Source organism: Heterodontus francisci, chromosome 1 (assembly GCF_036365525.1).
Source record: "Heterodontus francisci isolate sHetFra1 chromosome 1, sHetFra1.hap1, whole genome shotgun sequence".
Lineage (NCBI taxonomy): Eukaryota > Metazoa > Chordata > Chondrichthyes > Heterodontiformes > Heterodontidae > Heterodontus > Heterodontus francisci.
Genome location: NC_090371.1, coordinates 139917676 through 140061854, shown reverse-complemented (window position 1 = coordinate 140061854; position 144179 = coordinate 139917676). Strand labels below are relative to the sequence as shown.

General features: G+C 43.5%; 2 protein-coding genes across 3 annotated transcripts in view; both read left to right on the top strand.

The window, feature by feature from the left end:
* Positions 1–44651: 44651 nt before the first annotated feature.
* Positions 44652–118565, top strand: pgm2 (phosphoglucomutase 2). The gene is made up of 14 exons (XM_068036978.1): positions 44652–44842; positions 52520–52687; positions 54628–54734; positions 56358–56442; positions 60982–61065; positions 65081–65274; positions 66804–66993; positions 73439–73536; positions 80006–80186; positions 83569–83662; positions 84989–85118; positions 103815–104004; positions 104642–104775; positions 116708–118565. The coding sequence occupies exons 1-14, from the start codon at positions 44786–44788 to the stop codon at positions 116808–116810; spliced, it is 1815 nt and encodes a 604-aa protein (XP_067893079.1). The 5' UTR covers positions 44652–44785; the 3' UTR covers positions 116811–118565.
* Positions 118566–129921: 11356 nt separating this feature from the next.
* tbc1d1 (TBC1 (tre-2/USP6, BUB2, cdc16) domain family, member 1) overlaps positions 129922–144179 on the top strand; it is a 329569-nt gene continuing 315311 nt past the window's right edge. Inside the window, exon 1 of one of the 2 annotated variants that reach the window (XM_068036947.1) lies at positions 129922–130501. In XM_068036947.1, coding sequence (XP_067893048.1) covers positions 130079–130501 — 423 coding nt within the window. In that variant the 5' untranslated portion in view covers positions 129922–130078. Of the gene's footprint in view, positions 130502–131022; positions 131122–144179 lie in introns of those variants that run through there. The other variant, XM_068036966.1, reaches the window with a different exon arrangement.

The window sequence follows — 144179 nt, the reverse complement described above, 5'->3', positions numbered from 1 at the left end:
TGCACTGGCATGTGTGCTTTTCAGCTATTGGTCACAAACAATCTGTACTTTAGGGGACAGGAAGGCTTTCTTATTTATTTGTGAGCCACATGAATGACAGCATGGGAGTAGAGGATACATCAGCTGGGAGGGGCCAAGCTGCCTTTACTTCAGCTGCTGTGGCCCATGCAAATTTTAACAAACTGGTGTACCTTCTGGAAAGAGCCTCCAATCACATCGCAAATACGACTGTTAAATGCACCTGATTCCTATAAAATCACTGTTGGGTGTCTGGAAGATGCCAGTGACACAGAAAATTTAAAAAGAGGTTACATTGACTTTCACCATCAGTGCTATTGCTCTTGTTAAACTTTTGCTGCAGATCTTCTGACACCAAGCTAGGGAACTCTGTGACATCTTCTATCCCCACCCAGGATTTTTGTTAGGCAAGGGTGTTAAGGATTACAGAACCAAGGCGGGTAGATGGAGTTAAGATATAGATCAGCCACAAGAGCATAAGAACTAGGAGCAGGAGTAGGCAATTCAGCCCCTCGAGCCTGCTCTGCCATTCAATACGATCATGGCTGATCTCATCTTGGCCTCAACTCCACTTTCCTGCCCGTTCTCCATAACCTTTCAACCTAAATAAAAAACTGTCTATTTCCTCCTTAAATTTACTCAATGTTCCAGCATCCACCACACTGTGGGGTAGTGAATTCCACATGACTCACAACCCATTGAGAGAAGTAATTTCTCCGCATCTCTGTTTTAAATCTGCTACCCCTTATCCTAAAACTATGATCTGTCATTCTAGATTGCCCCACCAGAGGAAACATCCTCTCTACATCTACTTTGTCAATCCCCCTAATTATCTTATATACCTCAATTAGACCTCCTCTCATTCTTCTAAACTCTAGAGATTAAAGGCCTAAACTGCTCAATCTCACTTCAAAAGACAAACCCCTCATCTCTGGAATCAATCTGGTAAACCTCCTCTGAACTGCCTCCAATGCAACTACATCTCTCCTCAAGTAAGGGGACCAAAACTGTATGCAATACTCCAGGTTCAGTCTCACTAATGCCATGTACAGTTGCAGCAACACTTCCCCACTTTTATACTCTATTCCTTTAGCAATAAATGCCAAAATTCCATTTGCCTTCCTTATTACCTGCTGCACCTGCATACTAGTTTTCTGCGATTCATGCACGAAGACACCCAGATCCCTCTGCACCGAAGCACTCTGAAGTTTCTCTCCATTTAGATAATAATTTGCCTTTCTATTCTTCTGACCAAAATGGATAATCTCACACTTATCTATGTTAAACTCCATTTGCCAAATTTTGGCCCATTCACCTAACCTATCCATATCCATTTGTAAACTTCTTATTTCTTTATTGCAACTTACTATCCCACCTATTCTAATGTCATCTGCAAATTTGGCTATAGTACCTTCTATCCCTACATCCAAGTCATTAATATAGATTGCTAATAGTTGGGGCCCGAGGACCAAACCCTGTGGCACCCCACTAGTTACATCTTGCCAACCAGAAAAGGACCCATTTATCCCAACTCTCTGTTTTCTGTTGGTTAGCCAATCCAAGCTAATAAATTGCCCCTCATCCCATGTGATCTTACCTTGTGTATTAACCTTTTGTGCGGCACCTTATCAAATGCCTTCTGGAAGTCCAGATATACTACATCTACAGGATCCCCATTATCCACTTTACTTGTTACATCTTCGAAGAACTCTAGCAAATTAGTCAAACATGATTTGCCCTTCATAAAACCATGCTGACTCTGATGGATTGTATTTCGACTTTCTAAATGTCCTGTTATTACTTCCTTAATAATGGATTCTAGCAATTTCCCAACAACAGATGTTAAACTAACTGGACTATAGTTTCTTACTTTCTGCCTCCCTCCCTTTTTGAAAAAGGATGTTATATTAGCAACAAAAACAAGAAATGCTGGATTCACTCAGCAGGTCTGGCAGCATCTGTGGAAAGAGAAGCAGGAACTCGGAACTCGGAGTTCCGAAGAAGGGTCACTGACCCGAAACGTTAACTCTGCTTCTCTTTCCATAGATGCTGCCAGACCTGCTGAGTGAATCCAGCATTTCTTGTTTTTGTTTCAGATTTCCAGCATCCGCAGTATTTTGCTTTTATTTTAGTGTTATATTAGCATTTTGCTAATCCACTGGAACCTTCCCCACATCCAGGGAATTTTGGAATATTATAACCAATGGATCCACCATCTCTGCTGCCACTTCCTTTAAGGCCCTGGGGACTTGTCTGCCTTCAACCCCAATAGTTTCTCAGTACTTTTTCCCTAGTGATGATGATTGTTCTAAGTTCCTCCCTTTCTATAACCTCTGCATTAACTGTTACATGATCTACTTGAATGGCGGAACAGTCTCGAGGGGCTGAATGGCCTACTCCTGTTCCTATGTTCCTAGAAGCAATCTGACACTGCTCCTTAGTGAGCTCCAGGTAGCTTCAGTCTAAACAAGTCAGCACATTCTGAGCATTCTGTACCCTCAATCTATCCCTTTCTGTACACATTGCCATCTGGTCTTCAATCTTGTTACAGCCCACAAATGGTCCTGCATCCATTCCATTCTGCTGCTATCGAGTAGACAGACAGAACACATCTAAACCAAAACAAAGCACTCTATACTTAGTGGGAGTCCACTGGAATCTAGGTTGGTATCTGAATAAACTAGGTCCTGCCGTTGTTTAGGAATTCTCCTCAGCCTTGTAAAATTCCCAGAAAGTACATCTCAGAAGGCCCCTGCACTCTGCAGATTTTCAAAGCCAAACAGTTTTGCTACAAATACGGAAGAGAAAATCCTCATGAAGGCAATTAGAATGGTCTCGACATTAACAGGGGCAGTTACGTGGGTGGGGTACAGGGTTGGTGGTGCAGAATTTTGAACTGTATGCTGTGGAGTTAACTTACCTGACAGGTTCCCCGCCCAGAAGTCAGCTGGATTTACAGGCTTGGCTTCCTGTTCAGCGGGAAGCATGCCAGAGCAGGCTGAGGAGCAGGTAGGCCCAATCCCAGGTAAGGGGGTTTGTGGGGGGTGGGGGGGGGGGGTGGTCTGATCCCTGAATCTAGAGACGGTCTGTCTGATCACTGACCCCAGGGGGACAGAGTCTGATCTTGGAGTGGTGGGACAGCCTAATGTCATGGGAGCTTGGCGACTAAGGAAAAGCACTTCTGCTCCGTCTGCCCTACGAGCCATTCTGTAAAGGCTGTCACCTTTTACCCAAAACTATCCTCGCCTCCCTTCAGTTAGCAGGTCTCCTGACGTCAGGGAAACCTGGCCAGCCACTCCTAAAGCTGCAAAACAGGTTAAATCAGAGGCTGATAGTCTCATTAAAATATTTCAATTGCCAAACCACCTTCTGGGAGCACTTTGGCTGCCCATCTCTTGGCCCGCCTCTGTTAAACCCGGACATAGGCGGTTTGGAGGCAGGTTGGGATGGGGTTTCAGATTTTAAACATTTTAACATCTGACCCGACCCCAACCCACCCATTTTTGAATGTTAAGTGCCCTTCTTCCCGCCTATATAAACTGCCCCTGTTAACCTCGAAGTCAATGCCTCTCAGCTCGGGAATGGAGAATAAACCAGGGTTGCTGCTCCTGATTGCTATCTAGTGACATCTGCTGACAAGTATATTTGTAAACATTGGCAAAGGACAGTATCAAGCTCAGTTGTGATGCCCCCTAAGACTCACTGTCATGGTTCACAAATGAAGAATAAGCTGTTGGGCGAATGGTACCGGTAGGACCCTAGTGCAGCCTTTAGTGGGGGTGGTGGGGGAAAATTGCTTTTCATTAATAACATGCTTTCAAACATATTAAGTCAGATTTTTCTTTTGACTCGGTGTAAATAATCACCTATGTAGAGGAAAATCAGATTGGGCGGCCTGCAATGGAGCCTATTGACCTTCAGTCCTTTAATTTATGTACTCCACCCAGGCAATTATTTCCATCCAAGTGTAAAAGAGGGAAATCTGCCCCACAATATTACAGTACTATTCCTGTTTATATTATTGAACTAGCAATCAACAAACTTGGACTTATAACCCAGAGAACATAGGTTAAATACCACCATTAATGCCCTTTAGGAAAGGAAACCAGACAACCTTAACCGGCCTGGCCTATATGTGACCCAGCTCCACACCAATGTGGTCAACTCTCAAACGGCCTAACTTACATCAAACTACTTGCAGTAGTTCACCCTCACTACCAGGGACAGGCACCAACATGTTGCACCATGGACATTTGACAAACTTATTGACTAAGCCACGGATATGGGGGCAATTAATTTGTATATAAAGTGTATAGCCAACCTAATGCTATCAAAACACAGTCCGATTTAAAACACATTTCTCCCTATTTAGTGAGTACCTGGCATTGCTTTGGCTTGCACCAGTAGTCAATGTCTGCCCACGCACTTGATGTGGAGAATTTGGATAGCCGTCCATCTTGATCTCTTTCTCTCCCCTCTCGCTCTCTCTCCCTCCCTAATGGGTATGACTTAATTGCCATTACAGAATCGTGATTACAGGGTAACCAGGACTGGGAACTGACTATTCAGGGATATTCGTCATTTAGGAGGGGTAGGCGGAGGGGCAAAGGAGGTGGGTAGCACTGTTAATAAGAGTTACGAGATCAGTACATTAGTGAGAGAGGATCTTAGATCGAAGGAGCAAGATGTAGAATCAGTTTGGGTGGAGCTAAGAAACAGCAAGGGGCAGCAGACATTGGTGGGAGTTGTTTATAGGCCACCAAACAATAGTGGTAATGTTGGGCATGGTATAATTCAGGACATTAGAGTTGCATGTAGCACGGGCAATACAGTAATAATGGCCAACTTCAATTTGCAAATAGATTGGCAAAACTAATTAGCATGAATGCTGTGGAGGATGAATTCGGGCTATTCTAGATTTAGTAAATTATGCAGTGAGAAAGGGCTAATTAACAACATTGTTGTAAAGGAGCCATTAGGAAATAGTGACCACAATATGATAGAATTTTACAGTAAGTTTGAAAGAGATATACTTTATTCTGAAACTAGGGTCTTAAATCTGAACAAAGGAAACAATGAAGGTATGATGGGCAAGTTGGCTACGGTGGATTGGGAAAATACATTCAAAGATTTGACGTTAGACAGGCAATGGCTAGTACTTAAAGAAAAATTACACGGTTTACAACAAATATACCTTCCTCTGAGACCCAAAAACCCAACAGGAAAGGTGAATCAACCGTGGCTAACAAAAGAAGTTAAGGATTGCATGAGGTCAAAGGAAGTGGCTTATAAGGTTCCGAAGAAGGGTCACTGACCCGAAACGTTAACTCTGCTTCTCTCTCCACAGATGCTGCCAAACCTGCTGAGTATTTCCAGCATTTCTTGTTTTTATTTCAGATTTCCAGCATCCGCAGTATTTTGCTTTTATTTATGGCTTATGAGGTACTGGAAAAAGTGGAAAGCCCAAGGATTGGGAGCAATTTAGAGTCCAACAAAGGAGAACCAAGAAACTGATAAAGAAAGGGAAAAGAGATTATCAATCTAAGATAGAAACATAAAAGCTTCTTTAGGTATGTGAAAAGCAAATGATTAGCAAGGACAAACGTGGGTCCATTGCAGGCGGTTTGTGGTGGAGAATGAGGAAATGGCGGAGAGAATAAACAATTACTTTGTGTCTGTCTTCACGGAGGAAGATACAGAAAATCTCCCAGAAATACTAGAGAACCAAGGGACTTGTAATAATGAGGAACTGAGAGTAATTAGCATCAATAAAGAAGTAATACTTGAAAAATTAATTGGATTGAAAGTTGATGAGCCACATCCCAGAGTATTGAAAGAGGTGGCTATGGAGATAGTAGATGCATTGATGGTTATCTTTCAAAATTCTATCGATTCTGGAAGGGTTCCTGCAGACTGGAAAGTAGCAAATGTAACCCCAGTATTTAAGAAGGGAGCGAGAGAGAAAACGGAGAACTACAGATCTGTTAGTTTGACGTCAGTAGTAGGGAAAATGTTGGAATCTATGATAAAGGATGAGATAACTGGACATTTGGAAAATAATTATATGATTGGGCAGAGTCAACATGGATTTGTGAAAGGGAAATTATGTTTGACAAACCTGTTGGAGTTTTTTGAGGATGTTACTTGTAGCATAGATAAAGGAGAACCAGTGGATGTGGTGTATTTGGAGTAACAGAAGGCTGATGATAAGGTCCCACACAGGAGGTTAGTAAACAAAATTAGAGCACATGGGATTGGGACTAATATACTGCTATGGATTGAGAATTGGTTAACAGACAAAAAACTTCCTTTCTCTCTCCACAGATGCTGAATATTTCCAGCATTTTCTGTTTTTAATATATATAATAAAGTTCCGTGTCAAGTTTCTTTAGCAATGTCTTGCAATACTCTGGGAATTCCAGGTAACCAGGGAACAATCAACCCATTATATTGCTCCACTTTAAAGTTACTTTATAATTCATGAGTTAGCAGAGATTGCCTAATCTGATTTATGACTTCTTCACACCATGGACAATTCTGTCTATAGTACCACTAAAGGGAAGATGGAAACAACATTAATTTTAAAATCAAACAAAGAAATTTTATTCTGTAATGGTCACATGTTTGATTATCTACAATTCAGATATTTGGTATATTTAGGCAATGTTTAGTGCTGATTTGTAAAATTTCCTATAATTAAAAATCAATTGTTGCTCTTCTCCATGTGCTAGTACTGTGACAGTGGAGCTTGGAGTTCCATTGTACAGAGAATGGCTTGTATCTGCTGTTCCTCAACATTGCTCCCAAGTTAGAAACACAAGGAAGTAAATAAAAAAATATATGTAGCAGCTTTCACATCCTCAGGACATCCTAATGCACTTCACAACCAAATCATTACTTTTCAGATTTAGTCACTGTTGTTAAAAAGACAAACACAGTAGCTAACTTGAAATTAGGCCCCACAAACAATGCCAGTTTATGTGTTTTTGGTGATGCTGATTGAGTGATAAGTGTTGGGCTGAACAATTTTCTGGCCACAAAATTCAGCTCCATAGCACCACTGGTGCAGTGCAGAAGCCCAAAGTAAGAAAATGGCACATGACGCGCTTCCAACTTGGCCTGCATGGTGCCCCATTCTGTAAATGATGCAAGTGCTGGTGTGTTGTGCACGCACCAGAAATGTCAGGAGTGGTCATTCAGGCTGATTTGATGTATGTTCTGGAGACTTGGACCGCGCAGGTCCACTGAACGCCTGTGCTAACCATTCACAGCTGAACATGTGTTCAGCTGCATGAGGGACCTCCCTCTTGCACTATTTAAAGGGCCGGCCATCTAACTTACAGGTGAGGTGCTTTTGACTTACTTCTGCTATTGCAAAGTTTGTGGAAGTACTGTGGATTGTCTTTGGATGTGTTGTGGTGAATTATTGGATTTGGCATGAAACTTTGCTGCGTCCTCACAGGGAGGGCAGAGGATTTTGTCACCTGTCCACACAAAGGCCGCAACAGGTCTCAGGGCTGTTCTCTGGAAAATGATAGAGGAATGGAGCAGAGAAGGGAGGATCTGCTCTGAGTGAGGAGGAGGAAGGCTCTCCATAGAAGGCCCTACCCATAACAGGTTTTCAGGGAGCACTTCTTCTATCACTACCATATGCAGGAGCAATGCCTGAGGCACCTGAAATTCAACAAGGAGGTAGTTCAAGAACTGTGCCACTTCCTTCATCAGGCCCTTTAGCCTCATACCAGGGTGACGAAGCGCTGCCGGCAACCATCAAGAAACCGTAACCCTCATTTTTTACACCGCAAGATCATTCCAGGTGGGAGCAGGCAACATTGCGAACATCCCAGTACACCGTCCATCACTGCATCTGGGAGGTAATGGAAGCCCTGTATGTGTGGAGAGGTAATTTCACCATTTTGGCAGAGAGAAGAAAGATGAGCAGGCACGTGGATTTGCGATGGTGCAGGGAGCCATCAACTGCACACGTGACTCTGTGGTCCATCGATGTCAACAAGGATAGAAACCACAAGAGCTATCACTCCATTAGATGTTGGTGTGTGACCATGCCTAAACCACCATATCAGTGAATGTCTGTTATCCTGGCAGCAGCCAGGAAGCCTTCATTCTGAGGCAGTCTGCCGTTCCCGCCATCTTCAGGCCACCACGAAGAACCAGAGGGTGGCTGCTCGGAGACAAGGGATAACTCCTGTACACATGGCTGTCACCTCCTGACCACTCCAGGACAATTGCATATGATGAGAGCCATGCTGCAACCAGAAACATCATGCAGTAGACCATCAGTGTGGTTAAGCAATAGTTCCGATGCCTCAACCACTCGGAGGAGAGACCTACAGTACAGTCTGGAGAGCGTATCAAAGTTCGTGGTGGTCTGCTGCATGCTCCACAACCTCACTAATATGACAGTGCAGCCAATTCCACCAGGTATCCGGAGGCCACCTTAACAGGAGGAGGAGGAAGAAGAGGAGAAAAAGGAGGAAGAGGAGGAGGTCGAGAGGCGGCATTCAGGACCCCTTCACAGTGGATGAACTGTCAGGTTGCAATGACTCACATTCAGCTTCTCAGGATGTTATCCCATCACCATTACTCTTCCTTCTTCTTCTTAGGCAGTTCCTCGGGAATGAGGATGACCTTCTTCCAATCCAGGGTTGTGGGTCCTTAGGTGACTGAATAGACCAATTCTGGATCCGCACACTCTGCCACAGGTAGGGCAGGTAGTGTTTAGTGAGGCAAGTGGATGGGATGATCGAATTTCTGAACGTTTCTTCCACTGTTTGCACTTGATCACTGCCTGGGCATGTTGATGTTGCTCGAATTAGCTGGCACCATTGCAGATGCTTCTTCTCCATTTTGGGCATTCTCAGGCAGGAGATTCCCATGAATCAGTGGAGATGTCACATTTTTTCACGGAGGCTTTAAGGACATTATTGTAGCATTTCCTCTGCCCTCCTGATGGCCTCTTGCTGTGACGGAGCTCAGAATAGAAATCTTGTTTTGGGAGTCTTGCATCAGGCATGCAGACGATGTGGCCCACCCAACGTAACTGACTAGCCATGACTAGTGTCTCGATACTGGGGATGTGGGCCTGAGAGAGGACACTGATGTTGGTGCCTGTCCTGCCACTGCATTTGCAGGATCTTGAGGAGGTACCGCTGGTGATATCTCTCCAGGGCATTGAGAGGTCTGCTGTACAGTTTCCAACATGTACAGGAGGGCAGGTAACACTGCGGCCCTGCAGACCATAAGCTTGATGCCAGGTTTCAGGCTTTGTCGTCAAACACTCTTTTCCTCAGACGATCAAAGGCTGTGCTGGCACACTGGAGGCGATGCTGAGTTTCATCACGATGTCTGCCATTGCTAAGAGGAGGCTCCCAAGGTATGAGAAGTGATCCACATTGTATTACTGCTCAGCTATTGGCCAATGTCCCATCACAGCATCCTCTTGGCCAAGATCCTACAAAAGATACACCAACAAAAATCTTTCCACTACATCTTTATCTGGCAACACATCCAATTAACCAAACATTAATGAACTATTTACCCTTGTGTATCCCCTTAGGACCTACCTTGTGGATGCCTTTGCCTAGCCTAGTATTCCTACGCAGCACTACCCCAATGGCTGCAGCATGGCTGGTGGAAGGCTGCTGACTACCACTGGGGGAGACTGTAGATGGTCTTGCAGGATGCCCTCAAGCAGCTCAAGTCCTTGAGGGCCCGACATCAGACTGCATCACCTCAGAACGAGTGGCAGCAGTCTGTGAACTGGCAGAGTGGCGGTGGTGGGAACATGAAAGATTAAATCCTGAGAGAGGATAGCAGGTTTGTTCTCCATGGAGCCACTGCCACATCCCTTGGCTGACACATCAGCAATCCTCATAATCTATTGGAAGACAGTTTGCTGGACTGCTGCAAGAGCCTGCAAGCCCTTTGAGCACTGCAATCCACATCCATGGCAGTAGTTTGAGCCTGGATGGCAGCAAACGTGGATCTCATGACAGAAATAGAAAATGCTGGAAATACTCAGCAAGTCAGGCAACATCGCTGGAGATAAAAACAGAGTTAATGTTTCCGGTCTCATAACCTCAGTCAGAACTTCTACCGCAGCACTGAGATGTTGTATGGCTTCCACCTGTGCTGCAGTGGAAGCTGAGACAATGGCCACCCAACACTACTTCACAGCTGGATCAACAAGTGTAGTTCTGCAGCTGGCCCACCACTTCCACGGCGCAAAGGATGGGCTCCAAGCTCTCCATGATGCCCTGTGTCATGTTAGAGTTGGACTCCGCAATGCTCTTTGACAGTGACAGGAGGCTGTCTGCCAACAACAAGAACTCAAACAATAACTTGTATTTATATAGTGCCTTTAATGTAATAAAACATCCCAAGGCACTTCACAAGAGAATTCTAAAGTAAAGTTTGGCACCAAGCCACATAAGGAGATTTTAGGTCAGATGACCAAAACCTTGGTCAAAGAAGTAGGTTCTAAGGAGTGTCTTAAAGGAGGAAAGTGAGGTAGGGAGGCAGAGAGATATAGGGAGGGTATTCCAGAGCTTGGGGCCATGGCAGCTGAACGTGCAGCCACTGATGGTGGAGCAATTAAAATCGGGATGCTCAGAAGGCCAGAATTAGAGGAGCACAGATATCTTGGAGGGTTGTGGGGCTTGAGATAACAGAGATAGGGAGGGTTGAGGCCATGGTGGGATTTGAAAACAAGGATAAGAATTTTAAAATCAAGGCGTTGCTTCACCGGGAGCCAATGTAGGTCAGCGAGCACAGGGGTGATAGGGGAACGGGACTTGGTGTGAGTTATGACACGGGCAGCAGAGGTTTGGAAGACCTCAAGTTTATGGAGAGTAGAATGTGGGAGGCCAGCCAGGAGTGCAATGGAATAGTCAAGTCTAGAAGCAACAAAGGCATGGATGATGGTTTCAGCAGCAGATGAGCTGAGGCAGGGCAGAGTCAGGCGATGTTACAGAGGCGGAAATAGGCAGTATTATTGATGGCGCTGATATGTGTTCGGAAGCTCATTTCAGGTTCAGATATGACACCAAGGTTGCGAACAGTCTGGCAGGCCTGCCAATGCAAAAATCTTAGTGAGCATGTTGTTACGACAAGGTGAGAAAGAGGTTTAGGGTTCCCTTTCAGCCTTCATCTGGTCCTGCCGTAACAGGGTTTAATTTTAAACACACCGTGTTTTTAGGTCCCCCTTGGTGAATTCTTGTTCACTACTTTCCAATTATAAGGCAAAGAATCCAGCACAAACAGGCTTTCTTAAGTTTAAAGAAGAAAAGTTGAAATTTATTAAACATGAATTTAAACTCTAATTCGGTTGACGCCTACGGATACACAACACGTCCACGCCAGCATGCATATGCGATACACACATGCAAATAGAGACAGAAAAAAGCAGAAGAAAAATAAAGTGGAAAAGTTTGAGGTAATATCTGAAGAGTTTTTGTTATGGTTCTTCCAGCTCACTGTAGAGTCCTTGATTGTAGGTAGATCTTGCTTTTCGTTGGGGCCCAGTATTCTTCTTAAACCTTGTTCGCTGAAGGAGACTTTTCTCTCTTGGGGTTCATATGTCTTCAGTGGATTCAAAGGCTTGTGAGAAAGAGATGGGAGCAGACAGGAGAGATCTTCTCAGTCCAGGAGCAAAAATACTTTCTTGAGTTCAAACTCTCTGTGGCCAATTCAAAAGAAAACCCTGGAACAGCCAGGTAGTCATGTGACCAGCTGGTCTAACCAGTCCTGGCCCTTGTGGATTGTATCCTCCTTATCAGGTCCTAGAATGTGCTTCCTCCCCTTCCATGTTTGTTAGTATGTAAATGTTTTTTTCCAGACATGGTTGATCTGTTTAACAAGACATTTCCTCACTCCAACAACATTTAAAAATCAATGTTCATGTGGGAGCCTAGCATGACAGCGTTCATTGGAATTCTCTGCAGGCAACCCCATCCAGGTCCTTATTTGAGATCCCTTTAGCAGGACTTGTATATGACCTCATCCTCTGGTGAGCTGGTACATGAGCTATCCTTTCCTACTTCCCTGGCTGCAGCCCAGTTGTGCCCAGTGACTCACCATGTGCAGATTCCGACTCTATATTACCCTCTAAAGTTCATGCAGTGCCAGTATCTAAGCTGGTGGCTGCAAGTTTCAGATCAAGTGATGATGCTTCTTCATCAGTGCTGTGGTGTTGCTCTTACCTTCCTCCTGAGTCCGCGATGGCTGGGCATCTGAAAGCAAAAATTTGGAAGGGGAGTGTTGGGGTGAGGGAAGAGGGGTGGGGTGGAAATCAAGAGGTCCATGATCACACCATCAGCAGCTTGCTCAACATATCAGATAGCAGCATGAGGGTGAGGTAGGATTTAAGAAGGAGCATGATGCAGGATGATACTGTTATCCTGAACATTCTTGGCGACACTGGATGTCGCAATCGGTCCCATAATGCGAAGAACCATCTCCTCTATTGGGCTTAGGGATGAAGCCGTGCCTGACCCCCGTGCCAGTTCTGCTATGCTCCATTCTGTTGTGTGCCACCTTGTCCTGCAAGAGAGAAGGAAGAATGTCAGTGAGCATGTTGTACTGTGTTTGGGTGATGCACCTGCCATAGCTACCTAGCTGGAGGTATGTGAAGGCTGCAACAGGTGCATCTGAGGCTTGCATCATTGGGAGGTGTGTGAGGGTGAGATAGAGCATCTGAATGTTAGGCCTGAGTCCTAAATGCTAGGGACTGCTAATGGGTGAATGATGGGGTTGTGGTGCATTGAGCAGCATAGGAAGTTGGTGGTATAGTGGGTAGGAGATGGCATGTGAAGATGTAGTCACTGACTTTTTACAGCACTAATGCCATTTCTTTGGGCCAGATTCTGTGCATTGACCTCCCTGGCCACTTTCTCCCATTCCTTTCAGAGGGCATTCCATGCAGCCAGTTGTAGTACTAGCAGTCAGCAACAGATTCCCTTTATGAGGAGCAGAGTGCCTCTAAAGAGCTGGAAGCTAGCTGGAACAGATGCGATCCTCGCACACTGTTAGCCCCCCTGTTGAGCATTCAGCCTGCCAGCAGTGCAGGTCACAGTCAACTAAATGTTGCAATCATGGAAATGAGGAGGCAGCACGGGACTGGATGTGGCAGATCATGAATACTGACTCCAGTACCCGAAAATAGGTGCAGATCAATTTTTTAGCCCTCTTCTTCTTATTCTAATATCACCATGGGATTTTTTTTACATCCACCTTAATAGGCAGATGAAGATTCAGTTTAACATTGCATCTTAAAGGCAGCATCCCTGACAGTTCAGCAGTCACTCAGTTCTAAGTATTGGGTGCTGCTTAAACCCAAAACAATCCAACCCAAAGATAAAACTGTTATCACTGAACCAAGCTGACACGTATACAGCATCATCAAGAGTCTCTAATCGAAACTAACTATGGGCTATATATTTCCATCTGTTGAATAATGTTAATGAAAAAGTAAATGATTGTCCTTGTTTAAAGATACTTGAATGATTCCTCGCCCTCCAAAGAAAATTAATGAACGCACGCCAAAAGTGAGTAAAATTCTAGCTGTGAAATTAGAAAAAGCCTGAGAAAGGCCGCAGGGAATGTGATGCATGCTTAACCGACGCCCATTGTTTCCAATGCAGGCAGCAGGGAGACTTTGTGCTGCTTGCTCATTGACGTGATTGTACGCAGGCGGCTGTTAGAGGCTAGCACGAGTTCAGGTTTGTTTGCGCTACTTAAAGGGGAGGTGCATTTTGACTGGAGCAGGTGTAGTAAGTCATTCTAGCATTGAGTTCTCCCTGTGAAAGAGAAAAGTATGGCACAACATCGCAGAGAGTAGGATCCAAGGTTCTCCAACACAACACTGGAGACTGAAGATGCACAGGAGGAGAGAGGTCCTGCATCTAAAGGGACCAGAAGGCCCTTTGTGAAGGTAGTTGGAGCAGGTAACTGTCATAGTCAATGCCAGCAGCCTAGCTCTGAGAACCTGGATGCAGTGCCTCAAGAAGTTCAATGGCATCACATGAGTGGTCAAGCTCAGTGAATGCATCTTCAAATGCCTTATCCCACCACGAGTCTCACTTACTGCTCAATGCAAGACACCCTCTTCACTTACCTACCAACAACCTCTATCAACGATGTCTCATACTAATATTCTTCACCTTACCCCCACTGCTGCAAGACTCATACCCACATATCACAATTTGAATGCATTTCTGGCTATCCAACCCTGACAGGTACATCACCCAAACAGATTGCACCACACTCACTGGCACACTTCCCTCCCTCTTGAAGGACAAAGTGGCGAAGAACCGCAAGCAGCAGGAACTAACTGGCAGGGGGCATCCTCGTCTTCATGTATGTACCCTTCTGGAGGAGATGGTGCTCACCATCATTGCATTGGCCACAACTGAGACCATGGCCAGTGGCAGAGCTGAAACCAATATGGATGATGGGATATTTATACCTAATGCTTCCTTTCACATCCTGCTTCCCCTCAATTTCTTCTGACATGCAAGCTGCTGATGATCCAAGCATGCATCTCTTGGCTTCCCCCAACTCCCCTCACTGCGCTCCTACCCTAGTGCATTTATCCTTTCAGATACTGAAAAACTGCAACCTGGTCAGGCAGTGGTGCAGGAGCAAGAAATGGAAGAGGAAGAAGAGACTGTTGATGAAGAAACACTAGCACTTGACCTCACACTCATAGTCACCAGCTCAGATACTGACATTGCGCATACTTTAGAGGGTAGCTTAGAAACAGAATCTGCACATGATGAGACACTGGACACAAGTGGTCTACAACCGGCATCAGGGTCAAGGGTAGAAGGTGTCAGTTTGCCAGAGGACAGGGTCGCACCTGAATTCTGTTAGAGAGGACTCAGATAAGGACTTTGATGGGGTAGTGTACAGAAGAAGGCTGACGGGTGTGTACAATGAAATGCCTGGTGCATTGCCTGGCCTGCCAGAAAGCCTGCAGTCACTGTCAAGAAGCATGGAGGAGTCCAGCACCAACATTGCACACATTGTGCAGAGCTTGGAGCCCATCCCTCCCATTGTGGGAGTATTGGCCAACTCCATTAACACATTTGTGGAACCAGTCATGATGCAGCATCTGATGGCTGATACCTCAGCTTTCATTGTAGCACAAGCAGAAACCACCCAATGTCAGAGTACTGCGGTGGAAGCTCAGACTGACGTCATGCAAGCTTAGCTTGCTGCCATGAATGCTCAAACTCCTGCCATCGTGTACCAGTCTTCAAAGGGGTTTGCAGCAATTCACAGCAGTCCAGAAATCTGTTCTCCAACAGATTAATAGAATTGCTCAGATGCTGCCCTGAGGGAGTGTCAGTGGCACTGTGGAGCAAGAACCTCCTTCGGGATGACAGCATTCATCTGCCACTCCTCCAGTACCCTTGCTGTTGTCTGTCAGCCAGCCAGTCCAGACTGCTGTATCCAGCCCGAGGTTGTGCAGTCCAAAGCCGGGCCCTCAAGGCCCAGAGCTGCTGAAGGTCATCCAGCAAGGTCATCTCCAGTCTCCCCCACTGAAAGTCAGCAGCCTTGCACAAGCCATGCTGCAGCCATTGGGGTAGCACTGCATAGGAGCACTAGGCCAAGCAAAGGCACTAAGGAAAAGCACAAGGGTAATTCATTAACTTTAATATGGGATATTGAATGGTTTGAATGATAAAGTTGCTTTGGAACGTTTGCTTTGGGGTGGATTTTATTTCTGCATGTGACCAAGATGATGCTGTAATGATCAGTATTATATGGAAAGTAATCTGTGGGACTGTTGATGAATGGGGAACTGGGGTTGCGTTCATTGGAACCACAGCCAGATGAGATCATCATGGCCACCCCAACCTGAAAGGGGCTGTGTTGCTTGCCTCCTCCCTTTGTTGTCCTCCTTTTCTTCCTCCTCATCCCTTCCTCCTCCTCTTGCTCCTTCTCCTCCTCCTCAACTGCTCACCATATACTTGGTGAAAAGATCTGTACTGTCATGTTGGCGAGGTTATGCATGATGCAGCAGGCCACATGAGACATGCTTTGCAGAGTATCGCAGGACTCCCTCAGAGTATTCCAGGCAGCGGAAGCATTGCTTCAGCACCACAATGACCTGCTCGATAGCATTTCATATGGTAGCATGGCTCTCTTTATATGAATGTCGCATTTGAGTCAAAAGCCAGGTAATCACCAGATAGCCCTTATCACCAAGTAACCATCCTCTGGTTTCTCATGGTGGCTCAAATGCTGATGGTATAGTGGACTGGCACAGAATTACGGTATCATGACTGCCGCCAGGATACCAGGCATTAACCTTTATGATTCTCTGAGTATGGTTGCACACCAACTGGACACTGAGAGAGTGGAATCCTTTGTGGTTGTGGTACATCTCTGAATTTATTTACAGTGCCTGCAAATGGACGTGCATACAGTCAATGACCACCGTGCGCTATCGAGAAGCCTGCTATACTGGCAAAGCCACATGCTCACTCCACTTGCTTCTCATTCAGAGAAAATGCAATCTATTGCCCCCCACTGTCCCCACCACCACCACCCACTTGCCCCCCCCCGCCACCGCCCCCCCCTGCCTCCATACCCCCGCATTGCATATAGAGCATCAGTGACCTCCGTTACACAGCAGTGGACAGCAAACTGCGAGATGTTGGAGGTACCACATGCTCCAGCCTGGCCACAGTCACTGTTGTAGCCACTGGCAATGTTGTCCTTGCCCTGCTCTGAGGCTGCAATTCTGCCTATAACAGGTGATTTCAGTGAAATAGAGATGGCTCATACACTGTTCCTCACTGAGGTTGAGATAGGAGAAATATTTCCTGAAGACCCTGGTGGCTATGATCTCTGCTAAGAGCCCTTCTTCTCCTCCTCTTTCTCCCTCTTTGAGCAGCTTTTCCTTCACTGTCTTGGCTCTCTTCATTCTCCCTGTCATTGTGCAGGCCATGTGGGATAGTTACTACAGCACCCATGAGTGGAAGCAAGTGTTGTGACCAGAAGCTTTGAAGTGAGAATCAAGACCTTCACCACGTGTCACATCACTCCCCATCGACTTCACCAACTTTAAGTAGCAGTACAAACCAACACAAACTTTTAACCCAGCAACAGCCAGCAGAAATCAATCAGAAACTAACCTGAAAATGGTTGATGATCCCTTTAAATAGCATTGGTGGGGGCTCCTTCCTGCTGCTGTAAGGATGCTTGGCTCTGCAAGGTTAAGAGAGGGCATTAACTGGAGTGTTGAGGTTTAAAATGGCACCACTAGAGTCAAATCAGTGTTACACGCTGACTGACGTCACAATCTGCCTATGCTGCATACTTCCAGCACAGTTTCCTAATGACCTGCCCAAAATGTAGTCGGGTGTGGCTAACAACAGAAGAATGTGTGTGATCCCATTCTGTACCTAAAATCACACCCGTAGCACCAAAAGTATGGGTGCTGCCCATTCGAATTTAGTGGCCTTTTTTTTAAGTGAATAACTAATTAACTTATGCAACATTCCACAGCTATAAGACATACTTGGTGTCTGGGAGTTTACTGAAGCAGTAGATGGGAAAGAAACCACAGGGCTATGGGAAAAGAGCAAGGGTATGGGATTATTTGGCTAGCTCTATCAGATCATTGGGGTGTTTAAGAGCCAGCACAGACACAATGGGTTGAATAGCCTCCTTCTGTGCTGTATCATACTATGATTCAATGATCTAAGAATCAAAGGTGTTTTTGATGTCCCTATGGCATGACAATCACCATGCAAGAAGATGAGCAGTCATCCTGCATCTGAGTCTCTTTCAATCTAATATAGGAGTATCCAACTGTTTATCATTGTGGAGCACACAGTAACTTATTGTGGGACCCACATGCCACTTAGAAAAAAATGTCATATGCTACTGTCACACCGAGTATTAGGAACCTGCTTAGGCTTTCCTAATATTCACACATTCTTTTAATACTGTGGCAGGAATTTTACTGGAAGCATGCAAATATCACTGCTGGGACTGAAAGTGGGTTGCTTGGCCACGTGGGTATGAGGGGTTGTGACGTTGTGATCGGAATATTCTCAGGACTGGCCAAATAACGGCTGGCAGGTGAGGCGGGGGGATGGTGGTGCGGCCAGTTAGGCAGGGTGGGCGGGGGCATGTTCTGGCTCCTGAAATGCTGGCACCATTTTTAAAAGGCAGCCAACAGGACTTGCTCATGAAGCAGCCCCAGAGGGAGCACTGTGAGAGTCCTGGCGACTGTACTAATTATGGACATGGCCAAAGGTAGGTCCAGGGTCGCTCCAAGATTCAACAATGCCTCGCTGGAAGTACTCCTCCAGACTGTAAGAGAACGGAAAGAAGTCCCGTTCCCTCGGGACAGCAGGAGGAGACGGGTTTGCCAAACCAAGCAGACCTGGATGGAGATAGTAGAAAGGGTCAGCAGCTGTAGGGTTGTACCCTGTACCTGCCTACAGTGCCAAATGAGGGTCAATGACCTGACGCAAGGTGAGTGCAGTGCATCATATTAAGCTTGCAGCCTTAACAGTTACTGAAGATGAATTTGAGATTGCAGAAGGGGTTTCCCACCCATTTAGTGTAGATGTCCAGGCATCGGCATTGGCTATCAGATGCGTGTTAGCCTCTCTATGCAGGTCACCGGTCAGGGAAAGGTGACTCTTGGAGAGCCAGTGCTGATTGGCCACATGCAGGAGGCTTGCCTGTAGCACCAAGTTGGACAGTCAGGCTGCCACCAACATAGGAGTCATGTGTCTCTTTGATGGGTGAGTAGCAATGGAAATTTATGTGCTTGCAGAAGAAGAGAGCTTATATTGTGAGGGAAAGATCAAGAATCGGAGGCAGAGTGCCATACGTGGCCATCCTCACGCCTATGGAGGAAGAGAAACTAGAGCTGGGAGGAATGGAGGCAGGCAAGACAATAACAGCTGGTGAGAAAGGTGTGGAGCCCCAACAGAATGAGTGGCTTAATGGATGGGCACAAGAGTCCCTCTGGCAAGCACAAAGCAAAGTGCTCATGTGTGCACCTCTGGTCATACAGAGCTCCAGATGCTGAGTAGTCAGAAGGACATGTCGTAAAGCGCATAGCCATCTCATCACTCTTCTCTCTCTCTCTTGCAGCTCATGGACAACCATCTACCAGTGCAGATACTCTCATGTTGGTTGGTCATCATGCACGATTAGTAATGGGGCCACAATCTGGTGAGCACAGCACAGATGTGCCCGAGCAACTGACAGACACAATGACAGTCGAGGCCACTCACACTCAGAGGACTGTGAGAGGGCCCAGCAATGCTCAACGTCAGGCTGATGACATGCCTCTGGAGTCATTCATAAGTGCAGCAGATGCTGGATCTTCAGCGTGAGGTGCATGAACATCTGGCGGCACTTCCAGAGGCTATGGGCACCCAGGTGCGGACAATCGAGGAGTCCATCCAGGCCATGAGTGCAGCCATGACTCTGCCATGAGTGCGCTTGGCTCCCTCCATTGAGAGAATGGTGACCCTCATGGCAAAGCATATCCAGTGTAAGACCCTCTACCTGGGGCGGCACAGTGGTTAGCACCACAGCCTCACAGCTCCAGCGACCCGGGTTCAATTCTGGGTACTGCCTGTGCGGAGTTTGCAAGTTCTCCCTATGACGGCGTGGATTTCCACCAGGTGCTCCAGTTTCCTCCCACAGCCAAAGACTTGCAGGTTGATAGGTAAATTGGCCATTGTAAATTGCCCCTAGTGTAGGTAGGTGGTAGGAGAATGGTGGGGATGTGGTAGGGAATATGGGATTAATGTAGGATTAGTATAAATGGGTGGTTGTTGGTCAGCACAGACTTGGTGGGCCGAAGGGCCTGTTTCAGTGCTGTATCTCTAAATAAATAAATAAAATAAAGGTTCTAGCCTTTAATCTGGGTATCAATGGCACACAACAACTTGAATACTGTTCCACTAGATGTGGTACACCTTTATTATACCACTAAGCAATAGTACACACTCACGATAATACCGATTGCTTAGCAGTCCTGTGAGCTGGAGTCCGTCTCTGTGGTCAATCCACTGACGAATCTTCCATGTGCGACTTCCAGATGGCCAACCACACCACCCTAACCACTGCAGCAAAGATGTTCCTGTGGACACTTTCTTTATAAGTTTTGTTGCCATGCCCTTATTCCATATAAGGTAAAACCTGTTTTTAACACCTTCAATTGGTCTGCAATTACTTCACTATTTTTTTGGAAAAACATGGTATATGGCTACAGGTTTGGGCCTCGTGTAGGAGTTTCAAGGCCCAGTGCCTCAGATAACAAAGACAGTTTCTCTGTTTCGTTATCTCTCGCACTGTTATCTTCAGCCTGGTACAGACAGACATTTTTTTTAGCTTTTAATGAGCAAGGCCTGGATCTCTTCCTGGATGCTGGCACTTTGCTTTAATTAGTTTTGCTGACCTTGCTAATGCTGACAAGGCACTGCCAACACTAGAATTGACCTTCCTGCCTTGCGTTTTCAAGCCCCCAGTCTTTGGTCTGGGTACGCCAATGCTCCATGTTGCCACCATGAGACAGACTCCACACCCTCAGGACTCCACCATAACTGGTATACATTCATTAATACAAAAGAAATAAAGGAACAGTTACATGGTAAAAATGTGATTGTACATTAAAAGGTAAAATAATACATTGGCTTACAGCGGTATACCACCCAGTCGATGACGAAGATACACACGGACCTACATGCCATCGTCACCTCCATGAGCTCTATGGAGCAATAGTTGGGCGAGAGTGGGGGGCAAGAAGCCTGGATCCATCGCCACGTCCTCGGACTTCTCAGGTAAGCAGGGAGGGCCAAGTGTGCCCTGAAAGGAGCGGCTGTCTGCAGCATCTGGGGGCTCCTCTCGGGGTGCTCTTGGCATAGATGGCGGCTCCTCAGCCCCTCTGAGCGTGATCCCAGTGTCTCACAAAGTTACGGACAGAGAACATAAGAACAGTAGAAATAGAAGCAGGAGTAGGCCATTTGGCCCCTCGAGCCTGCTCTGCCATTCAATAAGTTCATGCCTGATCTGATTGTGGACTTAACTCCATTTGCCTGACCATCCCACATAACCCTTGGCTCCCTTGTCAATCAAAAATCTGTCTAACTCAGCCTTGAATACATTCAATGGCCCAGCCTCCATTGCTCACTGGGGAAGAGAATTCCAAACACTAACGACCCTCTGAGAGAAGAAATTCCTCCTCATCTCCACGATAAATGGGAGACCCCTTATTCTGAAACTGTGTCCCCTAGTTCTAGATTTACCCACAAGGGGAAACATCCTCTCAGCATCTACTCTATCAAGTTCCCTCAGTATCTTATAGGTTTCAATAAGATCACCTCTCGATCTTCTAAACTCCAATAAGTATAGTCCCAACCTGCTCAACCTTTCCTCATAAGACAAACCCCTCATCCAAGGAATCAACCTAATGAACCTTATGTGAACTGCTTCCAATGTAAGTATGTCCTTCCTTAAATAAGGTGACCGAAACTGTACACAGTACTCTAGATGCAGTCTCACATGCCCTGTACAGTTGTAGCAAGACTTCCTTACTTATATACTCCATCCCCTTTGCAATAAAGGCCAACATTCCATTTGCCTTTCCAAATGCTTGCTGTACATGCATGCTGACATTTTGTGATACATGTACAAGGAACCAGGTGCCTCTGTACTGCAGAATTCTGCAGTCTCTCTCCATTTAAATAATATTCTGCTTTTCTAGTCTTCCTGCCAAAGTGGACAACCTCACATTTTCCCACATTATACTCCAGCTGCCAAATTTTTGCCCACTCACTTAACCTTTCTATATCCCTTTTGCAGTCTCTTTGTATTCACCCGCCCCCCCCCCCCCCCCGCCCGATCCCACATCTTATTTTTCTACCTATCTTTGCATCATCAGAAAATTTAGCTACAATACAGTCGATCCCTTCATCCAGTCATTAATATAGATTATAAATATTTGAGGCCCCAGCACTGATCCCCTGTGGCACTCCACTAGTTACAGTTTGCCATCCTGAAAATGACCCATTTTTCCTGACTTTCTGTTTCCTGCTGGTTAGCCAATTCTCTATCCATGGTAATGTATCACCCCCAACTCCATGAGCTCTCATCTTGTGCTGTAACCTTTTATGTGGCATCTTACCGAATGCCTTTTAGAAATCCAAATACACTACATCTAACCTTGGCATTTCTTCACAGACAAAGATTTTGGGAAGGTTGCACTCATCAGTTGCAGGCCTGCTGGTGGCTAGTCAAGCCTATCCGTGACCAGCAGATTCTCCCACAGTGGGAGCATGTGAAGGTGTAGTCTGTGCTGGGGGCAAATGGATCTACCCTTCTCCTCCTTTTCTCTTTCATGCTGGTTCTTCGCTCAGTCTCAAAGGTGTCTGTGGCCCTCCTGATGTCACATCTCCAGGCATCACGATCTATGGCTTGCGCTTCCCACTGGCGATAGTCGATGTGGCACACAGAGAGAGACTTCTTCAGGCAGTCCTTGAAACATTTGCTTGGGGCCCCCTGTTCCGTTTACCAGTGGTCAGCTCTCCATACAACATGATCTTGGGCAGGTGACTGTTGTCCATCTGGGCAACGTGACCCGCCCAACGCATTTGGCTTTGCAGGAGGTTGGCCTTGATGCTGGTGATGTTGGCTGTTTCCAGGACTTCAATGTTTGTGATGTGGTCCTGCCAATGGATCTAGAGGATGCTGCGGTAGCAGCGCTGATGGAAGCGCTTTAGAAGGCGTATGTGATGGCGGTATAGGACCCATGACTCGGCGCCATACAGAAGGATGGTGAGGAATACGACTTTGTACACTTGGGGTTTGGTCTGTGCTCTGAGGCTGTGGTTGCTCCAAACTCATTTGTAAAGTCTGTTGAATGTACTGTTTGCTTTTGAGAGCCTATTGTCCACTTCCTTGTCTATGGTGGCATCAAATGAGATGATGCTCCCCAAATAGATAAATTGCTTGAAGGCATTTAGCTCAGTTCCCTCGATGACAATGCTTGGTGATCTATATTCAGGATGATGCAGGACTTCAGTTTTCTTTAAACTGGGTCCCCTTTATCCACCCTGCTTGCTACATCCTCAAAGAATGCGAATAAATTTGTCAATTGTCAAAGTTGACTCTGCCTGATTGTATTGTGATTTTCTATATGTCCTGCTACTACCTCTTTAATAATGGATTCTAGCATTTTTCCAACGACCGACCTGTGGAGGAGGCTCCCAAAATGCATGGACCCTCAAAGCCTCAGGCAGCTAGAGGATGACCATCATGGTCATCAAAAGCGATAGAGCAAAAGGGTCAGCAACCTCCACCTCAGCTGATAGTGCAGGGGGAGCACCATGTAGAAGCACCTGCAAGTGCGTGAAAAGTTTCACCTAGCTGCACTTGGGTTTCCTGGGTTTATATTTTGATATTAGATGTCACCTTCCTATGGGCTGGATCTTACCAGTCCCCCGACTTCGGGGGTTGTGACGGGGGTGCCCGGAAAATACCTGCGGGAGAGGACTTCCATGGGCCTCGATGCCGGGAAGGCCCTGCCCCATATTATCGTCAGCGACCAGGCCTCGTGGCAGATCCCCTGCTGTTTGGTAACGGAAACTTAATTTAAATATTTAAATAAATGTTAATTAATCTATAATTACTTACCTTGTTGCGGCGGATGTCCCACGCCAATATTCCAGCTGGTTGCCGGAACTCCCATGCCTTCAGATCTCCTTTCAGAGATCCGAGGCGGTACACTGGTGGGGAGGGGGGAGGAGTGAAATTTTCAGGGTGGAACGTGGAGGGGGAGCGGGAAAAACTCTTGCTATTGGTAGAGGGGTTGGTAGGAAGGAGTTGAAGGTCGAAGTTAATGAAGTTCGGAATCGGAAGTAAAGTTTTTTTGGGGGGAGAAGGCAATTAATAAACTGATTAGTCATGGGGGGTTGGGAGAGGGGATTGGAATTTTGAATAAAATGTAAATTTTAATTTTTAAAAAACTCACTTTAAAAATTTAAATGTTTCGGAAGGGCCTGAAGCCCTTTAAAAATGGCGCCAGTGCCTATGCACTGGCACCAGATGCCGTTGCCGCGGATGGCACACTCGCCCTCTCTACGTCATCGGGGGCAGGTGGTCTGTCCCAGACATGTAAATGAGCCACAGTGCAAAATATCGCGGCAGCTCCACAGCGCACATGTCGCACGTGTGTCATGCCATTTTTGAAGCTCGCCACTGAACTGGAAAAATTCAGCCCTATCTACATGTCTTAAATGAATTCTGAAGAGTGTACCTCAAAGAATCCTTTACTTTTTTACACACTACTGGACCATTAACAGTTACTTTCTCCCACAAAGGGTGTGATGGGAAGGCCCACACCAAATGAGGCCAATGCAGTTCCCATGCTGTTGCCTCATGTGATGATAGGTCCAGGGAAATGGTAAGGGTATTTAAGGAAATGGCAACAGATCTGCAGAAGGTGAAGGATTTATTAGTTTGACAGGATGTTTAAGAAAGGTTCATGTGAAATGTGCCTGTATTAGCGAGTCGTGAGCCTCCCTTGTGCGTATCTCATTTCGTCTTGCCTGCTCTCCCTCAGGGTCTTCATCTTGTTATGTCTGGTCACCACGTTCCTCCGTATCCTCATCCTCAAAGGAGGCTTAGCACTCCAGGATGTCCTTATTTTTCAAAGCTTCTCACCTCTGCAGTGCCAGGTTGTGTAGCGCATAGCAAACCACCATGATACGTGTTTCTTGCTGGGGTATATTGAAGGGCCACCAGATCTATCCAAGCATCGGAACCACATCTTCAGAAAGCTGTGGCCTGCTTGATGGTCGCTCGAGCTGTCCTGTGGCGGATGTTGTCTATCTCCTCTGCATCTGTGCTTGGGTTCCTCACAATGCAAGTAGCCATTTCTTTAGTGGGCAGCCTTTATCACCCAGTATCCATCCTTGAAGGCACTTGGGAGCCTGAAAAGAACAGGCACCTAGGACTGCCTCAGTATGAAGGTGCCATGACAGTTTCCCAAGAACCTCACACAGACCTGAAGAATCCATTTGCGGTGGTTGCAGACTAGTCATATATTGAGCGAGTGGAAACCCTTCCGGTTGTGAGAGCCTTGATGGCCACATGCATGCAGTCGATGACACCCTGCACCTGGGGGAATCCAGTGATGACCCTGAATCCTACAGCCCTTTCAGCCTGACTGTCTGGATTGACATGAAATTGTACGTATTGAACATAGCATTGATGACCATTTTGATGCAGCGTTGAGCTGCACACAGGGAGATCCCACAGATATCTCCAGAAGATCCCTGGAATGACCTGAGGCACAGAAATTCAACGCATAGGGTGCCTGCCCCTTCCCAAAGGGCTCAGGTCACCTTCCATCATGGTGCACAGCTCGGTGACCATCTCCCTGGAGAGTCTTTGGCAACACTGCTGCTCTAACGTTTGCAGGAAGTTGAGTCTTCGATGGTAGACCCTTTCTGGTGGGTACTGTCGTCTGTGCTCGAGTCTGGTTGCGTGCCCCTCTGTGTAATGTCTGCCTCCCATGGCTCCGATGCCACCCCTGGAGGGTGCACCCCTCCAAATGCCAGGGCCTGCCTGCCTGGCCCTGGCACAGAAATAAAAACTTACCTGGCTTTGAAGGGTGCCTCAACATGGAGGCATTCTCTTCTTCTTGCAGTCTCAGCAGAGGCTACCTCTATCTGTGGTCCTCCCGAGGCTGCTGAGTCCTCTGATTGGACTGTCAGCTCTCAGAGGTGGGCCGATGTCCTCAATTGGATTCGATTCCAGAAGCGGCCTCTTAATTGGCTGTCTCCAGTAAAATGCCACCCAGTGTCCCGCCGTCCATCCGTCTAGGTTTAGGACACACTTTTGGTCTCAGCTGCAGGCCAACCTGAATTTTGATAAAATGTAGCCTCTTGATTTTTCACTATTTCCCAAAATATTCGCCCTGCCAGCACTCTTATCCTCTCGCAGTGCAGTTTGGCAAAATAACCATCAAAATTTTGTACGATTTGAATTTATGTTCTACAACTTTGAAGATAAATTAAAACAAGCATAAGACAATGCCCCTCCAATAATTTTATATCAAGCAAATCAGAAGATATAGGACTAATCAGTGTGTACTCTGGTCAGGTGGTAAATAGTATGGGTGGCTTCCACTTTTCACATCCCAATTGACGGCAATCGTGTTTTGTTAAAATGTTGCATTAGTGATGATGATGAAAATAATGACCATAACCTTAACCCTGAGTGGTTTTAGGGTCGAATAAACAGACAAAAGATAGGTTTTCTCATAGGTTAAAAACAGGACGATAATTATTTATTTAAAACAATTCCCCAAATGGTCACAACCTTCACCCACAAACACATTCACACACACATGAATACACAAGAATACGGAAGTAGAGAGGAAAGTGGAAGATGCAATTAGAGTCCAAGGTGATATAAGAGTTTGTGGTTTACAGAATATTGTTGAATATTCTCAGGTGGAAAGTCTTTTTTTAAAGGTGCAGGCCTGGATGTTTTCAGTCTTGAACTTGCTGAGCCGTTGTCGAGTTCTAGTGGTTAAAACACAGTTCAAAGTTGGTGATGTGAATTTGGTTTACCTTCACAGATGGCAAGTCTCAAAGTCACTTTGTAATTTATCTGCTTTAGTTATTGTTCAGTTCTGGTTCAGCAGGTTTCTTCTGTTTAGCTGGATCTCTCTCAGCCTCTGGCTGGAAACTGGTCTTGGCTTGATCTCCCCTATCTGTCCAGAGGGCTACCTTTTAAGGTAAAAATCCATCACAATTGAGTTTCTGTCAGATGTCACAGGGCCCTCTCCCCTGCTCTGACCACACAATGATCCAGAATATGGAAACCATGGCTATCTATCGATGTCTGAATGGGGACCATTCTGTTATAATGATGCTATTTACTTTTATTCATTTTGGTTTGGCCTATGAGTCAATCTGTCTCCAGAACCCTTTGTTAGTTCATTCTTCTTCTTCTTCTTTGGCCTCCTTGTCTCGGGAGACAATGGGTAAGCACCTAGAGGTGGTCAGTGGTTTGTGGAGCAGCGCCTGGAGTGGCAATAAAGGCCAATTCTAGAGTGAAAGACTCTTCCACAGGTGCTGCAGATAAAATTGGTTGTCGGGGCTGTTACACAGTTGGCTCTCTCCTTGCACTTCTGTCTTTTTTCCTGCCAACTGCTAAGTCTCTTCAACTCGCCACACTTTAGCCCCGCCTTTATGGCTGTCCGCCTGCTCTGGCGATCACTGGCAATTGACTCCCACAACTTGTGGTCAATGTCACAGGACTTCATGTCGCATTTGCAGACGTCTTTAAAGCGGAGACATGGACAGCCGGTGGGTCTGATACCAGTGATGAGCTCGCTGTACAATGCGTCCTTGGGGATCCTGCCATCTTCCATGTGGCTCACATGGCCGAGCCATCTCAAGCGCTGCTGGCTCAGTAGGGTGTATATGCTGGGGATGTTGGCCACCTCGAGGACTTCTGCGTTGGAGATACGGTCCTGCCACCTGATGCCAAGGATTCTCCGGAGGCAGCGAAGATGGAATGAGTTGAGACGTCGCTCTTGGCTGACATACATTGTCCAGGCCTCACTGCCATAGAGCAAGGTACTGAGGACACAAGCTTGAAACACACGGACTTTTGTGTTCCGTGTCAGTGCGCCATTTTCCCACACCCTCTTGGCCTGTCTGGACATAGCAGCAGACGCCTTTCCCATGTGCTTGTTGATTTCTGCATCGAGAGACAGGTTACTGGTGATAGTTGAGCCTAGGTAGGTGAACTCTTGAACCACTTCCAGAGCGTGGTCGCTGATATTGATGGATGGAGCATTTCTGACGTCCTGTCCCATAATGTTCATTTTCTTGAGGCTGATGGTTAGGCCAAATTCTTTGCAGCCAGCCGCAATCCTGTCGATGAGTCTCTGCAGACACTCTTTTTTGTGGGATGTTAATGCAGCATAGTCAGCAAAGAGGAGTTCCCTGATGAGGACTTTCCGTACTTTAGTCTTTGCTCTAAGACGGGCAAGGTTGAACAACCTGCCATCTGATCTTGTGTGGAGGAAAATTCCTTCTTCTGAAGACTTGAATGCATATTAGAGCAGCAGTGAGATGAAGATCCCAAACACAACCCTGTTTCACGCCACTCAGGATAGGAAAGGGGTCTGATGAGGTACCGCTATGCTGAATTGTGCCTTTCATATTGTCATGGAATGAGGTGATGATACTTAGTAGCTTTGGTGGACATCTGATCAATATGCAATCGTGCTCCTTTCAATTTCAATGGGTTCTCTCCAGAGCTATTTCAGATGAGGTTAACAAGTTTCCTCCTCAACAGATGGAGGTGTGTACTGTCAATACTGGAGGGGTCACTTGACCACTGCATCATTTTGTCTGTGATACAAGTGTCCATGTTTTTGTGGTTCAGTTTAATGATTGACTTCTAATTTTCATAATTCCTCCAAATTCATTGTTCGTTTCATCACGGCTCCTTCCAAGCATGACAAGTGTCAATGTGACAGAAAATAACAGAAATGTAAAGTGTAGAACATTAAGCCACCTTTCAGCATATATTTTTCTCTTTCTGGAAACAGATTTCCAAAATCAAAGATAAAATTTAAGACCATTAATTTTTTTGTTATAAATGAATGAGTTGGACTTGGCTATAGGGAATACAATTTCCATGTTTGTGAGTGACACAAAACTTTGTAACATTGTAAATAGTAAGAAGGATATTACCAGATTTCAGAAAGACTTGTAAAATGGGCAGACCCATGGCAGATGCAATTTAATGTGGAGAAGTGTGAAGTGACGTACTTTGGGAGGAACAACATGGATAAGCTGTATGATCTATTTTGAGAGGAGTGCAAAAGTAGAGGGATCTGGGATACAGAATCAAAAATCTTTGAAGGTGGTGGTACAAGTTCAGAAGGCAGTTAAGAAAGCATTTGGGATATTTGGTTTTGTAAATAGGAGCACTGAATACAAGCCTGTCATTGCTGTCATTGAAGAAACCCACGCTGGCCGTGCAGATAGTGGCCAGCAGCACTGTCTGCCCACGGGAAATTGGTATAGACAATGTAGCACCGCTTTGAAACGGTACTACACAAACGCATTTTTAGCCCAAAAGTAGGAAGTTTAACTTAAAGTATTAAATTCAATGTTAAATCAGGTACAGAAAGCAAAAGAAAGAAAGAAAAGGAAAGATGGGATTGAGAGAGATAAATAAGACAGAAAGAAAAAGTAAAAATAAATTTTTTTTTTACATCTCCAGCAATAATTACTTTGTAAAGGAATGAGACTCAACACGTGTAAAATTAGATTTGAAGGGCCACAGTTCATGTTTGACAGTAATTGACAGTTACCATTCCATTAAAAATTCACTTACACTGAATGCATCAGCCCTGGCGTGTTTAGTGAGTATGTAACTTCATACCCATCATGTGAGATATTGCTGTAGCGAAGCTTGTGGAGGAACAGGGCAAATCTGATTTGTTCTGATTTCAACGTTTAACTGTGCATCTGTGGACATCTGAAACTGCTGTCCAATTTACTTCACAATAACAGTTAGCCTCAATATTATTCTTAATATAACACAGGCCATATGTTCTTAGAATAATATGTTATTAATTGCAGAAAGAAGTACATGCCTCCCATTCACTGGTTTCTTGGCCCTTGTGCAGCAACAAATTTTGAATTGGGCTCCCTGTTGCATTGTGGGAGTCTGACATAATAATTTGGGCCATTCAGATGCCCCAATATCTGCCACTGTAAAAGAGGAGGTGGGTGTGTGCATGCTGAATTGTATATGCGTTCCCCACATTTAAGTCTTAAACACCTCCCCACAACTGACCCTTTCCTGCCTGTTGTGGGTGGGTTAATATCCAGGCTATGATAACACCTTCTTTGTTCAATGTACAATGGTTTTGGACATGTTTGATTATTTGTAGTTAAGAATATAGAATGCTGAATAAATAGCTTTAGACTGCATTACATAAGCAGAATCTTTATTAAACACTACTGCTTAAAACATTGGATTCTGGAGATTTTTTGATATTATATATATAATATATATAAGGGCGGCACACTGGCGCAGTGGTGAGCACTGCAGCCTCACAGCTCCAGCGACCTGGGTTCAGTTCTGGGTACTGCCTGTGCGGAGTATGCAAGTTCTCCCTGTGTCTGCGTGGGTTTCCGCCGGGTGCTCCGGTTTCCTCCCACCTCCAAAAGACTTGCAGGTTGATAGGTAAATTGGCCATTGTAAATTGCCCCTAGTATAGGTAAGTGGTAGGAGAATGGTGGGGATGTGGTAGAGAATATGGGATTAATGTAGGATTAGTATAAATGGGTGGCTGTTGGTCGGCACAGACTCAGTGGGCCGAAGGGCCTGTTTCAGTGCTGTATCTCTAAATAAATAAAATAAATATAGTAGTTCAATTGGAAAAACTCAGCCCGGTTCCTGCTCCTGATTGTTATCCGGTGACTCTCTACTAGAAGTGGACATCAGGTGAGAATAAAGAATCAAGTTCAGCTGTGATATTCACTCAGACTGAATTTTCAGCGAACATTTACTACAATGGTGAAGAATGACTACTTAAGTAACATACCTATTAGCATATGCTGCATGAGTCAAGAAATATAGAGGAAAAATTGGAAGAATAGAGATATCTTATTCAATCTTTATCTTGAAAAATCTATAATGTAGATTTAAGTAAGAAAGAACTTACATAGCACCATTCACAACCTAAGGAAGTCCCAAAGCACTTTACAGCCAATTACTTAATTTTGAAGTCATAGAGTCATAGGGCTGGATTTTATAAACTTGCCACCTTCAAAAATGGTGATCTCAAGCGCGGTGGCTCATTTAAATAGACAGGGCAGGCTGCCCCCACCCCAATCACGTGGAGGGGGCAGGCTGTCCGTACTAGGCAATGGCATCAGCTGTCTGTGTGCTAGTGTCAGCCCTACTGGTTTATTTAACATTTAAAGATGTCTGGAATAAAATTAAATGAATACATTTATTTTGCCCCTCACCCACGCCCCAATAACAATTAAATTAGTTATTTGCCCTTCACCCCAAAACACATACCTTACCATCTGACCTTTACCCCCCAAATTGCACAAAGTTTAAACTACAACCCTTCCCACCATCCCCTACACCCATGATGTTAATTTGACCCCATCTCCCCACCGCCGCCCCCCCGCACTGATTACCTTACCTCCTCCTCCCTCTCCACTAGTGTTGCACCTCGTTTCCCCAGACGGGGATCCGAAGGTACGGGAGTGCCGGCCGCCAGGCCAAAGATCATGGCAGGCCCATAAGATTCCAGGTAAGTGCATGATTATTTATTAATTTTATTAATTTGCATATGTTAATTTAGGTTCCATTGCTCAGTGGTAGGGAGGCCCCCATGGTGCCTCGCAGCCACCGAGAGGATTGGGCCAGGCCCTGCCAGCATCGAGGTCCATGGCAGGTGTCATGCAGGCCCCCACCTGCCAAGAATTTGGCACATTAATTTCACCACATGGACACTAAATTTTAAATTGTTGCTGGGAAGAAGAGAAGGCCTGTGACAAGGGGTTGCCAGGCCGCTGGCTGGAAAGACATTTTTGCATATTAACAGACAGTGTTTGGAACAAAGGAGCTTTCCCCGGTCCAATACAATCCACAAACAACATGGTCAAACCAGTTAGTCACATGACTAACCTGCTTGACAATCTAGGTCTTTTTCTGAATTGTACAGTTTGAACTGATAGGCTGCAGAAAGCTGTTTGCTCCTGGATTGAAAAGACCTCTCCTGGCTGGCTCGCCACAGCCCCTTTGTCTGCTCCCATCTCTTTCTCACGGAACTCTAAAACCCACTGAAGACACATGAACTCCAAGAGAGAAAAGTCTCCTACAGTGAACAATATTTAAGAAGAATACTGGGCCCCAATGAAAAGCAAGATTTACCTACAATCAAGGACGCTACAGCGAGCTTGAAGCACAGTAACAAAAAACCCTCTTCAGAGATTGCCTCAAACTTTTCCACTTTATTTTTCTTCTGCTCTTTTCTGTCCCTATCTGCATGTGTGTATCGCGTATGCATGCTAGCATGGGTGCGTTGTGTATCGTAGGCAATAATTGAATTACAGTTTAAGTTTAATAAATTTCAACTTTTTTTCTTTCTCACCTGGTCGGAACACAGGCTCATCCCTGCCATGGATCCTGACATCGAGGTCTCCTTAAAATCCAGCCCATAGAGTTATTATAGCACTAAAGGAGGCTACTTGGCCCATCAAGTCCATGCTGGCTCTCTGTAGAGCAATCCAGTCAGTCTCATTACCCGTAGCCAGGCACATTTATTTCCAGTAAGTGCCCACCCAATTTCCTTTTGAAATCATTGATCATCTCTGTTTCCATCATCCTTGTAGGTGGTGAGTTCCAGGTCATTACCACTCGCTACCTAAGAAAGTTCTTCTTCACATCTACCCTGTAACTCTTGCCCAAAACCTTAAATCTGTGTCTCCTTATCCTTGTACCATCAGCTAATGGGAACAGCTTTTCTTTGTTAATCTTATCGATTCCTGTCATAACCTTGTATACCTCTATCAAATAACCCCTCAATCTCCTTTGTTCCAAGGAGAACAACACCAGCTACTCCAACCTAACCTTTTTGCTAAAATCCCTCATCCCTCTAACCATTCTGGTAAATCTCCTCTGCAACCTCTCAAGGAAAGAGAAACATAGCAGTGAATTTATACAATTTTTTTTTACAATATGAACTACAAAATAATATTCTAATTATCATTATGTTGTCTTAATTACATGTGGTTTATACTTACATATAATGAATTACATGGAATTATAAAATGTTAAAAAAATAAACTTATCAGAATTGAAGGGTTCAATGGCAGCTGTCTCCATCTCTATCAATATTTATCTTACAAGAACTTGCCATTCAACACTTATTCTTTTTCCTTTTCATGGGTTTATCATAGCCCACCTTTGATTGTTACAACCTTTATGGTCAGGCAATAGTTTTTTAACATTCCTCATTGCTGCTAATAATAACTGATACTTTGTTTATCATTCTAGTTTAGAGTATCTATGGTCCAAGCATTTCAATAGCTAGAAGCTTTAGGTGTTTAGTAGGGGGACCCAATAATGTTTTTTTTCTCTATCAATTATTAGAAATATTGCACTTCTTTCACTGTGAAATATTGCTTATTTAACCTTGGATATGCATATGCTTTCTGTGCTTTACACTCGAACAAAGGTCATGTGGCTCATTTTCAGATCAGATGATAGTTTCATATGCTTTTATCTAAATTATCACTGGGTGGCTTACTGTCACTGCTAAATTATCATGTAGAGAATTGGAAAAAACTATTCTTAACACTTGTGATCAATGTGCACAAACCATACATCGTTATTGCCAAAAAATACCTTGACCTGCAATCTTTAGGCTTTTCCCTCTTAGTGTTTAACAGACAACAACTTATGATACGCACCTCCTCAAAGCCATATTTGTAAAATTTACTGTGAAGTATATTTTCACGACAGGACTTATTTAAAATTAGATTCCTTTTGAATAATTTGGCTATACTTTGTTGGTGTTCTGGTACTAAGTGTGCTCAGGAATCCAAGATGATTTCCACTGAAAGTGCTGGAAATACTCAGCAGGTCTGGCAGCATCTGTGGAGAGAGAAGCTTCAGTAAATTCACAGATGACACGGAAATTGGTGGTGTCGTAGATAGTGAGGAGCAAAGCCTTAGATTACAGGACAATATAGATGGGCTTATAAAATGGGCAGAGCAATGGCAAATGGAATTTAATCCTGAGAAGTGTGAGGTGATGCATTTTGGGAGGACTAACAAGGCAAGGGAATATACAATGGGTGGTAGGACCCTAGGAAGTACAGAGGGTCAGAGGGACCTTGGTGTACTTGTCCATTGATTACTGAAGGCAGCAACACAGGTGGATAAGTTGGTTGGGAAGACATATGGGATACTTGCCTTTATTAGCCAAGGCAAAGAATATAAGAACAGGGAGGTTATGACGGAGCTGTATAAAACACTAGTTCGGCCACAGCTGGAGTACTGTGTACAGTTCTGGTCGCCACACTATAGGAAGGATGTGATTGCACTGGAGAGGGTGCAGAGGAGATCCATCAGGATGTTGCCTGGACTGGAGCATTTCAGCTATGAAGAGAGACTGGATAGGCTAGGGTTGTTTTCCTTAGAGCAGAGAAGACTGAGGGGGGACCTGATTGAGGCATGCAAAATTATGAGGGACATAGATAGGATAGATAGGAAGAAACTTTTATCCCTTAGCAGAGGTGTCAACAACCAGGGGACATAGATTTAAGGTAAGGAGCAGGAGGTTTAGAGGGGGTTTGAAGAAAAAAATTTCACCCAGAGGGTGGCTGCAATCTGGAACACACTGCCTGAAGGGGTGGTAGAGGCAGGAACCCTCACAACATTTAGGAAGTATTTAGATGAGCACTTGAAACACCATAGCATACAAGGCTACGGGCCAAGTGCTGGAAAATGGGATTAGAATAGATAGGTGCTTGATGGCCGGTGCAGACATGATGGGCCAAAGGGCCTGTTTCTGTGCTGAATAACTCTATGACTCTATGACCTGCTGAGTATTTCCAGCACTTTCTGTTTATATTTCAGATTTCCAGAATCCGCGGTATTTTGCTTTTATGGTGTTCACTGACTTCAAATCAAATAAAAGAAAAGGAGAATAGCTGAAATCTATGGATTTCTAGTTGTTATGGATTCCTTTTGGTAATATGAATGCTGATTTATATCTTTTAAGGAGCTCCTGTATCTTCTTGATAAAATATTGCTCCTTTACCTGCATTGCTCTGGCATGTCTAATTCCATGAAACACATCTGACCATATAAACACAGCAATTTAAAAAAGTAACATTCAAAGCTGTAGTTTGCAAAATAAATGGCTTTCAGTTAGCACGAGCGAAAAATACAAATTGATTTTTTTCCCTAGCAGAGGTCTTCATCACAGGTAATTTAGTTAGCTTTTTAAAAAAAGACAACTGAGAAAAGTAACACTGCTGGCAAGGCCGCTCACATCCCATGAACAAATTAATAAAAAATGGTAGCAAAGATCTGAAACTCATTCCCTCAAAAGGCTGGGATGCAGAGATAAATGGAGTTTTCAAAACTAAGATAGATAGATTTTTATTTGGTGTGGACATCAAAGAATATTGATCTAAGGTGCTTAAATGGAGTTGAGGTACAGAACAGGTTTGAGGGGCTGAATGCCTTATTCATGTTCCTATGTTTCTAACATCACTCTTTGCAATGGCTCTACCCAACAAATATTATTCATACAAATACAGTAAGAAAAGCTTTCAATTTCATGTGCAAATGTGCTTCCTGAGTTCACTCCTGAATGGTCTGGCTCTAATTTTACAATTATGTCCTCTTGTTCTGGATTTCCAGAGGAACAGTTTGTCTGCATCTATCCAATTGAATTTTTCTATCATTTTAAACATTTTGATTCAATCACCCCTCAACCTTGTAAACTCAAGGGAATACAAACAAAGTTAATGCAACATGTCCTTCATCCCTGATACCATTCAGATGAATTTGCACTGTACCTTTCCTGAGGTTTACCACCCAAAACTGAACACAATACTCCAGATGAAGTCTGACCAAGGTGTTGTACATTTAAAGCCCTTTTGAATTCCTGTCCCCTTGAGATAAAAGCCAACATCCCATTAGTCTCTGTAGATTTTTTTTTTACCAGACACCTAAATCCTTTTGTAAAAGCAAAATACTGCGGATGCTGGAAATCTGAAATAAAAACAAGAAATGCTGGAACCTTTTTGTTCCTGCACAGTTCCTAACCTCTGGAGACCGGAGCAGCAGCAGTCGGCGGCGGACCTGGGAGGAGGCAGATCCGGAGCAGCGGCAATCAGCAGGCTCTCTCTCTGTCTAGCTGTGTCGGTGCGTGCTGGGTTTCAAAACAGTAAAGACATTACCAGTGACATCATGGGAAATCTGTAAGCTGATTGGTTGGTAAGTAACAGCTGTTATTACCTGTAAATAGCTTAAAATATCAGGGGGAAAAGGTTCTTTTTTTTAAACCCTCAAAGAGCTACCTTGTAAGTGATAAGGTTAGTACTAATGAGGTTTTGTTTTAATTAGTGCAATTTATTAATAATTACTAATTATTAATTAGTAATTAATTAAGAGGGCGGCACAGTGGCGCAGTGGTTAGCACCGCAGCCTCACAGCTCCAGGGACCCGGGTTCGATTCTGGGTACTGCCTGTGTGGAGTTTGCAAGTTCTCCCTGTGTCTGCGTGGGTTTTCTCCGGGTGCTCCGGTTTCCTCCCACAAGCCAAAAGACTTGCAGGTTGATAGGTAAATTGGCCATTATAAATTGTCACTAGTATAGGTAGGTGGTAGGGAAATATAGGGACAGGTGGGGATGTTTGGTAGGAATATGGGATTAGTGTAGGATTAGTATAAATGGGTGGTTGATGTTCGGCACAGACTCGGTGGGCCGAAGGGCCTGTTTCAGTGCTGTATCTCTAATCTATCTCTAATCTAATCTAATCTAATTAGAATAGTGCTGTTTGGACAGAGTCAGGCTGTGAGTTGTGTGTGAGGGATTTTACTGACTAGGGGAAGGAGGTGCTCTTTGCAGCCTTTCCTTTCTTTTCTGCCTTTTCAGCCTCCACGATACAGGGGAAGAAGCTGATTGGCGAGTAACTGGTAAGTTATTCCACTGATTACATTAGCAATAGTTAGTTTGTAAAGCTAAGTAATGGCAGGGCAGCTTGGCCAAGCGGAATGTGCCTCCTGTGGTATGTGGGAAGTCGTGGACACACTATGTGTCCTTGACAAACACATCTGCAGGAAGTGTCACCGGTTGCAGAAGCTTGAGCTCCAGGTTTCGGAATTCGAGCGGGAGTTGGAGTCACTGTGGTGCATCCGCGAGGCAGAGAACTACATGGATAGCACATTTCAGGAGGTAGTCACCCCAGAGCTTAAGAGAGCACAAGCAGAGAGGGACTGGGTGGCAGCCCACGACAGATAAGAAGGTCAAGGCAGGTAGTGCAAGAGCTCCCAGAGGGCGTCCCACTTTCTAACTGGTATTCAGTTCTGAGTGTTGCTCTGGAGAGTACAGCGAGAGTCATGACTCTCATGAGAGCACCACGGTGGCTCAGCTGTGCAGGGAGGGAGGACAAAGGACAAGAGAGCAATAGTGATAGGGGATTGTATAGTTAGGGGAACAGATAGGCGTTTCTGTGGTCGCAGACGTGATTCCAGGATGGTATGTTGCCTCCCTGGTGCAAGGGTCATGGATATCACCGAGTGGGTACAGGGCATTCTGGAGGGCCAGGGTGCACAGCCACAGGTTGTGGTCCACATTGGTACCAACAATATAGGGAGAAAGAGGGATGAGGTCCTGAAGGCTGAGTTTAGGGAGTTAGGAACGAGATTAGCAAGCAGGACCTCAAAGGTAGTAATCTCCGGATTACAGTGGCGCAGTGGTAAGCACCGCAGCCTCACAGTTCCAGCGACCCGGGTTCAATTCTGGGTCCTGCCTGTGTGGAGTTTGCAAGTTCTCCCTGTGTCTGCGTGGGTTTCCTCCGGTTTCCTCCCACATGCCAAAGACTTGCAGGTTGATAGGTAAATTGGCCATTAGCAATTTCCCCTAGTATAGGTAGGTGGTAGGAAAATATAGGGAGAGGTGGGGATGTGGTAGGAATATAGGATTAGTATAAATGGGTGGTTGATGGTCGGCACAGACTCGGTGGGCCGAAGGGCCTGTTTCAGTGCTGTATCTCTAAACTAAACTAAACTACTCCCAAGGCCACGTGCTAGTGAGTATAGTAATAGGAAAATACACCAGATGAATGCGTGGCTGTAGAGATGGTGCAGGAAGGAGGGCTTCAGATTTCTGTGGAATTGGGACCGGTTCTGGGGAAGGTGGGACCTGTACAAGCTGGATGGTCTGCACCTGAACAGGACTGGGACAAATATCCTTGCAGGAAGGTTTGCTAGTGCTGTTGGGGATGGTTTAAATTAGCTTGTTGGGGGATAGGAGTTTGAGCTCAGTCTTAGATAGGACAATTTCAAGGCAGGGAACAGGAGGCAGAAAATTAGCGAGTGACTCTGAAAGACAGAAGAAGCAAAAGTTAAAAAGTGTGCAGCACAGGAATTTGGCAGTGTTAAAGGCTATTTATTTAAATGCAAGTATAGTAAATGAAGCCGATGAGCTGAGGGCACAGATAGAATCATAGCAACATGATATCGTTGCTATAACGGAAACTTGGGTTAAGGAGGGGCAAGAATGGCAACTCAACATCCCTGGATAGAGTTTTCAGGTGGGCTGGAGAGGAAGATAAAAAAGGAGGGGCTGTAGCATAATTAGTTAAGGAATCAATAACAACTTTGTGGAGGGATGATATGCTAAATGAGTCACCAAATGAGGCCATATGTGTGGAGCTCAGCAATAAAAAAGGGGCAGCCACACTACTAGGAATGTACGACAGACCCCCAAATAGTGAGAGGGAGGTAGAAGAACAAATGCGTAGGCAAATTTCTGAGTGCAAAAACTATAGGGCAATAATAGTTGGGGATTTCAACTACCCCAATATCAACTGGGATACAAACAGTGTGAAGGGCACAGAGGGGACAAAATTCTTGAACTGCATTCAAGAGAACTTTTTTAGCCAGCACATAACAAGCCCAATGAGAGGGGGCACAATTCTAGATTTAGTCTTCAGTAATGAAGATGGACAAGTGGAGGAAGTAACAGTGGGTGATCATTTTGAAGATAATGATCATAATGCAGTAAGTTTTAGCTTAATCATGGAAAAGGGAAAAGATAAAACAGGAGTAAAAGTTCTAAATTTGGGAAGGACAAATTTTAAGAAACTGAGAGGTGACCTGGTGAAAGTGGACTGGATACAGCTCCTTGAAGGAAAATTAGTGGCAAACCAGTGGGAGGCATTCAAAAGTGAGATACTACAGGCACAATGTAGGCATGTCCCCACTAAGATAAAGGGTGATACTGCAAAATGTAGAGTCCCCTGGTTATTTAAAAGCTTACAGGGTAAGTTAAAGCAGAAAAAGAAAGCTTATGACGATCACAAAAATCTTCATACTTTAGAAAACCTAGAGGAGTATAGAAAGTGCAGGGGTGAAGTAATAAAGGAAATTAGAAAAGCAAAGAGAGGACATGCAAAATTATTGGCAGGTAAAATCAAGGAAAACCCAAAGATGTCTTATCAGTGCATTAAGAGCAAGAGGATAGCTAAGGAAAGTGTAGGGCCTATCAGAGATGAACAAGGGAACTTATGCGTGAATGCAGAAGATATGGGCAGGGTTCTTAGTGAGTTTTTTGTCTCTGACTTCACAAAGGAGAGGGCTAATGTACACATTGTAGTTAAAGAGGAGGAGTGTGAAATATTGGAGGTGATAACATGAGAGAGGAGGTACTAGAGGGTCTGACATTCTTGAAAGTGCATAAATCACCAGGGTTGGATGGATTGCAGCCCAGGAAGCCAGGGAGGAAATAGCGGATGCACTGAGGAGCATCTTCAAATCTTCACTCGATGCAGGGAAAGTACCAGATAATTGGAGGTCTGCGAACATTATACCATTGTTTAAGAAGAGTGTGAGGGATAGGCCAACTAATTATAGGCCAGTCAGTCTGACCTCAGTGGTGGGTTAGAATCTATTCTGAGGGACAGGATAAACTGCCACTTAGAAAGGCACGGATTAATCAGGGATAATCAGCATGGATTTGTTAAGGGAAGGTCATGTCTTACTAACTTAATTAAGTTTTTTGAGGAAGAACAAGAAGGATTGATGAGGGAAGTGCAGTGGATGTAGTCTACATGGACTTTAGTAAGGCATTTGACAAGGTTCCACATGGCAGACTGGTCAGTAAAATGAAAGCCCTTGGGATATAGGGGAATGTGGCAGGTTGGATTCAGAATTGGCTCAGGGCCAGCAAACAAAGTGTAGGAATCGACGGATGTTTTTGTGAATGGAAAACTGTTCCCAGTGGCGTGCCACAGGGGTCGGTGTTGGGTCCTTTGCTGTTTGTGGTACATAGTAATGATTTGGACTTAAATACGGGAGGCATGATTGGGAAATTTGCAGATGACACAAAAATTGGCCGTGTAGTTGATAGTGAAGAGGATAGCCATAGACTCCAAAATGATATCAATGGTTTGGTTGAGTGGGCGGAAAAGTGGCAAATGGAATTCAATCCAGAAAAGTGTGAGGTAATGCATTTGGGGAGGACAAACAAAGCAAGGGAATACACAATAAACGGGAGGATATTGAGAGGGGTAGAAGAAGTGAGAGACCTTGGAGTGCATATCCACAGGTCCCTGAAGGTGGCAGGACAGGTAGATAGAGTGGTGAAGAAGGCATATGGAATGCTTTCCTTTATTGGCCGAGCTATAGAATTCAAAAGCAGGGATGTAATGCTGGAACTGTATAAAACGGTGGTTAGGCCGCAGTTGGAGTATTGCTTACAGTTTTGGTCACCACATTACAGATAGGACATAATTGCTCTGGAGAGAGTACAGAGGAGATTTACAAGAATGTTGCCAGGGCTTGAAGGTTGCAGATATGAGGAAAGATTGAATAGGCTAGGGTTTTTTCCTTAGAACTGAGGAGGCTGAGGGGTGACTTAATAGAGGCATACAGAATTATGAGGGGCCTAGATAGAGTTGACAGGAAGGACCTGTTTCCCTAGCAGAGAGGTAAATTACCAGGGGGCACAGATTTAAGGTGATTGGTAGAAGAATTAGAGGGGACATGAGGAAAAGCTTTTTCACCCAAAGGGTGGTGGTGTTTGGAATTCGCTGCCAGAAACATTGGTGGAAGCAGAAACCCTCAATTCTTTTAAAAGGTACCTGGACACGCACCTGAATTGCTGTAACTGGCAAGGCTATGGACCAGGTGTTGGAAGGTGGGATTAGATTTGGTGGCTAGTTTTTTTTCTGACCGGCATGGACATGACAGGCTGAATGGTCTCCTTCTGCGCAGTAATATTTCTACGGTTCTATGGTTACACTAAAAAAAGGATTTATCTTTCTCAGATCCAAAGTGGATGATCGCACATCATATTGAACTACATCTATCATGGCTTTGCCCACTCACTCAATTTGCCTTGTAGCCAGTCCTTCAGCAAGAACGCATTCAACTTTAAAAGCAGCCAACATTTTAAAGCCCAAAAGGAGGTACTGCCATTTGTAATGGACAATTCTCAGAAATTGGCCAAATTTTGGCTCCCAGCATCCAACATGACTTTGGAACTGGACCTAAAAAAACCTTGAAAACCAAACATAGACACAATGAGTGATTTCTTCAATATGCGAGTTAATAGATGGCAGAGGTAACTACACCACACAATGAAATGCATCGAAGCAAGATTTGTATGATTTGTCACAACCATTGGAACTGTAAATAATACTTACAAGTTTATGAGCTTTGGAACCACTGTGTCTAGGTGTGCCCCCACATTTCTTGGAAATGCTAATCCCAAAGAACTGTTTCATTAGAGCCGAGTCTGATGATGTTGATAAGGCAGAATCTTTCTTCGAAACATCTTCATATGTTAATGGGTTATTCATAAACTCAGGATGTATAAGATTATTACAATATGTAAGAAGGCACAGATTTGGGAAAGAGTTTGCAGCAATCATTGTCACGAATGTGATTTTCTTTCTTAGTTAAGAAAAAAATGTGTTATAGCAGTAATTTTAGCTGCAGACAGCAGTACAGAAGCAGCAATTTTTCAGAAGCAGCAATTCGAGGGTTAACTTTGTGAGTGCAGCTCAGAAGGGAGTGGTGTTTGTGAGTATGATAGTGATCTTTGTAAGTTTATTGATGTTACAATAAAGTATTAAAAGAACAGTTGTGCACCTTGACCATTTTCTTCACCTGCATGTGTTCAGGCCAAACCTTAGAGTTTGGAGTAAGAGAGGAGGTGTGGGTTCACCTACCTACAGTCTATGTCCCTTTGTAACTTTCTATTCTCATCTACTTAACTCACTGTGCCTCTTAACTTACTGGCATCTTCAAACTTAAATATACAACTCTCTATTCCTTTATCCAAATCATTAATACATATGGTGAAAAGCTGAGGCTCCAGCAAGACCATTTATCCCATTCTGCCAATGCAAAGACAGAAATTCAGCCTGAATGCAGGGGCACATGGCAAATGAAATTCAACGAAAGAAAGATTTGTATTTATATAGTGTCTTTCATGTATCACAGGATGTCCCAAAGTTCTTTACAGCTAATTAAGTACCTTTGAAGTGTCATCACTGTTGTAATGTAGGAGCAGAAAAGTGTGAAGTGACACATTTTGCTAGGTGGAATGAGGAGAAGTAATGCATGAAAAATGGTAAAATTTGAAAGGGGGCACAAGAAGAGAGACCAATCCTTGACGGTGGCAGAACACATTAACAAAGCAGCTAATAAACCATATGAGATTGTGGGCTTTATAAATAGAGGCATAGAGTACAAAACCAGGAAGTTATGCTAAACCAATATAAAACACTAGTTTGGCCTCTGCTGGAGTATAGTGCCCAATTCTGGGCAGCACACTTTAGGAAGGATGTGAAGACTTTGGTCAGAAGAGATTTAGTACAATGGTTTCAGGGAAGAGAAATTACAGTTATGTGGATAGACTGGAGAAGCTCATGTTGTTCTCCTTGGAAAGAAAGAAAGACTTGCATTTATATAACACTTTTCACAACCACCAGACTTCTCAAAGCTCTTTACAACCATTGAAGTACTTTTTGAAGTGTAGTCACTGTTGTAATAGAGGAAACGCAGCAGCCAATTTGCATACAGCAAACTCCCACAAACAGTAATGTGATAATGACCAGATACTCTGTTTTTGTGATATTAAGGGATAAATATTGGCCAGGATGCCAGGGTTAACTCCCTTGCTCTTCTTCCAAATAGTGTCATGGGATCTTTTACATCCACCCGAACAAAGATGGCTAACAGGAGATTTGATAGAGGTGTTTAAAATCATCAACAGTTTAGATAGAGTAAATAAAACAAATCTGTTTCTCATGGCTGAAGGATTGATATCCAGAGGGCACAAATTTAAGGTGATTATCAAAAAAACCCAGAGGCGACATGAGGAAAAACTTTTTTATGCAATGCGTGGTTAGGATTTGGCAGTCATTGCCAGATAACTTGGTGGATACAGATTCAATAGCAGTGTTCAGAAGGAAATTGGATAAATACTTGAAGGAGAAAAAAAATTGCTGAGAAGTGGGGAAAGAGCTGAGGAGTGGGAGTCTGCTTACCTGTAATAGTTAATTTTCAATCGCAGTGGGGTTGCTTGGTAGTAAGACTTAGCACACCATTAGAAAGGATACTTAGCCTGAGATGCTGTAACTTTCTGTGGGAGTTTAGTTTGTGTAAGCACAGAAAGTTCACTGTTCAATGCAGTTGAATGGTGAGTCAGACAGCGAGATGCTGTTTTTGCGAAGCTAACAGCAGAGCAGTGGATCTCAGATTGCAATTGCTTTATTTTTACGTTTAAACAAACATCTGCCCTTGCCTGAAGATGTGGTGCAACGTGCAGTGAATACCATTAGTCTCACTGTTATTTTGTCAACATTTTGGCTCAATATTTCTATGGCTATAGCAGGCCTGATAATTCACAAGCAACTAAATCATGTATGCTGGCAAATCAGAATAAAAATCCATGTTTATCATATTTATTTTTTCTATTTATCATATTAATGTGCTTTTATAATCAAATTCTCGAAACTCCTTTAACAGCACCGTCTAAATCTGCAACTTCTACAACCTAGGGCAGCAGATGCATGGGAACACCACCACTGCAGTGGTTCAAGAAGGCAGCTCACCACCACCTTCTCAAGGGCAATTAGGGATAGGCAGCAAATACCAGTGACACTCATATCCTATGAAAGAATGAAAAAAAGCACAGAACGGGTTACAGTTTGTTTTAGGAGCAGTTATTCACTTCTCCCTGGAAATGACTGACTGGAAGCTAAAAAAAAAAGTTCACGAACTGGAGATTACTTTGTGGTTGACTTTCTGAACAACTAGACAAGCACAACATGGGCACATGGGAATCAGAAAATCGGGCAAGTTTGCATACTTTGCTAACAATTTCTTCAAACTTCTCCAAGGGCAATATATCCTTCCTGAGGTGTGGGGCCCAAAACCGAATTAGGATTTGAGATGGGGTTTGATGAAACTGCTGCACAACGAAGGCACCATTTCCTCCCCTTTAGTATTCCTGCGCCTTTGTTATAAAAGACATAATTTCATTCTCCCCTAAAATATGATATAACTTGTTAACAATTCAGAAACTGGTGACTTCTAGCTCGGTGAGGCTGATCGGTCGGTAGTGGAAGATCAAACGCTGATTGGTTTGTGGTGGAGGATCTGATGCTGATTGGTTAATCGTGGAGAGGCGAACAGTGATTGGTCAGTTGTGTAGATTCGGACACTGATTGGTCATTGGCGGAAAGGCGAACAGTGATTGGTCAGTTGTGGAGGTTCGGATGCTGATTGGTCAGATGGCGGAGAGGCTAGCACTGATTGGTCAGTGATGAAGGTTAGGATGCTGATTGGTCAATGGCGGAGGTTGTGGCGCTGATTAAACATTAGTGGACGGTTGGGCATTGATATTGACAAGTTGGTAGTCGGGTGTTGGCTGCTTTTGGTGTCGGAATGGCCGCGAATAGTGACATGGATGGTGTGATCCTGCAGTGGCTGGAATGGGATAAGGTGAGTAGGCCGAGTGGCTCAGAGCCGGGAGCAGCCCCGGGCTCCTGTGAGTGACGAAGCCGCTGCTTCTCCAGCACCAGGTCCGGGCGCTCGGTCAGGACCAGGGCACCTTGCAGCTCTTGCTCGGTGAGAACTGTCACCGTTTCTGTCACCCCTTTCGATGGCAATTAGCGTCGGTCTCGGAATTGAGATCAATTAATTGGGTTGTGTGAAACTCCGATGAAGGGTCACTGACCCGAAACGTTAACTCTGCTTCTCTTTCCACAGATGCTGCCAGACCTGCTGAGTGGTTCCAGCATTTCTTGTTTTTATTTCCGATCTTGATGGGTTTTGCTTTCCGCAACCTCACTTCTCAGAGAATTGTGTATTTGGACACGGCCCTGCCCTCAGTTTTATTTTCATGAAGTGTACACTCTCATTCCTTACTTTTACCCCCCTCCAAAGTGTATTACCTTGCTTATTCATTCATGGGATGTGGGCATCACTGGCAAGACCAGCATTTATTGCTCATCCCTAATTGTCCATGAGAAGGTGGTGGTGAGCTGCCTTCTTAAAATGCTGCAGTCGTTGTGGTGTAGGTATACCCACAGTGCTGTTAGGAAGGGAGTTCCAGGATTTTGACCCAGCGACAGTGAAGGAATGGCAATATAGTTCCAAGTCAGGAACTTGAAGGTGGTGATGTGCCCATACATCTGTTGCCTTTGCCCTTCTACGGTAGAGGTTACACGTTTGGAAGGTGCTGTGGAAGGAGCCTTGGTGAGTTTCTGCATTGCATCTTGTAGGTGGTACATACTGGTGCCACGATGTGCTGGTTGAGGAGGGAGTGAATGTTGAAGGTGGTGGATTGGGTATCAGTCCTGACTGATGTTGAACTTGTCGAGTATTGTTGGAGCTGCACTCATGCAGGCAATTGGAGAGTATTCCATCAACTGTTGACTTGTGCCTTGTAGATGAATAAGCTCTGGGGAGTCTGGAGGTGAGTTACCCAGCCTCTGACCAGCTCTTGTAGCCACAGTATTTATGTGGCTGGTCCATTTAAGTTTCTGATCAATGGTGACCCTTAGAATATTCATGTTGGGGAATTCAGTCATAGTAATGTGATCAAATGTCAATGGGATATGGTTTGATTTTCTCTTGTTGGGTGATGGTCATTGACTGGTGTGGTGTAAATGTTGCTTGCCATTTATCAGCCCAAATTTTAATGTTGTCCAGGCCTTGCCGCATGTGGGCACAGACTGCTTTATTATTTTTACTAAATTGCACCTGCTATCTGCTTTCCTGTTCTGCTAACTTGTCTTGGTCTCCCTGAAATCTTTTTTAGTCTGTATGCCTAATCTATTTTGTCATCAGCAAATTTGATTTTGTATTCACTCTACCCAAATACCTATCATCAGCTATAATTCTTGAAACAGATGTTCGCGGCCCAACCACTGATCCATGGAATGAAACAACACCAGTCCTTTTCAGATCTGATAAGTGCCCACTTATTTACCTGAACCTAGTTCCATATTTGCCCACCAATTTTCTATCCATGATGCCACCTTCTCATACATTGTTTGAAAATACATACCACATACTACATCTGCTTCAATTAAACACGACACAGCATTCTGTTAGATTTGTCAAACATGACTTGTCTTCAGCTGATTCATGCTAGTATTGCTTGATTAGCCCATATCTTTCTAAATGTTCAATAATTTTATCTTGAAGGCTTGTGAGTTTGATGTCAGTTGTCGGCAAACTGCTGGAAATAAATACATGATGTGATTTATGATCATTGAAAGTTTGGAGGTACTGGAGAGTTTCATCTTGGCTTCAGGAAGTCAGATAGATCTTGTTATTAGCCTAATTGAGTTCTTTTGAAAAAGAAACTGGAACAATGGATAATGGTGATTCTGTTGTATATCTTTATTCCCAAAAAGTGTTCAACCAAGTAGCATAAAGTTCTGCTTGACCTGCTGAGTATTTCCAGAATATTCTTTTTATATACCATATAGACAGCTACAGGGTTAACACAAATCATATGGGATCATATGACATTTATTACGCTGATTAGGTAATTGCTTAAAATCTCATAAGCAGCATGTTGTAATGAATGGGGGCTGGTCACAAATTATGTTCCACAATACTTTTCTAGTGCTATTTCTGTTTATCATTTTCATTGCTAAATTTAGGTTATGTAGTGCATTAATGGAACTATTCTTGCATTCATTTATAAGAAAATATACATAGACGAATTCGGGCCCAGTTAATAGGTTGCGTGCTGATATAGGCAAGTTATGAAAATTGGCTCTGTGTGACAAATGTCCATTTAATGTCATGCATTTAATGTTTGGAAACTTCAGCTATGTTGGTAACATGCAAAGGTATCTGTTGAAGGCAATGATTGACAAGGAGAGCTGAGGGGTAATAGTCGATGTCCATTTAAAGTGTGCAAATAGTGTGAGATGGCTGCAGGAAAAGTAAATGAAATGTTAGGTTATATTGTTGGAGCATCAAGTATAAAACTGAGAGGGTTGTGTAAAGTTTGGATACTTCCACATTTTTAGTATTAGGTTAGCACACATGTTGAGGGTGACTTGTGGCGCTAGAGGGGGGTGTTTGCAGCTAGTCTGAATGCTTAAGTTATTTTAGACAGATATGGATGGCTGGACCAGACAACATGCCTATAAAATTTACAGCAAAGATGTCAGGAAGGCCAAGGCCGGAACGTTTCGGCCCAGAGACCATGTGTTAGTGCTACTACCAATATAGGGTGAACCATTGAAAGCCTGGTTCAGTGGCCCATACAGAATAGTAAAGAGAACTGGCAAGGTGAATTATTTAATTGACTGTAGGAAAATGCAAAGGCTGTGCCACATCAACATGTTAAAGCAGCATCACAGCTGGGAAGGGGACAAACAAGCACGGGTCTGTCAGACAGTCAGGAGGGAGGACGAAGAAAGGGACAGTGATGATGAGTTAGAGGGAGGCTTGGAGGATTCCCAAAATGAACCCCCTACCATCCAGTTAGCTAACACCAAAATGTTAGGGAAATTAGACACCACACTCTCCTATTTAAATGCAAAACAGAGAGGAGCCCTAACAAGGCTGCTCACAGCATTTAAAGAAATGTGCAGGGACAAACCAGGGTGCACATCCCTAACCCTACATGATGTGGATCTAGGAGAGATCCCTGCTGCTTAGGTCATAGGAAACTAACCCAGGTTTGGGAGGAAATTCAGTACTTGCTGGAGCACAAGCTGATTGAGCCCAGTCAAAACAGTTGGAGATCCCCAGTTGTGCTGGTGCCCAAGTCTGATGGCTCAATGAGGCTCTGCATTGATTACAGGAAGGTTAATGCAGTGACCAAATCTGACTCCTACCCAATTCCCCACCTGGAAGACTGTATTGATAGAGTAGGAAAAGCCACTTACTTAACCAAGATAGACTTGTTAAAAGGAGATACTCGCAGATTCCCGTAACACCCCGAGCTAAAGAGATCTCGGCTTTTGTCATCCCAGACAGCTTATTCCAGTGCTGAGTAATGCATTTTGGATTAAGGAATGCCCCAGCTATTTTTCAAAGGCTGATGAACCAGGTAGTGGCTGGCCTATCCAACTGTGTAGTGTACTTGGGTGATCTGTTAATGTACAGTGACACTGGTGGAATCACCTAGACCAGATAGAAGCCCTCTTCCGAAGGTTACAGTTGGCTGACCTAGAAGTAAATCTTGCAAAGAGCGAGTTCGCTAAAGCTGAAGTAACTTACCTAGGGCATGTTGTGGGTCAGGGGCAAGCGCTGCTCAGAGCAGCAAAGGTACAGGCACTGATGGATTTTCCCATCCTCACGACCAAACAGGAAATAATGCGATTTTTGGGGATATGTAGGTTTTGCCGCAAGTTCGCCCCAAACTTCAGCACTTTATCTGCCCCACTGACAAATTCACAATAGAAATGAGCTAAGGTAGTTTGGTCAGGGGAGTGCCAAACAACTTTTGAGGGGCTGAAAGCCATCTTAACCAATGAACTGGTGCTGGCAGCTCTAAACTTTAATAAACCATATAAAGTGGCAGACGATTGTAGTGACCTTGGGGTAGGTGCCATCCTGCTCCAAAATGATGAGTCAGGCATTGAGAGATCAGTTGGGTACTTCTCCAAAAAATTAAACCGCACCAAAAGAGATTCTCCATTGTGGAAAAGGAAGCTCTGGGACTGTCGCTGGCGGTCAAGCGCTTTGAGATATATGTTGAAAATGGATAAAGGGAGACCATAGTCTATATCAATCACCTTTGTGGAGAAGCCTGCTTTTGCAACCTTACCACTTAAAGATTACCCACATTGCAGAAAAAAACAATATGATAGCCTATCCCTTATCCAGAGTCTAAATCAACACAGAATCATCCCAGATGAAAACTAAACCAGAGCATAACTATGGCAGTGTGAAATTGAGAAGTGAGTGTTTGAGGATAAATGTGAGTGTACACTTTTTTTTTATTTTATAACCTTGTAATGAAATGCTTCTGTTGTCACATTTAATTCTGCACAGGCACTGCCAAATGATTTTTTTTTAATCCATCAGCTGGAAACCTGAATTAAAATTCTAAAAAAGGTGACTGCGAGCAGCTAAAATTGCCACCAAAATCTGCGTTGAAAACCCCTACATTCCAGTGCATTGAGAGGGAGTTGAATTGTCTGCCCAGTCCCCTCCAGAACAACGACTTAGGAAGTTTGGAGTGCATCTGTTGGCCAGTCACCATTAACAAGACATTTAAAGGCAAACACTTGGGACATTAAACTGGTGGAGATGAACCACTCAAGGGTAATCAGTTGAACAATGGGAACCTGATTGAGAGAAGATAATTCCTAGAAATTAACTAATTAAGTTGCAAGAGGAAATACACACAGCCATCATGTGACAGGTGCACTATCTGTGTGTTTTAAGCTAGGTTTTCTCTCTCTGCAGCAGACAAGCAACTGGATGCTAATCAGAAGAGACCAAGTGGGTTGTTTCTCTGTCTCCCTCCAGTTCACCTGGCAAATTTCAAACCCTGCCTGCTGACTGTAACCACCGAAGCTAATCACTGCGGCAGACAGAGACCCTGTGAAGGAACTCATCCACATCACTGTTTCCTGGAGGGCCACCGAACCTGCTGGCCACATCTACAACCCAGAAACCTCAGGACCACAGAGTTCAGCTGGAAGCCAACCGAGTCATCAAACTCCACAGACTGTATACCCCTTTTTATTGCTCTGGACTCTAATCTGACCAATCTATCCTTCCCCACTCTGTAACCTATTTATGTGTGTGTGTGCCTGTGTGAAAGGGTGGAGAATATTTTATTATTTTACAAGTACAATAAAACTAATCTCTTTCTTTGTTAATCTCAAGAAATCTGTCCGATTGGTTCTTTTATGGTCATAGCATGTAAATGGTGAAACACTTAATAAATTGGCAAGTACATTCACTTTAAACAAAAACAAACTTTGTTGCAGTCAAGCAAGGAGAGGGACAACAGGGGAGCCCTTTGACCCTTTCCTCACCTGATAGTGTTACAATCTACTGTCCTTGTTTATGGAACTATTCAAATTATGTCAGTAAGGTATAGAACATTGGAAATCTTTGTCATTACAAAAACATTGAATACAAAAAGGTATTTTACTGAAATAATTACATTGAGATGATAATTAAATGCCCCTTTTCTGTGTTTTGTACTCTAAATTAAAGATATTGTTACGACTAGGTGATGAAGGAGTCTCAGGCTCCCCTTTCGCCCCTTCTCTGGTTTGACTGCAACAGGGTTTATCCTTGTTTAACACAATGATTTAACTTACCACCTCAGTGAGCACTTGCTCCTGTTCCTCTAATATAATTGCAAATGAACCAATCACACTGGTTTTCTTGAGTTTAAACAAGAAAGATGTAAGTTTATTATCCTTATCACTCTAAACCGGTTAAAATTACTAAAATACGCTATGCATCCATGCCCATATTTACACAAGCCACACACACACAAATAGTTTACAGAGGGAAAAACCAAGTTGGGAGGTTGGAGTAGAGTTCATAATAAATGGAATTGAAATACAGTTCAGTAGTCTCAGTACCTTTTGTTGAAATTGTAGTTCTGAAGTCCAGTAAAAGTTTCAGGCAAAGTTCTACTCGATGAAATTAATATTTTCCGTTTGGCATGTGGGGTTTTCATCACAATATGCATGTTATCATTGGTTGCAATGCAATCCTTAGATACAGGGATGGTGCCAGAGGACTGGAAAATTGCAAATGTTGCATCCTTATTCAAAAAAAGGGTGTAAGGATAAACCCAGGAACTACAGGCTAGTCAGTTTAACCTCAATGGTGGGAAAGCTTTTAGAAACGATAATCCTTGATAAAATTAACAGTCACATGGATGACTGTGGATTAATTAAGGAAAGTCACCATGGGTTTGTTAAAGGTGTTTAATTAGCTTGATTGAGTTTTTTGATAAGGGTAATGGGGTTGATGTGTACGTGGACTTCCAAAGGCGTTTGATAAAGTGCTACATAATAGACTTGTCAGCAAAGTTGAAGCCTGTGGAATAAAAGGAACAGTGACAGCATGGATACAAAATTTGCAAAGTAACAGGAAACAGAATAGTGGTAAATGATTGTTTTTTAGACTGGAGGAAGGTACACAATTGATGCTTGGACCACTGCTTTTCCTGGCATATATTAACGACTTGGCCTTGGATGTGCGGGGCACAATTTCAAAATTTGCAGATGAGACAAACTTTGGAAGCATAGTGAACTGTAAAGGGGATGATGATAGAATTCAAGAGGACATGCAGAGATTGGTGGAATGGGTGGACATGTGGCAGATGAAATTTAATGCAAAGAAGCTTGAAGTGATACATTTTGGTAGGAAGAACAAGGAGGCAATATAATCTAAAGGGCACAATTCTAAAGTGGATGCAGGAACAGAGAGACCTAGGGGTATCTGTGCACAAATCATTGAAGGTGGCAGGGCAAGGTTAAGAAAGTTGTTAAAAAGACTTATGGGATTCTGGGCTTTTTATATAGGGACATAGAATACAAAAGCAAGCAAGTTATGATGGACACTGGTTCAGCCTCACCTGGAGTAATGAGTCCAATTCTGGGCAGTGCACTTTAGGAAGGATTTGAAGGCTTTAGAGGGGGTGCAGAAAAGATTTATGAGAATGATTCCAGGGATGAGGGACTTCAGCTACGTGGACAAATTGAAGAGCTCGGGTTACTCGCCAGAGAAGGCAGAGAAAAGATTTTATAGAGGTATTGAAATCATGACAGGTCCAGACAGAGTAGACAGTCAAAAACTGTTCCCATTGATGAGAAGATCAAGAACTGGAGGACACATTTTAAGGTGATTGGCAAAAGAACCAAAGGCGACCTGAGAAAATATTTTTTTATGCAGCGAGTGGTTAGCATCTGGAATGCACTTCCTGAAAGGGTGGTGGAGGTAGATTCAGTCATGGTGAGTGTTTTGTGATGTGACTGGTTCTTACTGATACCAATCCATTGATTCTTGCCCTAGAAGCTTGATTTGTGAGGAAACTTTTTTTATCTAGAATTCCCATATTATATTTTCTAATCACAAGAATGTGACAGCTGATTTATAATGAGTTGAAAAGTATAATTTGATATTTAACCTAACAAGTTTTTGAAATTTTAATCTTTGCTTTTCTAGAATCCAAAGACATTAGCAGAAGTCAGGCAGCTGAATTGTGATGGGAACATTGAAAGGCTGCGAGAATGCTTTGGGTCAAGGATGAAGTTTGGAACGGCAGGGATACGGTCAACCATGGGACCAGGATTTTCTCAAATGAATGTCCTTACAATTATTCAGACAACACAGGTAAGTTGATGAGTGAGTGTGGTTCAGAAAACTGATTAATTGAACTATATACTTTGTCATAGTCCTGTAGTTTTTATTCAGAATATGCGGTTTGCCTTTAAGGCTCGCAACGGATCAGTATGGCTTTAAGAGCCGGCAAGCCTCAGGAGTGAAAGGAAGGTGCATTTTCATTGCCTTAGAAACAGCCATTTGTAGACTGCGATTCAAAGGGTGCATTCTTGATGCCATGGAAACAGCCACTGGGAGTGAGCCTGATGCGATACATTTGTTACAATTCAGTTTGAACTGGCACTTAGTAAGACTCTTTGAATACACAGTCAGCTGTGGTGTCAGCACTGAAAAAAGCTCTCAACTATTTAAACTGAAGGAAATAGGATTTTTGTTTGTTTAATTATTATCTCTCAATTCTAAAAAGTCAAGCCAAGACAGAGATCTCTGGTAATTTAAATTGAAGAAAAAGAAGTTGGACTGTGACAATCTTTTATCCCTCAAAAACTCTAAAGTCAGATTGATTCTGTTGAAAGTGTTTGCAAGTCATTAATTGTTGAAATTCGCTGGACTTCAAACAACATTCTGCGAGGACTTTGAACAACATTGGACTATAAATTTGCAAGGACTCTAATTTTTCTATTTTTAAATGTTCATAGTGTTTAAGAATTTAGTTCTGTTAATTAAATAATTAATTTGCTGATTTAAAGACACCTGGTTTGGTTAGCCTCATTCGGGGGTTACTAGATGGTACAATTTAGTGGGTCTTTCTTTAATTTGGAAAGTTTTTAAATGATATGTTAGCCGATCTGTGGAACAATGGGATTGAATTAACAGTGCGTTGTGGTGGGACCAATCAGAATCATATATTTTGATTGGGGGCTTTGATAGGAGCGGTCGGTTGTAACAACTTCCACGAATGCAGTTTTGCTATCAGTTAGTTTGTCAGTTTGTTGGGCAAGAAGTAGTATATTTTGGATATCCCTTTTCTCTAAATTGTGAAACAGCTTACATGTTTCCAAATATACCATCTGGTATCCTGGCAAGGAACAGAGTTTATTTCAGCCGCTCATCAGTCTGTACCCTATTTTTATGTGTGTGTGACTGACAGTGTGGCGTAGTTTATTATTTTATTTAGATTGGGTTTTTGGTTAAGTCCGATAAACTCACCTCTTTCTTGTTTTAAACTCAAGAAAACCTGTCCGATTGGTTCTTTTGTGCTCAGAACAAAGGTAAAAGGTTAAACACTCATTGAAGTGGTAAGCACTTCCAGTGTTTTTAAAATGAATAAACCCTGTTGCGGTCAAACAAGGAAAAGACAAGAGGAGAGCCTTGGGACCCCACCTCACCTGATCGTAACAAGGGTGACCCTGGGAGATTTACCAGGCAACTGAAAAGAGGAGACATACAGATATAGGAGAGAGGAGGAGGAGTAAAAATTACAATAGGTAAACAGTGTCGAGTGAGTAGAGTGTTCTGATTATGGCAACAATAAACTATGGGGTAAATACATTGAGAGGCAGAATTAGAGTTGATTTCATTTTAAGCCTCTTACAGAAAAACCAAGGTGAGTTATTAAATTTGTGCAGTGCAGCACTGCACTGAAGTTGAAGGGTATGGTAATAAACTTCAACTGTGACTAAAGTTTTTTAAGTTCTTAAATATTGCCAAGAATGTATTATACCATCTCTCTATTCTTCAAATTGAATTGAACATATTGCATGTGGCACTAATTTTTAATAGCCATACACTAGAATGCATCATCTTCAAAAAGAAAACTAAACTTAAATACTGAATCCTGGAGACCTATTGGAACACATTCTTTCCCCTGCCCAAAATGAACCCAATCCTAAGAATTTAAATGATCCCTAAGCCTGTTAAGATTTTTTTTCTAAAAGTGAACTTGAAAGAAATGATTTGGTTTTAATTATAATTTTTTTTTGCTTCTTCAGGGCTTGTGTAGGTATCTGGAAAAATCGTTTTCAGATGTAAAAGACAGAGGTGTAGTGATTGGGTTTGATGCACGTGCTCACCCTCCCAGTGGAAGCAGCAGCCAAAGGTGAAGTTTGAATTTAGCTGAGGGAAAGGAAACCAATAAGCAATTTGATTTTTAAAAGCTTTTTAAGTCTTGGTGGAATTGTCACTATACAGAAAACACACAATATTGCGAATATATTTTATGTTGCTTGAGCTGCACACTAGTAAAGGATGTTTATTTTACTAACAGCACTACTAATAAATGAGTAGACTTACAATTTAATTTCAAGTCATTATTTATAAAATCTACTTCTGAGTTGAAGATTAGCAAATATACTACGGCTACCTAATATGATGACTTCATTTTTCTGGATGTCATGTAGATAATTTTTTTCAAGTCAAAGTGTACAAGAAATGGCTTTTCAATTCTAAGAAACCCTCTGCTGCGTGTAATACCCTGAAATGTATATTTTTATTAGGTTGAAGTGAAAGATTAGATTTCATCACTGAACAGGCTGGAACATGAAATCTCAGCATGCACTGAGCCACATTATGATTTTATTTGGTCTAGACTTTATGGGTAGCATTTCCATGAGGTTTGCCTGAAACTGGCCTCACCAGTGCAAAAGATCTTGGAATTTTAAGCGCAAGTTGAATTTCTGCAATCTTTTGCACTGGTTTAAAATATATCATGCTAGAAGCTGGTCCTGCTCACAAAATTGGCCATGCTCCAGATGGAATTAATCACCATGCAGAGTTTTCACATTGTGCCTGTTTGTGGCCCCTCGAGAAAGCTTTTAAAATTAAGCTTTTCCTTTAGGTATATGGGCACCTTTTTAAAAGTTTTTAAATATTAAATTTTTTTCATTGACTAAAACCAACTAGTATCAGTGAAACTGGTAAATGATTCTGTATAGTTTATAGTTATTTTCCATTTTTAAAAAGGGGTAACTCACAGGTGATTTACATATTTTCAGCTGTATTATTAAAACTGTACCAGGTTACCACTCTTAAATATATTGGAATATCTTTAAATGCAATGGGGCAAGGGGGGGGAAGAGAGAATAAATAATTTTAAAAATGCTGCCCAATTGTGCTGTTAGATGGAAGATTTTATGTTTTTGATTATGCAAATGAGTTTGAGCACAAACTTGGACTTCACTTCGGAAAACTAGTGCAATTTGCGTCTGGATTGCCGATTGTGTTCAAAGCGGAAACTCGAACCCTGTACTTTTATATGCATCTTTTAAAGAATCTGAAAGATAATTCGTAGTGTTTATTATCTAGTTCAAGTTTCTGCTTTTCTCACTTATTTGACTATTGTGAAAAGAAAGTTGTAAATTATGTTCCCCATCCAATTCAGTCAATTGTTAAACTGATCCAATTTTGTATGGCGCCATAATGGGATGAAATTAAATAGGATTTGGCTTCAGTAAAGATGTATCACTATAACATGCTCATGTCAGTAAATTATGCTTTTTGATTCCTTTTAAATTGTTTGCCAGAAAAAATTTCCATGATGTGTAAAATTACTTCTGTTTTGAAAGGATTTTGTATGTTGGTACAAAGTGGCAAGTTTACATGTCGACAATAGCACTTGAAAGAAGGGTTTAAAAACTTCTAATTAAAGATAAGCATAAATCTAAAGTTTATGTTTTGCTTCTTAAGATAAATTTTAGAGTTAACCTATTTCTGTGACTTGCAGATTTGCCCAATTTGCCGCCACTGTCCTGGTTAGTCAGGGAATTCCTGTGTATCTCTTCTCTCGGATTGTACCAACCCCATTAGTGGTATGTGTTAACTCTTCGATACATGTGACCTTTGTAAAGTGCTTCTTCAATATCTTGTACGTGTGATACTACTGACTTGTTTCTGGACGTGTGTAGTTCGAAAAAATGCTATAGAAACTTGAAAATGCTTTTTCTAGCTCTTTTCTTGGTAACAAATTTAATTTTTACTTAGTTGTTCAAATTAACATACAAATAGAAACTTGCTATTGTCCTGTCAGGGCAAATGCTTTAAATGTTTGCATCATAAGCATTTTTCCTCTCCACCTCATACAAAATCCTGAAGAAATCTGAATTCTCAGTTGAAATGAATTCTACATTGATTTAGTATAATATGTTAGTTCTCTGAATTTTCAGTTCTATTAAAGTTTTGCTTATTCAACACATTAACCTTGAATTCCTTGCACTAAAACTCATGTTACTTTTCTACTATTTACTTGATGGCCAGCACGGACACAATGGGCCGAAGGGCCTGTTTCTGCACTGTATAACTCTATGACTTACCTACCGTCTATCAGCATTGTCAATTTATTTGTTTCCTACCAAATTAATGCAGAAATTTAGCAGAGACTTTGAGCTCCAGGTTGGTAAGATTTAATTTCAGAAACTATTTTTTTTTAATGTACCCGAGTACCATTCCATTCTGGGAAGCATGCTTTAGGAGGCCTGTTTAAGTCTCCAAGCCAATCACTGCGGGCCTGCTAAACTTTGATTTAAATATGCGTTGACACTTTGGATAGTAATACTCAGTATTAGTGTAATAGCCCACACGGGCATTAATCAGTCTGCACGCACAAAATGGTGCCCTGCAATATGCTGTTGGCCCTTCATCTTGGTTTTTCAATTTAAAAAAAATCTTTGGTACTGAATTACTGATTTTATACAAGGGGACAGTCTCTTGCTAAAAAAACTCATTCAAGAATGTTGTTTTTCTTGTGCATGGTCAATGTTATCTCCTAGAATGGTTTCAATTGCCTGAGTGGGTAGGAAAGGAATTTTCCGGAGTTCTTTTTTTGCATCTATTTGGAAACTCATGTTAAGCAATTTGTTTGGTAGCTATTGCAAATTTTTCCATTGGTACCCTTGATAGGGCCCAAACATCCAGCCCAGGGTATTTGCTTCACAAATATATTAAAAGTCTTGTGCTTCCGACCACATCTATAAAGTAAATTTATGAAGCTTCCTTTAAAGATAATCAATTTTTTTTATGATCAAGTAGATGATTGCAGAAAACTTCTAATACATTCTCCTTATGACTATTCCCAAGTTCCTGGATGAAGGAAATTATTTTTTGAAACAAAGTGAGAAAAATCTGATTCTTGGACTAAATGCAGAACAGCAGTTCGTTCCTCTGGATTGTTCATTGATGCACATAGAGGATTGGATATAGCAGAGCAGCCCACAGGGCTTATGTTTGCTTAAGTCCTTGAGAGGACCAGGCTAACCAATCATGTTTTCTTCTTGGGGTTCAAAGTTTGGTGGCAAGAGAGTGGAGTTGATGCAGGCAGCTGAAAAAAATTATATCTCTTTTCCCCTGATTTTCAGTTAGAGGAAATTTTGACACATCCATATAACTTAGAAGCATTCACTTCATCCTTTTGGCCCACACTTTCTTGTTTAGTGGGTGGATTGGCCTCAATTTTAATGACCGCAGTTACACGGAAACCAGTAACATACCTACTTCTAATCCAGTTGCCTTCCTGCGCTATCCTAATAATCTTCTCTTGTGGAGGCAAGTGGGACACCTGTAGGAAGGTAGTGGGAACCTTCTTTACATATGTCGATTGAGTCTGATGACATCATAGAGTCATACAGCACAAAAACAGGCCCTTCGGCCCATTGTGTCTATGCCGGCCATCAAGCACCTAACTATTCTAGTCCCATTTTCCAGCACTTGGCCCATAGCCTCGTATGTATGGCGTTTCAAGTGCTCATCTAAATACTTCTTAAATGTTGTGAGGGTTCTTACCTCTACCACCACTTCAGGCAGTGTATTCTAGATTCCAGCCACCGTCTGGGTGAAAAGATTTTTCATCAAATCCCCTCTAAACCTCCTGCCCCTTACCTTAAATCTATGCCCATGGTTATTGACCCCTCCACTAAGGGAAAAAGTTTCTTCCTATCTAACCTATAATTTTGTATACCTCAATCATGTTCTCCTTCATCCTTCTCTGTTCTAAGGAAAACAACCCTAGCTTTTTTAGTCTCTCTTCATAACTGAAATGCTCCAGCACAGGCAACACCCTGATGAATCTCCTCTGCACCCTCTCCAGTGCAATCACATCCTTCCTATAGTGTGGTGCCCAGAACTGTATGTAGTACTCCAGCTGTGCCCTAACTAGCGTTTTATACAGCTCCATCATAACCTCCCTGCTCTAATATGCTATGCCTCGGCTAATAAAGGCAAGTATCCCATATGCCTTCCTAACCACCTTATCTACCTGTGCTGCTGCCTTCAGTGATCTATGGACAAGTACGCCAAGGTCTCTCTGGCCTTATGTACTTCCTAGGGTCCTACCATTCCATTGTATATTCCCTTGCCTTGTTAGTCCTCCCAAAATGCATCTCCTCACACTTCAGGATTAAATTCCATTTGCCACTGCTCCGCCCATCTTACCAGCCCATCTATATCGTCCTGTAATCGAAGGCTTTCCTCCTCATTATTTCGACACCACCAATTTTCGTGTCACCTGCGAATTTACTGATCATTCCTCCTATATTCATGTCTAAATCATTCATGTACGCTACAAACAGCAAGGGTCCCAGCACCAATCCCTGCAGTACACCACTGGTCATAGGCTTCCACCCACAAAAACAACCCTCAACCATCACCCTCTGCCTCCTGCCACTAAGCCAATTTTGGATCCACTTTGCCAAATTGCTCTGGATCTCATGGTCTCTTACCTTCTTAACCAATCTTCCATGAGGGACCTTATCAAAAGCCTTACTGAAGTCCATGTAGACTACATCAACTGCTTTCCCCCTTACAAAGCCATGCTGACTATCCTTGATTAATTCCTACCTCTCCAAGTGGAGATTAATTTTTCCAATAGTTTCCCTACCACTGATATTAGACTCACTGGCCTGTAATTACCTGGTTTATCCCTGCCACTCTTCTTGAATAATGGTACCACATTCGCTGTCCTTCATCCTCTGGTACTTCTCTTGTGGCCAGAGAGGATTTGAAAATTTGTGTCAGAGCCCCCGCTATCTCCTCCCTTACCTCACATAACAGCCTGGGATCTGGGCCTGGTGATTTATCCACTTTTAAGCCCACTTAAACAGCTAATACTTCCTCCCTTACAATACTAATTTGTTCAAGTATATCACAATCCCCCTCCCTGATCTCTACACCTACATCATCCTTCTCCATAGTGAACACAGATGAAAAGTAATTATTTAAAACCTCACCTATGTCCTCCGGCTCCACACACAAATTGCCACTATGGTCCCTAATGGGCCCTACTCTTTCCCTGGTTATCCTCTTGCCCTTAATATACTTATAAAATGCCTTGGGATTTTCCTTTATCTTGTCTACCAGTGTTTTTTCATGTCCACTCTTCGCTTTCCTAATTACTTTTTTTTAGTACCCCCCCTACATTTTCTATACTCTTCTAGGGCCTCTGCTGTTTTCAGCGCTCTGAATCGGACATAAGCCTCATTTTTCTTTCCCTTATCCAATCTTCTATATCCCTTGACATCCAGGGTTCCCTGGACTTGTTGGTCCTTCCCTTCACCTTTACGGGAACATGTTGGCCCTGAACTCTCATTATTTCGTTTTTGAATGACTCCCACTGGTCTGATGTAGACTTTCCTACAAATAGTTGCTTCCAGTCCACTTTGGCCAGAATCTGTTTAATCATATTGAAATCAGCCTTCCCCCAATTCAGTACCTTTACTTCCAGTCCCACTTTGTCCTTTTCCATAACTACCTTAAATCTTAGAGTTATGGCCACTATCCATGAAATGATCCCCCAGACACTTCTACCACTTGTCCGGCTTCATTCCCTGGGATTAGGCCCAGTACCACTCCTTCTCTTGTAGGACTTTCTACGTGCTGGCTCAAAAAGCTCTCCTGGATGCACTTTAAGAATTCCACCCCCTTTAAGCTTTTTTCACTAAGACTATCCCAGTAAATATTGAGGAAGTTGAAATCCCCTATTGTTACTACCTAATATCTCTTTTTGTGGCTCAGTGTTAAATTTCGGTTGCACTCCTGTGAAGCACCTTGGGACATTTTGCTATGTTGAAGTCACTGTATAATGTAGCATACTGTGACATTTGTAAATTGTATTTGCACTTGTAGCTGTGTATTTAATATGTGTTTATCATCAATCTACATGTGGAGATCTGTATTGACCCACTTTTTTCGAAGTAGTACAGAACTCCATATGCGATGAATCTTAAGAACTAAATCAATTGATTTGTTCTTGCTATTTGATTATTTGCATTGAATGATTGTCCAATTTATAGTTTGTAATTAATAAGCACATAGTTTAAACTGTTTCTTAAATGTAACTGTTCAACTTCTTGTCTTCGTAGCCGTTTACTGTGTCCGAGCTGAAATTGTGTGCAGGAATCATGGTAACAGCATCTCACAACCCCAAGCAAGATAATGGTTATAAGGTAATCATGCAATCTTTACACAGTACAATTGACTGTTATTTAACCCAACTTCATAGGTAGTGTTAGTTGAAAAACCAATTCAGTTTTCCTCTTTTCACTTTGCGGCACAGTGGCGCAGTGGTTAGCACCGCAGCCTCACAGCTCCAGGGACCCGGGTTCAATTCCGGGTACTTGCCTGTGTGGAGTTTGCAAGTTCTCCCTGTGTCTGCGTGGGTTTCCTCCGGGTGCTCCGGTTTCCTCCCACATGCCAAAGACTTGCAGGTTGATGGGTAAATTGGCCATTAGCAATTGCCCCTGGTATAGGTAGGTGGTAGGGAAATATAGGGACAGGTGGGGATGTGGCAGGAATATGGAATTAGTGTAGGATTAGTATAAATGGGTGGTTGATGGTCGGCACAGACTCGGTGGGCCGAAGGGCCTGTTTCAGTGCTGTATCTCTAAAACTAAACACTGAGTATGTACACTGATTAACGTGCAACGGCATTCATAGAAAATTTATGACACAGAAGGAGGCCATTCAGCCTATTGGGCTGGATTTTAAAGCCTCTCCTCTGCTGGGAGCGATGCCGGGGGTCAGGAGGCAATGAAGATTGCAACGGAGGAGTCCCGCCACCGACCCCAATGGTGGCAGGCCCTGTACCGATCTCGATGGCAGCCGCCCCACCGTTCAGCAATGGGACCTGCATTAAAATATGTTAATGCATACATGGCAGGCTGCAGCAATTCAGGCAGCATGGTGCAATCTTTATTCTGGGGGACGGCAATGCTGCGCCTTCAAATCCCCGTTCGGGGAAACGTGGCGCGACACCTGCGGGTAGTGGGGAGGAGGTGTTTCTCTCAGTGGAGTGGGGTTACCATGCCTCAGATTGGTCGGGAGTGGGTGATGGGAAGGGTTAAAGAACAAAGGTTTCGAACTTTGGGGCAGGGTGCAGGGAGGGCTGGAGGGAAGTTCAAATTTTCACATTAGGTATTTCGGGCGCGGGGAAACGGGCAGGAATGATGTGCAATGCCATTGCGGGGGGGTGGGGTGGGGGCGGGGGGTGGATGGGAGAGGGCATGGAAAACTTATTCATCCTTTACAAAATTAACTTCCAATGTACCTTTAAATTTTAAATCCACATTCAGGGCTGTAAGCCCTTTAAAAATGGCGCCAGCGCCTATGTGTTGATGCTGGATGCTGGCGACAGCTCGCATGCCCCTCCACGTCATCACGTGGGGCGTGCGATGCGGCTGTGCTAATGAGCCGTCACGTTTGAAATAGCGGGGCTCTGCACTGTAGTCCCCGTGCGTGTGGGACGCATTTTTTTCCGCCCATTGCCTATTTTGGCAGCGGAGTCTTAAAATGCAGCTAATTGTGTCTGTACTGGTCAACAAAGAGCTACCCATCCTGATTCCACCTTTCTGTACTAATTCTGTAGCCTTGCAAGTCATGGCTCTTCAAGTAGACATCCAAGTATATTTTAAATATGGTGAAAGACTGTGCCTCTACCACCCTTTCAGGCAATGAGTTCCAGTCCCTACCATTCTCTGGGTGAAAAATTGTTTCCTCATTTACCCTCTAATCCTTCTACCAGTAACTTTAAATCTATGCCCTCTGGTTTTGACCCCTTTGCTAAGGTAAATAGGTCGTCCCTTTTATCTAGGCCCCTCATAATTATATACATCTCAATTAATTCACCCCTCAGCCTCCTCTGTTCCACGAAACAAAGCCGGCCTATCCAGTCTTTCCTTGTAGCCAAAATTTTCCAGTCATGGCAACATCCTCATAAATCTCCTCTATACTCTCTCCAGTGCAATCACATCTTTCCTGTAATATGGTGACCAGAATTGTATGCAGTACTCAAGCTATGGACTAACTAGTCATGTATATAGTTCTAGCATAACCTCCCTGCCCTTATATTCTATGCCTCAGCTAATAAAGGAAAGCATGGTATATGCCTTCTCAAATTGGCCCTCCAGCGTTGGGAGCAAGGACAGCAAGCGTGTCCACTAGCCATTAATTGGCCAATCTGACAAAAATTGTGTCGGATGACTATTCCTGCAGGTGCGGAGTTGGGACCCATATTTGGTCCTGACCCCAAATGGAATATCCAGGCCATGATCTTTTACGTCCAGCTGAGAACGGAGGGGGAAACTGATCAATTCTTCTTCAATATCTTGGTTAGAGCAACAGACAATAGAGTAATATCTCAAGATCATTTCAGTGCTGTTTAATTTCCTATTTGTAAACAATGGCTACTTTAACTGGCATTGAGAATTCCTTGTAAGTGAGTGTATTTTCATGTTAAATTTTATTGAAATTCTGTATGAAATTTCTCCTGTAATTAGGACAGTTATCTGAGTTGGGGAATTTAAGGTGCGTTTATTTTTCCAAATTCAATGAATACTTAAAAAGATACAGCTGATTTTTAAAATTCAAAATCCTGATGTTTTCCTAACCTTCCCTCTGCTTTCATTCTTCCCTTTCCTTCTAATAAATTGAACAAACCTACAAAATATTCAATTTATCATTTCTTCTCCTAAGCTGCTTTAATATTATGCAGGAGCCTCATGCAATGCCTGCAAGTCTAATTTAAAAGTGCTGGGAATCACTTGACTGGACTAGGGGTTTTCCAGGCTGTTTAACTTGTAGTTCACGTAAAGCTGTGCTTTGGAATCCAGTTGTGCATGCATGGGTCTTGTTCAATGTAAAAGCAGCTTAAGGTTGTTGCAAAAGAATTATGGGTCTTATTTTATCGTTTCTTGTATTTGCATAACTTAAGACAAGGAACTCAGCACCAAGCCTGCATCTATCTTTGTTTCTTGAGTCAAGTTTGATTCTCTGTACTCAGTGGTTATCCTGTTCCAGAAGTTAGTGACTTTGAATAATTTGAATTTGTCCTGTTTTGTTACCTCAGCTCACTCAGTGCAAAGAATATCTGTCATCGCTATTTTATCTCCCTCATATTTATAAGTTTGTAAAGGTTGAAATGCTTTTTCAGAATAGTGACCATAACTGGACCAAGTACATGGTAGGCTCTCTTTTTAAACAAATGTACTCCATCAGTGTGGAGCTTCACCCCGTAGCCATGTTGAAAACAAAACTCATCCATTGTCATCATCACCCTGGGGGTGTTGAAAGGCTAATGCTCATGATTCCTTGATTAGTGTAGATGATGGATAAACTGCCCCACTGATAATGTCTTTTTGTGAAATTGGCAAGATTTTTGTGGTCTCACTATTTCATTGCAATGCAAAAGTATAAGAATATTAAGCACTTTTGCTAACTACCAAGTTGTAGAGGAAATTCCATCTTCACTTAATAAAATCTTCAAGCAACCATTCAAGATGGAGCAACTGCATTGTAGGCTAACAGCTAATTCAATAAATGAATTACTTTATATATAATGAATTACTTGTGTTTGATCAAGTCTTCAAGAAAAGGGAATAGTGCTTTATGCCTCTGTATCTCTCAGTTTATTTTCTTAGAAGTAATTGAATCATATAAATCGCCCTGGTTTAATTACAGAATCACAGAATTGTTACAGAAGGAGGCCATTTGGCCCATCCTGTCCGCAACAGCTCTCTGAAAGAGCAACCCCCTCAGTTCCATTCCCCTACCTTCTCCCCGTAACCCTGCACATTCTTCCTTTTCGTATAACTATCAAATTCCCTTCTGAATGTTTCAATTGAACCTGCCTCCACCACGTTCTCAGGCAGCGCATTCCAAACTCATTAACTTGAATTAAATAGTAAGGCACATTGTTCTGAACTAAACACCCATTTGGGTCCATCCTCAACCTTTCACTGTGGTTCAGAGTACTTCAGGAAAGGGCTGGTAGTCCACAATTGAAAGCAAGAGTATTTTCTATACTTGTATGGGTGATCAATCTGAGTAATTTCACTCACCATTTTTTGCACAAATTCAAAATATTTATTTTTAGACATATGCCGATGAATTTTGTCCTGAATTGTCCAAACACTAGTCAATGTCTGTAAATGCTGTAACCACTATGGTTTGTTTGGTAATTTTCAGGTTTACTGGAATAATGGAGCTCAGATTGTTCTACCTCATGATCGAGAAATCGCACAGGCTATTGAAGAAAACTTGGAGCCATGGTCGGAGTCATGGAATGACAAACTTGTTGACTGCAGTTCACTCATTAAAGATCCTTATGAAAATATGAAAAATAAATATCTTGAGTGTCTACAGAAGCATTGCTTTCACAGGTGAGTGCCCAGATGCACTTAACACTTGACTTCCATCACAAGCTGGTTAATGTCATCATTTTAAAATTCATTTGATCACATATTTGGTCTTGTGCTGCAGAATCTGACTCAAGCTGCTCGGTATAACTGGCCTTTATCTGGAAACCTCGTATATCTATATAGAGGCAACACTCTGCAGATGCTGGCAATCTGAAATAGAAACAGAAAATGCTGGAAATACTTAATAGGCCAGGCAGCACCTGTGGAGAGAGAAACAGAGATAATGTTTCAAATGCTAACTCTTTCTTTCTCAACAGATTCTGCCTGGCTTGCTGAGTATTACCAGAAATTTTTGTTTATATCCCACTATAATTTTATTTGGCTTACATGTGATTCAGTAAAGACATGATTTGGATTAAGAGGTTAACTTTCATGCATATATGGCACTTAAACACACAGAATTACGTGGCTTCCTTATCCATCCTCTTCCCGCATCTCACCAAAATAGTAATTCTGAATGAAAATTTATCTTTAGTGTTTAAATGTATATCAGCAATGAAATAAATTGGTTTCAGTAGCTGTTTTTCAGAAAATTGAGCACTTGGGTTCAGTAGTTACAACTTAATGACTTCCTTTTGAAAGGGGGTCAAAAGGTTAGAGTGCTGCAATATAAGTAGCTGGGACCTATGATTGAAGCTGAGTCCTAAATCCACGTACAATGTTTAGTAATTGTTTAGTTAATTAAGCACCAGTACGGTCAAACTAGAGAAGACTGTTTTCCTCCTCCTTCCACTTACTCCCTGCCAGCCACCCTTGCCCTTGATGCTCCCCATCTCTGTAGCCTGCGGGCTGACAACCAACCCTCCTACCACATCCCTGCTACCAAAACTCTGCTCCCCTCTCTCTGGCCCTTTGTGCATTCCCCTTTCATTTGCCCACCATCATCACCCTTGCCTTCAGCTAACTGGGCTGCACGTTCTGGAATTCCCTCCTTAGATCCTTTTGCCTCACCACTTCCGACGTCCTCCTTACAACCAAACATTTGGTCACCCCTCCTAATATCTCCTCCTTTGTCCAAGCCTCTAGAATGTTTCTCGAAGTTTAAAGGTGCAATATCAATGCAAGTTGTTGTACTCAAAAGTGTGAAAGAGATCTGGAATTTGATGCATTGTGCCTATGAATCTTTCTCTGTTGTTGTCAAGCTTCAATATCTGTGCACCACTGATATCAATGCAGATGATCACTCAACAGCACAGGTTTCAAAGACCTGTTAATTCTCAATAGCTATTTCCAATGATAAGAGAAAATGCTGGAAATAATCAGCAGGTCTGGCAGCATCAGTGGGGAGAGAAACAGAGTTAACATGTCAGGTCGATGACCCTTCATCAGTATTTCTAATAAGTTATTTCCAAATAAATATTTGGTATGTTTTATTGGTATTGATTTCAATTTTTTTGTGATCTGTTTTATTCAAAAAGTTCACTGCTTTCAGTTGCCTGAGCTTGGCAATATTTTTTCTGATCTGACTTCAATTTCCTTTTTATATCTAGGGATATAAATAAGGAAACTAAACTTAAGTTTGTACACACATCCGTGCATGGAGTTGGACATGAATTTGTACAAGCAGCTCTCACAGCATTCAACTTCACTCCTCCCATTGCAGTTCCAGAGCAGAAAGATCCTGATCCAGAGTTTCCAACTGTCAAATACCCAAATCCAGAAGAAGGCAAAGATGTACTGGTAAAGTGTGTTGGTATATTAGCCACAGTAGTCGAAGATGCTTCTGTATTGGTTTTAGTGGGATATTGATGCCATTGGTTCCCATTGTGCAGGTATCCCATAGCTGAAAGTAACCCCTGAGTAGCATTTCCAGATTTACAAATGCTGGGCATTGGGAAGCCCAAGATTAAGAAAAAAAAAACACACCTTCTTGGTAGCTAGCTGTAACACATTTAATAAGTTTACTCGAGTATTAATGCAAGCGGCATATATTAGGAGCTGCTGGCACGAACACCCCACCATACTAAAAGGCCTGTTACCCAACCCGAACCCGACGGGATCCGACGACATGTGTCAGGTTCGGGTCGGGTCGGGCTGCTTTTCTGGGTCCGGCCTTTGGGCTGGGTCCAGGTCGGACACACACAGCAAGAATTGCTGGTAAGTGTTAAAAGTTTAAAAACATACCTGAGCTGCGAATCTGGGACGTCAAGCAGGGAAACTCTGAGTCTGCACAGTGAGCGTGTGAGCGCCTATATGACGCCATCACGCTCATGCTGCAGCTTCCTGAAGATTGGGAGTCAGAAAGTAAGTAAAGGGAACGTTGCGGTGGTTGGGTCGGGCTCGGGTCAGGTCGGGCTCGGGGGGGAAAATGGAGGGACTTGGGCTTGGTCGGGCTCGGGTCCGATGTAGTTCCCTCTGGTTCGGGTCGGGTTTCTTTTTGTGGCCTTTCCACCATACCCAATGTAAAAATTGTTGTCATGAAGTTTCACATTGAGCCTTTATCCGTTGAAAACGCAGACCAGTATTTAGAGGTGCAGTAGCTATAATCGCCTCAAATGTGCATATGAAAAGCTTTGCCAGAGATCTGTAACAACATCCTTATTATCCAGTGTTACAATTACTTGAACAATAAGCTTCATTGCTTGCTCTTTTGAGGATTGGAGAAAGATGAACTCATTAAAAAAAAATTGGTGACATCCTCCTGTGATGTTGAATATTTAAATCTTACTTTTGATTCTCACTTTCCAAGGTGAATCAGGACCAAAAATATAATACAGCAAATAGTCCTTCCACCAGCATCCTTTTTACTTTCATAGGCACGCAATATATAAATACTGAAATTTCGAGTTTTAAGGCTTGAGCACTTTTGGTGCAACAGTTGAAGCTCAAGCAGCGAAAATGTTAAGAGCTCAGAGTCTAAATCATTGCATTCAACACACTGGCACATTTACATTTATTTATAATTTACAAGCTTTATTGCAGAATAGATAAGCCAATGCAATAGTAAAAGGGTACATTTTGTTTGTAGGTAGCACTTTTACCAAATTATATAGTTTTGTTTTAATTTATAACGAAATGGTCTTGAATTCCTTTGATCTTATGACTTCACATTTAGATGTCTTCCAGCCTCTTTGCATTTTCTCACAGGAGCACAGATAAGGAACATAAGAAATCACAGGTCACAGATCTGAAAGGTTAACTCTGCTTCTCTCTCCACAGATGCTGCCAGACCTGCTGAGTATTGACAGCACTTTCTGTTTTTTGCACACTGTACTGCATGGACAAGATTTTATGGGGCCCCCTTGAGGCGAGGTGGGAGGCCCATACAATCGTGATGGGGTGTGGAGGCCTCATTGCCACCCCGTCGCCAAGAAATCTGCCTATCCAGAGGTCAATTGAGGCCCTCGTGGCCTATTAGTGGTCACTTAAGGGCCTCTTCCCGCCACCTCTGGGGTATAACCAGCGGTGGTGGGGGTTGCCTCCACCACTCGGAGGGTGCCTTGTAAAATGAGGCACCCTCTCTGGGCTTTGGGTGGGGGGAGGGGGGTTGTGGTGGGGAGGGGGTGTCCCTGCTCCATGGGCAATCTGTGGCCCATGCAGGGCCACGGCCACCTCCCAGGACTGCCCCCCGCTCCCCACACTTCAAGCTCACTCTCCCACTCCCCCTCGCCGGGGCCTTCCAGACTGTCCCCGACGACCCCACCTCACTTAACCTGAGGTGGTTCCAGTGCTGGCCTGGGTCCAAGACCTCTGCTGTAGTGGCCACTGCTCTCAGTGACGCTGCTGAGCTGCCAGCCTGTGATTGGCTGGCAGCTCTTGGAGGCGGGGTCCCTGTCTTTAAATGGAAGGGGATCCTAGCGTGGGAAACTTAATATTCAGAACACTGGAGGATCAGTTTGGGAGGGGGACACGAAAAGGCCGAGGCAATGTCCTCCCATCTTTTGAGCTCGGTGCCGGTAATCCCTCTTCCTCCACAAAATCCAGCCCCATGTTTGGTCTCACTAAAGCCCTGTACAATTGGAGTAAGAATTCCTTGCAGTAAAGGCCAACGTACTATTTGTCTTCCTAATTGCTTGCTGTACCTGCATGCTAACTTTCTGTGTTCCTTGTGCGAGTACACCCAAAGTTCCACTTAATGCCAATATTTCATAGTTCCTCACTGTTTTAAAAAAAAAATTCTGTTTTTTTATTCTACCAAAGTGAATAACCTCATTTCCCACATTATACTCCCATCTTCCACCTTCTTGCCCACTCAGTTAACCTGTCTTTATCCCTTTGTCGACTCATTGTGTCCTCCTCAGAGCTTACTTTCTCACATAGATTTGTATCATCAGTAAATTTGGATACATTATTCTCGGTCTCCAGAGGACTGTGGATGTTCAGTCGTTGAGTATATTAAAAAACTGAGACGAATAGATTTTTTGGCTATAAGAGAACCAAGGGATATTGGGATTGGGCAGGATAGTGGAGTTGAGGTCGAGGATCATCCTCTTCTTCTTTGGCCTCCTTATCTCGAGAGACAATGGGTAAGCGCCTGGAGGTGGTCAGTGGTGTGTGGAGCAGCGCCTGGAGTGGCTATAAAGGCCAATTCTAGAATGACAGGCTCTTCCACAGGTGCTGCAGAAAAATTTGTTTGTCGGGGCTGTTACACAGTTGGCTCTCCCCTTGCGCTTTTGTCTTTTTTCCTGCCAACTGCTAAGTCTCTTCGACTCGCCACACTTTAGCCCCGCCTTCATGGCTGCCCGCCAGCTCTGGCGAACGCTGGCAACTGACTCCCACGACTTGTGATCAATGTCACAGGACTTCATGTCGCGTTTGCAGACGTCTTTAAAGCGGAGACATGGATGGCTAGTGGGTCTGATGCCAGTGGCGAGTTCGCTGTACAATGTGTCTTTGGGGATCCTGCCATCTTCCATGCGGCTCACATGGCCAAGCCATCTCAAGCTCCGCTGACTCAGTAGTGTGTATAAGCTGGGGATGTTGGCCGCCTCGAGGACTTCTGTGTTGGAGATACGGTCCTGCCACCTGATGCCAAGTATTCTCCGGAGGCAGCGAAGATGTAATGAATTGAGACGTCGCTCTTGGCTGACATACGTTGTCCAGGCCTCGCTGCCATAGAGCAAGGTACTGAGGACACAGGCTTGATACACTCGGACTTTTGTGTTCCGTGTCAGTGCGCCATTTTCCCACACTCTCTTGGCCAGTCTGGACATAGCAGTGGACGCCTTTCCCACGCGCTTGTTGATTTCTGCATCTAGAGACAGGTTACTGGTGATAGTTGAGCCTAGGTAGGTGAACTCTTGAACCACTTCCAGAGCGTGGTCGCCAATATTGATGGATGGAGCATTTCTGACATCCTGCCCCATGATGTTCGTTTTCTTGAGGCCGATGGTTAGGCCAAATTCGTTGCAGGTAGCCGCAATCCTGTCGCTGAGTGTCTGCAGACACTCTTCAGTGTGAGATGTTAAAGCAGCATCGTCAGCAAAGAGGAGTTCCCTGATGAGGACTTTCTGTACTTTGGACTTCGCTCTTAGACGGGCAAGGTTGAACAACCTGCCACCTGATCTTGTGTGGAGGAAAATTCCTTCTTCAGAGGACTTGAACGCATGTGAAAGCAGCAGGGAGAAGAAAATCCCAAAAAGTGTGTCCATAATCTTACTAAATGGCAGAGTAGGCTCAAGCGACCGCTTGGCTTACTCTTGCTTCTATTTCCTGTGCTCTTGCATTGTTGTACAAATGCATCAAGTGTTTGTCCCCCAAGATCAGCAAGTAGTAATTTGTACATACAAAATGATAATAGAGAATAAGGTATCCCATACCACTCCTCCTATCTCCTTCCGACCCTACTTTTTTTCTGGCTCCACTCCTGGGCAAAACTCATCCTCAAGTCATATACTTTCATGCCTCCCAACTGTTAGCCTTTGGTCCTGCATTCACTATGATCCATCTGCTCAAACATTACCTCAGCTGCACCTTTGATACCCTTGTCCCTGGCTAAACTCTCCCAACCTGATTGTTTTCCATGGTATGGCCTCCATCTTTACTCAAAGCTGTGCATATTTGAAACACATATGGTACACAACTGGTTTAGACATTTATCACCAAATCTGGCTAGACCACATCAAAAACAGTTGGATTTGGCTCTCCTCTGCCAAAACCGTTCATTATTCTAGCGTGATCCTAGAATGCAAAGATAAACTCTCTCACCTTTTCTCCACTGCTAACTGTCTTCTTAAACCCCTCTCCCCTTGTTTCTGACCTCTAACAAATAGGAGAAGCTCATGGACTTCACTTAAGATTGAGACTATTCATTCAGTTGCCTCTGCTGCCATTACCTCCTTTCCCTTCCCAGCCAAGCCAAATTTTTCTGAAGGTTCCTCCGTGCTCTAGCCCTGAAACCACAGTCAGAAATTAACGCCCGCACCCCCACCAGCCCCCCACCCCACCGGGAGCAGGTTCCAAGGCAGGAAAGGGGCGTAAAATCGTGTGGAAGGCAGGGGGTGCCATGCCCATCGTCTACCCGCCCCTGCTGCTATTAATTGCCACTTACAGGCCTCTTCCTGTTGGTACTGGTATTTTACCAGCACCGGACAGGCGCTGCAGCACCTGAGGAGGCCGCCTAGTAATACCTGGCGGCCTTCATGCGGACAGGGCGGAGAGGCCCTCCTGATCGGACATCCTGTGCCCAATGGAGAGCACCCCCCCCCTCCCCCCACTCCCCAGCAACTCAGGCAGCCCTCCCTAAAGCAACCCTCCTGCCCTAGACTCTGACCACCCCTCAGCGGGGCCCAGCCTGTTGTCCCCGGCGAGGCCCGATCCTCACTTACCTTTTTGGAGGCCGGTGTCCATCGTCCTCTTCTTGCAAGGTGCAATCCCAACAGTGGCCACTGCTCCCAATGGTACTGCTGGGCCTGAAGAGCTACTGACCCTCTGATTGGCTGACAGCTCCTGGACGCAGGGCATCCTGCCTCTGCAGGGCCTGGTGGAGGTAGGCTCATCCCCAACTCTTCAGCCAGTGGACGAGGCCACTACCTCACTGTGAAATTCCAGCCCACGTCTTTCTCCAGTTTATCCCCTCTCAAGCTCATCCTCTCCATGACGCACCTTCTGCCCCCTTGGCCCCATAGCCACTAAGTTACTAACCACCCAGCTTCCTTTCCTGATTCCCACACTAGCTGACATTGTAAATTGTTCCCTCTCCTCAGGTACAGTGCCCCACCCTTTCGATACTGCTTTCATTGACCTTCCTCCTCAAAATATTATCCCTTAAAACCTCTGTTCTTGCAAATTACCACCACAAATCCAACCTCTTTGACCTCTCAAAGTCCTTGAACATGTTGTTACTACCCAGATCTGTGCTGCTCTTTCCTCAACTCTGTTTGAATCACTCCACAAGTTTCCACCCCGAAACAGCCCTAATCAAAGTTACAAATGACATTCTTGGTGACCTTGATCATATATACTAACTCTTGGTGACCTTTTTCAATCTATCTAAAACCTTTAGCACAGTCAGCCACACCATCTTCCTCCAACACCTCCCCTCTATTGTGCAGCTGGGTGGAACAATTCTGAGTGAACTGTCTGGCTCTAATTTTTAGGCTATGTTTCCCTTGTCCAAGCCTCCCCAGCTAGCGGAAACAGTTTCTCTCTATCCACTCCCACAGTTCCCATTAATATCTTGAAAAATTCGATCAGATCACTCCTTGACCTTCTGAATTCTAGGGAATACAGCACTAGTTTGTGTAGTCTCTCCTCGTAGCTTAACCCTTGGAGTCCAGGTATCATTTTAGAAATTGTATGCTGCACTCCCTCCAAGGCTAGTATATCCTTCCTTAGCTGTGGTGCCCAGGACTGCTCACATTACTCCAGGTGTGGTCTAACCAGGGCTTTGTATAGCTATAGCATGATTTCTCCCCGACTGTATTCTAGTCCTCTAGATTTAAAGGCCAGCATTTCACTAGCCTTTTTGATAATTTTCTGTCCCTGTTCATGACATTTTAATGATTTGTCTACCTGGTCCCGCAAGTGTCTTTGGACCTCCACCATTTATCTTGTATAACAATAAACTTGCTGTCAAATCTATTATCCACAGTACTTGGAGGAAGCAGGCCAACTGAGTTGTGTGCTAAAAAGTTTTACTTGCACTTGCCATACTTCATTAAGTAAAACTTTTCATTATTTACAGACTTTAGCTTTTGCCCTGGCTGACAAGGAGGGAGCCACAATCATTTTAGCAAATGACCCAGACGCTGATCGACTTGCTGTAGCTGAGAAACAAGAGAGGTATGCAGTAAATACGTAAACTCTTCATTGAGTTATGCAAGCATTTTGTAAGATGCAAGCACTTTTCCAATGCACACGAGTTCCCTAATAACTATTATAAGAATTTCAGATAAAATTTCAGAGAGTTTCAGAACCTTCAGGCTGCATTAAAAATCTTGTATGCCGATTGTTTCTGGCATGCATCACATGGTGTCGACAGCTATGAATCAGTTATGACTTGTATTCCCACAGATTAACAGTGCGAGAACTAAAGGGTAGGAAGCATGCTGCTTTGCTGCTTGTCCTTATTGGTAATTTTGATGGGACAAAGGTGACATTCCAAATTGTTAGCCATCTAATGCAACAAAATATTCTGTGCCATATAAGACATGGCCACACTGTTCTCGTTCATGAGTTAGAATTCCTAGGCAGTCAGTAGAAGAGTTTTCTACAGCTCATATGTGATATTCAGGACCAATTTATTGGGTGGATTTCTTTCAATAAAGGGGAAAGTTGTAAAGTATTGTTACGACCAGGTGAGAAAGGTGTCCAGGGATTCTTCTCAGCCTTCACCAGGTCTTACTGTAACGGGGTTTTATTTTTTAACATTGTTTTTAGCTCCCTCTTGGTGAATCCTTGTTCACTGCTTTCCAATTATAAGGCAACAAGCTTTCTTAGGTTTAAAGAAGAAAGGTGAAATTTTATTAAAACTTAAACTCTAATTCGGTTGATGCCTACGACACACGACGTGCCCACGCTAGCATGCAGACACGATATACACATGCAAATAGAGACAGAAAAGAGCAGAAGAAAAATAAAGTGGAAAGGTTTGAGGCAATATTTGAAGAGTTGTTGTTAGGGTTGTTCGAGCCCACTGTAGGGCCCTTTTGTAGGTAGATCTTGTTTTTTGTTAGAGCCCAGTATTCTTCTTAAACCTTGTTCACGGTAGGAGACTTTTCTTTCTTGGAGTTCATGTGTCTTCAGTAGGTTTCAGTTCTGTGAGAAAGAGATGGGAGCAGACAGGAGGAGAGTTGGTCTTTTCTAGTCCAGGAGCAAAGAGCTTTCTACCAGTTCAAACACTGTCTCTACAATTTAAAACTGCCCAATTTGGCCAGCAGGGTGGTCACCTGACCAGGTCTGTTTTGTGTATTGTATGGGAGCAGGGGATAACTTTTTTGTTCCAACACTGCCTGCTAATATGCAGAAATGTCTTTCCGGCCAGGGGCCTGGCAATTCCTTGTAACAGGCCTTCTCTTCTTCCCAGCAACAATTTGAAATTTAATGTCCATGTTGTGAAATTAATATGCCTCATTCTTGGCAGGTGGGCGCCTGCATGACAGTCTGCTGATTGGTGCCAAGCATCTTGGAGTCATCAGCCTCACCATAGATTACATCTATTTGCCAAAGTTCCTTCAATGAGGATCTGGCTTAAGCAATTGGTTAAGAGTAGGCCTGGTACATGACAGTGAACTTGGATGTTTAGAACATCAAGGTTGCTGACATGTCAGCAGTTATGCATGAGTTATAGATATTGGTGTCCCTCATATAGCTGGTGGAGGAATTTTTAGACCTGGAATAATGTTTAATGGACAAACAATAGCTGGAGGCTAGGTATGAGTATGATGAGAGGCTGAGTAAATTGGGCCTATATTTTCTGGCGTTTAGAAGAATGAGAAGCAATCTAATTGAGACATACAAGATTCTGAAATGGCTTGATAGGGTAGAAGCTGAGATATTGTTCCCACTGGTCACGGAATGTTGAAAACCGGGATCAGTCTTGGGGTAAGGGGCCAATCATGCAGGACTGACATGAGGAGAAATTACTACATTCAAAGGGTTGTGAATCTTTGGAATTCTCTAGCCCAGAGGGTTGTGGATGCTTCATCATTGAATACATTTAAGGCTGAGATAGATAGATTTTTGGTCTCGCAGGGATATGGGGAGTGGGCAGGAAAGTGGAATTGCAGCCCAAGATCAGCCATGATCGTATTGAATGGTGGAGGAGGCTCAATGGGCCATACGGGCTACTTCAGCTTCTATTTCTTGTGTTCTTTTGAGGACGTCTGCTCATGTATCTAGGAATTGGTACTTAGTGCATTTGGGATGCAGACAAGTTACTGCTGCTAAAACTCTGCAACTCTAGCTTGGGGAATCATCTTTTGTTGTGTTTCTGCTATGGTCAGGAGGATTGTGGCAGTGCATTCATGTATTTTATTCGAGGTCTGCTGTTTGTCACCATATCACTCATGAGTTCCTGGCATCTAATGAGGGCTCAAACCCACACTTGTCATTTGCTTAATAGCCAACTAGTGATTGTGCTATTGCAGAGGGGAGGGAAGAGGCAATAGGGTCTTGGCAGGTAGATTAGCTCCAGAGAACCACCAACTGAAGTTTGGAGCAAAGCCAGTCCTCCAAGGAAGAATGACTAAGATATCTGAACCAGGCAAGTCCATACTATTCCAGGGCACTAGTGGAAGGCAGCCTATACACCAATGGAACATGGAAGGGCAGATCTGACTTTTGGATTCTTTGAGAAAACTCAGCAATCTAATGCCCTAATCAGTAAAGTGGCCCTCGCAGGAAAATCAGCTGGAAGCTTATCTGTGCTCTGCAGCTAAGCTGCTTGGTTTTTTGCTAGCAAAATTCCAGTAATATCCAATGTACATTCTAAGCCTGCTTGCCGACCATTGCTTAAGCTGTCTTGCTTTGACTAAGTATGTGTATTTCTTTAGTCAAAATTGGCATTCCATTGAAAGGCAAACAGAAACTTTTACTTGTGTAGATTTCTCAGTGGCTTGGTTTGAGATGCTGAATGGTAACTGATTTGTGTGTGTCCGAAGCTCAGCTGACCAAAAATAACTCATCTGTATCGAACTAATGAAGGGAGCCATAAAAATTTAAGGAGTTGCTAAGAGCTTATAACTCTGACTAAGTAGATACTGTATCATTTACAGATTTTCATTTGGGATGAGTGCTGTAAATACTGCCTTTAATTTCAATGGTTTTCTCGTTTTCCACTTGTCTAGCTTGAATTTCTTGGTGACTCTAGCTGTTGTTTCCCTTAACTTAGATGGATGGAGACAATAATGTTACAACTGAGGCGGGGAGAAGTGCACTGTTTATTCTAGTCCCACTTCTCCGCAGGTCACAACATATATTTTAAATTTTCCCACTTACCGATACGGTCAATCATATACTCTATTTTCCCCAGAATAGAACACAATAACCAGGTTTCTTTAATGAACAACAAAATGATCAGTTTATTATAAAGCAAGTCTTGACTAGTAATGAAGTAAAGCATAAACGCACAGATTGAAATTTTAAACACACACACACACACACGCACACACACATGTTAACCAAAAAAACAAAAGGGATTTTTTAAAATTCAGAGCTCTGTTACAGACAAAAAAATGGGCTGAATACTTGCTCATTCCTGAACAAAACAGAATATGAGATAAATTGTGTTTCAAAACTAGCATAGAGTCTAACTTTGGAGTACAAGTAGACAGATCACTAGGCTCTATTAGAACAGTTCTTTTCAGGCAGTGTTGAGAAGTAATTTAGCAGGCTTTTCTTCAAAGACAGGAGACAAAATGAATTAACACAATGGACTTCTCAGGGTCTTTTGGAGAGTTGCTGGAAGGCGAGCTGGGTTGTGGTCTTCTCTCCTTCCTTGACACTTCAGCAGCAGAAGCTAACTTTATCTCATTCCAGAAGGTAAAACACACTAACACTACAACCAAAAGCTTGTGAGTTTGCTGCCCTCTCAGATGTGCACTGCTGCTCCCAGGCTTGTCTTATCAAGGGGTGCCTGTCACTTCTTTGCCCACATCTTCCCCTATTCCAGAGTTTCTATTCTGTTTTTAACTTGAGTCATCTGACAACCAGTAAACATTATTGCCAAACTAGTTCTTTCAGTGTCCCCTTCATGACTCTCGAAAAAAACTGGTCCAATATTTCTTCAGTTTGACTACGAATTCCTCAAAAAAAATTCTAACTAAAAGACAGAAGCACTTTCATAACAATAACTTATCCAAACATCACGATTGAGTGGGATATGGAACTTAACAGTATCTGATTTATCTATTCAAATTTCAAAGTAAGATTTCCACACTCCTGTTAATGTGAACAAAATGTTTTGATACCAATTTAGCTAAAGCTTACGTTTTTAGCAGCTTGATCACGTAACTTGAAACCTATATAATTGATATTAAAGAATCCTGGCCTTGAAATTGCACCATTGTTGAGGAAGGAATTTCATACAAACACATTTAAATGTTCATACTGTAATATTCCATGAGGTAATGCCAAGCTCACAGATTGTTCTAATTAAACACGCAATGCTTTCACTGTCATCACTAAGCATCTCTATAGAATGGTGAATTTATGAAAGTTCATTTCATACTTATAACTATAACTATAGTTCAATTATGCAAAAACACTTTCAGGTATTTTAAATGAAGAGAATAGGACCTGGGTGTATATGTGCATGAGCCACTGAAGGTGGCAGGACAGGTTGAGAGTGGTTAACAAGTATCCTGGGCTTTATTAGTAAGGGCATAGAGTAGAAGAGCAAGGAGGTGATGTTGAACTTGTATAAGAACTATTTCGGCCTCAGCTGGAGTATTGCGTCCAGTTCTAGGCGCCGCACTTTAGTAAAGATGTAAAGTCATTGGAGAGGGTGCAGTAAAGGTTCACGAGAATGGTTCCAGGGATGAGGAACTTCAGTTATGAAGATAGATTGGAGAAGTTAGGACTGTTTTCCTTGGAGAAGAGAAGGCTGAGAGGTGATTTGATAGAGGTATTCCAAATCATGAGGGGTCTGGACAGAGTCGATGGAGAGAAACTTCCCAGCCGTGAAAGGATCGAGAACGAGTGGGCAGAGAATTAAAGTAATTGGTAAAAGAAGCAAAAGCGACTTGAGGGAAAACTTCTTCTGGTGGCGAATGGCTAAGGTCTGGCCTGAGAGTGTGGTGGAGGCAGGTTCAAATGAAGCATTTATGAAGCAATTAGACAGTTATATGAAAAGGAAGAAGGTGCAAGGTTACTGGGAGAAGGCAGGGCAAGGCACTAAGTGAATTGCTTATTCGGAGAGCTGCTGCAGATACGATGGGCAGAGGGTGGTGGGGGTCTGGAACTCACTACCTGAAAGGTTAGTTGAGGCAGAAACCGTCAACTCATTCAAAAGGAGTCTGGATAGGCACCTCTGCAGGGCTACGGACCAATTGCTGGAAGGTGGGATTAGAATAAGTGAATTGTTTTTCGGCCAGCACAGACACAATGGGCCAAGGGCCTCTTTCTGTGCCTTAAACTTTCTATGATTCTGCACTGTAACAATTCTGTGATCCCCCGTTGTATGTCACCTGTGGGTTTTACCGAAAGCGTGAACAAAACAGTTAGTCCCGTGGGCTTGGCTGTGCACATAGCCCTGTGTGATATGCCTTCCTGGATCCTTTATAAAGTTTTGTAGAATTTGTATGTTTGAATTATGTTTCATTCATTCTGTATTACAATTGTATTTGCGTCCAAAGATTAAACCTTTAAAAAAAATTCATAACTGTTAAAAAAAAAAATAAGACACAGAATCAACTTTATTATAAGTTAGGACTGGGCCATTTTGGGAAATACAGTGGTACCTTTAAATTACAGACACCTTAAGAACAGGCATCAGCTGTCAATTTTTGCAGGTGCCTTTATTTTCAAATAGGCTTTTATTAGTACATTAAACATTTCAGTCTAATGGCGAGTTAACTACCCAGCATCCATAATGGCAGAGAAACTGCTGTGTCTCTAAGATAGAGCTTTGCAAGCATTCAATCCCAGAGACTGAGCAGTTTCTTTCTTTGCCACTATGCATGCTGGGTAAAGAGCATTCGAATTTTAAAAAAATTTATTTTACAAAACCTGCTGCTGCCTTGTGCTGACCAGCAAACACTGACCTCATGAGCATTTAGGGGCAAAAAGGGAGCAGCCACAAGGGGAAGCACCAGTGATTCAGACTAAGTGAAAGCTCTAGATACAGCAACTTGCAGCGCTATCCTGTGTTTTAAGTTGTCAAAGGGCTTGGTGCATTGAAGGCCATCAAGGCCCAGTGTTCATTCTTCCAGAGTCCCTCTTATATATTTTACCATGTAAGTTATTTGCGTGTCTCAATAAGTGTTTTTTTTTGGTAGGTGCCTGATTTTCTTGGGCGTGTCCGTTCACACAGGTCTTATTGTTGTGCTCAAATCTGGCATTTGTCTTCGAGCATGTTAACAATATTGTTGCATTTATAGGGGCACTGCTCATGGATGAGTCTTAAACTTTTGTTAAGATAATGCCATAATTAATTTCATTATGCTTTTAGTGTTAAATAAAATGTTAATTTCTCAAATCAATAGATAGGGGCTTGATGGCTGGCACAGACACGATGGGCCAATTGGCCTGTTTCTGTGCTGTATAACTCTGTGACTCTCTGACTCACAACTTTCTCTTTTTTTGTTCCTAGTGGAGAATGGAAAGTATTTTCAGGGAATGAATTAGGTGCCTTATTGGGTTGGTGGATTTTTACTTGCTGGAAGAAGCAAAATCCAGAATCCAGTTATCTCAAAAAAGTATATATGCTATCCAGCACAGTCTCTTCAAAAATCCTCCGGGCAATTGCGTTAAAGGAAGGATTCCATTTTGAGGTATACTTATTGTTTTGACTTTACAATTAGCTATTAGTTGTGTTTAGTCTGAAAATCTCCACCAACATGAATCATCACTTCTAGTAATCCAGTTAAATAAATTTTGATTTAGTTAAATGTTCGTGCTCTCTTTTAAAAATGCAAAAAAGCATGAAACAATAAGGCCATTAGTCCTTCATGCCATTTCATCCACAAACCATGTCCAACCTAACCTCTCCTGGACTCAAAGGAAAGGTTCTGCATTCTTTCTAGACAACAGCTTCACATTGTTTGTAAAATTTTCGTGAAAGTTTTATAATTTGCATCCAACTCTTTTTAATCTATTCTGCTTAATGTGTCCAGATCTTGTTGAATGCAATTTGTCTTCATTGTACTTTCATCTGGCTCTGTAGCTTATTGTTAGCAAATTTTAGAATATTACGTATTCTCCTTTCGAATAGTGGAAAAAGGTCCCAGAACTACACTAGTTACTACCCAAGCCAAAACCAAAGCTTTTCCCATTTATTATTTCATATAAATTAAATAGCTATTGTGTCATCATTCAACTGGACTTAACCTTGAAAAATCTTACATGTGGAAATTTGTGAAGATTCAAGTTATTTATAGGTACTGGACAGCATTTGTCCACTAGTTCAGTAATCTAGATCATGCTGCAATTTCTATTCCGTCTAAATCCCTTTGAGCTATCTGTATAGTCTTTGTGCACTGTAACTGAGTGACTACTCCTATTACATTTTTCCCCACTACAGGTGTTGGCCCAACTGATTTATATTTGCTTTATTTTTGAATATCAGAAAATACTTGCTATTGTCTGTCCAGTATTTTTCCTCTTCCCTAACTCAAGGAGCTGAGGCCAATTGTAAATCCTCTATTACTGTTATAACAAACTGTCAACTGAAGACAAACTGAGAATCAAACCTGGAATATTCCAGGTTTGAATAGCTCGCTACTCTGGATAAGCTCATGAAACCAGGAGTGAACCTCTAATGGTATTAATTTCCTTTACATTCTACCTCTGTTACTGGTTATTTGGCAGTGTATAATGTTTTCATTCACTGTTGCCACTAGCCATTTAAAGTGTTGTAGAGTGGCAGTACTTGATGTCAAAGTGTTGCACAAACATTTAAGGTGATTACAAAAAATTACTCACCAGGTAGATTTTCTGCTACAAACAAAAATTCAGGTTCCATAAATGCTTTTAAAAGGAAATTAGATAGTTGCTTAAGAAAGAAGGAAGAAGAGAGGGGAGACAAGATAATGGAGGAGCAGAAGAGGAGGATGGGGAAAAGAGGACCGTTCTGATCAGCTAAGTGATCTTCAGTGAATTGGGAGGGGAACCTATATGGGCTGAATTTTACAAGCCCTCCAACGTCGGGGGTCGTGGCGGGGTGAGGGGAGCCTGGAAAATTTTTCCAGGAGAGGCCCACCTCGGCCCCAATGCTGAGAAGGCCTCACCAGGTTTAATCAGCGGCGAGGCCTCTGTGCGACCTCCCCCCCCACCACTGCACAGTGGTGGAGCCTTCATTTGTGTATTGAAATTAATTCAGATTCATGTTAATTAATTTACCTGGACCGGGTGACCATCCCACACCGATATTCCAGCCAGTGGCCGGACATCCCACGCCTTCGGATTCTCTTTTGGTGAACCAATGTGCGACACTGGTGGGCAGGGGGGAGGAGTGAAATTTTCAGGGCCGGAGGTGGTGGGGAAAACATTGGCTGAGAGGATGGTGGGAAGGGATTGAATGACAAAGGTAATGAGGATGGGGGGGTTGGGGGGAGGGGGAAGTTTAGGTTGGGAAAAAGTTTATTTTGGTTCGGTGGCCCTAAGACAAACATTGGGGGGGGGGGGGGGGGTGGGGAACGGTGGGAAAGGGCCTCCAACTTTTATTTAATGTTTTAAACACCATTTACAATAATGTACCTTTAAAAATTGAAATTTCTTCTAAGGGCTTGAAGCCTTTTAAAAGTGGCACGAAGGCCATTGCCTGGGACCGCGCCCTCCATTTACATGAACCCCCATGTGAAATATCATGGCAGCTCAGAGGTGGCCACTCCACGTGGGCAGACTCCTGACATCAAAGCCTGCCACTGTAATTTGCGGCAGACTAGTAAAATTCAAGCTATGTGTTCAAGTGAGGTTTTTGGATTTTGATTATCTAAATGATATGGGGTATAGGGGGGAGGAGTGATGAGGATTACAATCATGTACATAATGCATGATTGTAGGGGAGAGGTTGGCTATGTCCAAACCCAGGGTAGCGATCACTATTTCTGCACAGTGCATTAGGGTGCGAAGTACAGATTGGGTTTCCTCCAAATATCTACTAATTTTACAATAGTGTGGATCAAGTGCAAGTGGGTAAGCATAGTATCTGTGTTTAGTTGTGGAATGCAAAATGCAGTTGTGCTAGATTCATAATATTTCTGCTCTGGAGAGGAAGGAATATTCAGCGCTGGAGAGAAAAACTCTGGTGAGGACAAGGGGTAGCAGGTGATTGAGCACTTCGGCAAATCCCAGCTTTTCTGCTTACTGGCTTGAGAGTGGTGGTGGTGGGGGGGGTGGGTTCACTATATAATATTTTTGTTATGGAGGAAGATCATGCTTTTCAAGCCCAATCTCTGAAATCTTGTGTCAAATTTGGTGGGGTATATTTGCACTCTTCCAACAAGCACCACAATTGCTAACTTTCCATTTTCTCTCTGTTCAACAATCAAGCGAGAACCTGGAGAATTCAGCTTCTTCGAGGCAGAAGAGCTAAAGTAGGGACATTCAGGTGCTTAGGGTCAATAGCTTAACCTTATGTCATTCAATCACCCTACCACACACAACAGCAGTCTTTCAGATGACCTCCTAAGTCATTTACCATTTCTGCTCTGGACTCCTCTGGTGGGGGAATCTTCAAAGCTATTTAGTATTACGATTGGTTTTCTGTTAAAGAAAGATCCTTATTAATAGTTGCCAACACATCTGCCATTCTCCAAAGAAAAGAATACTGCAATGAGGCCTGATAAACATGACTATGAATTTCAATAGGATCAATTTAATTGGTTTTGGCCCCACCCTGAAAGGTAGACTGCTGTGCCCCGTTTAACACCAGTCAGGCAGTCCATCTGACACTGATTGTAGTCACAAAAATCTTTATGGCCTGGACAATCCCAGATGAGAGATTGATGATGACTAAAATAGGATTGCTAAGAATAATGTTCCTTTCTCCTCCTCCTACCACAGCCGCGCTGCCCTGCCCCCCCCCCCCCCCCCCCACCCCCCGGCCTAAACTAAAAAAGTTTAATTCTGGTAAAGATATAAACTGTTCTTGTTTACCATTGGCAGCTGCATGATTCCAAGAGTGGTAGATTCAGATTATGTTTTTTCTTTTAGGAAACCTTAACTGGCTTTAAATGGATGGGGAACAAAGCTAAAGAACTTATAGATAAGGGCAATACGGTGCTTTTTGCCTTTGAAGAAGCAATTGGTGAGACTGTTATTAACCACTTCTTTGTTTCCAACTTACTCCTTTTTTAAAGAAATAAATATTGGGTTTCTCCTGCACAGTCAACAAACTAATGTGAAAACAATATATTCCATCACAAAATGCTCATTCATTGACAGTTGTGTGCAACTTTGGGAGGTGGGGTGGAGTTGTGAAGGTTTTACAACGAAAGGTGAGTATTCATATAACTGCAAGATTATCTGCAAAAATTGGGTATGTCTTTGTGGCAGAAGAATACCGACTATCTATATTGTGTAAGGCCAATGGAATCTCCTATTTCTTATGAGTAATAAATGTGTGAAGTGTTAAGAAAGCATTGCTAATGAGGTACTTGAGAATTATCCCGAGAGCTTCTTGAATGTTAAATGAAAGGTTTGTCTTTTATGTCCTCCCACCCTAACACTGAAAGAGTTGTGGTGCTGCCACATAATTGACTATTTTGATGAAATGTTTTTTTCTCAGGAAAACTTGATGGGAACTCATCTACACTTGGTGTACTTCATTTAAACATTTGTGTTCGTACTGATGAAGAGTGGACCACTTGTCCATTGATGTGCAGTGTAAACAGTTCTCTGAGAAAAATCAATTAACATTTCAGCTGTAACCTTTCATCAGAACTCAGTTCTGAGAGTTCTGATTAAAAAGTTAACCCCAAACAAACTATTTTGTTGGCTCAAATGTGCATGCCTTGTTTTTATTTGACTTTGAGCATTTGTCTTTTTTTATTTCAAGCTCTCCCATTTCCCAGCAATCTGACAGCACTAGCAATATTTTTAGTTATTTTTTATGTTTATTTTATTTTCGTTTGTTTGTTGCTAGTGTGCCTGCCCACATTTTTCATGTGTGCTTGGGGCCAGGCTGCTCATGAACACCCTCTCTGTACTAATGCATTGTCTTTCACCACACCATTAACATACTGTTTGCCTTTGCTTCATGAACTTCTGGTCAGTTATTCTCTGTGACCTTGTCCCATCAACACCTTCTCTTTTGTTATCTCTTGCCCCCAGCCCCGCTTTACTTGCTTAAATCTTTTCCATTTCTAATATCTGCCAGTTCTGATGAAGAGTCACTGACCTAAAACGTTAACTCTGCTTCTCTTTCCACAGATGCTGCCAGACCTGCTGAGTATTTTCAGCATTTCTTGTTTTTGTTTCATCACTAACATTAAACCTGGAAATGTGGCAGACTCTGCTTTAATGGAGGTCATTTATATTTGAATCCAATGTTTCTTTCAAAGTGGGTGTGCTTGTAAGAAATGTGAATAAAATAAAATAGGTTCATCTTCTAATTTTTTTCTGCAAAATGTAGGATATATGTCTACTGAATTTGTCCTGGATAAAGATGGTGTTAGTGCTGCTGCTATTGTTGCAGAATCAGCCAGCTATTTGGCAACCAAGAATACCACTCTGACACAGCAGCTCAAAGCAATTTATGAAAAGTAAGTAGTAACATGATGCATCTACTGCATATATGCCCTTCATTATACACTTAGCTCTCTGCCTTCATGACCAGGAGACTGCCCTTAATTTGTTTCCTAGTTGAAGTAACTTTACATTATTTAGTTGTAAGACAAATATTGAACCACATAAATTGTTAACTGTAACTTGCATAATTTTGAAAACCTTTTTGTGTGTTTTACGTTGGAGTCTTATGTATATTATTATGTATGTAACAAAGCCAAATTTCTTTAGTTCAAGTTGGATGTTATCTATAAGCCCTTTTTAAAATGTTTATTTAAAATATTTAAGTGGCTGCACAAACCAGGACTTTAAGATTTGATTTTTTGTCTTCTAACTACACAATAACCACTGGAATCAATTGTTCAGTCAGTCTCAGCTTGTTAATGATTTCTGATGGACCTCTATATGCTCAATCTAGGGTAACATCTGCATTTTCTTTATTCGATCAGGGGATGTGAGTATTGCTGGCAAGGTCAACATTTATTAACCATTCCTAATTGCCCTGAAAAGGTGGTGGTGAGCCGCCTTCCTCAAGCACTGCAGTCCACGTTCAGTAGATACACCCGCAGTGCTGTTAGGGACGGAGTTCCAAGGTTTTGATCCAGAGTCAGTGAAAGAATGGCAATATAATTCCGAGTCAGCATGGTATCTGACTTGGTGGAGATCTTGCAGTGGTGGTGTTCCCACGCATCTGCTGCCCTTGTCCTTCCAGGTGGTAGAGGTCGCGGGTTTGAAAGGTGCTGCCTGAGCATCTTGTAGATGGTGCACACTGCTACCAATGTCTGATGGGGTGCCAGTCAAGCGGACTGCTTTGTTCTGGATGGTGTTGAGCGTCTTGAGTTTTGGAACAGCATCCATCCAGGAAAATGGAGAGTATTCCATCACACTCCTGACTTGTAGATGGTGGACAGGCTGTGGGGAGTCAGGAGGTGAGTTACTTGCCACAAGATTCCTAGCTTCTGATCTGCTCTTGTAGCCACGGTATTTGGTTACTCCAGTTCAGTTTTTGGTCAATGGTAACACCTAGTATGTTGATAGTGGGGGATTCAGCAATTGTAATGCCATTGAATGTCAAGGGGAGATGATGAGATTCTGTATTATTGGAGATGATCATTGCCTGGCACTTGTGCAGCGCGAATGTTACTTGCTATTTATCAGCCCAAGCCTGGATATTGTCCAGGTCTTGCTGCATTGCTTCGGTATCTGAGGAGTCGCAAATGGTGCTGATCATTGCGCAATCATCAGCGAACATCCTCACTTCTGACCTTATGATTGAAGGAAGGTCATTGGTGAAGCAGCTGAAGATGGTTGGGCCTAGGACACAACTCTGAGGAATTCCTGCAGTGAAGTCCTGGAGCTGAGATGATTGACCTCCAACAACCACAACCGTCTTCCTTTGTACTAGGTACAATTCCAACCAGCGGAGAGTTTTCCCTCTGATTCCCATTAAGTCCAGTTTTACTAGGGCTTTAGATTTATATTTATATTTAGAGATACAGCACTGAAACAGGCCCTTCGGCCCACCGAGTCTGCGCCGACCACTAACCACCCATTTATACTAATCCTACACTAATTCCATATTCCTACCACATCCTCACCTGTCCCTATATTCCCCTACCACCTACCTATACTAGGGGCAATTTATAATGGCCAATTTACCTATCAACCTGCAAGTCTTTTGGCTGTGGGAGGAAACCGGAGCACCCGGAGGAAACCCACGCAGACACAGGGAGAACTTGCAAACTCAACACAGGCAGTACCCAGAATTGAACCCGGGTCACTGGAGCTGTGAGGCTGCGGTGCTAACCACTGCGCCACTGTGCCGCCCCATGCTTGATGCTACACTCGGTCAAATGCTGCCTTGATGTCAAGGGCAGTCACTCTCACCTCACCTCTTGAGTTCAGCTCTTTTGTCCATGTTTGAACCAAGGCTGTAATGAGGTCGGGAGCTGAGTGGCCCTGGTGGAATCCAAACTGAGTGTCACTGAGCAGGTTATTGCTAAGCAAGTGCCGCTTGGTAGCACTGTCACTGACACCTTCCATCACTTTACTGATGATCGAGAATAGACTGATGGGGCAGTAATTGGTCCTGCTTTTTGCGCACAGGACATACCTGGGCAATTTTCCACATTGCTGGGCAGATGCCAGTGTTGTAGCTGTGCTGGATCAGCTTGGCTTTGGGCGCAGCAAGTTCTGGAGCACAGGTCTTTAGTACTATTGCCGGAATGTTGTCAGGGCCCACAGCCTTTGCAGTATCCAGTGCCTTCAGTCATTTCTTGGTATCACGCAGTGAATCGAATTGGTATCTGTGGTGCTAGGGACTTCAGGAGGAGGCTGAGATGGATCATCAATTTGGCCCTTCTGGCTGAAGAGTGTTGCAAATGCTTCAGCCTTATCTTTTTGTTCTACATTGATGTGCTGGGCTCCCCCATCATTGAGGATAGGAATATTTGTGGAGCCATCTCCTCCTGTTAGTTGTTTAATTGTCGTCCACCATTCACGACTGGATGTGGCAGGACTGCAGAGCTTAAATCTGATCTGTTGGTTGTGGGATCGCTTAGCTCTGTATTTCGCATGCTGCTTACACTGTTTGGCATGCAAATAGTCCTGTGTTGTAGCTTCACCAGGTTGACACCTCATTGTGGTGCTGCTCCTGGCATGCCCTCCTGCACTCTTCTTTGAACCAGGGTTGATCCCCCAGCTTGATGGTAATGATAGAGTCGGGAATATTACTGCAGTTGCATAGGAACTTAGTTCGACTGCATCTGGAGTACTGTGTACAGTTTTGATCCCCTTATTTAAGAAAGGATATAATTGCATTAGAAGCAGTCCAGAGAAGGTTTGTTCGACGGATTCTTGGGATAAGAGTGAGGGATAATCTTATTGAAACATAGACGATCCTGAGGGGATTTCAAAACGTGGATGATGAGAGGATGTTTCCCCTAATGGGGGAGTTTAGAGCTGGGACGCAGTTTAAAAATTAGGCGTTTTCGATTTAAATTGGAGATGAGATTTATTTTTCTCTGAGGGTCAGTGGGGAATATGCCGGGCCATGAGGTTACAGATTGTGGTTGAGTACAACTCCGCTGCTGCTAATGGTCCACAGCACCTCATGGATGCCCAGTTTTGCATTGTGAGATCTGTTCAAAATCTATTCCATTTAGCACGTTGGTAGTGCCACACAACACGATGGAGGGTATCCTCAATGTGAAGACGGGACTTCGCCTCCACAAGGACTGTGCGGTGGTCACTCCTACCAATATTGTCATGGACGGATGCATCTGCGGCAGGCAGATTGGTGAGAATGAGGTCTAGTATGTTTTTCCCTCTTTGTTGGTTCCTTCACCACCTGCTGCGGACCCAGTCTAGCAGTTATGTCCTTTTGGGCTCAGTCAGTAGGGGTGCTACCAAGCCACTCTTGGTGATGGTCATTGAAGTCCCCCACCCAGAGTACATTCTGCATCCTTGCCGCCCTCAGTGCTTCCTCCAAGTGGTCTTCAACATGGAGGAGTACTGATTCATCAGCTGAGGGAGGGTGGTAGATGGTAATCAGCAGGAGGTTTCCTTGCCCATGTTTGACCTGATGCCATGAGATTTCATGGGGTCCGGAGTCGATGTTGAAGACTCCCAGGGCAACTCCCTCCCTCCTGTATACCACTGTGCCGCCACCTCTGCTGGGTCTGTCCTGCTGGTGGGATAGGACATACCCGGGGATGGTGATGGCAGTGTCTGGGACATTGTCTTTAAGATATGATTCCGTGAGTATGACTATGTCAGGCTGTTGCTTGACTAGTCTGTGGGACAGCTCTCCCAACTTTGGCACAAGCTCCCAAATGTTAGTAAGGAAGACTTTGCAGGGTTGACAGGCTGGGTTTGCCATTGTCGTTTCTGGTGCCGAGGTCAATGCCGGGTGGTCTATCTGGTTTCATTCCTTATCGACATTTTAGTGGTAAGGTATAACTGAGTAGCTTGCTAGGCAATTTCAGAGGGCATTTTAAGAGTCAACCACATTGCTGTGGGTCTGGAGTCACATGTAGGCCAGACCAGGTAAGGACAGCAGATTTCCTTCCCTAAAGGACATTAGTGAACCAGATGGGTTTTTCCGACAATCAACAATAGTTTCAAGGCCATTGTTAGACTAGCTTTTTATTTCCAGATTTTTTTTTTATTAATTGAATTCAAATTCCACTTTCTGCCATGGTGGGATTCGCACCCATGACCCCAGGGTAATACCCTGCGTCTCTGGGTTACTAGTCCAGTGACAATACCACTATTCCACTAACTGCCCTGATGCCAAGTGCTTCAGCCTTATTTTTTGCTCTGGTGTGCTGAACTTCGCCATCACTGTGGATAGAATCAGAGAACGTTTACGGCACAGAAAGAGGCCACATGGCCCATTGTGTTCGCACTGGCCGAATAACGAGCCGCCGAGCCTAATCCCACCTTCCAGCATTTGGTCTGTTCCCCTGCAGGTTATGGCACTTTAGGTGCATATCCAGACACCTTTTAAATGAATTCAGGGTTTCTGCCTCTACTACCCTCTTAGGCAGAGAGTTCCAGACCCCCACCACCCACTGGGTGAAAAAACGTTTTCCTCATCACCCCTCTAATCTTTCTACCAATCACTTTAAATCTATGCCCCCTAGTCGCTGACCTCTGTGCTAAGGTAAATAGGCCCTTTGCATCCACTCTATCCAGGCCCTTCACAATTTTGTGCATTTCAATCAAATCTCCCCTCGGCTTTCTCTGATACAAAGGAGAACAACCCAGCCTATTCAATTCTTCCCTCATCGCTGCATTTTTCCAGTCCCGGAAACATCCTCGTAAATCTCCTCTGTATCATCTCCAGTGCAATTACATCCTTTCTGTAATGAGGTGACTAGAACTACACACGGTACTCGAGTTGTGGCCTAACCAATGATTTATACAGTTCCGGCATAACCTCGCTGTTCTTATATTCTATAGCTCGGCTAATAAAGGAAAGGATTCCGTATGCCTTCTTAACCACCTTATCAACCTGTCCCGCTACCTTCAGGGATCTATGGACATATATTCCAAAGTCCCTCACTTCATCTACACTTCTCAATATTTTCCCAATCATCGTGTATTCCTTTGCCTTGTTTGACCTCTCCAAATCCATCACCTCACACTTCTCCAGGTTGAATTCCATTTGCCACTTTACTGCTCATTGACCAGTCCATCGATATCTTCCTGCAGTCTACAGCTATTCTCCTCACTGTCTACCAAACAGTCAATCTTTGTGTCGCCTGCAAACTTCTTGATCATGCCCCCTACATTCATGTCTAAATCCTTAATATATAGCACAAAAAGCAGGGGGCCCAGTACTGAGCCCTGTGGAACGCCAGTGGAAACAGTCCTCCAGTCGTAAAAACACCCGTCAACAGTTACCCTTTGTTTCCTTTCACTGACACAATTTTGTATCCAGCTTGCTACCTGGATCCCATGTGCTTTTTAATTCCAGAATTTATTAATTGAATTTAAATTTCCCCTGCTGATGTGGTGGGATTTGAGTTCCTGTCTCCAAAGCTTTAGTCTAGGCATCTGGATTAGTCTTCCAGTAACATTACCACAACGTATGCCAGCCAAGAGCGACGTCTCAATTCATTCCATCTTCGCTGCCTTCGGAGAATACTTGGCATCAGGTGGCAGGACTATATCTCCAACACAGAAGTCCTTGAAGCGGCCAACACCCCCAGCTTATACACACTACTGAGTCAGCGGCGCTTGAGATGGCTTGGCCATGTGAGCCGCATGGAAGATGGCAGGATCCCCAAAGACACATTGTACAGCGAGCTCGCCACTGGTATCAGACCCACCGGCCGTCCATGTCTCCGTTATAAAGACGTCTGCAAACGCGACATGAAATCGTGTGACATTGATCACAAGTCGTGGGAGTCAGTTGCCAGCATTCGCCAGAGCTGGCGGGCAGCCATAAAGACAGGGCTAAATTGTGGCGAGTCGAAGAGACTTAGTAGTTGGCAGGAAAAAAGACAGAGGCGAAAGGGGAGAGCCAACTGTGCAACAGCCCCAACAAACAAATTTCTCTGCAGCACCTGTGGAAGAGCCTGTCACTCCAGAATTGGCCTTTATAGCCACTCCAGGCGCTGCTTCACAAACCACTGACCACCTCCAGGCGCGTATCCATTGTCTCTCGAGATAAGGAGGCCCAAAAGAAAAAAGAAAGAAACATTACCACTACCACAATGCTACTGTCCTTCAGTACCCTATTACTCGATTTTGTAACACAGTGACTTACTACCCTACATGATAATGTTTCCTCCCTCCTTTTTATGTGCCTTTACTTGCCCACTTTATCATTGATATTGAATTTTTCCATCAATATTATATGGGTGTTCCCTGTAGCGTACTAAACAGCTGGCTGTTTATGCATTTCGAGCTGCAAGTTGGTGATCAGTTATTTCTTACTGTCCTAATGAATTACCCGAATTGTGTCAGCCTGGATCCTTTCTACATTTGACATCCCTTACTAATAGTACTACTTCTCCCCAACTCATATTCTGCATGTAAAACATTCTCCACTTTTGACTCTGACTGCTGTCTCTTAAATGACAGGGTTTTTAAAGTTCCAGTTGTATTCTTAATAGCTTTTGCATTAGCATTTAATCTTATCTGAAAGTAACTTATGTTGCTCAGCAGAACCATATACAATTATAGAGGCATTAACCCTCTCACTGGTTTAAATAAAGGCATGCAGCATTGCCGACAGTGCGCTGCAGATGCTCTCCAAGCCATCTCCCGCGGGCGCTTTGAAGTTGCGGCCGGGGGGGCCGTTCGTGGATGTTTTGGGTGTTCGGGGCACCTTTTCACAGGACTTTAAAAAAAAAAACCCTTAGCAAATGTAATCACCTCTAAGTCTGCCAAATGATGCTTCACCTCCCGAAGGACGTGGATGAGCTTTCCGGACGTCGATGGTGGGCACTGAGGAAATGGCTTATTACCTGCACCAGATTCCATCCCCCCTCCCCCCCCCCCTTTACCCCCCTTCCACCCCCCCCCACCCCCGTCCCCTTCCCTGCTCCACCCTCTCAGCTCACCCCCTCACAACCCCGTCCCAGCCCGCCCCCCCCTCGCACCATCTTCACCCCGCACCCCCTTCCCCTGCACCCCCCCCCCCCCACCCCCTCCCTCTACCCCTCCCCCTTGCATCCCCTCCTCCCACCGGCACCATCCTACACCTGTGTAGGGGCCCCAACAACCCCACTGCCTTGTGGGCGTCTCGGGAGAGACCAAGGCTAAGGGAGTAAACCCTAACAGAAAATCCGGAGCGGAACCCCGTAGGCGGTCATGTGTCACCTTTGGCATGTTTCCGGCAGTTCCTGCAGCCATACTGGTGCCAAACGTCGTGTCCTGCACTCCTTTGGACCCCACCAGAAAGGCCGAGAGGGGGGTTTTGACGACTGGGCAACTCTCAACCTCCATAAATTTGCCCAGGCATGCGCCATGGAGAGGTCACTCCATAGTTGCCTCACAGCGACTAAAACAACACGGAAGGCAGCAGTTACGGGTTATAAGTCCAGATAAATTGGCGTAGAAACTGGGCGCCACGGGTTGCCTTTGTCGGTGGGAGAGGTCATTGCACCTCACTGGACAGCTACCGCCCGCCTCAAACCGGGCAGCCCCCGGTCAATAAGGTTCTGTCCCACCACAGTCTGCCTGCTTCAATGGGTGCTTGGAGCTCAGGGTCATTGCCCGAAAGGTGGACTGATACACCGCACCAAACAACATGAAAAAAGGAAAGAAGGTACCAGCCCTTCGCTTTGCAAGCTGGAACGTCAGAACTATGTGTCCTGGCCTGTCGGAAGACCTTACACAAATCAACGATTCTCGGAAGACCGCCATCATTAACAACGAGCTCAGTAGATTCAATGTGGACATTGCAGCACTTCAGGAGACTCGCCTCCCCGCGAGTGGCGCTCTAGCAGAGCAAGACTACACCTTCTTCTGGCAGGGCAGGGATCCTGAAGAACCAAGACAGCATGGAGTGGGCTTCGCCATCAGAAACTCCTTGCTCAGCATGATAGAGCCTCCCTCAAATGGCTCGGAACGCATACTGTCCATCCGACTGCTCACCACCTCTGGTCCAGTACACCTACTCAGCATCTATGCTCCAACACTGCTCCGCACCTGAAGCTAAAGACCAGTTCTATGAACAACTCCATAACATCATTAGCAGCATCCCCAACACCGAACACCTATTCCTGCTGGGGGACTTTAATGCCAGGGTTGGGGCCGACCATGACTCATGGCCCTCCTGCCTTGGGCGCTATGGCGTTGGAAGGATGAATGAGAACGGGCAGAGACTGCTTGAGTTGTGTACCTATCATAACCTCTGCATCACCAACTCGTTCTTTCACACTAAACCCTGTCACCAGGTTTCATGGAGGCACCCAAGATCACGTCGTTGGCACCAGCTAGACCTCATTGTCACAGGGCGAGCCGCCTTAAACAGTGTTCAAATCACACGCAGCTTCCACAGTGCGGACTGCGACACCGACCACTCCCTGGTGTGCAGCAAGGTTAGACTCAGACCAAAGAAGTTGCATCATTCCAAGCAGAAGGGCCACCCGCGCATCAACACGAGCAGAATTTCTCACCCACAGCTGTTACAAAAATTTCTAAATTCACTTGTAACAGCCCTTCAAAACACTCCCACAGGGGATGCTGAGACCAAGTGGGCCCACATCAGAGATGCCATCTATGAGTCAGCTTTGACCACCTACGGCAAAAGTGCGAAGAGAAATGCAGACTGGTTTCAATCTCATAATGAAGAGCTGGAACCTGTCATAGCCGCTAAGCGCATTGCACTTTTGAACTACAAGAAAGCCCCCAGCGATTTAACATCCGCAGCACTTAAAGCAGCCAGAAGTACTGCACAAAGAACAGCTAGGCGTTGCGCAAACGACTACTGGCAACACCTATGCAGCCATATTCAGCTGGCCTCAGACACCAGAAACATCAGAGGAATGTATGATGGCATGAAGAGAGCTCTTGGGCCAACCATCAAGAAGATCACCCCCCTCAAATCTAAATCGGGGGACATAATCACTGACCAACGCAAACAGATGGACCGCTGGGTTGAGCACTACCTAGAACTGTACTCCAGGGAGAATGCTGTCACTGAGACTGCCCTCAATGCAGCCCAGCCTCTACCAGTCATGGATGAGCTGGACATACAGCCAACCAAATCGGAACTCAGTGATGCCATTGATTCCCTAGCCAGCGGAAAAGCCCCTGGGAAGGACAGCATTACCCCTGAAATAATCAAGAGTGCCAAGCCTGCTATACTCTCAGCACTACATGAACTGCTATGCCTGTGCTGGGACGAGGGAGCAGTACCCCAGGACATGCGCGATGCCAACATCATCACCCTCTATAAAAACAAAGGTGACCGCGGTGACTGCAACAACTACCGTGGAATCTCCCTGCTCAGCATAGTGGGGAAAGTCTTTGCTCGAGTCGCTCTGAACAGGCTCCAGAAGCTGGCCGAGCGCGTCTACCCTGAGGCACAGTGTGGCTTTCGTGCAGAGAGATCGACTATTGACATGCTGTTCTCCCTTCGTCAGATACAGGAGAAATGCCGTGAACAACAGATGCCCCTCTACATTGCTTTCATTGATCTCACCAAAGCCTTTGACCTCGTCAGCAGACTTGGCCTCTTCAGACTACTAGAAAAGATCGGATGTCCACCAAAGCTACTCAGTATCATCACCTCATTCCATGACAATATGAAAGGCACAATTCAACATGGTGGCTCCTCATCAGAGCCCTTTCCTATCCTGAGTGGTGTGAAACAGGGCTGTGTTCTCGCACCCACACTTTTTGGGATTTTCTTCTCCCTGCTGCTTTCACATGCGTTCAAATCCTCTGAAGAAGGAATTTTCCTCCACACAAGATCAGGGGGCAGGTTGTTCAACCTTGCCCGTCTAAGAGCGAAGTCCAAAGTACGGAAAGTCCTCATCAGAGAACTCCTCTTTGCTGACGATGCTGCTTTAACATCTCACACTGAAGAATGCCTGCAGAGTCTCATCGACAGGTTTGCGTCTGCCTGCAATGAATTTGGCCTAACCATCAGCCTCAAGAAAACGAACATCATGGGGCAGGATGTCAGAAATGCTCCATCCATCAATATTGGCGACCACGCTCTGGAAGTGGTTCAAGAGTTCACCTACCTAGGCTCAACTATCACCAGTAACCTGTCTCTAGATGCAGAAATCAACAAGCGCATGGGTAAGGCTTCCACTGCTATGTCCAGACTGGCCAAGAGAGTGTGGGAAAATGGCGCACTGACACGGAACACAAAAGTCCGAGTGTATCAGGCCTGTGTCCTCAGTACCTTGCTCTACGGCAGCGAGGCCTGGACAACGTATGCCAGCCAAGAGCGACGTCTCAATTCATTCCATCTTCGCTGCCTTCGGAGAATACTTGGCATCAGGTGGCAGGACTATATCTCCAACACAGAAGTCCTTGAAGCGGCCAACACCCCCAGCTTATACACACTACTGAGTCAGCGGCGCTTGAGATGGCTTGGCCATGTGAGCCGCATGGAAGATGGCAGGATCCCCAAAGACACATTGTACAGCGAGCTCGCCACTGGTATCAGACCCACCGGCCGTCCATGTCTCCGTTATAAAGACGTCTGCAAACGCGACATGAAATCGTGTGACATTGATCACAAGTCGTGGGAGTCAGTTGCCAGCATTCGCCAGAGCTGGCGGGCAGCCATAAAGACAGGGCTAAATTGTGGCGAGTCGAAGAGACTTAGTAGTTGGCAGGAAAAAAGACAGAGGCGAAAGGGGAGAGCCAACTGTGCAACAGCCCCAACAAACAAATTTCTCTGCAGCACCTGTGGAAGAGCCTGTCACTCCAGAATTGGCCTTTATAGCCACTCCAGGCGCTGCTTCACAAACCACTGACCACCTCCAGGCGCGTATCCATTGTCTCTCGAGATAAGGAGGCCCAAAAGAAAAAGAAGAACCCTCTCACTCCAAATGTAGTCTAAATGAATCCCAGTTACTGGTGAAGTTCCTATTCAAGAATTTCCTGCTCATCTATGGAGTGTTTTCACACCATTTTAATAATCACTTAGAGATGAATGATGTTTGTTCTTAAGTTACATTTTTAACATACCTGAGAACCTGCTTTTGCCCTGGTGAAACTATTTACTTGAAATGCACAATAAAAATGACGTTGTGACATTGTAGTCGGTCATTTGCTCACACTTTGTAATGTTACGACCAGGTGAGAAAGTTGTCTAGGGTTCCCTCTCAGCTTTCACCTGTTCTTACCGTAACAGGGTTTAATTTTTAAACACACCGTGTTTTTAGCTCCCCCATGGTGAATCTTTGTTCACCGCTTTCCAGTTATAATGCAAAGAAACCAGCACAAACAGGTTTTCTTAGGTTTAAAGAAGAAAAGTTGAAATTTCTTAAACTTAAACTCTAATTCGGTTAACACCTATGGGTACACGATGCGCCCACGCTAGCATGCCTATGCGATACACACATGCAAATGGAGACAGAAAAGAACAGAATAAATAAATAAAGTGAAAAGTTTGAGGCAATATCTGAAGAGTTTTTGTTACGGTTCTTGGAGCTCACTACAGAGTCCTTGATTGTAGGTAGTTCTTGCTTTTCATTGGGGCCCAGTATTCTTCTTGAACCTTTTTTGCTGTAGGAGATTTTTCTGGGGGTTCATGTGTCTTCAGTGGATTCAGAGGCTTGTGAGAGAGACAGATGGGAGCAGACAGGAGAGGTCTTTGCAGTCCAGGAGCAAAGAGACACTGAGTTCAAACTATTTGTACAATTCAGAAAAACCTAGGTTGCCCAGCTGGTTAGTCATGTGACTAACTGGTCTGACCACGTCTTGGATTGTATCACCTTAGCAGTCTCTGGAATGCTCCTCTTACACACAATACCTGGTGATCAAGGTCCGCTGTGGGTTGGGATGTGTCAGGGAATGGTCCTTTGTCCTTCCTATCACCGTCTGTTAATATGCAAATGTCTTTTCCAGCCATGGCTGATCTGTTTAACAAGTCCTTTCTTTGCTCCAGTAACAGTTTCTTGACAAAATTAATGTGCCTTATTCTTGGCAGGTGGGGGCCTAGCATTTCAGTAAAAAGACGAAGGTTCTGTACCATAATGCCATTTGTGTCTTTTTTTTTTAACCAGGTAAAAAGGTTTTGCCCTGTACTGCTTGAGTTGGATTTTTTATTGAAGAATCTTTGGACTAAATAGCCTTCGACTTCTCCTTGGGAGTAGATTAATTTAGATTATTCATGCTTCTTAAAGTGTATTCTGTTTACAATTGGCTGGTCTGCTTTCTTTTTACTGTTTTTACTGGATATTTTAGCAATGACGGCGACCAGCAAATCTCCATAACAGATTAGAATTGAAACATTGACTGGAATTTTACATTGGGTGCAGGTTCCCACCCACCAGCCAGAAGGCCGGGGGCGAGCTTACCTCTGCTGGGCCTGGGGAGCCACACCAGGATTTTACCCTCCCCAGGCCCTTAATTGGCCTCGGGCAGGACTTCCGTTCCTCTGAGACAAGAAGTCCCGCCTAATGGAGCTGACGGCCAAACAGCGAGCCGGCAGCCCTCAGTCCCAGCAGCGCCACTGGAATGGTGGCCACTGCTGGGACTGCACCCAGCCACAACAGAATAATGGATGTCTGCCCAGATAAAAAGGCAAGTCTCCAGGTCCTCACCGGGACAATTGGCTGGGCCCCGGCAAGGCAAGGGGAGATCGATTGGAGGGGGTGAGGGGGGTAGTCTTGTGCAGTGGGGGTATTTATGCTGTGAGGTGGGAGGAGTCCTCCGTGGGGTGCAGAGTGGCTGATCAGGAGGACCCCATCCTCCAGCCCGCAAGGTTCCTGGAGGGGCTGAGCCACCCGCCTGTCGCTGGCAAAATACCAGTGGCTGTGGGTGGAGGCACTTAAGTGGCAGTTAAATGGTCACTCGACCCCTGGGGCGGGAAGGAGTCAGGAACGGCAGCCCCCCTGCCTCCTACTCAATTTTACGACCCCTCCCCTTCCCGCTAACAGTCCGCTCCTGTGGGGGTGGAGGGGAATTGGAAAATTCTGGCCATTGTTCTTTTCGAGACACACATAAATGAAACCATCAAATAAAACGTAGACACTATTAGCTGCTCATCAGTGATCTCTTGGACAAGCTATGTTCAGGTTCTCTGGTGAGAACTGTTGACTAAGTACGCAAACTGTAGATACCCAATTCAAAGAGATCCATTAAAAACAAAACAAAAAGCAGAACGTGAAGAAGCCTGAGTCATTTGTAATGTATACTTACTGTTGGGCTGCAGTCTATTTGGGTGTTTATTGATCCATGCCATATATTGCTTTCATCAAAAGTCTCATACAGGCCCCCACCTGTCAAGAATGAGGCACAGATATTTCGCCACGTGGACATTAAATTTTAAAATTGTTGCTGGCAAGAACAGAAGGCCTATTACAAGGGGTTGCCAAGCCCCTGACTGGAAAGACATTTGCATAGTAACAGACAGTGCTCGGAGAGGACAAGGGGGCCACTCCCTGCTCCAATTTAATCCACAATGGACTTTTGATTACTAGATGTTGAAGGTGGAGAGGCTAGCATTCCAGGTTAACTGCTAAGATGGCCGAATACACAAACAGACGTGGTCAGATCAATTTAGTCACATGACTAACTGGCTGTTGGAGTTTTTTAAATTTTGAACTTGCCACAGAGAATTTGAACTAAGAAAGCTCTTTGCTCCTGGACTGAGAACATCTCTCTCCTGTCTGCTCCCATCTCATTCTCACAGAACTGATGGCCCATTGAAGACACATGAACTCCAAGAGAGAAAAGTCTCCGACAGTGAACAAGATTTAGGAAGAATACTGAGCCCCAAAGAAAAGCAAGAATTACCTACAAAGGGACTACAGTGAGCTCGAAGTACAGTAACAAGGAACTCTTCTGATATTGCCTCAAATCTCCACTTTATTTTTCTTCTTTTTTCTAGCTCTGTTTGCATGTGCGTATCGCGTATGCAAGCTAGTCTGGGGCGCAGCGTGTATCTGTAGGCATTAACCGAATTAAAGTTTAAGTTTTAATAAATTTCACTTTAAATCTAAGAAAACCTGGTGTGCTCATTTCTTTGCCTCATAATTGGAAAGTGGTGAACAAAGATTCATCAAGGGGGAGCTCAAAACTCGGTGTGTTTAAAATCAAACCCTGTTACAATCAGACCAGGTGAAGGCTGAAAGAAACCCCTGGACACCTTTCTCACCTGGTCATAACAAAAGAAAATGAATGCGTGCTCAGCCGGGCCAGGCTTTAATAGCATATAATGTGGTTTTGATGGACATTATCAGAAAATAAAATGTGCTAAATCATGACTATCTTGATTACCACATTGGTTCTCCAAATGCATTCATAAATATTTATGAATCATATGTTCTGTTATAGAATGCAAAATCAAAAGCAGTAATAGCAGAACAGAAATAATGTATAATTCAAGAGCTACACATCACAATGTATCCATCTACATCCAGGTGTTGCTGAACACTGGCAGGCAGTGCTGAAAACTTGTCCCTGGAGAGAATATGTTGGCACTGAGCTGCTCTGGGGACATACTGGCACCAATTGGTGCCAGAGACCAAAACATGAGTGATAAGGATAACACACCCAGGTCAGCCATGTCGAGTCACCTTTGGGACTTCCCAAACAAAGGCACATCCTGAAAAGTGTCTTTAGTGCTTTCGCTAGCACTGCCAAGTCCCATGTAAAACTAAATGGATATGTATCCTGTTGCGAATGTGCTTCCATTTTTTTAATATTTTATTTTTTTGAGGACTTGTGCTAAAACTGGAAAGATTCCATGGATGTTTTTGAACCAATTTAACTAAAAGGACACTTGAGATGTTGTTTGAAGACAACCTATGCTGAAAATCATGTGTTTTTTAAGTTCAATAAACAACAGAAACGTTGGTGACCTGGGGAAGATGTTTAGAGAAGACACATGTCCAGGTTTATGGAGGTCAGGAGGTTGACTTTCTGTTTGGGATTTGAATATTGTTTTCAAGTCAGTTGGGGTGTGAACTGTTTTGAAGACAGTTGGTATTTTGCCTGCCAAGGGAAAAGAAACCACCCAGCTCGCCCCTTTCTCTACCTCTTTGAAGAAACCCCGCAAAGATCCAGTGTAGGAGAGCTAAAATCCTTGGCGCTGCATCTCTCCCGAGAAGCTGGAAAAAACCTGCCAGATTAATTCTCAACGCAGCCTGAAAAGAACTGCTTTAGAAAAGATCCCAGTGATCCATCTCCGTATATCCAGATGCCAGACCAAAAGGGACAACTGACTTCCTTCCATATTTTTTTTCTCTTCAAGAATTAGCAAGCCTTTGGCCAGAGTATATTTTTTTTAGACTTTTTTTGTAACACACTTCTGTAGAGAGAATTTCTGGGTTATTCTATGTGTTTGTGGGGAGTGGAATTTAAAAAGGGAACTTTCATATTTCAATCTGTGTGTTAATGTTTTGCTTCGTTAGTGGATATGACTTTTTGATATGATGTTGTTTATTAAAGAAACCTGGTTGGTGTATTTTATTCTGAGATAAAGAGTAGAATATATAATTGACCATATCGGTAACTGGGTAAATATGTAAATATATGTTGTGACCTGTGTAGGAGTGGAACTAGAAAGGACAGTACACTCCTCCCACTGTGGTCGTAACACTGTATAAGGATTGTGAGAGAACCGATAAAACTGAAGACATACATTTCTATAACAATTTATATGTCTCAACGTTTCGTGTTCACTTAATTCCTTTTGCAGTGTAGTGTTGATGTGCAAGGCAGTGCCACAGCCGTTTTGCACCCTATATGGTTCCACAAATAGCAATGAAATTAATGAATAGTTGCACTAGCTTGTAGTACTTCTGTGGGTTGAAATTGGTCTATGCGAGCGGCACAAAACGGGCTCGTAGTGAGTCGGCAGCTGATTTTTTCTATTGCTGCTAATCTTTCCATTGAGGTTCACAGAACAATAGTTCAAACTCTTTTTGGAGACTTGTTACTGAGTCATTGTCATTTTTACTTGGTCTGAAATTCGAAAATCTTGGCAATAATTTTCAAATTAATAGAAAATAAAAACAGGCTCAGTGAAAAATCAGCTGCTGATTCACTACCAACCTGTTGTGTGTTGTTGCCGTAGACCAGTTTCATCCCCCAGATCTTCGAACAGTACCTTGAGATCTTTGAAGACCACTTGAACAACTGGAACAGGCATTTGGGTTCTTGGTGTAATATCTCAAATACAGGATACTTACTTTTGTTGGAGAAAAGAAAGTTGAAGGAAGACGAGATGCAAAATAATAAAAGCAAAATACTGCGGATGCTGGAAATCTGAAACAAAAACAAGAAATGCTGGATTCACTCAGCAGGTCTGGCAGCATCTGTGGAAAGAGAAGCAGAGTTAACGTTTCGGGTCAGTGACCCTTCTTCCGAAGAAGGGTCACTGACCCGAAACGTTAACTCTGCTTCTCTTTCCACAGATGCTGCCAGACCTGCTGAGTGAATCCAGCATTTCTTGTTTTTGTTGCAAAATAATAAAGTTGAGTTAATGTTCAAGTAAAAAACTGTTTTACTTGGGCAAGGAGCATAGGACCAGAGGATGCAAGTGCAAAGTTCACAAGCCATGAGCAAGATTAAAATTGGGGAAAAAATGTTTTTCGCAGGTTGGTGGACAGGTGGAATAAACTCCCAGAGAACATTGTTGGTTGGGAGTCATTTGACACTTTTAAAGAGGAATGTGATCAAATTACATTTATAAAGTGGAATTAAGGGTTATATAGATAGTTAATGCTGCTTTATGATTTTGGAGGAAAGAAATTAATGCTTCCTGAAATGGGGGGTGGGTGTGGGATGGGGGTGTACAAGTGATAATATAGTAAAGTCCTTGATTGAATATAGTGGACTGTGCAGTATTCTTGATCGGCTGAATGGCCTTTTCTTATTCTCTGTCCGTATATTATAATATCGTTCAGAATGTTTCTCAGCTCATGTTTCAGTTGGGCCATGATAATAGAGGCCTGGGGATACACCAGAATTGGCCTGTAAAGTAAACCAAGCTTGCAGGGTCCACTGGGAACCACAAGAGCCTCTATATAGTATCCTAACCACAGGCATTTGATTGTATGTATTTATGTATATATGCATATGGTTGCATTACTCCTGCACCATACAGATCCATAGATGCATTACGTACAGTTTTTAGAATTCATCCTTGGATATCTTTGGAACGGAGAAATTTATGTACAAGTGTTCAAGTTAATCTTCAGCAAGGATGATTCTCTTTTTCTGGGATGATTTCGTATCTTTGCACTCGTCCCTTGGACAACAGTGTAAGTAGGAAGGATTTGCAGGCTGATTAACAGTCTTGACGGGTCACAATGTGAACACTCCTTCCACATCTGTAGCCATTTTATGCTAGTGGATAGGGTCATTATTCCAATATGGCAAGAGGGTTATATGGGATCTCACAATCCAAGAGAGTATTTGAATGACTTGCTGGATGTCAACCCAGAATTCAGAACCAGAGCTCTGGTCTCCATTCACCAGGACATCCCAGAGCAGGGTTCAAACCCTGCATGTTATGACTCAAAGGCAAGGATGTTACCACTAAGCCAAAGGCTAGCACCTCATTTTGGAATGTTGTGCCAGTATTGGAAATTAAATTTGTACAGTACATTTCCTGGGCATTGTATGCTTTTTGATTCAACCATATCAATGTTTTCTGACTGAAATTTTTATGCTGTTTTTACATGTCGTTTTTGATTTGTATGTGGAGTAATCTGTGTTCAGGAGGTAAAATAAATTTTCAAACTTTGAATGCTGTTCAATCAGACTTGAATATATTCTTGTGAAGCTGTAAAGAGAGATGAAATAGTAGCTGCATATGGCAACAATGGGAATCTATCTGCTGATATTTGAATCCAATTAGCTATCAAGGATGGGGTGTTACGATTTCCATGCCTAAGTAGGTGGTTATGCATTATTATCTAAATAAGTGAGAGAACATGTTACCTATATCTGTTACCTTTGGGCCACAAATGGTCACTCATGGATACAATTATAATGTGAACGAGTGCAGAAGGTGGGAAAATACCAATCAAAACACTGTTGCTGATAGGTTTTCCAACTTGTATATAATGTACATTTTACAGGGTGATTTTAATTGGTTCCATGTTCAGTAAAAATCAGGGAAGTTTTGTTTTGTAAATGAAATGTTTATTGTGCTGACTAGGGTGCGACACTATATAGTTGAAAATGGAAATTCTTCAAAGTAATTATTCTAAGTATTGGTTCAAATAATTATGTAATCTATCTGAAATTTAGACATGTTAAATGATGCATGATGGTGACATATGGGATTACATGGTGCTAAGTTGCAAAAATCATGAATACTGCAGGCACGAGTGAGTATTCAAGGTCCAGACACAAGTACAGTCTATTTTGTACATGTTTAGGAACATGCACTGCTGCATTTCAAGTTACTGTGGGAGTAATTTGACACTGTATTTACCTTGTTTATGTGCAATAAAAGTGTTGCTATTTATATAACAAGTTTTTAATTGTCTTGCTATCTTTTGTTTGGCCAGATATGGTTATCATCTCTCTAAAGCTTCATACTTCATCTGCCATAATCCTGAGACAATTGATAGATTATTCCAGAATTTACGAAATTATAACGAAACAAGCCAATACCCAAAAACCTGTGGAAAGTTTGAAATTTCTGACATTCGAGATTTAACCACTGGATACGATAGCAGCCAACCAGATAAAAAGGCTGTAAGTGAAGTTGCTTAATTCACTTCCAACTGTTTTAAAATATACCAGCAGAGGGCACCAATGATACTTTAAAAAATGCAACAGTGCTAAATTTCATATGCTTATGAACAATTCATGGTTCTTACTTTTTTAGGCAAATTGCTTCGGCAGTAATCTTTAATCAGCAGAACAACCGAACCTTTTTAATAGGTTCTGATGCTTTTGGACAACTTGTAAAGGTGACTTACACACTAGTGATGTTTATATTTAATTCAGTAATGTTGTATAGACCAGAAGTTTTCAGATGTCTACCTGTCAATATTGATACCCACCTTGGCAACCCTGCTTTAACTTTCATAAGACAGTATCAGCTGCCAAAGGAAAATGGTAATATTGCAGAAAATATTGTTATTAATATACAGCAGAAATAACATTCTAGTAAGTCAACAGTATGAAAGATTAAACATCATCATGACGGAAATCACATGAACTGAAAAGGCCCATTAGGTCCAAAGAGCTTGGTTTGAAAGCTGCAGTCTCGAAGTGTGTGTATTTAAGCATGTAAAATAAAATTATTTGTAATCTGCAGTTTTCTGTTTGGTCTAAGGACTAACAAATCAGAAGAATTTTGGTAACTGTTTTCCTCTCCATATTTTAGGTGCTTCCAACCAGTAAAAGCAGCCAAATGATCACCTTCACATTCAAGAATGGATGTGTAGCTACCATGAGAACTAGTGGGACAGAGCCTAAAATTAAATATTATGCAGAATTATGTGCACCACCTGGAAATAGGTAACATTTTAGTTGAAACTTCTAAAATAGCAATATTATTTGATTTAGCTAATTTCAGAATTGGATTGCCAGAAATATTCAAAAAATTGGAAACTGCAAATTCTGGAAATCTGGAGAAAGGAAAAGCCAGACACAAATTGCTGAAAGTACACTGTAAATCTGTCGGCGTCTACTTCTGAAACACTAACCTTGTCAAATGTTAACTTGATGTCTATTTCTGGCATTTTCCATTTTTTTTGTACGCAAGTATTGAATGATTGAGCTGTCTTTATCCACTAGGCTTTTGGGGAAGCCTGCATTTATTTTCTTATTGATTAACTTTTAAGAAATCGATGAAGTAAATTTAACCTCCCTACAAGACTTTAAGCTTTACATGTACTGATTTTGTAAATTTTCAATAGTTCAGAAGGATCTAGTGGTTGTGAAGAGATTTTTGGTAAATTATATTTGACCAAAAATTATTAAGCAATCATCCCAGGGAAGCTAAACAGTTCATATAATCATCTGGTAGCTTCTTCCTACTCTTATTTAAGCCTTTGTTCTTGGGCTGTGGGGTCCTATTTTTTTTCTCCTGTGCATGATGGTTGCAAGTCTTTGTTGATTAGCACAACCTGGGACTGTTGGAAAGGTCCCCACCAACATTTGACAAGCCTGTATCTGTTAATCTCCACTATGCCATGCTCCTCTCTCTGAATCAAAGCCCTGCTCCTGTTTTTTTGAAAATCTGGCTAACTGAGACACCCAGCTAACTGACTCCCTCATGCTGCATTACTGCAGCACCTTTCACAACCTCAGGATGTTCCAAAACACCTTATAGACATGAAGTAATTTTGAAGTGTAGTCATTATTGTAATATCGGAAACGTGGCAGCCAGTTTGCACACAGCAAACTCTTACAAACAGCAATATGATGATGACTAGATAATCTATTCTTATGATGTTGATTGAGGGATAAGTCTTGGCTAGGATACCTGGGATAACTCTCTGTCGTCTTCGAAATAGTGCCATGGGATCTTTTACGTCCGTTTAGCAAGCAGACAGGTTTAACATCTCATCCGAAAGATGGCATTTCCAACAGTGCAGCACTCTCTCAGTACTGCACTGGAGTGTCAGCTTTGATTTTTTTTCAGTGACAAGTTATTGAAGTTATTGACCTGGTTAGGAAATTGGCTGAGCAGCAGGAATCAGAGAGTAGGGATAATGGGCAGGTACTCCAATTGGCAGGATGTGATTAGTGGTATCCCGCATGGCAAGGTGTTGGGGCCTCAACTATTCACCTTATTTATTAACAATTTAAATGATGGAATAGAAAGCCACAAATCCAAATTTTTTGATGACATAAAGATGGGTGGTGGTGTAAGCAGTGTAAACACAAACATAAAATTACAAAGAGACATTGATAGATTAAGTAAATGGATGAGACTGTGGCAAATGGATTTCAGTGTTGGTAAATGTGAGCTCATCCACCTTGGACCCAGAAAGCTAGAAACAGTGGAGGTCCAAAGAGACTTGGGGTCCAGAAACACATCATTAAAATGTTTATAACAGGTAGAAATATAATCAAAAAGGCTAGTGAAATGCTCACCTTAATGTCTAGTGATGTGGAATACAAGGGGTAGAAGTCATGCTTCAGCTATACAAAGCTATGTATAGAGCATATCTGGAGTATTGGAAGCAGTTGTGGTTGTCACACCTTAGGAAGGATATATTGGCTTTGGAGGGATTGCAGTGTAGATTTATTAGAATGATACCTGGACTTCAAGGGTGAAATTAGGAGGAGAGAATATCCAAACTATGGTTATATTTTCTGTAATTTAGAAGGTTAAGGAGTGATCTGATCTAAGTTTACAAGATATTATGGGGAACAGATAGTTTCTCTCTCTCTAAACCTGCTGGTTGGGACGTCTGGGAAGAGGGTCATAGTCTAAAAATTTTTGGGAGTGAAATTAAGAAACGCTTCTTCGCGATAGAAGTTTGGAGCTCTCTTCCACAAATGGCAATTGATGCTGGATCAATTGTAGTTCTAAATCTGAGATTGATAGATTTTTGTTATCAAAGGAATTGAGGGATACAGGGCAAAGGCGGGTATATGGAGTTAGGTCACAGATCAGCCATGATCTCATTGAATGGTGGAACTGGCTTGAAGGACTAAATGTCCTACTCCTGTTCCTATTTACCTAAATGTCAATTGTATTTGAATCCATCATAAAAGAGGAACAGTAATGGGATCTTTTGTCTCATTAAATAACACTTGAGGTAGCATAAAAGGAATATTGTTGTGCAGTGGTTTAGCACTGTGCCCTTTGAACACTGTGTCCAGGGATTGGATGAAAGTCTGCTGTACGGACCCTAAATGAAATAGTTTGGGGCATCTGTCCAATTCATTAATGAAATAAGCCCACAGCACACTTACTGCCTGCAATTCATGAATTGGCGCTAAATTGGCTATTTCACGACACACCAGAAGGATGATTGGTAGAGAAAAATATAAGAACTCACCTTGGTATAATAACTGATGTTCTTCTGAAGTTATGATTAAGGCACATTGTTGAAATATAATATAGCTTCCTCTACATCTGGGTGACTGAAAGGAAAAAGTGTCATTGTCTAGATGAACACAAAAGCTCACCTAAAAATACTTGCATGAGAACAGCTACTGTTCTTTTCTTGTGCCCCCAATTCTAAATTTCTATTTTTGAGTGAAATAGTTTTCCATAGGATTCAATGAATTCTGCTGCAAAGAGATCAGCCTTTATGGGTAAAGGCACCATTGGTATAAACTGCAGTTTTCTTTAATGACTGACTGCTAGCTGGAGCCTCATTGTACAAAATGCTCTGTTATGCTAACTCTTGGTTTCAGAATGCAAATTTGTTCTGTTTCTGAATTATTTTGAAATTTGGTTATTTAAGTGTAGTTTCAGGGCAGATGATGAAGCAAATAAATCAACTACACTGAGGTTTACTTTAATATTCCCTACTTTGTAAAGAGTTCTCAAAATTACATTGCATGTTGGAATACTTATTGATTCTACCCAGGCAATAGTAAGTATCATTGTGTTTAAAATAACAACTTTATAAGAATCATAAAAAGGAAGTGTTTTCAATTTGAAGATCTGGATTTCCCACTTCCTCATTCTGGTAGATGGGATTAGCACTTTGTGGGGGAGGGGAAGGAAAGTGTCTCCTTGATTTGTCCTGAGCAGTTTGTCTTCAGCTCCTTGTTTCCATTTGTGTCAAATGTGTGGGACAAATGACTGCATGGGGAGGGGTGCAGCAAAGTGTAGAAATGCACTGGTCATAGGGGATTCAGTAATCAGTGGGATAAATGAGCGGTTCTACAACTGCCACATGTGTGTCGCTTTCCTGGTGCCAGGATAAAGGATGTCACTGGGAGGGTGCAGAACATTTTGAGGAAGGAGCAGGAACACCCAGAAGTGGGATCCATGTGGGAACCAATGACATTGAAGGAAAAGTGTTGAAGTCCTGCAGTAAGACTTTCAAAATCTAGGGAGGAAGTTGGAGCAAGACCTCACATGTGGTAATCTCTAGATTACTGCCAGTGTCACTTGCTGGTGAGTACAGGAATAGTTGAATAAGACAAGTGAATGTATGGCTAGAGAAACGCTGCAGGAGGGAGGAATTTAAATTCTTATTGAAGCTGGACCTGGGACCAATATCTTGGCGGGGAGGTTAACTAGTGCTGTTGGGGAGGGTTTAAACTAATTTATGAGAGGTTGGGCACCAGGATAAAACGTTAGAGAGGAGCAACACGATGAATAATGGACTGTGGGACAAATAACATTAGTGAAGAGAAGTTCAGAAATAGGAGGGATCAAATGAGGGAAAATGTGAGGCAGTCTAAGATGAGTTTGGAGTGCATGTGCATAAATGCACATAGTGTGCTAAATGGCTTTGGTGAGCTGCAGGCACAGTCACCACGTGGGAATATGATATAGACCTGGTTTGAAGAAGGGGAAGATTGGGAACTTAATATTCCTGGCTACAAGATATTCAGGAAAGATAGAGAAATAATAAAAGCGGGGAAATGTGGGGATGGGTGGCGGAGGGGGTGGCAGTATTGGTCGAAGGAACTATTCTAGCACTGGAGGAGCTAGTCTGCTGGGTTTATAATGTAGGCCACCAAATAGAAAAGAGGTAGAAGAGCAAATTACAGAAGGATGAAAGAAATACAGAGTAATGAGAATGGGGTCTTCCGTTATCCTGAATAAAGATGAGAATAGTGACCGTGTAAAGGGCAAAGATGGGGGGTGGGGTGAATTCCCGAAATGTATACAAGGAAACTTTTTTGAACAGTATGTTTCCAGTCCAATGTGGAAGAAAGCAATGTTGGATCTAGTTTCGGGAAATGAAGTGGGGCAAGTGGAGCATGTTTCGATGAGGAAGCATCTGGGAACAGGGATCATATTAGGTTTAGAATAGTTATGGAAAAAGACGAGAAACAGTCAAGTCTAAGATACTTAACTGGAGGAAGGTTAATTCCAGTTAGTTGAAAGGGGATTTAGGCCAGGTGGATTGGAATCAGAAATTGGTAGGCAACACCATGGGAGGCCTTCAAAAAGGAAATGGTTTGGGTACTGAGTCAACACATTCCCGTGAGGGAGAAAGGAAGGGCATCCAAAGCTGGTCCCTGGATGACGACAGATCTAGAGATTAAAATGAAATGGAAAAAGGATGCTTATGGCAAATGTAAGGTCAATAATACAGTAGAGAACCAAGCTGTTTACAGAAAGTATAGTGGAGATCTAGAACAGGGAATGAGAGGTAAAGAGAGTGGATGAGAACAGCTTAGTGGCTAACATCAAAGGGAATCCAAAAGTCTTTCATAAATGCATAAACAGTAAAAGAGTAGTCAAAGGAAGAGTGGGCCTGATTGACCAAGGAGATCATCTTGTGGAGACAGTACTGAATGAGTACTTTGCACCAGTCTTCAATGCCAATGTAGCAATAATGGACAAGGTGGTGGAGAAATTGGATAAGATAAAAATAAATAGAGTCGGTGTACTTAAAAGGTTGGCAATGCTCAAAATAGACAAGTCACCTGATCTGGGTAGGATGCATCCTAGGTCGCTGAGTGAAGTAAGGATGAAATTTGTAGAAGGTCTGGCTACAATCTTCCTTCGATATGGGGGTGGTGCCAGAGAGTTGGCATGCCTGTTCAAAAAAGCGAAGCGAGATAAACCCAGTATTGCAGGCCAGTCAGCCGAACATCAATGGTGGGGAAACATTTAGAGACAGTAATCCAGGACAGAATTAATTGGCACTTGGAAAAGTATGGGCTAATAAATGAAAATCAGCATGGATTTGTTGAAGGCAAATGGTGTTCAACAAACTTGATTGAGTTCTTTGAAGTAATTGAGGGTTTATAATTGCAGTGTGGTTGATATGTATTTGGACTTTCAAAAAGGTGTTTGATAAAGTATCACACAATACACTTGTTAGCAAAATTAAAGCCCATGGAATTAAAAAGACAGTGGTAGTGTGGCTACAAACTTGGCTAAGGAACAGAAAGCAGTGAATAATAGTGAACAGTTGTTTTTCAAACAGGAGGGAAGTATACAGTATTGTTCCACCAAGGTTGATATTAGGATCACTGCTTTTTTTGATACGGATTAATGACCTAGCCTTTGCTATACTGGACAGAATTTCAGAATTTGCAGATGACACAAAACTGAAAAATGTAGCAAACAGTGAGCAGGATAGTAACGGACTTCAGGAGGAATAAAGACAGACTGGTGAAATGGGCAGACGCATGACAAATGAAATTTAATGGTGGGAAGTGTGAAGTGATATTTTGATAGGAGGAATGAGAGACAATATAAACTAAATGGTACAATTTTAAAGTCTGGAGCAGAAAGATCTGGGAATGCAATAATCTTGGGCAATTTTAATCTTCATGTAGATTGGCTGAATCAAATTGGCGAAGGTACCCTGGAGGATGATTTCATAGTGTGTATTCAGGACAGTTTCTTAGAACAATATGTTGTGGAACCAACCAGGGAGCTTCTTAGACCTGGAAACATGTAATGAGACAGGATTAATTAATGACCTCATAGTAAAGGATGTTCTAGGCAAGAGTGATCATAACATGATAGAATTTCGTATTCAGTTTGACGCTGAGAAATTTGGATTTTAAACTAGTGTCTTAAACTTAAATAAAGGCAATTACAAGGCTATGAAGTCAGAGTAAATTAAAGTTGACTGGGAAAATAGGTTAAAAGGTAAGACAGTAGAGAAAAGGTGGCAGACGTTTAATGAGATATTTCATAACTGTCAACAAAGAGATATTCCCGTGCGAAAGAAAGACTCTACCAGAAGGATGCATCATTCGTGGCTAACTAAGGAAGTTAAGAATGGGCTCAAATTGAAAGGAAAGGTGCACAATGCTGCAAAAATTAGTGATACACCAGAAAATTGGGAAAATTTTAGAAACCAGCAAAGGATGGCTAAGAAAATAATAAAGAGGGAGAAATTAGAGCATGAGAGTAAACTAGTAAGAAATATAAAAAAAACAGAGTAAAAGCTTATACAAGTACATAAAAAGGAAGAGATTAGCTAAAGTAAGTGTTGGATCTTTTAGAGGATGAGACTGTGCAATTATAAATGGGAAACAAGGAAATGGCAGATACTTTGAGCGTATTTTATAACTGTCTTCACAGTCGAAGACACAAAAAGCATCCCAAGAATAGTAGAAAATCAAGAGGCGAATGGGAAGGAGGAACTTAAAATAATCATGATCATAAAAGGAAAAAGTATTAGGAAAACTAATGGGACTAAAGGCTGACAGGTTTCCTGGACCTGATGGTCTGCATCCTTGGGCCTGAAAATAACTGACTGCAGAGATAGTGGATTCATTTGTTATAATCTTCCAAAATTTTTGTAGATTCTGGCAAGTCCCGTGGATTTGAAAAGTACAAATGTAACACCTCTGTTAAGAAAGGAGGGAGACAGAAAGCAGTAAACTATAAGCCGGTTAGTCTAACATTTGTCATTGGGAAAATGCTGGAATCCATTATTAAGGACATTTTGAAAATCATAACATAATCAGGCGGAGTCAGCATGGTTTTATGAAAGGGAAATCGTGTTTGACAAATTTATTCTAGCTCTTTAGAGATATAATAAGCATGGTGGATAAATGGGAACCAGTAGATGTCATGTATTTGGGTTTCCATAATATGATAGAATTCTTCATCAAGATGGAGAGTGACATAGTTGGTTCTGAGACTAGGGTCCTGAATCTTAGTAAAGGAAACTACGAAGGTATGAGGCGCAAGTTGGCTATGACGGATTGGGAAATGTTACTTAAAGGGATGACGGTGGATAGGCAATGGCAAACATTTGAAGAGCGCATGGATGAACTGTAACAATTGTTTATTCCTGTCTGGCGCAAAAGTAAAATGGGAAAGGTAGCCAAACCATGGCTTACAAGGGAAATTAGAGATAGCATTAGATCCAAGGAAGAGGCATATAAATTCACCAGACCTGAGGACTGGGAGCAGTTTAGAATTCAGCAAAGGAGGGCCAAGGGATTGATTAAGAAGGGGAAAACAGAGTACGAGAGCAAGCTTGCGGGGAACATAAAAACTGGCTGTAAAAGTTTCTATAGGTATGTGAAGAGAAAAAGATTGGTGAAGACAAATGTAGTTCCCTTACAGTCAGAAACAGGGGAATTTATTATGGGGAATAAAGAAATGGGTGACCAACTAAGTGCATACTTTGGTTCTGTCTTCACAAAGGAGGACACAAATATCATACCAGAAATGTTGGGGAACACAGGGCTTAGTAAGAGAGAGGAACTGAAAGAAATCAGTATTCGTAGAGAAATGGTGTTGGGGAAATTGATGGGATTGAAGGCCGATAAATCCCCAGGGCCTGATGGTATGCATCCCAGAGTACTTAAGTAAGTGGCCCTAGAAATAGTGGATGCATTGGTGGTTATTACAGACCAGTCAGCCTGACATCTGTAGTGGGGAAAATTCTAGAGTCCACTATCAAAGGTTTTATAGCAGAGCACTTGGAGAACAGTGGTAGAATCGGGAAGAGTCAGCATGAATTTACGAAAGGGAAATCATGTTTGACAAGTCTACTAGAATTCTTCGAGGATGTAACTAGTAGATTTGATGAGGGGGAGCCAGTGGATGTGGTTTATTTGGACTTTCAGAAGGCTTTCGACAAAGTCCCACATAGGAGATTAGTGTGTAAAATTAAAGCGCATGGGATTGAGGGTAGTGTATTGCGATGGATAGAAAATTGGTTGGCAGGCAGAAAACAAAGAGTAGGGATAAATGGGTCTTTTCCCGAATGGTATGCAGTGACTGGTGGGGCACCGCAGGGATCGGTGCTAGGACCGTAGCTATTCACAATACATATTAATGATTTAGATGAGGGAAATAAATGTAATATCTCCAAATTTGCAGATGACACAAAACTGGGTGGGAGGGTGAGTTGTGAAGAGGATGCAGAGAGGATTCAGGGTGATTTGGACAAGTTGAGTGAGTGGGCTAATGCATGGCAGATGCAGTATAATGTGGATAAATGTGAGGTTATCCACTTTGGTAGCAAAAACAGGAAGGCGGATTATTATCTGAACGGCTATAAACTGAGAGAGGGGAATATGCAGTGAGACCTGGGTGTTCTCGTACACCAGTTGCTGAAGGTTAGCATGCAGGTGCAACAGGCGGTATAAAAGGCAAATGATATGTTGGCCTTTAATAGCGAGATGATTCGAATACAGGAGCAGGGATGTCATGCTGCAATTATACAGGGCCTTGATGAGGCCACACCTGGAATATTGTGTGCAGTTTTGGTCTCCTTATCTGAGAAAGGATGTTCTTGCTGTAGAGGGAGTGCAGCGAAGGTTTACCAGACTGATTCCTGGGATGGCGGGACTGATGTATGAGGCGAGATTAAGTCGGTTAGGATTATATTCACTGGAGTTCAGAAGAGCGAGGGGGGGATCTCATAGAAACCTATAAAATTCTAACAGGACTTGACAGGGTAGATGTAGGAAGGATGTTCCCGATGGTGGGCGGAGTCCAGAACCAGGGGATATGGGGTAAACCTTTCAGGACTGAGATGAGGAGAAATTTCTTCACCCAGAGAGTGGTGAGCCTGTGGAATTTGCTAACACAGAAAGCAGTTGAGGCCAAAATATTGTATGTTTTCAAGAAGGAGTTAGATATAGCTCTTGGGTCTGAAGGGATCAAAGGGTATGGGGCAAAAGCAAGAACAGGTTACTGAGTTGGATGATCAGCCATGCTCATAATGAATGGCGGAGCAGGCTCGAAGGGCCGAATGGCCTACTCCTGCTCCTATTTTCTATGTATTCAATAAGGTGTCGCATAAAAGGTTACTACACAAGATAAGAGGTTCTGGTGTTGAGGGTGATATATTAGCATGGATAGAGGTTTGGCTAGCTCCCCAAAGCCTGTCCACCATCAAGGCACAAGTCAAGAGTGTGATGGAATACTCTCCACTTGCCTGGATGAGTGCAGCTCCAACAGTATTCAGGAGGCTCGATGCCATCCAGGACAAAGCAGTTCGCTGGATCGGCACCCCATCCACCACCTTAAACATTCACTCCCTTCACCACCGACGCACAATGGCAGCAGTGTGCACCATATACAAGATGCACTGCAGCAACTCATCACACCTCCTTTAACAGCACCTTCCAAACCTGTGGCCTCTTCCACCTAGAAGGACAAGGGCAGCAAATGCATGGGAACACCATCAGCTGCAAGTTCCTCTCCAAGCTCCACAACATCCTGACTTGGAAATGTAATGCCATTCCTTCACTGTCACTGGATCAAAATCCTGGAACTCCATTCAGACAGCACTTTGGGTGTATCTGCACCAGCTAGACTGCAGCGGTTCAAGAAGGCAGCTCACCACCACCTTCAAGGGCAATTAGGGTTGGGCAACAAATGCTGGCCTTACCAGCGACGCCCACATCCCATGAAATGAACAAAAAAAATACAGGAAACCGAGTCAGTGTAAATGGGGCATTTTCAGGTTGGCAACTGTAACTGTGCCAGAGGGATCAGTGCTGGGCCCTCAACTATTTACGATCTATATTAATGACGTGGATGAAGGGACTAAATGTTTTGTAGCCAAATGTGCAGACGATACAAAGATAGGTAGGAAAGCAAGTTGTGAGTAGGCCACAAAAGAGATAGATGGGTTAAGAGAGTGGGCAGAATTTTGTTAGATGGAGTCTAATGTGGGAAAAAGATATAGCACTGAACAACCACAAAGTTCCTCAAAACCATGAACTTTTTCAGGTAGATGTCCAACTTCTTTTCTCCAAGACGCTAATATGGAAGTAAAGTCTTCTCGTGATGGCCAGTGTTGCAGAGTTCCCTTAAACATTTTGGTCTTATCGCCTCTCGAATGACCCCGGTTCTGCTTACAACAGTCTTTGAGTGGCCCTTTAGGTCACCAAAAACAGCTAAGGCCAGTCTTTTTTGCCAATGACCAGCTCCCAGAATCAACTCTCTTCTCTTTGCAGCCTGCCTTTGTTTTAAAATGAACCGTTTGCAGCCTGTTTCAAATCTGCAGTCTTGTAAACTGAGCTTGAATAACTCTGGTCACACCTCTGGTCATATGACACTCTTTCCTGTGTTTTTAACTGGTCCTAACCAGTTCTGTTTTCCCAAAATGAAGCTTTCAGTTTCATTTTCCAGTGAAGGACTGTCTCAAAAAAAAAAAAATGAAGCTTTGAAATCAGAGTCAGTGCCCCTAACAATATATTCAACAAGTCAGCTGTTCAGCCAACAGTCTGCATATGCGGACTCCATCGCACCATGCGGTGAGAGACTGATTATGACAGTAATGCCAATTAATTCTTGTGCTACTGGTCACTGTATAACTAATTGCAGCAGGGAAAATTTGCTAATCTAGTAGCAAATATGGATTGCCAGGTTTTGGCAGTGAGTCTGGCCCAAGTGATGCAGCGATCTTCATTAATAGATGATTACCTTTGTCTTATTAGGATTTATTGGGCAGTGGCTCACTCATCAGCATTTGCAGTTGAACTGGTGGATTCAAAATTCCTATGCCGTCACAGTAAGTGGGGCAGTTTCACACAGTGCAGAAATTATAATTTGTCAGCTTAACTGCAAACTTGCTCACATGGGCTGTCAAGTTCCAGCAGCAAACCTGCTACGCACCCAAACAAGATAGGCTGTCATTTCCAATTGATTGCAATCCCATGCTAACATTGAAGGAGCAATGCTCCCCTTAAATATGCGCTTAAAGTTAAGAGGAAACAGGAAATAAAACGGTTTTGAATAGTAAAATTACATTTTATCTTGTGACATGGACAAGAGGGTGTGACTGCAAGTCAGGCAAATAAGGGGACCCCAGATGTAGTGCTGGAGGGGTCTTGGCCCTTATCCAACAGGTATGAGATTCTTGCTGCCTGTGTGGATGAGGGAAAAGTCTGCAGGGTGGATGAGCAAACTGACAATAGCACTGTGGTACAGGACAGATCCGGAGAGAAATGTTTTGTTAAGCTGAGCATGTTGTCAAAACTGAAGTAAATATACTCTTTAGCCATAGAGTGACAGGATTCCTTTGACAGTAGCGTAAGATATGGAAGCTGAAATATCTGCAATAAGAAGGGCAGAAAAGACCCAAAAACATACAAGGCAGCTCTATAAAGACTTGAAACCATCTGAGGAATGGAATACTGTACTGCTTGTGATATGTTTATATTTCAATTTGCTAATTTTCCATTAAGCAGCTAAAAATGTGAATATTAATAAAACTATAGTTTGTTTCTCAAACATAAATAACATGTTCACCTATTCTTAACTGAGCAATCAAGAATAATTATGTAAAATGTATAGTTAATCATCTGTAATTGTTTAGTTCCTTTATAGCACACATGTACTCATTGTCACCTCTTTTCCCAGTGACTCTGAAAAGCTGAAGGAGGAGCTCAATGACTTGGTCAATGCATTGGTGAAACATTTCTTCCAGCCAGATAAAAATGGCCTGACATTTCACTCCACCTGAAATGATTTCTGAAGTTTAGACCAGTCAGCTTTGGCAGCACACAGTGTTAAACTGTCTTAGCTGTGTCAATAATATTGAAGCATGTAGTTTTCTGTTTAGAGAAATGTGCTGCTTTGCTAAGGTCTGAGGGATAATAAATATCTCCCTGTTGTATCTTGTATAATACTAAGTTGCATTTTTTGGGGTGGGCGGGGTTTGATGAGGGAGATTGGTGGGGATTCCCTTCCATAACAGAGTGATTTACAATATGGGGGGAATGTATACATTTCTCTTACTCTTAAAGGGGCAAGAACATCCATTCAGGGTGAACTCCAATGCCTATCTAGAAAATACAATAGTGTGCATTTATTAGTTCTCAAAAATACTACTCAATTTTCTTTGAGTTGATTTGAGGAGTGAAGACTTCAGATATTCTCCATTAATTTAATGGAAGTGGCCTTTTCAGTGGCTGAGAGCTACTGAGCAGCTCATATCCTTGGAGGTGGTTGGGAGGATGGGATGTGGAAAGAAACACTATCATACTGCTATGTTAGTCATATTTCCAATGTGAGCAGCTTCTATTAGCTCTCTTGTTGCCCTGTCCATAATAGATATAACTGCAATAGTTAAAATGGGTAAGGGACGCAATGATGGATCTCTGTTGGGCAGTGTCTAATTATATTTTACATACGAACATATGAACATACGAATTAGGAGCAGAGTAGGCCATTCGGCCCCTCTAGCTTGTTCTGCCATTCAATAAGATCATGGCTGATCTGTTTGTGTTTCGAATTGCACACTCCCAGCTACCCCTGATAACCTTAGATTCTTGTTAGGCAAGGGAATCAATCTACCCCGCCTGTTCCACCATCTTCTGAGGCAGAGATTTTTTGATGGCTTTCACATATGTTGCTGTATCTCTCCCAGTTGGACTTTGAAGGTATTTTGAAGAGAGACCACTTTTCCTTTAACATCATTGCACTTATTAATTTGCTACAAGAGTCATTTTAAATCTGTGTGTAACTGCAGCTTGATTTGACGGATTAATATACTTCATTCAAAGTGTGAGCAGGAACTCCATTGCTCACCTTCTGAAATGCTTAAAGGTCCAGCATTTAAACATTGATCAAGGAAGACATTTCTTGCCTGAATTCTTGAAATACATTTTGCCTTGATTCAGTCTTGTATGGTTTTGAAGTTGAATTTCACATATCTGTACACTATGTATTAGAGCAGTCTCTTTGAAAACTTTGAACTGTGCACTCTCAATGCTGAGCTGCTGCTTTATTTTTGCATTAGAAAGACACATTCTGCTTATATTCCATTTAGTTCAACCAAAAAGACATTGTTATGTATATATATATAAAATCAATATCACAATATCTTAGTACTGTTCAAAATATCATGACTTGATTTTACATTCCATTGTACACGTTTAATATCAATGTTATAGTCAGTTAAAAGCCTGTCTTTATATCTGAAGAATCTGCAAATCTAGATTTCATCAGTTCATTTACATCTTTTAGTATTAACAATCCAACAAATATCCATGCAGCCATCTGATAGTCTGTTAGGTGTTTTAATAAAATTATCGCAATTAGTAACCAGAACTTTCTGATTGTCACAACTGTAAGAAGTCAAGACAGTGTTGTCATTGACTTTGATTTATAGCACAGCTATGTAAATGCATTCATTCCATTCATAAAAATCTGAGCACTGTGGGAATTCTTCAAAAGTTCATATACTGTGCATGAACATTAAAGGAGGCAAAAATTATCTTGAGTTAAGTGTCTCATTTTACTGGTGAACATTAAACCTCCTGGAAATGTGCCAGTAATCAGTTAACAGGTAATGTGTGCAACATGCTTAAAACAGGCCAATAAATGGAGCACTATTGCATATTTTACGGAAAAATCTTTAAGCTATTTTAGCCCATTAAGGTTGGATTTATGCTAAAAATTGTGCCATTAATGATTTCCAAAAGAGGGAGTGCAGCTGTCATGTATGATAACACAGCAGTTTTCCTCCTATTTTTCAAAACATTCATTCTTCACCATCATTACACAAATTGGCTTACACAATGGAAATTATACTTTCAATATATTTAGTTGGATTTTTTTGTATTGTCATAAATTTGAATGTACTAATTCATTACAATAGAACTGATTTTATTCAATTGTGTGTGCACTTCAGATATATAATTACAAATTCTGCAATCAGCTAAATAATATTGATTTGTTCGCATATTACTAGTATTAATGAAAAAGTAAGACACTAAAATGTACATGAGTATATGCAAGCTAGAGCCTTAAGTACAGTGGTCCTAACTGGATAAGCAGTTAGATGCTTAACAGTGTTCTGCATGGCAGTGAGGTATAGCTGGCTACATCCCAGTAGTACCATTGTATTGTTGGGTAGAGGAGATCCTGAAGCCTTTGCTCTTGCCAATCTGCAGCTAAGCTTGTTGGACCTGGGTAAATGAGGTTTATCCCTACTGTGTAAGTTAGTGTTCTTCAGCTGAATAAACAATGTGTGTCTGGTTTTATCAGCAATTTGCTTAGAGTCTTAAAAATTAAGATGAGTTTCCATGTGGAACAGACACCCAGCTGACCCAAAAAACTACGATAAACAATCGTGCTATGGTAGAAAATTTAGGCCTTTAATTCAAATTACTGATCACCTTAAATTCTGACCTAATCCAAGATCCATAGCTCTTGTTATAAGGCTGAAATAAAAACAGAAAATGTTGTGGAAAGTGAAACAGTTAATGCAGGTTGATAACCTTTCATCTGGAACTCAAAGAAGAGATCTAGAAGTTTATAAACAAATACAGAGACAAGGAAAAGGTGGTGTGGGGGCGTGGTGTGGTGGCACTGGACCAAAGGAACAAAAGGAAGGTCTGTGAAAGAGTGGAGGGCAGGAGTGATTTTAGAATCTTGGATGGTTAAAACACAGAAGGAGGCCATTTGGCTCATTGAGCCCATGCAAGCTCACTGCAAAAGCAATTTAATTAGTCCTACTCCCTTGCACTTTCCCCTTAGCCCTGCAGTTTTTGTCCCTTCAGGTGCTTATCCAAATCCCTTTTGAAAGCCATGATTGAATCTGCCTCCACCACACTCTCAGGGCACTCCAAATCCTCACCACTTGCTGGGTAAAAAAGTTTTTCCTCATGCTGCCTTTGGTTCTTGTGCCAATCCCCTTAAATCTGTGTTCTCTAGTTCTCGACCCTTCCACTAATGGGAACAGTTTTTCTCTACTCTGTCTAAACTCCATGATTCTGATCACCTCTAGCTTAAAACCTGGCCACCAGACTAGACCCGACTACATATGTCGGGTTCGGGTCGGGTCAAAATTCCGAGTCCAGCATTCTGGCTCAGGTTGGGCAGGACACTGCTTCCCGGAAGTCATGGGATCAGGCTTACCCATGATTCCCCACAACTCTAGCTGCAGGAATAGCCTGGTGCCAGAATAGATGAAGGAGATTCGGGTCGGGTCAAGCGCAAAAGAAATTAAAGGGCTAGGGTCAGGTTCGGGTTGCCTGTGGTCGGGTTGGGCCCGGGTTGGGTTTTAATTTTACGCCCGAGCCAGGCTTTACTCTAGCTATTTCCTCTCAACCTTCTCTGCGCTAAGCAGAACAACATCAGCTTTTCCAATCTATCCATATAATTGAAGTCCCTCTTTCCTGGAATCATTCTCGTAAATATTTTCTGCACCCTTTCTAAAGCCTTCACGTCCTTTGTAAAGTGCGATGCTTACAATTGGACATAATACTCCAGTTGAGGCAGAACTATTTCCTGTCACTTAGCCAATTTCGTATCAATGCTGCCAGTATCACTTATTCCAGGGGTTCAAATTTGCTGGAAAGTCTATTATGTGACACTTTATCAAATATCTTTTCTAAGTCAACTGCATTATCCGCATGAACCCTCTCTGTTATCTCATCAAAAATCTCATTCAAGTTAGCTAACATGATTTGCCTTTTAACATATCTGTTCTGGCTTTCCTTAATTAATCTGTACTTGTCCAAGTGACTGTTAATTTTGTCCCGAATTATCATTTTTAAAAGCTTTCCCAACAGCAAGGTTCAACTGACTGCCCTGTTTTACTGGGTATATCTTTACAGATTTTGAACAAGGGTGTAACATTTGCAATTCTCCAGTCCTCTGGCAATCTTCCTTTTGAGGATTGATGATTATGGTCAGTACCTCTGCAATTTCCACCCTTCCCTCAGTATCCTCGGATGTATCCTACCCAGTCGTGGTGACTTATCAACTTTTAAGTACAGCCAGCCTTTCTAATATCTCCTCTTTATCAATTTTTAGCCCATCCAGTATCTTAACTACCTCCTCTTTCACTGTCACTTTGGCAGTATCTTCTTCCTTAGTAAAGACAGATGCAAAGTACTCATTTACTTTGGGCGGCACAGTGGCGCAGTGGTTAGCACTGCAGCCTCACAGCTCCAGGGACCCGGGTTCGATTCTGGGTACTGCCTGTGTGGAGTTTGCAAGTTCTCCCTGTGTCTGCGTGGGTTTTCTCCGGGTGCTCCGGTTTCCTGCCAAAAGACTTGCAGGTTGATAGGTAAATTGGCCATTATAAATTGTCACTAGTATAGGTAGGTGGTAGGGAAATATAGGGACAGGTGGGGATGTTTGGTAGGAATATGGGATTAGTGTAGGATTAGTATAAATGGGTGGTTGATGGTCGGCACAGACTCGGTGGGCCGAAGGGCCTGTTTCAGTACTGTATATCTAATCTAATCATTTAGTATCTCAGCCATGTGTAGGTCTTTTTGGGAGTTGCCAGTCTCTTCCCACACTCTTCCTTTGCCCCTTATTTCCTTTTTCTCTGCCCCTCTGAACGTCCTATATTCAGCCTAGTTCTCACGTTACCAACCTGATATCTGTCATAAAGCCCCTTTTTCCGCTTCATCTTACTCTCTACATATTTCATTATCCAACCAGCTCTGGCTTTGGTTCCCTATCTTTCCCCCTCATGGAAATGTACCTTGACTACCTGAGCCATCTTTTTAAAGGCCGTCCATTGATCGATTACAGTTTTGCCTGCCAATCTTTGTTTCCAATTTACCTGGACCACATCATTCTCAACCCACTGAAATTGGCCTTCATCCAATTAAGTATTCTTACTCTAGATTGCTCCATGCCATTTTCCATAACCAATCTAAAGCTTCTGATACTCTGATCAATGTTCCCCTACTGACACTTGATCTACTTGACTTACCTCATTTCCCAGACCAGATCCAGCAATGCCTTCTGCCTCTTTGCGCCAGAAACATACTGACCAAGGTTTGCCCGAACGCACTTCAGAAACTCATCCCCCTCTCTGCCCTTTACACTATTACTATCCCAGTCTATATTAGGATAATTGAAGCATTACCACTACTCTATAGTTCTTGTAACTCTGTAATTTCCCTGCAAATTTGCTCCTCTATACCCCATTAGTTGCTGGCCTATAGAATACACCCAGTAGTGTAATGGCCCCTCTATTGTTTAATTCTCACCACATAGATTCTGTCCTTGCCCACTCCAGGACATCCTCTCTCTCTAGCACTGTAATATTCTCTTCAATCAATACTGCTACCCCTCCTTTCTTTCCTCCCCCAGGTTTGACACCTGTTAGACTAGTCTACAGTTTCCCTCTGTCCCTCACTTGACAGCCTCCAACAGGCTCATTGAGGCACTCAGCGCTGGCTCATATCAACAGCAACCCCAATTTCCGCATCCCACTCTCTCATCAACCTTCCCACCCAGTGTGCCTTCTTTGGGCTAATCTTTTTTATTCTTTCATGGAATGTGAGCATCACTGGCAAAGCCAGCATTTGTTGCCCATCCATGTTGCAGTCCATCTGATATAGGTACACCTACAGTGCTGTTGGCAAGGGGGTTCCAGGACTTTGACCCAGCGACAGTGAAGGACAATGATATAGTTCCAAGTCAAGATGGTATGTGGCTTGGAGGGGAACTTGCAGGTGGTGATGTTCCCATGCATCTACTGCCCTTGTCCTTCTAGGTGGTAGAGGTCACTGGTTTGGAAGGTGCTGTCGAAGGAGGCTTAGCGAGTTGCTGCAGTGCATCTTGCCAATCTTCCTGTCCAACTCACCTCTCCCACTACTGACCCTGTAGAATCTGCCAGTGGATCAGCTCTCACCACCCTTCGAAACATCTCCCTCCAGAATGTCCATTCACTTGTGAACAAGGCCCTTGCCATCTATCAACTTATTGTGAATGATTGCATCGTCATCATGGCCTTAATGGAACCTGGCTGGGGGGGAAGATGACACTTTTCCCCATAATGAAGCCTCCCCGCCTGGTTACATCTTCTAGCACTTGACCCACCAAGACCGTCGCGGTGGCAGTGTGGTGCTTATCACTGGGTCATGCCTTGGCCTGACTCCCTATTACTTTCTTCTCCTTTGAGCAAATCATCTTGTTCTACCCCTCTCACATCTCTTTAAAAAATAATTTTCCTGTATCGTGCAACCGCAAACCTCACCCCCCCCCCCCCCCCCCACCCCCGCCCGATCAATAAAAATTTCCTCATTGAGATATCTTCACTGCTTTCCTCCCTCAGCCTCTGCACTGAACAACTTCTCATCTTCAGTGATTACACCCTCCACCTCAACTCATCATGTTCTCTCTCCTCTGAGTTAACTGCCCTCTTATCCTTCCTCAATCTCTCCCTCCATGTAAACTCCCAACTCGTATTCATGGCCACCCCCTTGATCCCGCCATCTCATGTGGTCTTGCTAGTCCCATCATATCAATTACAGATAAGGCCATCTCTGATCACTGCCTTGTATCACTCTCCATCCACATCTCCCTTCCACGCCCCAAACCTACATCCTTCTATGTCCGTCCCTGGAAAAAAACTAGCCCCCATTTCACTTACAACTGCACTTTTAAAATCCCAACTGTTGAGCCTTTGATTCTCTGTTTGCCACAACATTTCTGCAGCTACTGATTGCTCAACCACACCTTTGATGCCCTAGTCCCCAGTAAAAAGATCAGTCTCACCCTGGTCATTCCCCGTGGTATGGCCCCCGTTTCCACTTCCTTAAGACCATGGGACACAGACTTGAAAGAATATGGTAGACAACTGGTTTAGCCATCCACCACCAGATCTGGCTGGATCACTTAAACCATTATTGGTCCTGCTCTCGACTGCTAAGACTGTTCACCATTCCAGGATCATCCTGGAATGCAAAGATAATCCCAGCCTTCTTTACCACAAACTGTCCACTTCAACCCCTCTCCCTTCCACCCTCAAATTCAACAATAAGTGCAAGAAGCTCATGGACTTCTTTGTCACTAAGATTGAGACCATCTGATGCTGCGCCCCTGCCTTTCACTAGCTCCCTGGTGAAACGTCCTCTAATGCTCGCCCCTGCCCTAGCCTTGAACTCACATCTTTCTCTAGTTTCTCAGCTATCATCCTCTCATACTCTTTGTGAGCTCATCTTGTCCAAGGGACCTACCTCCTGCTCCTTCCATCCTATTCCCACTAAACTGCCGGGACTAGACAACTTCCCCTCCTAATCCCCTTGTTAGCTGATATTGTTGACAGTTCTTCCTCTTCAGGTGTTGTCTCCCTCTCTAATTCTGCCATCATCACCCATTTCCTCAAAAAAGAAACTTTAGACCCCACCGTTCTTGCAAGCTAATATCCCCTTTCCAACCTCCCTTTCCTCTCCAAAGTCATTGAACATGTTGTCGCCTCCCAAATCCATTCCCATCTTTCCCGGAACTCCATATTTGAATTCCTCCAATCAGGTTTCCGCCCTTGCCACAGGACCAAAACAGCTCTTAACAGAGTCACAAATGACTTCCTATGTGAATGCAACAAAGATAAACTTTCCTTCCTTGTCCTTCTCAGCCTGTCTGCAGCCTTTGACATGGTTGACCATGCCATCCTCCTCCAACACCTCTCCACTGTCATCCAGCTCGGTGGGACTGCTCTCACCTGGTTCCATTCTAATCCATCTAATCATAGCTAGAGAATCACTTGCAATGGCTACTCTTCCTGCTCCTGCACCATTATCTCTGGTGTTCCCCAAGGATCTATCCTTGCCCTCCTCCTATTTCAACAGAGTGCAACAAAGATTCTCAAGACTGATTCCTGGGATGGCAGGATTGTCCTCTGAGAAGAGATTGAAGCGACTGGGCCTATATTCTCTGGAGATTAGAAGAATGAGAGGTGATCTCATTGAAGCATACAAAATTCCTACAGGGCTTGACAGGGTTGATGCAGGAAGGATGTTTCCCCTGGCTGGGGGGTCTAGAACCAGGGAACAGTCTCAGAATAAGAGGTAGGTCAATAGGACTGAGATGAGGAGGAATTTCTTCACACAGAAGGTGGTGAATCTGTGGCATTCTCTGCCCCAGAGTATGTTCAAGGCAGAGATTAATAGATTTTTATATATTAAACATAGCGGGGATATGGAGACAGTGCAGGAAAAAGGCATTGAGGTAAAAGATCAGTCATGATCTAGTTGAATAATGGAGCAAGCTTGAGGGGCCGAATGGCCTACTCCTATTTCCTATGTTCCTATCTGCATGCTGCCCCTTGGTGACATCATCCAAAAGCACAGTGTTAGTTTTCACATTTTTAAAATTCATTCAGGGATGTGGGCGTCGCTGGCTAGGCCAGCATTTATTGCCCATCCTTAATTGCCCTTGAAAAGCTGCCTTCTTAACTGCTGCAGTCCTTGGGGTATATATACTCCAACAGTGCTGTTACGAAGGGAGTTCCAGGATTTTGACTCAGATACGGTGAAGGAACGGTGATATAGTTCCAAGTCAGGATGGTGTGTGACTTGGAGGGTAACTTGGAGGTTGTGGTGTTCCCATGTATCTGCTGCCCTTTTCCTTCTAGGTGGTAGAGGTCATGAGTTTGGAAGGTGCTGTCAAAGGAGCCGTGGTAAGTTGCTGCAGTGCATTTTGTAGATGGTACACACTACTGCTGCTGTGCATTGGTGGTGGAGGGAATCAATGTTGAAGGTGGTGGATTGGGTGGCAGTCAAGTAGGCTGCTTTGTCGTGGATGGTGTCGAGCTTCTTGAGTGTTGTTGGAGCTGCACTCATCCAGGAAATTGGAGTGTATTCCATCACACTCCTGACTTATGCCTTGTTGATTGGGGAGATGGGAGGTGAGTTACTCACCACAGAATTCCCAGCCTCAGACCTGCTCTTGTAGCCGTAGAATTTATGTGGCTGGTCCAGATCAGTTTCTGGTCAATGGTGACCTCCAGGATGTTGATAGTGGGGGATTCAGCGATGGTAATGCCATTCAATGTCAAAGGGAGATAGTTAGATTCTCTCCTGTTTGAGATGGTCATTGCCTGGCACTTGTGTGGCACGAATGTTACTTGCTACTTATCAGCCCAAGCCTGTGTGTGGTCCAGGTCTTGCTGCATATGGGCATGGGCTGCTTCAGTATGTGAGGAGACACGAATGGTGCTGAACATTGTGCAATCATCAGTGAACATACCCACTTCTAACCTTATGATGGAGGGAAGGTCATCGATGAAGCAGCTGAAGATGGTTGGGCCTAGGACACTACCCTGAGGACCTCCTGCAGTGTTGTCCTGGGACTGAGATGATTGACCTCCAACAAGCACAACCATCTTCTTTTGTGCTAGGTCTGACTCCAATCAGCAAAGAGTTTTCCCTCTGATTCCCATGGACTTTAGTTTTGCCTGCACTCCTTGATGCCATACATGTTACAGTTGTATAGGACTTTGGTTCGGCCACATTTGGAATACTGCGTACAGTTCTGGTCGCCACATTATCAAAAGGATGTGGATGCTTTGGAGAGGGTGCAGAGGAGGTTCACCAGGATGTTGCCTGGTATGGAGGGCGCTAGCTATGAAGAGAGGTTGAGTAGATTAGGATTATTTTCATTAGAAAGACGGAGGTTGAGGGGGGACCTGATTGAGGTGTACAAAATCATGAGAGGTATAGACAGGGTGGACAGCAAGAGGCTTTTTCCCAGAGTGGGGGTTTCAATTACTAGAGGACACGAGTTCAAAGTGAAAGGGGAAATGTTTAGGGGGGATATGCGTGGAAAGTTCTTTACGCAGAGGGTGGTGGGCACCTGGAACGCGTTGCCAGCGGAGGTGGTAGACGCGGGCACGATGGAGTCTTTTAAGATGTATCTAGACAGATACATGAATGGGCAGGAAGAAGAGATACAGAACCTTAGAAAATAGGCGACATGTTTAGAGAGAGGATCTGGATCGGCGCAGGCTTGGAGGGCCGAAGGGCCTGTTCCTGTGCTGTAATTATCTTTGTTCTTTGTTCTCTTTGTTCGGTCAAATGCTGCCAACACTGAACGAGGCACAGTATGATCACATCAAGACCCTACCAGCTGCATCGATTGCCCCCACCACCCATATAATCTTAATGCTCCTACCCTTTCTGGCACCCTCCCCAAACACTGGGTGACTAGAGTGCCATTTCTCCTGCACAAACACAAACAAATGCAGAGGGTACACCGTTTACGGAGGGAGGATACACAGTACCTCCCTTCCAGTATGCACAATGAGACCACAGATTATTCCCCCCTCACTCCTCCCTTCCAGAATGCAGAGTGAGACCCCTGAAAACAGAACTTACCTTCCATTGTGAAACCTTCTGCCTCTGAGGACCCGTTGGCTTATCTATTCGTGACTGGACTGGCCCGTTCAAAGTAAAATCAGGAAGTGTGCAGGAGAGTCGGCAGGCTGCATAATCTGCAGAGGTAAGTATCGTTTTACATATGATAATTGGGGTGCCACTGCTGTGCAGCAGGGCAGTGGGGGCCGCACCATGGTCTCTCCACCACCGATAATTTGTGGTGGGCCCTTCTCGACGTTACGGGTCCAGACGGGCCTCTCCCCGCAGAATTTTACCAACCCCCGCGCCACGAGGGGCTGGTAAAATTCAGCCCAATACATTACAGTTTCCTATACTAGTGCTATCTGTCTCACCCAGTCATTTATGCACCTTGTTTCTCCTTTTTAATGCTACATCCTGGTTCCCAACCCCCTGCTAAATTAGTTTAAACCCTCTCCAACAGCACTAGCAAACTGCCCCATGAGGACATTGGTCCCGGGTCTATTGAGGTGCATCCAGGCTGACCTGTACAGGTCCCTCCTCCCCCAGGTCTCAATATCCCAAGAATCGAAAGCCCAAAGAAGGTGCAAATGGTTACAGCAAAACCATTCCCAGCACCTGCTATCTGAGAAAATGGGAGCAGTGGTTATGATTGAAAGTTGTTGAATTCCATGTTGAATCCAGAAGGGTGTAAAGTGTGTAATCAAAAGATGAGGTGCTGTTCCTTGAGCTTGTGTTGAGCTTCAGTAGAACAGTTTAGAGTGGGATGGAGAATTAAAGTAGCAAACAACTGGCAGTTCAAGATTACCCTTTCGGACTGAACAGAGCTGTTCCGCAAAGCTTTCAATGTAAGACTGTTCCACTAGCGATCATCTTGCTTGTTTTATGCATGTCTGGAATTCTATTCTTGACTATTATGGTGCTTCATTTGTGAACACCTTGTTCATTTCCAAAGCTTTGCTGAGTTCTGTGGTGATGCACTTAAGAACCATTAATTTTTTTTCCAGCAATGTTGTGTGACTATGCAGTTCTGAGGGTGTAAACAGTAAATTTAAAATTATATAAAAGCAAAATACTGCGGATGCTGGAAATCTGAAATAAAAACAGGAAATGCTGGAACCACTCAGCAGGTCTGGCAGCATCTGTGAAAAGAGAAGCAGAGTTAACGTTTCGGGTCAGTGACCCTTCTTCGGGACCAGTCTGCTTCTCTTTCCACAGATGCTGCCAGACCTGCTGAGTATTTCCAGCATTTTTTGTTTTTATTTAAAACTATATGTAGTCCATCCCAGTAATACCAGCCTTCTTTCCCCCAGCACATGCCGGCATCTATTCCGAGGGTGACCATACATATTTTTCTGGAAACTGTTTACATTTTATATAACATGATGTATTCTGGTTTCATTTAGAACATGTTACTGCAAGATGATGGATTTTTAACTAGAAAGAGGGAGAACATTTTTCAATTGAAATGGTCACTGCAATCACTTAAATCAGATATTCAAGATAATAATTAGATATCACAAGCTACAATCAAACACTAAAATTTGCAACTTTAAAATAAAATCAACAAATCAAAAAGAAATTAAAAACAAGTGTCATAATCATGCATTAAAATAAATCCAGAAAAGGAAAGCTTTGCTAACACTGCAATGCCAATAAAGAATTAGTAGCTTTTTAAACAAAAGGCAACTTTTCAACTTGAACACATGTTCCTAATTCCTACCACTCCTATTGTCCCACCTTCTGTCTTAGTGGCATTTTTAAAAACTGGTTACTGGAAGAAACCAAGCATATCAGTGGTGGCAGGGTGTCATTTTATTTTGTCTGCTTCTGCTCCTGTGAAGCGCACTGCTATATTTTACTACCTTAAAGGTTCTATATAAATGTAAGTTGTTATTGGTTCTGATAGCGTATTCATAATCTAATAATAGTGTTAAAAAACCTCTAATCTCTCCCTTCATTCTTTTGACGTTGATCATCAGTTTGTGCTCGTTAGTTACCAACCCACTAGCCAGTGGCAAGGTTTTTTTCTTGAAGGATCTTACCAAGACCTTTCATAATTTTGATCAACTCTTTTCGATCTTCTCTAAACTTTCTCTGTTCCCATGAAAAAGTCCCAGTTCCTCCAGTCTCTCCTATTAACTAAAACCCTTTAATTCCTGACATCATCTTAGTAAATCCATCTGCGCCCTCTTCATGGCCTTAACATCCTTCCTAAAGTAGGGCACCCAATACTGGACACATTTTCTCAATGTGGCTTAAGCAATGGAGAGTCTCTCATCCCTTCTCCCTGCCGGACTCTGACTCTCAGTATACACTGTAACTTCAATCTTGGTCCGACCTGCTTTATGACAGTTCCTTGCAATGTAAACCCCCACGCAGACATGAAGCCAGGCATTTGCCTGGATGCAGACCCAAGAGAATGCAGATGCATTTGCAATTTCTGAAGCCTCAGCAGCACTGCGCTGGGGGATTGAGCTGCTTTTGGTAAATTTGGAAGGTTAGCTGAATGATGTGGGCGGATGTCAATAGCAGACTGGGTTGGATCCGGCGCCCTCTGACTCTGCAGCCACAGTCAGACCAGGCTGGCAGCAAAGCTAAGCAATGCTTGTGTCTGTCCTCTCCGGGGTGAACTGGGGCACATTCTCAGCGCTGGCAGTTTGAGTGAGGCTGCCTGAGGATGGAGATGAAGAAGCTGGTGGGCAGCAGCGCTGCCGATCCGAGCCTCGGGAAAGGGGGCAAAGGGCAGCGCTTCAGCTTGCAGCTGGTGGGCTCACTGCCGGTTCACCAGCTCACCACCATGCCCATGCTGCCCTGGGTGACGGCTGAGGTGCGGAGAAGGAGCGCCCGGGGTGCGGGAAGCCGGCGGGTCCGTTTGCAGGTGTGGCAGGGCTGGGTGCGCTGTGTGGCCTCCAGCGGCGGCGGCTGCAAAACCGAGCAACGCTCGGCCAGCACCGTGTTCCAGCACCGCGCACAGCACATCCACAAGCTGCTGCACAACAGCAGGGAACCTAACTACTTCTCCTATCTGACCAGGAGCCAGGCTGCACAGCAGCCAGAACACAGCCACTGCTTCGTATTCAGGGCTTCTGATCACACTCTGGTAAGACTTCCGCTGGCAGTTTCTTTCCATTGTATGTCTATTTGTGTTGTAATAGCTGAAAGATGGAAATGTAACTCAAAATGTGCAACTTTTAATTGAAACATTGAGTGATGTGTACTGCAAATATTGTTCATAATGAAAAACTTCCTTACCGCAAGTAGCGGGAGTGCAGTATTTTGACGAGTCGTTTGGATTTTCGGTTAGTTTAATGAAGATATTTCCTTCATGGGTTTCCATTTAAATACAGATACCATTGCTTGGTGTATGTGTGTTTGAGATACATTTCAGTGAAGATCAGAAAAGAGAATAATATTACCAAAGATCAAAGGACGGATGACATTTAATGTGTGTTGCTATTATTTGGAAGTACTTGGACAGGCTGGGAAAGTTACGAATAGGTCGCTCTACAAAACTCAACTGAAGCTCCATCCTGTTTTTGTTCGCTGCAGTTAAAATTGGACCGCAGGAGACGCTGTTTCTGTAATATTACTGTTTTTAAATTGTTTGAAGTTACCGAAATATTCCATCAATCTAAAAACATTGGTACAGATTAGATTCACTTGAATGTCTTGCTTAACATTTTATCGAGTGCTTGTGACCTTCCAGAGGACTTTAAAATGGTAGGTACAATTTACATTATTGAGGGCTTTTTATTATTTAGAGATACAGCACTGAAACAGGCCCTTCGGCCCACCGAGTCTGTGCCGACCAAGAACCACCCATTTATACTAACCCTACAGTAATCCCGTATTCCCTACCACCGACCTACACTAGGGGCAATTTATAATGGCCAATTTACCTATCACCTGTAAGTCTTTGGCTGTGGGAGGAAACTGGAGCACCCGGTGAAAACCCACATGGGCACAGGGAGAACTTGCAAACTCCGCACAGGCAGTACCCAGAATTGAACCCGGGTCCCTGGAACTGTGAGGCTGCGGTGCTAACCACTGCGCTACTGTGTTGCCCCTTTAAGCTGATTATTTTCAGATAATGATAGATGGATCAGCCCAATAGTTGAATGTATTATCTTTCATCATTGCACTATTGCACACGTGGGAATTGGGGTCAAGTCCAGGATCAGAGATTTTGTGGTTCGCCTGTTCACAGAATGTTGGCCTTGGCATGATAGCAGCAGTAAAGCCTGGCTCTGGTATAAAATTAAAACCCAACCCGAACCCGACCCGAGCCTTTAATTTTTTTTCGTGCCCGACCCGACCCGGCACGAATTTCCTTCATCTTTTCCGGCAGCAGGATATTCCTGCAGCTGGAGTTGTGGGGTATCATGGGTAAGCCTGATCCCGTGACTTCCCGGAAGCAGTGTCCAGCCCGACCCAACCCGCGCTTGAATGTCGGACTCGGAATTTCGACCCGACCCAAATCCGACACATGTAGTCAGGTCTAGTCGGGTTCAGGTTGGGTAGCCAGGCTTTAAGCAGCAGTACTACAACACAATCAATGGATTCAATAAAAATGAGTTTGTTTGCCACTTGATGGAAGAACCATTATGTTAGCTTTCCCTCTCTGGTAGACAAATAACTGTATGGCTATTTTAGCTGCCTTTAGCCTGAAGATTAAGATTAGTAATTGTTTATTATAGAATTTGAACAAAAGGGAATTACCCCAACAGTTTTCATCAAGAGAAGGTGCCTAGGAGTTTATAATTAGGCATGTAGGACAGCAATTAACCATGGCAGCAAAGTGAAAATAACTTTCAGGAGTGGATTGTGTTACATACTCTGTCTTGTATATTTTGATATTAGTAACTCACCTCCTGTGGCATTACATAAAATTAGTCTGGGGTCTGGAGCATGGTTGTGATCACAAAAATAAGGAAAAAGATGGTCATTCAGCCCATTTTAGTTCATCTATTCAGAAAGACACTAACATCCCCCTATTGTGGCATCTTATTGCTTCTTAAATAATGCTAGGGTTTCACTTCACTGTTGTATCCAGGAGTCCATTTCATACATTGATCACTTTTGTATGGGGCTAAATTTCCTGAAAGAGTTCCTAATTTTGCTTTTTCCTGTTGAGCATTTGTGTCCCTTTGTCCCAATTTAATAATTTAGATTAATGTAATTTTCTGGACCTGTCTTTTCTATTCATAAGAAGGTATAAGAACATAAGAAATAGGAGCAGGAGTAGGCCATTCAGCCTTTCGAGCCCGCTCCACCATTCAATGAGATCATGGTTGATCTTCTCCTTCAACACCATTTTCCTGCACTATCCCCATAACCCTTGATGTTTTTAATACCTAAAAATCTATTGATCTCTGTCTTGAACATACTCAATGACTGAGTCTCCACAGGCTTCTGGGGCAGAGAATTCCAAAGATTCACCAGCCTCTGAATGAAGAAAATCCTCCTCATCTCACTCCTAAATGGCCTGTCCCTAATTCTGAGACTGTGTCCCCTGGTTCTAGTAGCCCCAGCAAGGGGAAACATCCTTCCTGCATCTACCCTGTTGAGCCCTGTAAGTATTTTGTATGTTTGAATTCATTGTACTATCTTGTACATCTCTATAAGATCACATCTCAATTATCTCTTTCAAAACTGAAAAGCCCAAGTTTCTTTTGTCGTTCTTCATACCTCAGCCCACTGATACCTAAGGGCTGGATTTAGCGGAGGTGGCAGTGCTCCCTCCACCGTGGCCAAAAGTGGAGGGGTGACCTGGCTTTGGCCGGTGGCAGGACCTGGGGCTGCATTGTGCTGGCGGCAGCCGATTAAGTTTATGCCACCGGTGCTTTCCTTATTAAGGTGTCCACTGCTGGGGCTGCACCTGAAGGATGAGAGCGGATTGATGACAGTGTGCCCTCAAAGTCAGGTAAGTGGGCTCTGGGGGTGCCGGGGCCAGTCAGGCGGGCCCTAGTGAGTGGAGGGGTGTTGCTGAAGGCAGGCGGCGCCATTGCTTTGGGGGTGGCCATTGCTGCTGGGGGGTCTCCTCCATTGTCCAAACAGTTCCCAAAAAGGAGGGCACTCCCAGAACCCGCTGGGAGGCTGACAGAATTTACCTGGCGGTCTCCCCACGTGGCGGCGGGCCTCCCAGCTGCTGGTAAAATGCCAGTGGAGGCAGAAGAGGCCCTCAGTTGGCCCCGTAAGTGGCTCAATTGAACTCTGGGTGGGCATGCCGTCTGCCAGCTTTCCCACCGCTGGCAAAATTTCCTGGCATCAGGAAGACTTTGAGCGTACCACCCGATGCCTTCCCACGCCATTTTGCCAGCCTTCCTGCATCCCAGCCCATCCCCAAAGGGCTGGTAAAATTCAGCCCTAGGGATCGGTCTGTGGCGTTTCTCTGAGATGGCTCAAGTGTTTGGTGACCAGAACTAGATATAACACAAGATGTGATCAGACCAGAGCATTGTACAGTCTGCATATGATTTTCTCTGACTTATACACTATTGTTTTGGATATTTAAACAGCTATCTATTTGTTTGGATTAGTTGAATCTAATGTAACTTTAAGGCCATGTGCAGGTATTCCCTGTGAATAAGTAGTCTAAACAGGTACAAACCTGAGGCCAAGGGTTTGAGAATGTTTCAGTAGATTTACAGCTGTTTTTAAATTATTGCTTCAGCCATTGGAGAGAGGGCAGATTATTAGTGCAAAAGGAAACAGCAGGAAGTGAGTAAGTTTCTATTTTTATACCTTTGACACTTGAAGTATGATGTGTTAAGTGTGATATTTGAACTGTGATGTCTGAAGTGTGACAGATGTGAGATAGAGACAAGACTTATATATAGACTAGAAGACCTCCTGTAGTATTACTCAATGCAAGTTGCACGAACACTGTCCTATAATGAGAGGAGTGTTATACCATGTAGGTCATAACAATAAGTTCACTGATTCATTGTAGCTTAATAAGCCAATCTAGTTTTTATTCTGAGATTCTTAGTGGTACTTTGAGGATTGAACCCCATGATTCTGGAAACCATAATTTGGTGGAATTTGTGTGTCTTTTTTAAAGAAAATCCTTTACCCATTTATTAAATTTTTAATCATTTACCATTTTAAAGTAAAGGTTATACAGGTGTATGAGATGTACCAGTTTAAGGTGGATATCTGGTAATCAGAAGTGCTGAAGAAAATGGCAGGACTTTAGCAGCACTGGAAGATGGTCCTTGGACTTGGCAAAATTGTAATAGGGGTTCTGGAGCTTGGCAGTTTTGTGGTGGGGTTGCTGAGGATTGGCACATCCTTTAGTTTGGCAGCATTGTGGAGGTAGGAACCTGGGCTGAAGCAGAATGGTGGAAGGGGAACCTGGGAGTGGAGCGGTGACTGGTGGACCTGGGAGGAAGCGGATCCGGAGCGGCAGCTATAAATAAAGAGTGGGGCTTGAGGTCCTTACTTACCTGGGAGTGGAGTGGCGGCTGGTGGACATGGGAGGAAGCGGATCCGGAGTGACGGCTATAAATAAAGAGCGGGGCTCGAAGCCCTTACTTACCTGGGAGCGGCACGGTGACTGACAGACCTGGGAGGAGGCGGATCCGGAGCGGCAGCCGGCTCCCTGTCTCTCTCTGTGCCGGCGCGCGCTGAGACTTGAAAGACGAAAAAAAAGACTTACAGTGACATCACGGGAAATCTGCAAGGTGATTGGTTGGGTAGTGTTTGGAGTAGAATAAGGCCCCCAGTGTAATTACTATTTTTTAATGAAGGAAGTAACTAAGTAATCTAAAGGTAAGTCATAGCAGGAGATCTTGCACCCATGATATACTCTTCCTGCACTATGTGGGAAATCAGGGACGCTTCCAGTGTCCCTGACGACCATGTGTGCAGGAAGTGTATCCATCTGCAGCTATTGGCTACCCGTATTACGGAGCTGCAGGTGGATTCACTGTGGAGCATCCGCGACGCTGAGGGCATCATGGATAGCACGTTTAACGAGATGGTCACACCGCAGGTAATGACTGCACTGCACAGGCAGAAAAGGGATGGGTGACCACCAGGCGGAGTAGTAGGCACAGGCTGGTAGTGCAGGAGTCCCCTGTGGCCAACCCCCTCTCAAACAGATATATCGCTTTGGATACTGTTGGGGGATGGTAGCCTCTCAGGGGAAAGCAGCAGCAGCCAAGTTCGTGGCATCACGGATGGCTCTGCTGCACAGCAGGGCGGGAAAGGAGTGGAAGAGCTATAGTGATAGAGGATACTATCATTTCTGTGGCCACAAACGTGACTCTAGGATGGTATGTTCGCTCCCTGGTGCTCGGGTCAAGGATGACATGGAGCAGCTGCAGGACATTCTGAAGGGGGAGGGTGAACAGTCAGAGGTCGTGGTACACATTGGTACCAACGACATAGGTAAAAAGAGGGTTGAGGTCCTGCAACAAGAATTTAGGGAGCTAGGTAGCAGATTAAAAAGCAGGACCTCAAAGGTTGTAATCTCTGGATGCTAGAGAGTATAGGAAAAAGAGGATAGAGCAGATGAATGCATGGTTGAAGAGATGGTGCAGTAGGGAGGGTTTTAGTTTCTTGGATCACTGGGTCTGGTTCTGGCGAAGGTGTGGCCTGTACAAGTTGGACGGGTTGCACCTGAACTGGAACAGGACCAACATCCTTGCAGGGAGGTTTGCGAGTGCTGTTGGGGCGGGGGGGGGGGTGGTGGGGGGGTGGGGGGTGTTAAACTAATTTGGCAGGGGAATGGGATACAGAGTGGAGGTACAGTAGGGAGTGATGCACGGTCAAATATAGAAGAGGAACTGAGTCAGTCTGGAAGGCAGAGCAAATATAGACCTGTTAAGGCACAAGTGAAAAATGCAAGGCTGGATTGCATCTATTTAATGCAAGGAGTCTTACTAGTAAGGCAGATGAATTGAGGGCGTTGATTAGCACATGGGATTATGATATTATTGCTAACACAGAGACATGGTTGAGGGAGGGGCAGGACTGGCAGCTCAATATTCCAAGGTATAGAATCTTCAGGCGTGATAGGGGAGGGGATAAAAGAGGAGGTGGTATTGCACTGTTGATCAAGGAGTCAATTACTGCAGTAAGGAGGGATGATATCTTAGAAGGTTCCTCAAATGAGGCTATATGGGTAGAATAAAAACAAAAAGGGGGTAATCACTTGGCTGGGAGTGTACTAAAGGCCTCCAAACAGTCAGGGAGAGATAGAAGAGAAGATATGTCGGCAAATCTCAGAGAGATGTAAAATTAATAGGGTAATAATAGTAGGGGATTTCAACTTACCTAATATCAACTGGGATAGTGTTACTGTAAAAGGCTTAAAGGGGGTGGAATTCTTAAAATGCTTACAGGAGAGCTTTTTGAGCCAGTACGTAGAAAGTCCTACAAGAGAAGGGGCAGTACTGGACCTAATCCTAGGCAATGAAGTTGGATAAGTGTTAGGAGTGGTCAGTGAGTGGTCAATGGGGGAGCATAACTCTGTAAGATTTAAGGTAGTTATGGTAAAGGACAAAGACGGGCCGGAAATAAAGGTACTGAATTGGGGGAAGGCCGATTTCAATACGATAAAACAGGATCTGGCCAAAGTGGACTGGGAGCAGCTACTTGTAGGAAAGTGTACATCAGGCCAGTGGGAGTCATTCAAAGAGGAAATATTGAGGGTTCAGAGCCAACGCGTACCCATTAAGGTGAAGGGTAGGACCAACAAGTCCAGGGAACCCTGGATATCAAGGGATATAGAGTATTGGATCAGGAAAAAAAAGGAGGCTTATGGCAGATTCGGAGCACTGAAAACAGCGGTGGCATGAGAGGAGTATAGAAAGTATAGCGGGGGGGGGGGGGTACTGAAAGAAGTAATAGGAAGAGCAAAGAGGGAACATGAAAAAACACTGGCGGGCAAGATAAAGGAAAGCCCCAAGGCGTTTTATAAGTATATTAAGGGCAAGAGGATAACCAGGGAAAGAGTGGGGCCCATTAGGGACCAAAGTGGCAATCTGTGTGTGGAGCCGGAGGACATAGGTGAGGTTTTAAATGATTACTTTTCATCTGTGTTCACTATGGAGAAGGGCAATGTAGGTGTAGAGATCAGGGAGGGGGATTGTGATATACTTGAACATATTAGCATTGAAAGGGAGGAAGTATTAGCTGTTTAAGTGGGCTTAAAAGTGGATAAATCCCCAGGCCCAGATGAGATGTATCCCAGGCTGTTATGTAAGGCAAGGGACGAGATAGCAGGGGCTCTGACACAAATTTTCAAATCCTCTGTGGCCACAGGAGAGGTACCAGAGGACTGGAGGACAGGCAATGTGGTGCCATTATTCAAGAAGGGTAGCAGGGATAAACCAGGTAATTACAGGCCAGTGAGTCTAACATCAGTGAAAATATTGGAAAAAATTCTGAGGGACAGGATAAATCTCCACTTGGAGAGGCAGGGATTAATCAGGGATAGTCAGCATGACTTTGTCAGGGGGAGATCATGTCTAACTAACATGATTGAATTTTTCGAGGTGGTGGTGACCAGATATGTAGATGAGGGTAAACCAGTTGATGTAGTCTACATGGACTTCAGTAAGGCTTTTGATAAAGTCCCACATGGGAGATTGGTTAAGAAGGTAAAAGCCCATGGGATCCAGGGCAATTTGGCAAATTGGATCCAAAATTGGCTTAATGGCAGGAAGCAGAGGGTTATGGTCGAGGGTTATTTATGCGAGTGGAAGCCTGTGACCAGTGGTGTACCGCACAGATCGGTGCTGGAATCCTTGCTGTTTGAAGTGTACATTAATGATTCAGATGTGAATATAGGAGGCACGATAAGTAAGTTCACAGATGACACGAAAATTGGTGGTGACGTAAACAGTGAGGAGGAAAACCTTAGATTACAGGACGATATAAAAGGGCTGGTAAGATGGGCGTAGCAGTGGTATATTGAATTTAATCCTGAGAAGTGTGAGGTGATGCATTTTGGGAGGAATAACAAGACAAGGGAATATACAATGGATGGTAGGACCCAAGGACGTACAGAGGGTCAGAGGGACCTTGGTGTACTTGTCCATAGATCATTGAAGGCAGTAGATAAGGTAGTTAAGAAGGCATAGGGATACTTGCCTTTATTAGCCGAGGCATAGAATATAAGAGCAGGGAGGTTATGATGGAGCTGTAAATAAAGCTAGTTAGGCCACAGCTGGAGTACTGTGTACAGTTCTGAGCACCACACTATAGGAAAGATGTGATTTTTTTTTATTCATTCATGAGATGTGGGCGACGCTGGCCAGGCCAGCATTTATTGCCCATCCCTAATTGCCCTTGAGAAGGTGGTGGTGAGCTGCCTTCTTGAACCGCTGCAGTCCATTTGAGGTAGGTATACCCACAGTCCTGTTAGGAAGGGAGTTCCAGGATTTTGACCCAGTGACAGTGAAGGAACGGCGATATAGTTCCAAGTCAGGATGGTGTGTGACTTGGAGGGGAACTTGCAGGTGGTGGTGTTCCCATGTATTTGCTGCCCTTGTCCTTCTAGTTGGTAGAGGTCACGGGTTTGGAAGGTGCTGTCTAAGGAGCCTTGGTGCATTGCTGCAGTGCATCTTGTAGATGGTACACACTGCTGCCACTGTGCGTCGGTGGTGGAGGGAGTGAATGTTTGTAGATGGGGTGCCAATCAAGCGGGCTGCTTTGTCCTGGATGGTGTCAAGCTTCTTGAGTGTCGTTGGAGCTGCACCCATCCAGGCAAGTGGAGAGTATTCCATCACACTCCTGACTTGTGCCTCATAGATGGTGGACAGGCTTTGGGGAGTCAGGAAGTGAGTTACTCACTGCAGGACTCCTACCCTCTGACCTGCTCTTGTAGCTACAGTATTTATATGGCTACTCCAGTTCAGTTTCTGGTCAATGGTAGCCCCTAGGATGTTGATAGTGGGGGATTCAGCGATGGTAATGCGGTTGAATGTCAAGGGGAGACGGTTAGATTCCCTCTTGTTGGAGATGGTCATTGTCTGGCACTTGTGTTGCACAAATGTTACTTGCCACTTATCAGCCCAAGCCTGGATATTGTCCAGGTCTTGCTGCATTTTGACACGGACTGCTTCAGTATCTGAGGAGTCACGAATGGTGCTGAACATTGTGCAATCATCAGCGAACATCCCCACTTCTGACCTTATGATTGAAGGGAGGTCATTGATGAAGCAGCTGAAGATGGTTGGGCCTAGGACACTACCCTGAGGAACTCTTGCAGTGATGTCCTGGAGCTCAGATGATTGACCTCCAACAACCACAACCATCTTCCTTTGCGCTAGGTATGACCCCAGCCAGCGGAGGGTTTTCCCCCTGATTCCCATTAACCTCAGTTTTGCCAAGGCTCCTTGATGCCATACTCGGTCAAATGCTGCCTTGATGTCACTCTCACCTCACCTCTTGAGTTCAGCTCTTTTGTCCATGTTTGAACCAAGGCTGTAATGAGGTCAGGAGCTGAGTGGCCCTGGCAGAACCCAAACTGAGTGTCACTGAGCAGGTTATTGCTAAATAAGTGCCTCTTGATGGCACTGTTGATGACACCTTCCATCACTTTACTGATGATTGAGAGTAGGCTGATGGGGCGGTAATTGGCCGGATTGGACTTGTCCTGCTTTTTGTGTACAGGACATACCTGGGCAATTTTCCACATTGCAGGGTAGATGCCAGTGTTGTAACTGTACTGAAACAGCTTGGCTAGGGGCGCGGCAAGTTCTGGAGCACAGGTCTTCAGTACGATTGCTGGAATATTGTCAGGGCCCATAGCTTTTGCAGTATCCAGTGCCTTCAGTCATTTCTTGATATCACGCAGAGTGAATCGAATTGGCTGAAGTCTGACATCTGTGATGCTGGGGACTTCAGGAGGAGGATTGCACTGGAGAGGGTGCAGAGGAGATTCACCAGGATGTTGCCTGGGCTGGAGCATTTCAGCTATGAAGAGAGACTGAAAAGGCTCGAGTTGTTTTCCTTCGAGCAGAGAAGGCTGAGGAGGGGACATGATTGAGGTATACAAAATTATGAGGGGCATTGATAGGTTAGATAGGAAGAAACTTTTCCCTTAGGGGGCATAGATTTAAGGTAAGGGGCAGGAGGTTTGGAGGGGATTGGAGGAAAAATTTTAGGTGGTTGGAATCTGGAATGCACTGCCTGAAGAGGTGGTAGAGGCAGGAACCCTCACAACATTTAAGAAATATTTAGATGAGCATTTGAAACGCCATAGCATACAAGGCTATGGGCTAAGTGCTGAAAAATAGGATTAGAATCTGCTTGATGGCCGGCATGGACACGATGGGCCGAAGGGCCTGATTCTCTGCTGTATAACTCTATGACTTTATGACTCTCTGAAGTTCAGTCGTAGTGGCGAAGGGTGAACTGTGGGGTTTAGTGAATTCTAGCTATCTGTGAGCAGTGATGTGAGGGGGAAATGCATGGGTCTGGCTGCATTGGAGGAGCCGGGTTGGGATTGGTTTGCTAACAGCACACTGGAGGAAAGTCCCAGGTTTGGTGACGTGGAAACGGTGGATAGGGTTCAAGGTCTGAGCATGTTGGCTTGTAAGTTTCTGAGAAATTTCTGCAAACATTGAATTCAGTCTTTTCTGATTGGTTCTTGATGTCTGTTTTTCTCTGACTGGCTTTCTGTCTCTGTCTCATTCTAGTCACTGATTGGAATATTTTCTAGCTCTCAACAGAACCCATGTGAACATAATCAAAGCCTTTCTGTATTCCTGAGAAAGTTTCAGAATTTGATTTGTTTTTTATTTAAGAATTTAAATTAGCTGGGAAAACAGTCTGCGGGGTAGAAATTTGACTTCGATATACAGGGCATAAAATGGGCACAACAAGGCCTACTTTCGGGGACCCATGCCCTGCATCACAAGAAAGGCTGGGAAATGTATGACTAAAATTGATTCAGATCATTTTTCCTGGTGGCCACCTAAAATAGGCATTAGGCCTTTTACAAATCAGAAATTAATCTGCAATGAGCAGGACAGAGAGCAGATCTACATCAGGAGAACCCCTGAGGAGGTTTATGGTAACTAAGCCCAAACCTAGGATTTAGAGAATAAAAACATCATAAAAATAAACTTCTAAATGCAAAGTGTTAAATATCTATTTTTGATGGCTTTATTTTGTTTGAAATTTTACTTTGGCTATTAAAAATTTCAGTGAATGACAAAAATAACAGGTAGATTTTTAAAATAACTTTAAGTGATTCAGTAAAAATATTTGTATTTTCCCTGACTGGCCATTCAGGATTGCTTGTTTTCATAAGCCCCAGTTGCTTCTGATTATCAGTTTTCTAACCACTCGCTTACTTTAGTTCCTTGTTTTCCATCTTTCAGTTTTGATCTGCTGATGTTTTACTTCAATCCAGTCCACAAAGAGTGATAATGAAAGTGGGACATCAAGAAGTGCACACTACATGTGAGATTTGAAATATGTTATATTAATAGACCTATTGGTGATTGATGGGACAACGGAAAATATGAACTTGATTGAGAAGCAAGAGATTTCTCATTCGAGTTTGTAATTTCATTATCTCATTTCCACTTTATGACAAGTGAAACAAAACAGACAATGCTGGAAACACTCAGCAGACCAGGCAACATCTGTTGAGAGAACACAAGTTAGTCGACATTTTGGGTGTTGTTTTGAGTGGTTTAGACCTGAAAGATATTTTCTGTTTTTGTTTCAGATTTCCAGCATCTGTAAGTTTTTTGTTTAATTTTGCTGTACATACCCATAGCATGATCATCATAGCTTGTCGCTCCAAAACTACATCCGAGAATTCGTGTTGTCAAACTCAAGAGTGAGCCTTCAGATAAGACTAGAGGTTGTGAACTAACAGAGTGGGGGAGGGATCAGGAGAGGTGAGATTTAGAAATCCAAAGAGAAAGGCCAAGGCATCGAAACAGTATAGCATTGTGGGTAAAGATAAGCAGAATGGGACAGGAAGGGACAGAGAGTTTAACAGAAATTTTACATCAGCAAATAAGGTAATTGAAGGGAACAGAAGCATGATTACATGCCACAGCACTAAATCCTACCCCAAAGTCCCTGGGAATGTTGTCATTGCTAGCAGGTGAGAGTGAAAATTGAAGGGATTGGGATGGTCAGGCTGCTACTGAGGTCCCGCTAAAACAGTCCCTGCCAAGGTAAGTATGGATTGGAGTTGGGGGGATGGGGACTCTCTGCAAGTCCTTGATCAGGGGAGCGAGAAAAGTCCGGAGTAAGTAAGGCCCTAAGATATCCTTATGGGCTCGGAGGAGTAGGAATGTCCCTCCTGGCCAACAAGGAACCTTAAAACTTCTATTTTTAAACCATATACCTGGGCCTCCAATGGATTGTTGGTGCCCTAATCGGGCTCATCGTTAAAATGGCATGTATCCCAATACTGATTCTGCTGTTTAAATTAGGCCCATGCTCCTGTAGTGTGGGTGACCTTTCCATGCCTGAATTCAAGCAAGTAAAAATGTTGGGGGGTGGGGAGTGGTGTGGGACTGTGTAGGGAATGCAACACAAACCTGCCACCATTGATCCTGCCAGTGCGGGGGTGGTGGGGTGTGGGAGTTGGTATTAAAATCCTTCCAATAGTGTCGGATAGCCTTGAGGATACACTTTTGGGAAGTCTTCCACAACATAGGACAAAGAGGGACCGGAAATAAAAGTATTGAATTGGGGGAAGGTTGATTTCAATATGATTTAATATTACAATCTGGCCAAAGTGGACTGGGAGCAGCTACTTGTAGGAAAGTCTACATCAGACCAGTGAGAGTCATTCAAAAAGGAAATAATGAGAGTTCAGGACCAACATGTTCCCATAAAGATGAAGGGTAGAACCGATAAGTCCAGGGAACCTGGATGTCAAGGGATATAGAGGATTGGATAAGGAAAAAAAAGGAGGCTTATGGTGGATTCAGATGCTGAAAGCAGCGGCGGCACTAGAGGAGTATAGAAAGAGCGGGGGGGGCGGGGGTACTTAAAAAAGTAATTCGGAGAGCGAAGAGGGGACATGAAAAAACACTGGCGGGCAAGATAACGGAAAATCCCAAGGCATTTTATAAGTATATTAAGGGCAAGAGGATAACCAGGTAAGATTAGGGACCAAAGTGGCAATCTGTGTGTGGAGCCAGAGGACATAGGTGAGGTTTTACATGATTACTTTTCATCTGTGTTCACTATGGAGAAGGAGGATGTAGATGTAGAAATCAGGGAGGGGGATTGTGATATACTCGAACAAATTAGCATTGAAAGAGCGGCGGTATTAACGGTTTTAACAGGCTTAAAAGTGGATAAATCCCCAGGCCCAGATGAGATGTATTGCAGGCTGTCATGTGAGGCAAGGGAGGAGATAGCAGAGGCTCTGACACAAATTTTCAAATCCTCTGTGGCCACAGGAGAGGTACCAGAGGACTGGAGGACAGCGAATGTGGTGCCATTATTCAAGAATGGTAGCAGGGATAAACCAGGTAATTACAGGCCAGTGAGTCTAACATCAGTGGTAGGGAAACTATTGGAAAAAATTCTGAGGGACAAAATTAATCTCCACTTGGAGAGGCAGGGATTAATCAGGGATAGTCAGCATGGCTTTGTCAGGGGGAGATCATGTCGAACAAACTTGGTTGAATTTTTCGAGAAGGTGATTAGATGCGTAGATGAGGGTAAAGCAGTTGATGTAGGCTACATGGACTTCAGTAAAGCTTTTGATAAGGTCCCGCATGGGAGATTGGTTAAGAAGGTGCACAGTGGCGCAGTGGTTAGCACCGCAGCCTCACAGC

Bases quoted from the DNA above. Each gene is read 5' to 3' on its own strand.
- pgm2 (XM_068036978.1), top strand. From the start codon at position 44,786: ATGGCCGCGAATAGTGACATGGATGGTGTGATCCTGCAGTGGCTGGAA. The intron at 52,688-54,627 runs GTAAGTTGATGA...TTGCTTCTTCAG, and splicing joins CAATTATTCAGACAACACAG to GGCTTGTGTAGGTATCTGGA. The intron at 104,005-104,641 runs GTAAGTGAAGTT...TCCATATTTTAG, and splicing joins GCCAACCAGATAAAAAGGCT to GTGCTTCCAACCAGTAAAAG.